The sequence below is a fragment of the Phodopus roborovskii genome, unplaced genomic scaffold (genome assembly GCF_943737965.1).
Source record: "Phodopus roborovskii unplaced genomic scaffold, PHOROB, whole genome shotgun sequence".
NCBI classification, from domain to species: domain Eukaryota; kingdom Metazoa; phylum Chordata; class Mammalia; order Rodentia; family Cricetidae; genus Phodopus; species Phodopus roborovskii.
Genome location: NW_026126480.1, coordinates 49,779,211 through 49,919,722, shown reverse-complemented (window position 1 = coordinate 49,919,722; position 140,512 = coordinate 49,779,211). Strand labels below are relative to the sequence as shown.

Here is a 140,512-nt window from a genome sequence, read left to right as displayed (position 1 = left end):
TTTTGAATTGCATTGAAATGTCCCAATTCAGGTCTACTCTCACCAGAACATTGGATCTGTGCAAGTGTAGCTCTATGACCCTTCATGATCCACACAGGATGAGAGAGCCCTAGCTCTGATGATGGTGTCTGTACTCAGAAGAGGAGAAAGCTTTGACACAAACATAGACACACAGGGGAAGCTTCCATGGAAAATAAGTAGAGATCTGGGGAATGCTGTCACATGTTAAGGACCCCTGGGGTCTCCAGATCATGGAAGGGGCAGGAAGGATCCCCTCTGGAAGCCTTCTGAAAGGACACCTTGATCTTGGATTTGTAGTCTCCAGAGCTACAGGTGGGGTAGATATCTCACTACAATTCCCCTTTTAGTCTAAAGAAAAAGATTTAGGCTTGATACAAAACTATATACAAAGATAGCAAATATTAAGTATGCTCTAAGAAAAGGAAATATAAGAACATGCACACTTAAACCCTATTGCCAGTGAAGCAACAAGAGCAAATGGAGAGAACTACATATCCAGTCCTAGGGTAAAGGCATAACAGAGATCACTATAGAGTTGTCCTAAGCTGGAAAGTTTAAATCTTCTATCTAAAATTTCTATCTAGGAAGAGAGAACAATAATTGTGACAGTCTAATCTTCAACCTCATCAAAGACCTGAGAAGGAAGATAACAATACTAGGGTAGGCAGGAAGTACAGGCGAGCAACTTCCAAAAGGTGCAGAGAAGACAGAAACAGCAGGCTACCTGGACAATCACCCAAAGTCTTATAGCAGTGTAGGGGCAAACAGCTTTGGCTAAGGCCTAGAGTATCTGACCAACCAACACAGAAGCAGGGAGGTAGAAAGGTTGTCTTACCCTGACTTGGCAAGGTTCAGCAGTATTCTATGTTTATTTCCTTGCAAGCACAGTAGGACAGCATGTCCAAAGTCAGTGGTTGAGGTGGGGACAGTTCCAGAAGCCATTAGCTGAGGAGAGGATGGACTCTAGAAGGAGTGACATCAGTGCCCAACATATTCTGGGGAATAGCTTGGTGCTGTCAGGAGCAATTGTATCTCATATCAACAGAGTACTAATATTAAAACATTTAAATGCCATATTATGCAGGTCTGTGAAGTGTTTGAAGATCAAAATCTATATTTGACTAATCTCATAGGTATAAGAAATATGAGCGAAAATATCTCTAATTCTCGAGGATCTAGCTGTACAATGGCTGAATCTTCCCAAAATAATTTAGCAAGGACAGGGACCCAAAAAATTGTAACTATATACCTATATATTTCTCACTAACAGAGAAAGACCTGAAATATCTTGACTAGAGGTAGAACTATGAAGTGAAATATGATAAAATATCCTAAGTTGTATCAATATAATACAAAACATATATACATCAAAATAGTTTTATATTTGTGTGCAAAACATCATAAACAGAAAGAAGATCCTATACAGTCAACATAAAGATTCTAACAATTCAATTTATCAAGGATCTAACAATATAAGTTATCTATAGCTAACAGTTGCTAAAGTTAGATCACTAGATAATATGTAAATCTACCCATATCCCATCCTAACCATATCCTTCCCAAAGATACCATTCACATGCAGCAATGTCTTAAGGGTCACCCAGGTCCAGTGCCTCAGTAAGTCACAAAAGTCATTAGCAGGACAGGACACAAGCTTTTCTAGGCTGGTCCACGTGGTCTTGGACACCCCCAAACCAAGTTCAGCTAACTATCAGTGAAAAATCAGTTGTGCATAAAGACTGGGGTTGTGGTACGGTGGCAGTGAAGTCCCATACATCACAGTCCTGAAGCAGACTGCAACTGAGATTGGGGTTCACCCATTAGATCCTACCAGCCTGGGCTTCATGAGGTCAGGGGTTCACAAGAGCTCTTGACAGAACTTTCTTGTGAGCCATACCAGGCATCTGACTTATAGGGCTCCGAGGCCATCTGTGCTATGGTGTAGAAATTAAGGCATTCCTACTGTGTGTGGTGATCATGAAATACGTTCTAGGGATCACAGTGCCAACCCTATAAATCATAGTCCTCAAATCCTGAACCTTGGTGCTAACATGCAACATCTTATAAGCAACCACTTAATCAGAACACTTCACTCCAGCCCAGATCACCCCAGACTTTTCCAGCAATAACAAAGCCAGTCAGTTGGGGCTTTGAGATGTTAATTGGGGAGTTCAGGTGCTAATGAGCCAGGAGCACAGCTGCCTACAGTTTGGAAACTAAGCATTCCCTATCACCAGAGCTCAACCAGAAGCTTGGGAGCTGTAGAACCCTGTCTCAAGCCTCAGATTCCAGCTGAACCCAAAATCAGCTGCAGGTATGTCTGTGCCCTAAAATTGCTATTTTGTGGCAGCATAATTCTATACACGGTACAGCTTATAGGTGGCAAATATTGGGGGTTCACCTGTGTACTGTCCCTGTAAGCCTCCATACAAGAGTCATCAGAAGGCAGGACCCTTGGGCATTTCCAGAAGAGTCTCCCCTGGCCTCAGATCCCATAAATCAGTGCATAAACCAGCACATGTGACTTGATACCAGATGGCACAGAAGCCATTGTGAGTGGAAAGACCTAAACTGCCTCGCTTGTGACAGTGCGGTCTTAAACATTGTTAAGCCAGGGGCAGCTAAAGATGGGGTTTGCCCATGGTAAGGTTCAACAGCCAAAGCTAGGGTTCACCTGAGGCAATGTCCAAGCCCCTGATGCCTCAGTATTTGATAAAGGACATAACAGGGTGGGATACTTGTGTTTCTAGAGGTTCCCTTTGTTCTCCGGACCTCAAAACCAGCCAGTGTGGCTCACTATCAGAAGGCATAGAAGTCATTATATGTGCAGGGAAACATATACTGCCTTGTGGTGGCAACATACTCCTATATACTGTAGCCCAAATGCAGTCAACTGGGGGGGGGCTTCACTCCCAGCAATGTCCTAGGCCACCCAAACCTGATGCAGTTTGTAGGTATGTTAAGATGTATGCACCTTGGACTAGTCCTCTTTGCACCTTGAAACCAGAGAACTCAGACTCAGACTCTACACAGCACAGGATCTGCTGTGATTGGTAGGACCGAAGTTGCCTTGCAGAGACAATACAATCCCACACATTTTAGCACAAAATTCACAAAAAATTGGGGTTCACCTGTGGTAATGTCCCAGATAATAAAGCCTACACTCAATGATGCATGAGGACTATACACTAATAGGACACACATTTCTTGAATAGTTCTCTTCACTCTCCCGCCCTTCGGTCGACTCACTCCCCCCCACACCGCGCAGAATTGGTTTTGCCTAGAGAGACATACGTTACCGCACAGTGGCAGTACAGGTCTACACATTTCGGCACAAGGCAACAAAAGTTGGGGTTCACCTGTGGCAATGCCCCAGATCATCAAGCTATCATTCAATGAATGCCATGGGATAATAGGACACACATTTCTTGAATAGTACTGATTCCTGATTCGGTCTCCTGCCTTTCGAGGAGGTTACTCCCCACATAGCACAGAATTGGCTATGGCCAGAGAGACAGATGTTGCAATGCACTGATATAGTACAGTCCTACACATTTCAGCACAAGGCAAAGAAATTTAGGGTTCAACGGTGGCAATGTCCCAGATCAGCAAGCTAGCATTCAATGGGAGCCATGGGATGGCAGGACACACATTTCTTGAGTAGTTCTGATTCCTGATTCTGTCTCGTTCTCTTCTTATCGGCTCACTCCCCACATAGAGACAGATGTTGCAGCACACAAAAAAAATGAAAGTTAGGGTTCCCCTGTGGCAATATCCCAGATCATCAAGCAAGCATTCAATGATGCATGAGGGCTATGGGCTAACAGAACACAGTTTTTGAATAGTTCTGATTCAGTCTCGCGCCCTTTGGTGGGTTCACTCTCCACTCAACGCAGAATTGGCTTTGGCTAGAGAGACACATTACTGCGCGGTGGCAGTACAGTCCTACACATTTCGGCACAAGGCAATGAAAGTTGGGGTTCATCTGTGCAATGTCCCAGATTATCAAGCTGGCATTCAAAGAGTGCCATGTGGTGATGGTAAGACACACATTTCTTGAGTAGTTCTGATTCAGTCTCAGGCTCTTCGGGTCGGCTCACTCCCCACATAGCTCAGAATTGGCTATGGCCAGAGAGACAGATGTTGCAGCGTACAAGGCAATGAAAGTTAGGGTTCCCCTGTGACAATGTCCCAGATCATCAAGCTAGCATTCAATGAGAGCCATGAGATGGTAGAACACACATTTCTGGAGTAGTTCTGATTCGGTCTCGTGCCCTTCGGGTCGGCTCACTCCCCACATAGCGCAGAATTGGCTATGACCAGAAAGACAGATGTTGCAGCTCACGAGGAAACGAAAGTTGGGGTTCATCTGTGGCAATGTCCCAGATCAGTGAGCTAGCATTCAATGGGAGCCACGGGATGGCAGGACACACATTTCTTGAGTAGTTCTGATTCCTGATTTGGTCTCGCTCCCTTCGGATCGGCTCACTCCCCACATAGCGCAGAATTGGCTATGGCCTGAGGGACAGATGTTGCAGCACACAAGGAAACGAAATTTGGGGTTCCCCTGTGTCAATATCCCAGGTCATCAAGCTAGCATTCAATGATGCATGAGGGCTATGGGCTAATAGGACACACATTTTTTGAATAGTTCTGATTCGGTCTCGCGCCCTTTGGTCGGTTCACTCTCCACTCAGCGCAGAATTGGCTATGGCTAGAGAGACACGTTACCGCGCGGTGGCAGTACAGTCCTACACATTTCAGCACAAGGCAACGAAAGTTGGGGTTCACCTGTGGCAATGTCCCAGATCATCAAGCTAGCATTAAATGGGAGCCACGGGATGGCAGGACACACATTTCTTGAGTTGTTCTGATTCCTGATTCGGTCTCGCGCCCTTCGGGTCGGCTCACTCCCCACATAGTGCAGGATTGCCTATGGCCAGAGAGACAGATGTTGCAGCGCACAAGGAAACAAAAGTTGGGGTTCACCTATGGCAATACCCAGATCATCAAGCTAGCATTCAATGGGGGCCATGCGATGGTAGGACACATTTTCTTGAGCAGTCTGATTCGGTCTCGCGCCCTTCGGATCGGCTCACTCCCCACAAAATGCAGAATTGGCTATGGCCAGAGAGACAGATGTTGCAGCGTACAAGGAAACGAAATTTGGGGTTCACCTCTGGCAATGCCCCAGATCATCAAGCTAGCATTCAATGATGCATGAGGGCTATGGGCTAATAGGACACACAGTTTTTGAATAGTTCTGATTCAGTCTCGCGCCCCTTGGTCGGTTCACTCTCCACTCAGCGCAGAATTGGCTATGGCTAGAGAGACACGTTACCGCGCGGTGGCAGTACAGTCCTACACATTTCGGCACAAGGCAACGAAAGTTGGGGTTCACCTGTGGCAATGTCCCAGATCAGCAAGCTAGCATTCAATGGGGACCATAAGATGATAGGACACACTTTTCTTGACTAGTTCTGATTCCTGATTCGGTCTCGCGCCCTTCCGGTCGGCTCACTCCCCACATAGCACAGAATTGGCTATGGCCAGAGAGACAGATGTTGCAGCGCACAAGGAAATGGAATTTGGGGTTCACCTGTGGCAATGTCCCAGGTCATCAAGCTAGCATTCAATGATGCATGAGGGCTATGGGCTAATAGGACACACATTTTTTGAATAGTTCTGATTCGGTCTCGCGCCCTTTGGTCGGTTCACTCTCCACTCAGCGCAGAATTGGTTTTGGCTAGAGAGACATGTTACCGCGCGGTGGCAGTACAGTCCTACACATTTCGGCACAAGGCAACGAAAGTTGGGGTTCACCTGTGGCAATGTCCCAGATCATCAAGCTAGCATTCAATGGGAACCATGAGATTGTAGGACGCACATTTCTTGAGTAGTTCTGATTCCTGATTCGGTCTCGCGCGCTTCGGATCGGCTCACTCCCCATAAACCGCAGAATTGGCTATGGCTAGAGAAACAGATGTTGCCGCGCACAAGGCAATGAAATTTAGGGTTCATGTGTGACAATGTCCCAGATCATCAAGCTAGCATTCAATGATGCATGAGGGCTATGGGCTAATAGAATACAAATTTCTTGAGCAGTTCTGATTCTGTCTCGCGCCCTTCGGGTCGGCTCACTCCCCACATAGTGCAGGATTGCCTATGGCCAGAGAGACAGATGTTGCAGCGCACAAGGAAACGAAAGTTGGGGTTCACCTATGACAATACCCAGATCATCAAACTAGCATTCAATGGGGGCCATGCGATGGTAGGACACATTTTCTTGAGCAGTCTGATTCGGTCTCGCGCCCTTCGGGTCGGCTCACTCCCCACATAGCACAGAATTGGCTATGGCCAGAGAGACAGATGTTGCAGCGTACAAGGAAACGAAATTTGGGGTTCACCTCTGGCAATGCCCCAGATCATCAAGCTAGCATTCAATGATGCATGAGGGCTATGGGCTAATAGAACACACAGTTTTTGAATAGTTCTGATTCGGTCACGCGCCGCTTGGTCAGTTCATTCTCCACTCAGCGCAGAATTGGTTTTGGCTAGAGAGACACGTTACCGCGCGGTGGCAGTACAGTCCTACACATTTCGGCACAAGGCAACGAAAGTTGGGGTTCATCTGTGGCAATGTCCCAGATCATCAAGCTAGCATTCAATGGGAACCATGAGATGGTAGGACGTACATTTCTAGAGTAGTTCTGATTCCTGATTCGGTCTTGTGCCCTTCGGATCGGCTCACTCCCCACATAGCACAGACTTGGCTATGGCCAGAGAGAGACAGATGTTGCAGCACACAAGGAAACGAAAGTTAGGGTTCCCCTGTGTCAATATCCCAGGTCATCAAGCTAGCATTCAATGATGCATGAGGGCTATGGGCTAATAGAACACACAGTTTTTGAATAGTTCTGATTCGGTCTCGCGCCCTTTGGTCGGTTCACTCTCCACTCAACGCAGAATTGGTTTTGGCTAGAGAGACACGTTACCGCGCGGTGGCAGTACAGTCCTACACATTTCGGCACAAGGCAACGAAAGTTGGGGTTCATCTGTGGCAATATCGCAGATCATCAAGCTAGCATTCAATGGGAACCATGAGATTGTAGGACGCACATTTCTTGAGTAGTTCTGATTCCTGATTCGGTCTTGCGGGCTTCGGATCGGCTCACTCCCCACAAAGCGCAGAATTGGCTATGGCTAGAGAGACAGATGTTGCAGCGCACAAGGCAACAAAAGTTGGGGTTCATCTGTGGCAATGTCCCAGATCATCAAGCTAGCATTCAATGATGCATGATAGCTATGGGCTAATAGGACACATCTTTCTTGAATAGTTCTCTTTGCTCTAGCACCCTTAGGTCGGCTCACTCTCCACACAGAATTTGGCTATGGCTAGAGAGACAGATGTGCCGTGCATTGACAGTACAGTCCTACACATTTCGGTACAAGGCAATGAAAGCTGGGGTTCACCTATGGCAATGTCCCAGATTATCAAACCTAGCATTCAATGAGGGCCATGAGATGGTAGGATACACATTTCTTGAATAATTTTGATTCAGTCTCGCGCCCTTCGGATCGGCTCACTCCCCACATAGTGCAGGATTGGCTATGGCCAGATAGACAGATGTTGCCGCGTGGTGGCAGTACAGCCCTACACATTTCGGCACAAGGCAATGAAAGTTGGGGTTCACCTATGGCAATGTCCCAGATCATCAAGGTAGCATTCCATGAGTGCCATGTGATGGTAAGACACACATTTCTTGAGTAGTTCTGATTCGGTCTCGCGCCCTTCAGGTCAGCTCACTCCCTACACAGTGCAGAATTTGCTGTGGATAGAGAGGATGTTACCGCGTGGTGGCAGGACAGTACTGCATAATTCCAGGCAGGCGTGGCAAAAGTTGGGGTTCTCCCATGACAATTTCCAGGCTGTGCGCCTCAATGATTACCAAGAGTCATAGGGGTCAGACATTTGTGCATTTATAATATGGTCCCCTTCTGTCTTAGGATCCCACAAGCTAGCCAGATCGGCTCAATCTTTGCTTGGTACAGAATCTATTTTGGGTGAGAGATGCACACACTGTGAGTTGCCGGCAGTCTCACACATGGAACCCAATAGTGGTGAAAGCAGAGACTGGGTTTCTACTATGGCAATGTCCCAGGTCACCTATGGACCATAGCAAAAAGTCACAGTGCTGAGGGGCGCTAGGAGAAGTTAGAGTCCAGATTGGTTTGAAGCAATGTTGGGGTATACCAACTGCTGCCTGGCCAGTAAACAGCTCACCTGTGGGTGGCCAACCCTCAGCCTTTCTTCTGCTGGTGCGGCAAGGATTCTTAAGGTTCATCAGGGGATCAGATAATTAAGGGAGTAGATTGGGCTTTTAAGTCTCCCATAGAAGGATTTCTGGGGCCATTCTCTTCCTTCTACCAAACCAATCTCTGAAAAGGATCATTTGTTTAAGGGTGTAGAGACAGTCACATCTGTGAGGCAGCAACACAGATTCACATTATAGCTCCAAAATAACAGAGACTGGGGTCTACTCATGACCAAATTGGGGGTGTCTATTAATATCATAAGCTGGGGTCCACCCATGGAGATGCCTGGAGCTTTCACAGTAGTACTCAGCTGGCATGAAGCAACTGGGCTAAGGATCTGTCAAGGTGCTAGCTATTACACCCCACATACCTGAGGACCTGCCAAGCTGTTATGACTGGTCAGTCCTGGGGTCCACCTTACTTAGAGTTCCAATCACTTCCATCTCGTGCTTCCCTATCCTCTGAGGCCTCTAATATTTTTTATTGTTTTAGTGCTGACCCTATGGGTTAGAGCCCTAGAACTCTCAATAGAAGCCAAGAGCAATGGTATACTCCCAAGTGGTCAGAAGAACTGGATATCACTCCTGTCCTCATTCTGTAGGGAGACCATGTTGTACCCCTGGTTGACTGGGGAGACGGAAGACAGGCTGTGAGGTTGTTATAGGATTCATCAGCCAAGAGTACTGGTGAACCTGAGGGCTAGAAAAGGGATGGTGAGGAGTGCTCAAATTAGATGCCTTGTTGAAACCACTGTGTCCAGACAAGGTCAGTCAAGCAGACAGGGACAAAGGCTGAGTGCTGGCCACCAATAGGCTGTTCACCAGCTCTGCGGCAGTATGAGACCTCTGCCCTCATACTCCTGTCATGGTCACCATACAAGCTGAGTCGTGAGCAGCTCCAGCATGGCAAGGTGCCTGGGGCACCACCGTTCTATGAAGGGCGCCAGTGGGCTAGGAGGCTCTAAATTCTCGACCCAAAGAGAGACATTTGGGTACAATGCCAGGCCCTGTCTAAGGAATTCAAAGTGGGAATTATGGTGAGGCTGTCTTTGGAGAATTTTCAGGACGGGTGCGGGTGCGGGGTGAGGCGAACGTGCGCTGGAACGATCCAGGGTGGAGGTGGGCCCTGCGGGGGCCCCGGCGGGGCTTTGCACTGATTGGCTGACGGAGTAGGGGAGGGAATTCTGGGCGGGGCCACTCCAGTTAGAAAAAGCCCGGGCTTGGGGGCCCGAAGTACCGGGTGCGGGAGGGGGGTGGGGGGTGGGGGTGGGGGGTTATGGGGGAAACTGGGGAAGATTTGGTGCTGGAGGAGAGTTGTGTGGGGCCGAGGAGCACCTCGGCATCTGGAGTCTGGCAGGAATGGTGAAGGGCAGAGGGGCTAGTTCAGGCAGAGCAGAGGCAAGGAGACCTGGAAGCCTGGGAGGAGTGTGGTGAAGTACCCAGGCATTGCAGAGGCTGAAGACATCGGTGTGGGGCTGAGGGGCCTGAACTAGGGTCGGTGAGGAACGGGGAGCCAGGCATTCATCCCGGTCACTTTTGGTTACAGGACGTGGCGGCTGGTCGGATAAAGGGGAGCTGATGGGAAGGGTTCGACCCCAGACCTGGCAGTGGAGGTGTAGCTGGCAGCGGTGGGCAGGTGAGGAACGCCTTCTGCCGGGCAGGTGAGTCTCCTTCTTCTCTCTGGGCCTCGCTGCACTGACCTTCTAGAGAAGGTTTAGAGAGTGAGGCTGGTGAGAAGAAGTGGCTGACCTCCCAGCAGAGTGGCACATGAGAGGCAGGACAGTTAGCAAAGGAGACATCATCTCGGGGGGAGCCGAGACAGAACAAGGCTGGGGGACCATTGGCCACCCCGGAGTGGACAGAGATTTTAGAGGGAAGAAAGAAGAGGGTGCAGGGCTGCCAGTAAAGGACTGAGGCTGCTGACTCCAGGGAGGTGATAGGTGACCTTGGAGACAGTGGCAGAGGCCGTGGATCCAGCAAGAATAGAAGCATTCCAGGCTGGGGTCAAACAGGGCAAGATGGGGTTACAAGATACAGATGGGTCCCCAGCCGCCACGACACCCCACCACCCACCGTAATTCATTTAGAAGAGGGTTCAAGAGTGGCTCTGACAGGGCCTTCCAAGGCCGTGCCAGAGCTTCGAGGGCCGGAGAGCGGGAAAGAAAGGCAGTGCGGGCAATATAGCAGGGTATCACCAGGAGGGGAGTGGGGGCTGCAAGTGTTGGACTCCAGGGGGATTTCACAGCAAGGAGGCTGCAGTGGGTCCAGCCTGCAGACACACCATTCCCACGTGGCACTGCGGCCCAGGGACTGGCGCGGAAAGGGCCCACAGTGGACTTGGTGCACTGTATGCCCTAACCGCTCAGTCCCTGGGTCTGGCATGACAGACAGAACATTTCCAGGGGAGTCAAGGGCACAGGATGAAGCCAGACAAGGCGAGGCAGGTGGGGCAGAATGGGTGAGCTTTCTAGGGAGGGAGGTTGGGGCGCAGGTAGAGCGAGGCAAAGCAGCTGGGGTGCTGAGCCAGCGAGGCACTGGCCTCCAGAGTCCGTGGCCAAGGAGGGCCTTGCGGGCGGCGACGGAGCAGTGATCGGTGCCTCTGAGAGCTTGAACTGGAGACTAGGGTAAGTGTCCACCTCGCCCATGGTCACCAGTCTACTCCCACCCAGGTGAACTTTACTCATGTCTTCTTTTCTTCCCACAGCCAGGTCTCCAGCAGAGGTGGATGTGCCTGCCAGCCACTGAAGGCCAGGATGGCAGGTGTGGTCAATGACAGAAAGATATTACATGGTCCGGTGTGACGGAGAGGACAGAAGGACGGCCATCCAGCCTTCCAGGTGAGCGTACTCCCTACCACAGGGCCAGAGCACTCAACCACCTAGCTGTGCACCTACTCACACCAAATTCTGACTTTGCAGAACACCATGGGCTGGCGCCGTGGGACACTGCCACAGAAGCCGTCTGTTCTTTTACTTTTCCCAAAGAGCTAACACATCTCTGCTGCTCTCTGGATCCTTCTCCCCTACCTTGAACCCTCAAGATGAAAGGTAAGGACTCTTTTGCTCCTTTGGGTGGGGCATGGCATGCAGCCAAGCCCAAGGGCCTCATTGTCTCCCACCCACAGAAATGGTGCTACCCAGCTCATGTCTGGGCCTTTGAATCCGGGGACTTCTTTAAGTCCGTCTAGTTCTGAATCAAGAATATGTTGTACTCGGAACCACTACACTACCTGCCTCAGGAATCGGCTCGAAGGTGAGCCAGGGCACCCATCTGGAAGCTTGCCAAGTCCTCCCCACTCCCGGCCCCCACCCATTTGTCTTTTTTGTCTCTGCAGGTGAAGCTGAAGGAACAGACGTGTCAACACCTTGAAAGAGCAGACCCACAGCACCCACCCCCACCCCTGCGATTCCATCTTCATGGCCAACTCTGCCTCGCCTGGGAGACCACCGCCCACATCATCCCGGAGCCAAGCCTCTACCCCGGGATGGATCCATCACTGTCCTCTCCCTCCTGTCTTTTTCTTCCTTCTGTCCTTTCCTGCAACCCTATGTTTCTTTCCTTTTTGTTTTTTCTTTGCTTGAGAGACCCAAAGCATCCGTGACTCTGTTTCCCTACCCGCCCCTTTTGAATATAATTTGCACTAAGTCGTTTGCACTGGTTTGGAGTTACGGAGACAGCCTTGTGTCTCTCCGTGTGAATGTATACAGTGAATGTTCGGGCCCCTTTGGCCATGCCACCCCAGTGCTTGCCTGTCATCCACCTCTTTCTGAGGGCAACTGGGTGTGGCCGCGTGCTTGAGGCCTCGCCTTCCCCTCGCCTAGTCTGGAAGCAGTTCCATCAAAGTGTTCAACATGCCCTACTTCATCCTTTGTCCCTCCCCACCAGGGCCTCACCAGAGGTCCTGGATCCATCAATAAATACAGTTACAGTCATTTGTCTCAGGGAATTGAATCATGTCTGCGTCTCACTTGTGGGGACTTGGGGGGCAGAGGAAAGAAATGAGGGCATGTAAAATAATAAATTAAATAAAAAATTTTTAAAAAAGGGAGGGAAGGAGGGAGAGGGAACTGAGACCCACATGTAAAATAATAAATTAAATTAAAAAAATGAGGGGAGGGGTGTAAAAAAGGGATGGGGTATATCATCCAGAATGAAGAAGATTGTGGAATGGGGAGGGCCTCTAGTGAAATGGAAAATAATGGATGGGGGGTGCTTATGAAAAGGAGTTGGGCATTGGGATGGGGGAGGGGCATGAGACACACAGGGAAGGGGGCTAATGAGATGCCAAGAAGTTATGGAATGGAGGAGGCCTATGAATATGAAAGGGTCCCTGAGGAATGGGCAGAGGAGTAGATATCACAAGTGAAGAATGGCAGAGTGCCATGTGATGACAGAGGCAGGACTGTGAGGAGGTTCCCTAAAGAGAAGGGGGCCGGGAGGTGAAGAGCATCCTCAGCAATAAGAGAGATGCTGGGCCCCAACCAGAAACCTCTGGATTCCACAACTGTTGCTCGGTCCTTCCTGAGTCCTCCTCACACTATGCCCAAACCCTGCAGCATAATGTCGGCTCTAAAGTGAATCTGACATGCAGTTGGGCTCATAAGGAGTAGGCAGCCATACTTGAGGCTGGGGAGGTCACAGCCATATAAAGAGGCCCATGGTTGCCTCTGGCCCTCCCTCCCCTGCTCTGAGCCTGCTGAGCTCTGGACTGGAGCTCAGGTAGATGCATACAGTGGTACCTTCCCTTGCTGTCTGCTGTGGGTAGGAACTAAAGAACCACAGCAGGGAGATAGGGATATGCACAGGTCTGAGTATATAACTGCAGTGTAGAATATGGGGTACAGTGAATACCCAAGGATGTTGGGAGGTCAGAGTTAAAGACGGGTAGATGGAGGGCTGTCCTTGGGGTCCTGATTTGTAGGGTACAAGCACAGCCCTCATGGGGTTGTGATTAGTGTCCTCATAGAGCCAGCAATTGGCTGAGCTGACCCCTCTGTCTCTGAGCCTCCTACCAGCCTCCTAGCTCCTAGACTTTTAGCTGTACAAATACTTGGAAGGGGCTTGAAGAGCAGCAGCTCTTAAAAATGAGGCTGGGGTCCTTGGCACTCATCCACCTCCCCCAGTCTCAGTGCTTCCAACAGTCAAAAAAATCTCCTCCGGCTGACAAAGACCAGACAGAACTGACTGTCAGGAACACCCACCCTCTCCACCCATACCCTCTCTGGGCAGTGGGCCAACTTCTTCCCGCCCTTACCACACGTCTGGTCTCTCCACAATCCTTTTTCTCATCATCATTTGGCCCTCAAATTTGCTAGGAAGGGGTCCTCTGTGGTCTCCCTGTGCTAGGACGGGGTGGTTAGGTACCCACTGGGTACAATTACACACGGATGTTTCTCTGATCATCTCCACAAAGGATTTGAAAATCTTCTAGTCAATCCATGTCCATCTTCCTAACCAAACCCCCTCCCCGAGATGTGACTTGTCCCAGTGACAAAGTAGCCACCTATTACATGTCATGGGTTGTGAGTATCTACAGTCTTTATGATAAATATCTGACCATCCAACACTGCAAAAGCCAGGCTCAGAAGATGAAAGCTGCCTTATAGTAGATGTTGACTGGAAGAGCTAGTAAGCGTTGTGGGTAGCCCAGGATGCGGGTGGGGTGTTGAGGATTGGGGTAAGGGCACCCACGATGGCCAGAGTCTGTCTAGAGATACAAAAAAAAAGAATCACAGAGTGGAAAGGGTGTTCAGGAATGACTTGACCAGGCCCTACTTTCCTGGTCACCTGAAGAACCTGGTATGCGAAACCTGAGTTGTACTCAGACTTTGCGGTGTGGAGTGCTGAGATCACACATTACCTTTGGACTTCTCAGAAGATGCTGAGACAAATTTGGGGAAATGAGGGTAACAGTGTGGCAAGGGGTGGGGGGATTGTCCCTTCCTGTTCTCTCTCAACAGTCCATGGTGGACACCTCCATGTATCATTCCTGTCGCTCTCACAGATGGTGAGGGTGTCATGAGTCAGGATCTACCCTGGTGGGTTTACCCACACATCCTTTATTTAATTTAATGCAAAGGGTTCTGAAGCTGGAGTCTGGAGGCAGGAGCACCCCCCCACACACACACAGCATACCACAAGAGAACTGGATGGCCTGGGGGTGTTTGGGGGGGCAGGACCTCAAGGTGCAGGCCCCCAAATCACTGTAGCTCTGCAAACAGGTGTGCCTGTGAATCTTGGGCCTCAAGAGCCTCACCCAGGGGTGGGGGCTGGGAAAACAGAGGTGGCCCAGCCCCCCACACCCCCAGCCAGCACAGCCCCTCCATCAGCCCACAGTTTGGAATGTGTTTACCTTTAGCCCAACCCGATTTCCTGCTTTTTAGAAAAGGGGCTTAGAGAGGGCTGCTAGACAGGCTCCAAGCCTGCCACCCAAAGGCACTTTCAACCCCCCACCCTCCCACCCCACCCCCGTGCTGAGAAGCTAACAGGGGCTTGAATTTCATCCCCAAACCCCAGCCAGGGTGGGTAGTGGGGAGGGTGGGGAGGGGCTGGCTGCTCCATGCTGCACAGCCTGGGAGGGAGGAGATGTTTCAAATCTTCATGGGGCCCAGGGTCCCCAGCACAACCCCCACTCTGCAGGCACAGAACTACAGGGGTCTTCACACACCCAACCCCCTCCTCAGCTAAGTTTCAGTGACAAGTTTAGGTTGGACAAAGACTGGAGTAGCTCATTAGAGAGTCCTTATCTGGTGGTATAGCCGCAGTGATAATTCAGGGTTTGTCCCTGGAGACCCATTGCCGTGGGTTAGTATGTCTGTGTGTCTGAGGGCCACATGGCCTGACCTATACCCTGATCTGTGTAGTAGGATCTGTGTGCTGACCAGTTGGCCAGGGGCTGGTGCTGGAGGCTGAGGCTCTGTCCTTTTTCAGGATTCTCTGTGGGGGTGTATGTGGGCAAAGCCCCGTGTGGGAACAGTGTCTCCAGGAAAGTACACCCTTGAGTCTGACTGTGTTGGGCGTCTGTGGTTTCATGTCTCAGGTTGAACTGAGTAACCCAAGAGCACGTTTCAGGCAGGAATCATGGACATGGGGGAGGGACAGCAGTCAGAATATTTGCTATCCCACTGAGTAGAGAACATTCCAGTACTGTGCAGGGAAGGAGGCCTCTTATGCCCCAGGAGGGGGGTGGGGGAAGCTGCAGGTCTGACTGCAGTACACCCTTCAGAATCTCAAACATGACATGGGACTGCATGGGGGCTGACCTCCCCCCACCCCCAGCCAAACTTCACAAGGAGGGTCTCCTTTCCACAGAACTCAGAAGGTTGGGAGTTCAGTCTAGAAATTTATGCTGTCCTTTTCAGCCATGCAGACCAGCACCTAACCGGAACCAGAAACTGGGCTTGAAGGCTATCCCCTTCCAGCCTTATCCCAGCCCCTTCACAGAATTATCGTGTGTGTGTGTGTGTGTGTGTGTGTGTGTGTGTGTGTGTGTGTGTATGTGTGTGTATGTGTGTGTGTGTGTGTGTGTCCCACAACAAACTAGGGCCTTCTCTTAGATTGTGTGAATCTCCAGAAAGGAGAACAGAAGGTTCTGGAAGGAGCTGTGGTCAGCTCTGGCCTCCCCTCAGGCTGTTGTAGCCGGGCTGGCTTAGAGGGGCTACCCACCCTCTTTCTTTTCCTCTCCTTCCTCCCCTCTCCTCTCCTTTCTCCTCCTCCCCCCTCTCCTGGTGACATTGTTGGCCCCTTTCCAGGGCTGAGGGGAGCCGGCGGGGGCCCTTCCTGGAAGCCCACCTGCAAAGGCTTGCTGGGAAGGGGCCTGCTCTCCCTCAGGCTCCCACCCGCCCGCAGCCGTTTCCTGGAAGCAGTCACTGTGGGTATTCTGTTCCTTGTCAGCGAGAGCCTGCAAATAAAGCAGACACTGTGCTCCTTGTCCTTAGGGAGCCCAGCTCCATCACCCCACACCTGGCAAGACAGCGGGCGGGCAGTCAGGCCACAGGGAGCAATGTGAGGTGGGGGCTGGACCCATAAACAGGCACAGGCGCCAAGGACAGGAGGCTCCTACCCCCACTTTCTGTGCAACACCTCTGAGATGAGCACATGCCAAAACCCCAAACCAGCTATAGGTGAGAGAGGGGGGGTCCCCAAAGACAGGACAACATGCAGACACCAGACAGAGGCTGGAAGCCGGGCCCCTGGCTTTGCAGATATCTGCCTAAATGGGAGATTCCCAAGGATCTAGGCTCACATGAGAGAGGCAGCTCAGTAAGAAAGGGGGTAAGGCTTGGTTAAAAACCTTCACCTTGAGCCAGAGGAAAAGAGTTATAAAGAGTCAGAGTCAGGGTCTTGTGGGCAACCCATATGGGAGAAGGGATTAGATGAGGGAACCTGGACTCCAGTCTTTCCAGGGGGAGAACTAAAAAGAAGGATGGTGAGAGGCCTGAGCACAGGGGAGCCTTTGTGAGCATCTACCGAGTTCTTGACAAGAGTGTACAGCCAGTACTGAGGGCGCACATCAGGCAAGCCAGGCCTTTAGGCTATAGGCTGAGACTAGGGGATAAACGGAAGATGACTCCCAGGAGTGATCATGGGGCACAGTACTGACTAGATAGGGCCATAAAAGACAAGAAAGTGACTGGTGCTTAGTGTCAGACTCTGGAGTCCACACATCTGAGGAAGAATGGCTTAGAACACGAGTCTGGGCCCACTCTACACTGTGCCCCAACCTCGCATGGGTGGAGGGAGGGCTTGAGGGAGGGCTGCCAGGGATGGGGCCTAGGGGAACAGTGGGGCCCCATGAAAGGCTGGGAAAGACTGGTTTATTCAGGTGGCATTCAGGTTGTGCACATGCCTGGTGGAGCCCATGGGACTAAGGGACGTGTACACAGAGCCCTCAACAGGCTCTCCATTGGCTGCTGGTGACTTCACTCCTGTGTCAACACCACCATGTCTGCGGCTTCCTGGCTGGCCAGGGTTTATGGAGCGGGACTGGACCCCGCCTGGGCCCCCACCTCACTCAGCCCACACACTGGCCCACTGTTAGGGTCTTGGGGGTGGCAGCTGCACAGTAACATCCTGGTTCCTCCTACTCTTTCACCCACCTCTGAGCTCCTGCAACAGTTTTTCCCCTCTGGGCATCCCTGGCCAGAGGGTGTGCAACCCCTACCTCCCTCTCCTGGAAAGGAGCTTGAGGCCCTTGGGTCATAGAAGCCTGTGCCTACGGTTATGGAGTCAAAAGTACAGCACAGAGCAAAGATCTCAGGCTGGGAGAGAACCCTAAAGAGACTAAAGGGTCTCTCTTACTGGCCAGCCTCACAGACTTGCCTTCTCTGATCCTAAGTTTTTGCAGGGTGGTCGCTGGTCAGAGAACAGTCAGAAAAGCCACTGTGATGACCACCCCTGCCCACAGGGCCTTGAGATTTCCCTTGGAGCAGGACATACTTTCTGGACCCTTCTGATGGTCAGAGCCCTCCTAGAGTCCACCCCTACCCCAGCAACCAGGGCAGGGAGGAGTTGAAGTTGTTGATTCCCAGTGTCCACTTGAGTAATGGTGACCCAGAAGGAAGCCTTTCCTCCCCAAAGAGACTACAATCCCCAAAGTGGTGGCCAACACTAGGAGTAGGTACATTTCTCAAAGAGCCAGTAGCTCAGGGCAGCTGAGTAGAATCCCTTTGCCTTTGTAAACTACGCTAATCCCTGCTCCCACCATCACAGGAGATGCCTGTTGGAGTTCTGAGTTGCTGCATTTTCTCAGAAGTCTTTTAGGACCTGGACAGGATGAGTCAGCCTAGGAAAAGAACCCTGGCCTACCTGAAGCTAGGATACTTTCATAGGGAGATATAGACACACTGAGGTCCCCTGTAAAGCAACAGGGTTCTTAGACCAGAGCAGCCCTGCAGGCTGATGAGCAAGAGAAATGAGAGGAAGAAGACTCAGATGCCCTCTGTCCTGCCTCCTCCATAGTTCTATGTCCAGTGGCCTCTATCACCAGTGAGTCATACCCAGGAATACTGGAAGGGTCATAACACATTTGAGTACAGTCAGAATGGAAAAGCAAAATGGTGTGGAGCAAAGAGGGTGAAAAGCATGGAGTTGGCACTGGCAAACTGGATGGAAGAGCCCTCTGAGGACACTAGAAAGGAACCTACCGACTGTCACTAAATCCCAACTCCCACAGGCTGCATTTTTGTCCCAACAGCGCTTCCCTATGAGCAGACCTTGGAAGCAATTCCTGTCCCTTCCCATCCCTCCCTGGCCCCGCCCCATGGAGTGGTCTGTATTTGCAAGAGCTGTAACCTGTCTCTGCCCTGCCACAAACCCCTCCCCTCACCAGGCATCATTGTACCCTAGTAGAGGGTGAATGGCCTCCCTCTCTCTCAGGTCGTGGGGCAGAGTACATGTGTGCCAAGAGGGGCCCCCGTGGGCCACGTGGCTGTTTGCAGTTCATGAGAAGCAGCTGAGATAAAAAGCTGTTTTCCCAGTGGGCATGGGGCCAGAGGGGGCTGAGGGGGCCACGGGAGTCAAGGCCAGGCTGCAGGGCTTTATGCAATCTTAGCCTCCCCCTCCTATGTGTTTGTACCTGCAGGAGGGGGGAGCAGCTGCAGAGGAGGCCCTGTACAGCTCCACTAACTCCCTAGACTTTCTCTGGGTGCCTGTGAATCCCAGGCATTATCCTTCCCCATTGTGAGGTTCCACCATCCAACTGCCTAACTATGGCTGCCTGGTGATTTGGGTGGGCACAGCCCTGCCCAAGGGTCTGCCAACCTATGATCAAGGCAGGGGAGACAGGTGTCAGAGATATGTGGATCAAATTTGGCAAACATAGAAAAAGCCAAGATATGCTCAAACCAAGGGTAGAAGCTAATAGAGGGTTCCTGGGAACTAGAAAAGTCTCCAGGAAAAGGGACTTCAATCCTTCCACTCTACCTGCCTAGGTAGGCCTTCCAGTAACCTCTTTGGGTAGCCAAAACGCATTGGGCCTGGAAGAAGACCCCCGTCTCTATCCACCTGGCCTCACCAGGCATGGAAGGGTAGTCCTGCAAGAATCCTCCAGGATTTCTTACCCAGCTGGGAGTACACCCTTGGCGCAACCCAACTCATGCCAGCGAGGCTTCTGGTGGGAGCCTGGGTGGGCCCTAGGAATAGACTGGCAAGAGGACCCTGGCCACCAATCTCTTGAGTATGATCCATGGGTCTGTTCCTTGGGGGAGTCGGCTTTAAGTCAAGTCCCCCTGTAAAGTTGGGAATCTGTGTGACCTCCTCATACAGGCCTGTGAGTCCATAAACACATGCCTTATCCATATTTGAGTTCTGCCCCTCCATGGCCAGTGTCTTCCTGGTGTCTTAAAAAAAGAGTGCATGTTCACATCTGCCTGAGTCCTGCTTGAGACCTATGACAGCTTCCAACCCCTAATCTGGCTATGTCAGTGAATATCTCAGAAATGGGGTTCCCTAAACATTCAGCATGCTGGTGGCTAGTGTTGCTAACAAGTAAATTCTTCCTACAACTCAGCTTGATGTCCCTACCTCCAGAGAGCACAACTCATCTTTCTTCTACCTGGGCAGTGCTTTCAAAATGGCAGTAGAGTCTTCAGGGCCAGACATCCATGGTCCTCAGCAGGTACAGTCAAGACTAGTGTTCATAGTGATGGGGACGAGTGTAAGGACTCTTAGCCTCCCTTGAAGCCAGGGAAGGAGGTAGACAGGGGTAGGAGATCACATAGTTCTTTAAGGGCAGTGTCTTCAGTGTCTCCCTTCCATTTAGAAACTTTCGTAAACAGGGTATCTGTAAACTCTGGGGAAAGTTCCAGAAAAAAGAGACTGTACCAGACAGACCACATGCTTCACACCAGCCCTTACTTCCAGCTGATGAACCCTGACAATTACCATTTCATGGAAATATGAACCATGTTTCCTAGTTTTATTTTTCTTTAGCTCTCCAAGCCCTCACCTTCCTCACTCCACTAACACAGATGTGTTCTTATTTATTCTAAGACAGTATCATGTAGCCCAGGATAGCCTTAGAGCTCACTAGGCAGCTGAAGATGTCCTTGAACTCCTGTTCCTCCTGCCTCTATCTCCCAAGTGCTGACATTACAGGCATGCACCTCCACATCTTGTTTACACAGTGTTGAGGATTGAATCCAGAACTTGGTGCAATGCTAAGCAAGTATTCTATCAACTGAATTTCATCCTGGTCCTATTTTTAAATTTTAAAACTGAGTATCCAAGCAAGATCAGGCAGCTCCCACAGTACAGCATGACCTATTTAACAACTGTTGTCCATGTAGGTAGCCCATGCAGAGAAGGCCACTTAGTGTAGGCTGGCTGCTCTGTGCCTCTTGGCTTCTATTCCATTCTGGGCATCTCCACCCATGAAAGACTTATAGAAGGTTATCTGGGGTGCCATGGGTGACAGTACTAGCCAGGGACATCCAGAAAGCTCTATAAATGAGATCTTAGAGTGTGGCTGTCTTCTGAGCCAGGAAGAGAGGGCTCTGGTTGTTGGATTCCCACCACCAGAACATGGAAATGAGGCAGACTGGCATACTGGACACTGTTGGGTAGGCCTCTGATAAAAGGGACTTAAGTGACAAGTCTGACATACCAGCTTTGCTGTGTATCCTGGGCTCTTTTCCATTACCATCTATAGGCCCAACCACCCTCTGATATCACACACATGCAGGTAACCAAAGGTCCCTAAACTTCACAGGGCAGTCAAAAGATAGTTCCTAAGGACCAGTTATGGAACACAGAAACAGAGGAGGAACTTTCTAGAACGTAAAATGGTCCCACTGCTAGGGCCAGCAGAAACCCAGCCCACACAGTCCCTCCCTAGTCAGGCAGTGCAAGCAGGACTGAAAGGGCAAAGTCCTAGGACACTGACCGCACAACTCAAACAGGACAAAGGCCCGACCCCCTGGACAGGCGGTGGGGTCATGGTGCAAACTTAGGCAGGACAAGAGAGCCCCTCAGCGTTGTGAGTGTGGCCCTACACTGCTATCTTTGCCACACTCCACAGCCTCTCTGGGGAGGTAATCAGGAACTTCTAAGACCAGGGAGCATGTGCCAGGCCTGCTACCCTCACAGTGAGGCTGCAGTCTAGCAACCAGTCTCTGTGAAGAGGAGACCCCGGTTCCCCAGCTCATGAATCCCTCCCTGAGGGACCAGGGTCTTAAGGTGCCCTCTTTCAGTCAGCTCCTCAAGTTCTAACCCCAGGGGCCCAATTCTAGACCTCCCTTGTCAGCCTCAGGAAGCAGTGTGCCATTTCTACTTTGGGAATCAGGGGACAACAGAAATGAATTTCCTCCTTTCCTGTCCTGTTGAACCCAGTGCTGGAATAGGCAGAGGAAGTGTCCCTTTGTCACACAGTGCTGGCAGTCAAGAACGTCCCCAGAAAGGGGACACTGAAGCTGGGGAAGAGAAGGGACATACAGAAAGATGAAGGGAATCCTAGCCTAGCTTCCAAATATTTCCTACAGCTATCATCAAAGTTCTCAACCCTCAAGCTTCAGAGCTACCCTCCCCCAAGTAGACCCCAAGTGCTTGCTAATAAGATACCACAAGTACCTCTGGCACATTCTGGGGGCTAAGCCCTGGGGTGGGGTGGGGGAGCAGCTGTGCTATGAGATCGCTGTGATCGTTGTGAATCAGACCCACAATAGAATGGAAAGGATGGGCTGGCTTTTGCTCAAGAGGAGACAAAATCACAGTGCTCTGGAAGAGGACTTAGAGGGCTGGGAGGACCCATAGTCAAGGTCTGGATGTATCTAGAAAGCCTCAGAGTTCAGGCTGCGTGTGGGGTTAAGATGGAGGCTGTAAATGTAAAGCCCTGCACACTCAAAAGGAGGGACGGTATCTACAGGTCTCAGAGCCCCAGGTATACAAAGAGGGATTGCTGTATCCAGGACTGAGCAGGGAGTGGGTGTGAACTACTTCATCACCCAGAAACTCTACACAGCCTTTCTTTTGGAAGTAAGACCCTCTGGACTTGAGCTGTTGCTATGAATGACTTATGAGCAAAAGTCCACCTTGTGGACCCCCTGCCCAGGCAAAGCAAGCCTTTCTTCTGGTGACAAATGGGGCAGGTGGGGGATGCCCAGCTGCCAGAGCCATCTGGCTGAGGAAGACACTAGCCCAGAGGGTGTGGTGTGGCCTGCTCAGGAAGGTCAGAGGCCATGCTGGCCCGGAAGAGCCTCCAGCCACCTGGGCAATTGCAGTTCGGCGGGTCTCCACCCGCCCCTCTCCACAGGATCAGAGGAAATCACAGCAGTGCAGGCAAAGTGTTTATTTTGAAATGACATTTCTAAGAAAAATGGCCTCCCCCAAATGCTTGACCCTATGCCTGGAATGTGGGGAGACAAACAGCTGTCTGACTCCCAGGCCCTGTGAAGACCCTGGTTGGGGGAAGGGGCTATGAGATACCTCCTGGGGATACACCAGCCACAGTGGTCAGGGCACAGGATCCTGGCTCTGGGCTCCATTCCCAGCCTTGCTGTGTCCCCAGCAGGACACCCACACCCCTATGGCCCTGGGGTCACATGCATGCAGGGACAGCTTGTCTTGACCAGCAGGGCCCAGCACCCCTAGTGTGGAGTTCATAGCATTGCCCTGCCAGCACACGCGCCATACCACAGGCTGCCTTAGCGCCGCTGCTCCTGCTGGGCTCCTGGCCACCCAGACTTGCCCCAGCACTCCTTTGAGCTCCCCACTCTGGGAAGCACACAGGGTACCCAATGCTTAGTCCACAGAAGGATCCCAAGTCCTCTGGCCCATAGTTCCCATAGGCAGAGACCAGGCTCTAGGGGGTGAAGACCCTATTTCGTGATTCCCTCCTTAGATGAGTCTCTATGGCCTAACCATCAGTGACCCAGTGTCTAATCCCCACCCACTGTCTAGAGTTGGGGAGAGATTTTGGTGGGTGGGTGAGGAGTCAGAATGGCACCCCAGAGCTGTCGCTGTTTACTAAGCTCTGACCCAATCCCCATAGTTTTTTAAGCTTTCCTGATTCTACTTTGCCCTCCTCTGGTCTTAGGGTACCCTAGGGATTCCTGGAAGCTGCTCGTTGTGAAGATACTGAACCTCAGCAGTGCTGAGCACTGTGAGGTACAGAGGGACCTCACTAGTGCCTCTCTCAGGGGTTCCCTCCTCAACTATCCCGTGAGCAGAGCTCAGAGAGCCATGGGCCTGTCCTGTTCCGGGAGTAGGGGGTGTGTCCCAGAACTCTGATAGCCTGTACTTAGACAGGAGTGGGCTGCTGAAGAGTGGAGGGGCTACTTCTCTGCCCCCTGAGCCCCCAGCTTCCTGCCTCACAGCCCACAAAGCACTAAAGGCCACAGGTCCTGGCAACTTCAAAGGCCCAGGAAGCTCCTTGTACTGAATTAAGTGTAAATGGGTTCAAGGCATGTGGCTTGAATCTCCCACAATTACCCCTGCTTGTTTCAGGATGAGATGGGGACGTGGGACGGCCATGTTGGGGCCAAAGAAGCACGCAATGACACTCCTCTGCACCCCACAAAAAATTAGCTGGAGGAATTACACTGAGCAGCAGAGCTGACACAGCTCTCCTTTGTCTACTTCTGTGGGGCCTGGGTCTCAGTCTGCCCCTGCTGAAGTCCTTTACAGGAGCAACTAGCACAATCCATTGACAAAATAGTACCCTTGTGGGTCCTCACTCACATCTCAGAGTCCTTACCCTATGCCTAGGCACAAAAGAGATAGACAGGTGTGGGTCCCTGTAGAGCCCACCAGTGGGGAAGTCTCATGGAGCTGCAAGACCCAAACTTTGCAGGTAGTAGGGGGAGGAGGTTGTGTGGGAGTACCAGGGCACCCCAAAGTCCAAGGGGGAAATGCTGTTTCTCCTCTAGCCTCAGGAAAAAAGGTGCTAAGCACACCTACGTGATAGGAAGCCACAAACATGTTCCAGAGACCTGAGAATGTTCCAGAAGAGAGAGTCAACAGTTGGAGGGGGCAGGGGGCTGTGGGGTGGGCAGGGACCTGAGTCCAATGAGGGTCATAGAACAGACGTCAATGACCTGGAATCCTTATCACCTGGGCCTCTCTTTACATACAGTGTCCCCTCTGCAAATTTAACTGAGCAGAGGCCAGGCCAAGGGTCAGGGGCCAGCCATGCCCCCTCTGCCGGTCTCTGTCAAGCTCTGTTGCCCTCCTGGCCAAAAGCCAGCTCAGCATCTGTCCATTTGGTCCCAACTGAGACAGGCCCCTCTCCCCAGGGACAATTGCAGAGTCCTTCATCCTGGGGCATTTGGAGCCTCTGTGCATGATCAGCCTGTCTGACCCTGGCAGCATGATTTGTGATTTTCCGCCTCCACACTGTTGCTAATTGCCCTGGACCAGAGAAGAATGAATGGGGGAGGGGGCTCTGTAATCCCATCATGCCCAAGCAGGAGATCAGGCTGCCAGGAGATGACTCCATTTACCCAACTAACATCAGCAAAGCCCTAGGCCTGGCCTATCCTTGAGGAGGGGTAGGTGTGGGAGGAAGCACTGAGAGGCAGCGGTGGATACTGCACGCAGTGGGGGGAATGGGAGAGGTGCCCCTTGTCCTTGTGGCCCCTCAGTTCCTTACAGCAGCTGTTAGGCTTCTTGGAGCCATGTTCCTTGGTGTGGATAACCACTGTAATCTACCGTGGAGGGCTTAGCCCAGAGGGGTCAGACTGGACCTGTCAGTCCTCTCCAAAAGGCAAGGACAGCTGCTGTCCCCCAGAGTTCCCAGGGACCAAACCCACAAGGCATCAGAGGGAAGCTCCCAATGTCACCTACTCTTGTGTCCAAACCATTCCCTTGCAAGAGTCAAACTCAGAAAGACTCAGGCCCCACAAAGGTAGGTGGTAGAGAAGATGGAGCTGGCTCCAATGGTAACAGAGAGGACCTCTGAGCAAGTATTGGTTTCTGAGGACTTGCCCTGGAGCCCCGTTTCGCAAATGAGGATGAAAAGCCTAGCAAGAAGCTTTGTCTCAGTTCACCTGCAAGGTGTGGCAAACTATGGGACCTGAATCTGGCTCAACAGGGGAGTTGAAGGTCTTTGATGAGTTGCTGGAGACAGTCTGAAGGATGACGACAGCTGCTGGCCTTCATGGAGAGGCCCCCTTCTCCTGCTGGGCACTCAGTCTCCCACCAGTCATAGCCCACCCAAGGACAACGCTGTCCCTCACTCCTAATCCTCCTGTCTGATTCTTCCCAAGAGCCCAGGCAATTGAACACATTTTCAAAATTCTCAGGCAGCTGCTATTTCCTTCTCAAATTCCTCCTTGCCCCAGCCACCCCAAATCCCAGCTATGGGAAAGAGACATCACTACCACAGACAGCATCTCCAGGCAGGGCTTCATCTAGCACAGGGTGGATGGAGCAGCAGCTGGCTGTGCCTGGGCAGCTGTGAGGTGTAGGGGTGCCAGGCCTGTCGTGGGAAAGCTGTAAAAGAAAGCTACCCAGAGGCCTTTTTTTGCCGGCGGGCCCCATTCCACTCTGCCTGGATTTCTGGCCTCCAAGTGCCCTAGGGAGAGGCAGATGGAAGTCCCAGCTGGGGACACTTGTGTCCTGCTGGCTACAGGCTCTGCTAAAAATGTCCAGCTGCCTGTGCTGGAGTTACCTGATTCTAAGCATGGGTACCAGTTCATCAGACCAGGCTTTGCTCAATACATTATTATGACAGGACCAGTCCATACCTGGGAGTCTCTGAGCAGCCCAGTCGCCATACAAGTACCCTACATGTCCTCCAGGAAATGCTTATTACAATAATAATGCCTCCCTGGGCCTGGGTATCAGCTGGCTGCCAGGCCATAATCCTGAGGCAAGAAAGGCCTGGTGGACAACCCTAGCTAGGGCAACCCTAGGCATGAGGATGTGTGGAATTGATTGATTCCCAACCCCCCTTGCCCACGTGTCCAGGAGGACCTTGGGGAAGACACATTCTGAGTTCTGTGAGAAGTGGTCAAGGGGCCACGTGGTGACCTGGAGAGACAAGAAAGGTTTACTGAAGATAGCGGGAAGAGGGAGTGGTAGGCACAACTAGACCCTGGACCTCAAACTCTCCTGGCGTCTCTGGGGTCGCTCCCAGTCAGCCTGTAACTGTGTAACCAGTGCCTTATCACTTGGTGTAGAAATGCTCACAGCCTGGTGGGCTGTGTGGGCCGGGCTGTCCTCCTGCCTCCCCGCCCCACATGTCATTATCGGCTAGTATTCTAGCGGTCTCAGCCTTTGTTCTTCCCACCACCGGCCCGGCCTTGATCCCTAGCTGCCCCCCACGCCTGCTGCCTGCCCTTTGCCCCCAGCTCACTGCAGCCAGATCGAACCCCCACCCGGCCTTTCCTGCCTGAGGCCCTGACATCCCGCCCCGCCAAAGGTGTCCATCTTTGCTTTTCTCTTTCTCCACTCCATTTCATGACAGAAAAGAGAAAGTTTCCTCTGCATGCCACAATGGGACCCCCCCCCCAAGCAATGTAGCCAAAAGGTCTTCTTGAGCTGGGACTACTAGGCCATCAGATTACTTACTGAACCACCCTCTCTCCCCATGGACCCTTTTCCTATAGTTTTGAGATCTAAATGAAGTTCCCCCAGGAAGAACTGGTGTCCTTCCTCCCAAGAAAAGATCTTTAACAGGGCCAGCCAAACATACTGGAGATGGTGGATCAATGTGCTCAAGAGGCAGGAAGCCTTTATACATCATATGCTTCCTTATCTTGCCAACATGTCCACTGCTGGCCTATCTAGGGCAGGATAGCTCCCTTCACCCAGGAAACTGGAGGCTAGGGCACAGAGGGACTACAGGTGAGAGGAGAGAGATCATGTCTACTGGAAGGAGGTGAGGGATCACCAGGACACCTGGAGGTTCTGATTCTCCCTAGAGAGGACACAGACAAACACCACACTACATGCAGGGGCAGAGAGCCAGACTCTTGGTCTCTGTGAACTCACTCCTTCATATGCACTGTAGGCCCTTTGTTTTATTGTGGCATGATATATAACAGACTAGGGGCATGCAAGCACATAGCTTAGTGGCAGAAGGCATGTGCCCAATGCTGGGCAGTGTCTGGGTGTTTTATCTTCTGTCCCCGGCTGCAGCATCAAGGCCTCTCAGCTTGCTTGCTCTCTTACAGTAGATGCAGAGGTGGTCCTGTGTAGTGAAAGAACTGGGTGTCATCTCACCTCTAGGCAGAGAGCACTAGATGGACTAGGGCCAGAAGAGGCATGGCAGAAGAGGCCCAGGCCCAGGAGAACCTACAGCTATGTCCTGGAGATTGAACACAGAGTAGGCCCTGCAACCTGACCCACGCCTGCCCTGGGTCCCACCTGCCGGCCAGGGTTCCTGCACAACCCTGACAGCTGAGGAGTCACACCTTCCCAACTCTGGTTGTCATTAGCTGCTCCTGGCGGGAGGTGGAGGGGTGGAGGCTTGGCCCAGCAGCCAGCAAGGATCGAGGCTCACGTGGGGCCACCTGGACCTCATTATTCTTAAGTGGTCCAGTCTGAGTCTGGGGAGAGAAGAGAGAAGGCTGCCCCACCCCCACACTTCAGCCAGCACATTGGGGCCTTCTACCATGATAGAGCACTGAACCCAGAAAGAAATCCATAGAGGGCTCGGCCCCAGAAGTAATAGACTGAAGAACTTTGCTACAAGACAAAAGGAGTTTGGGGCTGAGGTGCAGGAAGTAAGGCTCTATTACTTCCCTGCCACTTAAGGTTCCCCTGTCCTTCCCAAAGGTGACCTGGGATGTTTAAGAACAAGGCCACCACTATCACCCTGTTACTGACAGATAGGAAGGGTTTAAAGCATTTCCCCCACAGGACTACCTAAGAAAGACTCTCTGCCCCCTGCTGAACCCCTGTCCAGAAGCAGAAGGATGCCTCCCAGGGGGCCTATAACCAATGATGAAGCTGAAATGATATTAAGGGGGCCAACAAAGGGGTGGCAGAACATGGTACCCAAACCCTAGTTCTCCCATTCGTTCTCTGGCTCAGGGTATATCCCCAAGATACCCCACCAGCATTCAAGGACAACCTTAGCCTACAAAAGAGCAACTTTCTTTCCATGTAGGAAGGATAAGCTTGGCTCTCAGACCAGTTCCCAGATTGAAGCTTCCACTTTGATCAAGCAGTGGGTAGGAAAGAGGACATCTATCAGTGTTGAGAATCTGGAGTAGATGGTTAAACAGAACCCTTGGATCTTGACTCAAGCCTCTTATTCTTTGAGACTATCTTGGACATCCATATTGAAAGTTCCTGTATACCTCCATGTACACAGGAGCTAGGACCAGGCTCTCTGTTCCCTCCTGTGAAGCCACAGGAATCTGCAAGAGGTTGCTAGAGGGAAGGCAAGCAAGAGTGTAATGGGTAGGGCAGGGTGGGGCAGGGCGGAGCAGGGCGGAGCTGGGCATCTGTGGGAGGCTGACCTGAGCAAGGAGACATTGGTGGACCGATGGCATCATCACCTTCATGTTTCGACCCACTGGGTGGATATACACTAAATGAAGCACAAATTAGCACAGCCAAGGGAGAGTCAATTGTGTCCCTTCTTCTTAATCCCTTTGGCTTAGGGTTTCCCCAGCCTGGACAGACTGTCCGAGGGGAAGGCTGCCCAAGGGCACTCGGGCATCCGTCCGGGGACATTCAGGCAGTGACCAATCCCAGGCCGCCCCGTTGTGTGCCCTGAACTGTGGGCCTTTTCCCAGCCAGCCACTGTGGGGGAGCAGCCACTGTGGGTCCCCAGGTCTTAGAGAGATGATCAAGGATGGAGCAAGGATGGAGATCAGCATGAACCATGCCACCGCTAGAAGAACATGAAGGGCAAGCAGAAGGACATCTCTCTGAACTAGCCCTCCTCTCTCAACTCCCAACACCAAAGCTGAAGACCACTACAATCCACAGCCCACAGCACGGCCACCATCACATCTTGGCTGATCAGCTCAGGACAGGTTAGTATCAAGATATTCAGGATGGATCTCTGGCAGCTGAAGACAGTAAGCCCTCAATGAATCTTGGGGTCTGGCCCCATCACTGAAGGGCTAGGTAAGTGCCCAATGGGGGTCCCTGAGGACATGAGGGCTCACCTAGGGGGTCAATGTAGGCTGAACATCTTGTAGAAGACAATTGCCTCCCTGTGATGACCACACAAGAGGCAGTTACCAGTATCCATCTCTGTTAGTTGCAGGTACTAACAGCCTCTCCTGCAGAGGGGGTACCCTCCCCACCAGACCCCAGCATATCTGGGCCTGGAGGGTCTTGTGCTGGCTCTAAGGGTTTCCCCCCATATCAGGATGCATCCCCAGCCTCATCTAATTCCATTACTTCCCTTCCTCCTGGCTTGCCTTAGAGATATAGAACAGAGGGGCCGCTCCCAGTCCCCAGTCTCAGAAGGGTGTCCATCTGAGTAGATAAGCCTGCCTGTACCAGGGACAAGTTAGCTGCCCCCACTGTTCTGCTCTGAAGGCCAATTGGCCTTGGGATAAGCAGATCTCATCCGGAAAGAGCCTTGTGCCCCTCACCCTAATCCCCTGGCCCCTGGAGCCCAGCAGGCTGGGAGCTTTGACCTAAGCAAATAATTAGTCCAGAGACTGGAAGGCTCAAGGGGATCGAAGTCAGGAATCTGATCTTTGTTCCCTTCCTTTGTCCTTCCTCCCCTTCCCCCTTTAGGTCTTGAGATAACCAATCTTTCTCTCTTCTTCCTTTTTTTTTTTTTTTTTTTTTTTTTTGTGCTTGCTTCAGACACTTTCCAGTCCAATCCAGCAGAGATGGGTGGGCTGGCACCTCAGTCCGCACCAGAAACAATGTCCAGAGAACAGAGAGCTATGGGATATGGGATCGGCCAGTGGGGACAAGATGGGAGATCTCATCACCTGAGAGAGTGATAGGACTCCCTTATGTGCAAAAGACATTCGGGAACATGGCAGGGAAGAGGGACTGGCCTAGGTTCCTAAACACTCTTCATGCCTCATCTTGACCAGGTCTCTTGAGAGGCCTCCTTCATCCAAACAGGACTCTTCCAGGTCTAAACCAGCCATGGGCAGACCCAATCTCTAGAGTTCAGCCAGGTCTGAGGACAACCCTCCCGGTGTCTACCACCTTGAGACCCCTTTCCATCTCATCTCCCCAAGCCTCTTGGGTAGAATTTCCAAAAGGAAAGTGGGTTCCAGGAGCTCCCAGCTCAAGTCCATCTATCCATCCCACCTTACCCCATACCAGCACCCCCTTACCTTCTACCCCCCCCCCAAGACACAGGAATAACTTTTCTTCCTGAACTTGCTAGCCTTGTGTGTTGATGTCTGATACAAAGCACTCAAGCTACTGACTGCTCAGCATTCCAGTCCCAGGCCAGCTGAGGGTCCCCGCTACCTCTATCAAAACAAACAAAAAAATGGTGCCCATTCTAATGGTGGCTCTGGCAGGGACAGAACACTTTCCACTTTCTCCCCTAAACAAATTTGGGAATTCTTTCCATCTTGCTGATCTTTTCTTCTTTCCTTCCTTCTATCAGAACATCACCCTCCCCTAAAGCTATCCCTTGGGTCCAGGGATGGCACCATATTCCTCAGCCTACTTCTTTCCCTTGGTGTATTTCTATGTTTACTTTTTCCAAAATCCTACTCTTAAGTGTTCACTTGGCTCCTATTAAGCCCATTTACCTTCCTCAAGTACTCTCACCTGCTGGGCCAGCCCTGGCCCCATCAATCCAACAGTGTCTCTTTCCCTTCTTCCTGGAATTTTTCAGTTCCTTTTGGTTCCTCCTCACATGATAGCAGGAGGGTCAGAAGGAAGATGCTGGCACAGGAGACTCTGGGCCAGGATATAACTAATGGCTTGGGGACTTCCTTGAGGGGATAGACTCAGGGGAAGGGCAACAGGATGCTTTGCCATGTGAAAACCTTAAGAGAGGGCTTTATCCAGGACCACAGGAGCTAAAGAGAGCTGGGAAAGGTCTTGCCTTGGAGCTGGGCAGGGCTAGTATGTGAGTTCCCTGATGCTGGGCTCACCATGAGCAAAGGGAGAACCATCTACCACCCTTATGCTGATCACTGGGAATGGATGGGCATTGCTTCACCTTGGAGGTCACCGTGTTGCAGTGTCAGACAACTGACACCGCTGCTCTTGTTACAGTATGGCCACAGAGTCCCACTATGCCCCAAAGACATGCATTAATACTGGACTTTGGGCTTGTGGCTGGTCGTGGACATTCTTTGATACAGCAAGGGAGATGGATTCAGGGGTGTAGAATCAACCCAACCACCACACCAGGGCTACCAAGGTCTTACTTGAACAAGAGACTCCCATCCCAAGAGGTGCATCAGCCAGGTTCCAGATCCCACCTCCAGGGCTAGGGCCACCACAGGGTGTTGAACATACCTAGGGTGCCCTTCTCCCTGGGCTTGCCTGCCCGTGCTGGAAGAGAGAGGAAACAAGCTGCTCCTGGGTAGATGGTACTCCAGCCATTTTGTCCTCCGCTGGCCTTCAGGAAGGTTGTGTGGGTAAGACTGTCAGGGAGAGGCAGAGGAGAAGATGAAGGAATCTCAAAGTGCAGAGGGAAGCCGGATGCTGCAAAGGTGAGGAGGAAGCAAGCACAAACATGGCTGGGTCTGGCACATAGTGTCCTGAGTAGTTGTTGGCCTTGGCCAACTCTGCCTCTGAAGGAGCGCTGTGCCTCCCTGGCCAACCTCTGACTGCTACATGTGAGCTTTGTGAACAGTGCTGACCAGCTAAGCCCCATGGGCCAAGCCAGGCTCCAAGGGACAGGAAGAAGCTCAATCTCAGTGCCTGGTCTCAGGCACTGCTGAGCCGTCTCCCATTTCCAGGGCACCTGGGGACGGGCAAGGTCTGGATGCTCAGCCGGACTACTGATTGCCACCCGGGGAAGAGGTTAAACATCTCCCCTCCTCTCCGATGCCTCCACCCTGATCACTTAGCTTCTTTCCCACATCAGCTTCCAAGGGCTTAAGGAGCACATCTCTTAGGAACTGACAGGATGAACCCCCCCCCTCCACACATTACACTCCAGCCCCTGCAACACTCTAGAATATCCTTCAGTTCTCACTCATGGAGGCAAGCTGGATTTCAGAGCCAACTATCTCCTTCCAGGAGTACAAGGGTGGGGGTACAATCCTACTCACCCCAGCCTAGCAGGGAAGGGACTGGGGGTAGCTGAAGCACTGAGATCCGGCAGGTAACAAGCAGATGGGAAAGCCATATCTGTGCTCTTAGCTGCCTTCTCTGACCATAGATATTATCCTCTAGGGCCCAGAAGTATGGATGGACATTGACTGGGAGTTATGGGTTAGGGGACAGCCAGGTTGGACACTTGTGTCTTTCTGAGACTCAGAAAGGGAATCACTGTGAGAGGAGAGAGGCCAGAGGTAATTATGGTTCTGCTAATGTACAGATATCTTTTCCCCAAAGCTTCACCTCTCTCTTGGGGCGGGGTGGTGGTGGTGGGGACTTGGACCTGACTTCAGTAATCCCTCAGGGAAATTATAATATGCAGCAGAAAGGAACCTTCCAGCTGCTCATCAAAATGTTGAAAGCAACAGACAAACTGAGCAAGCCACTGGGTGGCTTGAAGTGTTCACTTGGCTGGGGAGGCAAATCACTGCAGTCCCAGATAGGGGCTGCCAAAGGGGTTCCCAGGGACCTTAAGGAGCTGAGAAGGTGTTAAGGTGCTTGCAGGAGGACTAGGGGCCTGTGGACAGGAAGAAAGGCAGCTAGCTAGTTACTCATCCAATAGCAATGGGGAGGGAGGACAGATGTGAAAGACTGGACAAGAGGCACGGTCCATTCAAGGACCTAAAAAATCAGGATAAGTGGGTAAGTGGCAGGTGCCTGATGTCCCAGGCAAAGTTGGCAGGACCCACACAGCCCGGATGTGAGGTGCCAAGGCTGAGGTTTCTGACAACACGGAGAATGAAAGGCAGCTTTGCTTAGAACTAGGGTGAGCTGGACCTGGTGCACAGCCCAAAGAGTGCCCTGCCCCCATGTCTCAGCCTCCTGCCTGCCTGCCCTCCCACCACCCGCTTGGGCCTTCTGGATTCCATCAGGTACCACAGCAATCTGGCTGTGACATAATGAGGCAGGCTGGGGTCAGCAGGGTGACCTTTCATGGCCCCAATGTTTGGAAATCCCCAAATCAAAATGACCCAACAGACAAGCTTGAGAGTAGATTTCCCAAGTGGCCCCTTCAATTACCAAGAGAGGAAAACAGCAGGCCCCAGCCATTACCAATCTTTGCAGACAGTTAACTCAGGCCCAGAGACGTCTGAAGCAGGCATGCCCAGCTTTAAGCAAAGGTGAACCAGGTTGCCTGGAGACTGCACACACCTAGCAAAACGCCAGCGGAGGGGTGCATGATCGAGGGGTCCAGAGCCCATGATTCTGTAGGCTGTGGCACCCACCTATAGGCCACAGGCAAAATGGAGGCCATGAGAGGGTTAACTTATTCTAGCTCAGGGCAGGGGACACTAAGGGCTGAGTGAGGCAGGGTTGCAGGACAGCCACCCTCAGCCCAGAGTTTTGTGAGACAACATTCTTCTTTTGTGTCCTTCCTCTCCAGGTGTTATTTGAAAAAAAAAAAAAAAACACTTCAAACTTCATACAAAAAAGCTTCACGCTGAAAATTTAATGTAGAAACCCTGTAATCGCTTTTCCAGAGATAAGACAGGGCCAGGAGGGGAACCCGATCCCTGTAACACAGAAAGCAGTCAGGGAGGCAGGGCCTGAAGCTGTGAGGCACGGGCTGCAGGGCTGGGAGTGTGGGGGGGGGGGTAGGCAACAACAAGAAGGCCACCTTGGGGGCACATCCACAATGGGGACACTTGAGCCTTCTAGAAGGCTATTGGCCTTCTGTGTCCACAGTCGCTCCTTCTTTGGGCAGGACCCTTCTGCCCCAGAAAGCTCAAGTTTCGCAATGACGCCATGGCCTCTTGACCAGCAGCCTCAGAGACTAATTTGGGGTCCTGGAAGGCTCAGGTTGGGAACAGCTAAGCTGTGAAGGGCAGCTAGGCAAGCAGGGTGTATGACCTCTCATACCAATGTCCTGTTGCCTCCTGGTCAGCAGCGCCACCATTGGTAAAGACTTGGGGACACCATACTCCCACTGCCCCTACACACCATATGGCCCTAAGTGCACACAACCCTTGGACCCAACCAACACTTGAATGTAGACGTTGGAGATCAAGAACTGCCTCACTCCTAGGCATGAGCCTCCAAAGACAAAGAACCTAAAACTCACTCCCTGGCTCTTGCCTCAGCCCCCCTATCTCCTGTGAGCAGATCCAGCTCATCTAGGTCATTCCCCACCCAGAAAAAATATCAGAAAACAGGGTAGGAGAGTACAGAGCCTGAGACCTCCCTGCCGGGAAGGTATGGGGTGGGGGTGGGCTGCCCTGGCGGGGCCTGGGTGTGTTTTTGCCAGACCTGCAGTTCTGCAGCAGCATTCCATGGGTGGGGGTGGAGGAAGGCGCCATGTGGAACCAACTGGCCTGGCTTGGGGGCAGGAGGCCCCCCAAGCAGTGAGCGTGGCTGGGCTTGCCTGCACCTCTACTGCCCCCTTCAGGTGGCCTAAGGCTCAGGACCAGCTCCCCTAGAGTCCCTGCTGAGCACTCTTGATGGAGACTCAGCCACGCCAACAACTGGGATCCTATGTCTAACAGAAGGAACCAAGACACAGAGACCTCTGGGGAGTACAGGGCATGGAGTGCTGTCCTTTGAATTAATGATTCTAGGCCTTGCAGAATTCATTGGGTAGGGGCTGGGGGTATAGTTCTGTAAGTACAGTGATTTTCCCTAATGCATATGAAACCTTAGGTTTGATTTCCTGCACTGCATAAACTGGACATGGTGGCACATGCCTGTAATCTCAGAACTAAAGAGGTGGAGGCAAGCGAATGTGATGTTCAGGGCCATCTTCAGCTATGTAACAAGTTCAAAGCCTGTTTCAAAAATGAAACAAACAACAAAACCCAAAAAACTTGGGGTGGGGAGAGATACCACATAGCTCTCTATATGACCCCCAAATCTTGGGAGCCCTGATCTCTATCTTGAAGACAAGGCCACACTCACCCAAGCCCTGCACTGACTATCCCATAGCCCTACATAACACACTAACTTGGGTGGGTTGAGCAGGAAAAGGCACGCCACACATGGCCAAGCAGGACTTGTACAAAACCATTATACTCTTCTCTCAAACTTGGCCATGTCTCTCTTGTTGTCCACCCCACCAAGAAGACATCAGAGGCCTGAAGTTACTGTTTGTCTGTCCCTCCCAGTGTTGCCAGGACAATGACACAGAGGCCCAAGAAGGAATCATATCTCAGAGGTGACCAAATGGTGCTGGGGGCCCAGAGCCAACATCAGGTGCCCCGTACGCTCTTAGAACTCTCATACCCTGGCCCCAGCCCTTTCAGACCCACCAAGAATATTCCATGAGCTCCACAGGCAAGCACGTGGCTCAGTATGCCAGACTAAGTCCGCCAGACTGGCGCCAGCTCTTAAGCCCCATGTCCCCACCTGGTCACCCTGTCCATCTGCGGAGCCTCTGGCCACTTAACTTTCAGATCGTTTCCCAAATGGGAACACCCTGACCTTTCCCGTTATATCTCCACAACTCCACAAAGAAGGGTGTTTTATCTGGCACCCCTATCTACAATGCTTCTCTTCACCCTGGGGTCTTCCCAGTTTTCAGTCCCCACAGTTGTTCATTGCAGTCAGAGACTAGGGAAAGGAAGGGAAGGGGAGGGGAGGATGGGAAGAACAGCTTGTGAGGAAGCAGGAACATGTAAGGAGTATCGTCCTGTTTCCTATCCAGTCATGAATCAAACAACAGACCTGGAGAGCTAGGTGACCTCTCTCAGTTCCTTTTGGGGCCCCTGCAAGTTTCACAGCATGGGGTCCCAAGAAATCATCCCTGAAACCTACCAAGGTCTGGCAATAAGAAGCACCACTCTGCCTGGGGCACATTGATGGACAGGAGCAACTGTGGATGCTCTAAAAGGCACTTCTATTTCAGCAGAGGACGGCTGGGGCGGGCTTCCCGCCATCTCAAGGGCCATCTGATATTTTCGGATAAAGGACATTCCTGGCATCCTTCATCACCCTCCTTAGGCAGCTGTTGGCTCCTTTTATCCCAGCACAAGTGGTCATGTCCTCCTTAAACCCCAAAGGGGGCTTGGAACACATACTTTTCCCGTTATGTACCAGCTGAGGGGCCAAGGAGGATTTAGCTCGGGTGAGGCCCAGGGCCCAGCAGGCAGGGGATGTTCTGGGAGGTGAAGACAGGCCAAAATGGGGAGAACAGCTGCTCCTAACCCCAGAGGGCCTGCTGAACCTCGAGCCTGGGATTTATTTTTAGGAGGCCCCTTCCAGACTTTAGGCTGCCTCAACCCAAGGACACAGAGACAAATTCAGAATACTCACACACCAGGGTACCCCAGTATCTGAATGGCCCTCAAATCTAAGAGTGTCCAGTGGGTTGTCTGGTTCCGGTCTCCGGGACAAGTGGGCCCATTCTTTGGTCATAGTTTCCAGTGGTACATTCATTCACAAACTGCACCTTAGCATGAGCCCCAGTGTCCCCAGACCTCCAGACCCAGGCCAGTTGCTCCTTCCCCTGAAATGTGGCATAAGCCACTCAGTTAAGGCCACTCAGCTGAGTTGGGGCATAGGGAAAGTCAGAGTCCTGCTGTCAGGGTACCCATGTCCCAACAATAGTACCTCTGGAAACTGAGGAAGGGGACATCTTCTAGGAGAGAGTAGAGTGACAGCAGGTCTGGGGGACATCAGGGTGAAGCCCCAAAGCCAGACAAGAGACCCAGCAGGACCTAAGACCTCCACAGGGTCCCTGCCAGCTTCAGAACAATTATATTGTGTCAACACGGGGCCCTTCCAGTTACCTCCAGCCTAGTGAGAGATTGCTTTTGGGGCTGGGCATAGTGTTGCAAGGTGCCTTAGGACTTGGGACCCTCTTTCAGGGAGCAGGATGTCCTGGATGCCTGAATAAGCCCTAAGGATTGGAGTTTACAGCTCTTCCAAAGTCATGGCCATCCTGGAAATAGAATTATTCCAACTGGCATGTCAGTTGGTCTTGGTGACTGGGCAGGCTGGCCACGCCACCTCGTGGTTGGGGTCTGGGCCGGCACAAAAGGAGGCTCCCATTCTATGCCAGCAGGAGCAGTGCCAGCTCCGAGGAGCAGTTTGTCCATGAGGTGCCCATGCCTGGCCACATTCTGCCACACCGTGGCCACTGGGAGGAAGGGACAAGGACCAGGCTAGGCAGGGAGGCATTGAGGCTTTGTCTAACTCCTGGATCCACTGGGACAGAGGACAGGGGCTAGGCATCAGGGGGATGGGAACCCTGGGAATAGATCACCCTGTTACCAGTCTTCTGTCAGCCACATGACATGTTTTGTTTTATTTTGGTTTCAACAATACTGGGGATTGAACCCAAGGCCTGTTATATGCCAGGCAAGTAATCTATACACCCAGCATAACATGCTCTTTTGTAATTACTGTGGTATATTGTTTTGCTTTAAGACAGGGTCTCGTGTCTTCTAAGCTGGCTTTGAAATCACTATTAAGGTGAGGCTGGCCTTGAACTCTTGATCTTGCATCCATCTCCCAGGTTGCTGGGATTACTGGCCTACCTCACCACAAAGAGGGACCTTATAGTCTGGAGGCCAGCAGCTTAGAGTGGGAACTGGATTCTTGAAGGCCATGTTTGCCTTCCAGAAGTCCACTTGTCTACTCTTGGCCCCCAACAGCTCAAATGTTCCCTGAGCAATGAGGGCTCCCTGCCTAGATTTTGTCTGTTGTCTGTTTTGATTTTAGTTTTTTGAGGTGGCAATCTCACTATGTAGCCTAGGCTGGCCTTGAACTTACTAAGTGTGGGGCTCATAGTTGTATTAAATGCTCAGTTTGTGAATAGACAGCTTCTGTGCTAGACACTAGAAGCTAGGTAAGGAATGGGGAAGTAGAGAAGGGATGTCATTCCCACCCTGGTGGATACCTAGGGTGTTCTACAAACTTACCTAAGGGCCTTTAGGCCAGGTTCCCCATGCATCATCAGAAACTGAGAGATGACAGCTGAGGGGTGGCAAGATGGGAGCCAAAGGGGCCATCCTGAACTGCTCAACGCCCCTAGAGAATGGTCCAGTGGGGAGATGGGGGAGGGGTTGGGCTTTCTCGTCCAGCAAAGGCAAAGCACAGGAACAGCAGACCCTGTCTGTGCCTGCCGCCTGGCCGGCTTTCCTAATGAGCTGTTTCCAGGCCCTTTGATCTGGGGCTTTAACGACACCCCCTACCCAGGAGCCTCTCATCCTGCCTGCAGCCTGCACAAGGCTTATTATCCAGACCCGATGACCTGACCGGCCTGGGACCAGCCTGGCTGCCACCTGGGGTGGACACTAAGGGCTCTTGTTCCCTTGTGGGGGGAGGATGTTCCCTTTGGGTCCAGGGAGATGGTCTGTGAGGAAAGATTGTCCCCAGAGCTACCTGGACATCTCTATGCCTGAGGTTGGATTCTCTGACCAATGTCCTTAGAGAGCCTGCTGGTAACTTTCACAGACACATATGGGGTAGCCCAGACTGAGGGTTCTTCACTCACTTGAACAGGACCCTCACTCACTCCCTTGGAGCTTGGGGACTAGAGGCCCAATCCCTAGTATTGTGCAGGCCAGCTCCTTATTCTCTCTTGGAGCTTATTCGAAGTAACTGCTGGGTCAGCAACACCTTGCCCACTTCCCGAGTCTGTCCGTCACTGAGCCTCTTCCTAGGCAGACTGTCACTCTGGTTGGCTCCTTTGATCTTTGTAGCCATCTTGATATCCTCCAGCCATGTTGTGCTTCATGAAGCAGTGAGCCACCCCAGGCTGGGCAAAGTAAGCCTTTAGGACTCATGGGGACTGAGTAGGACCAGCTGTCCCTGATGGAGGTAGTGAGCTGAAGGGTCTCACTGTTTGAGGTGACCCTCCCCCCAGGGCATCCCTCAGTCACTTGTGAGCACACTTATACACACACTGGCGGGAAATGAGGCCTCTATGCACTGGTTTCAGCCCTCCCCCTCTCTGGCAGCAGGCTTGGGGTTTTATGAGTGCTACAAATCAGGTGTCACACAGTTTGGGGCTGACATGGTTTTTATAAGAATTATTTAAGGTCCTAGCTGCCACTGAGGTCCCAGAAAGAACTGGGGTAGGGAGCGTCCAGCTGTTTGGCCCATGGAATTCCAAACACTTCATAAAGTGAAGGTAGAGAGGGAAAGAGGGGGGTTCCCCAAAACTACAAGGGCCAAGCTCAGACGCTCACTCCTAGGAGCCAGCTTGGGAGGCCCTGGCTCTGGTCTATAGCAGGAAAGTGAGAGTCAATGGAGTCTGAGAATTTGCCCCACTATTCCCCAATAAAACCCTAAAATGTCCCACCCCCAGGACATTTTTTTGAGTTGTGGGACCAGAAGTCAGACCCCTCCTAGTGATCTTTTAAATTGCCACTGTCCAGTGCCTCCTAGATTCAATGGGCAAACTCCTACAGGTCTGGTCTATGCTGGGTACCCAATGGTGCGTCCCAATCTTTGCAGGATTGACCTACCAACTCAGCAGTTCTTAACCTGTGGGTAATAACCATCAGAAAACACAACTGTCAGATGATCTTAGGACCTGAGACACTGTTCGGTAGCAAAATTGCAGTTATGATGTAGCAACGAAAATAATTTTAAGGTTGGGGGTCACCACAATATGAGGAACTTTATTAAAGGGTCATAGCATTAGGAAGGTGGAGAACCACTGCAGAGAGAAATAGACACAAGGACTCCACCATCACACAGGAGTTTCTGTTCTAATGTCTAAACTGGCCCCCACCCACACAGAGCAACTTGTCCATTGGTGTTGGGGATATTGCACTGCACCTTTCACAACTGGTGCAAGCAGGGCCCTGGGGACACTCCCCCCCATGGCAGGGAAGGAAAGGGTGGGTTCTCCCAGGGGCTCTCCCATGAGCAGGAAGCCTGTCTGCTGCCTTAAATATAGCCAGAGAAAGGGTTCTGGGACAGAGGTTGTCAGAGGCCCTGAACCAGGCCTGACCTCAAGAGAGCTGGTAAGTTCCTGGTACCTGTATGGCTCTGTGTGACACAGGGACCCACCCAGCTGGGAAACTGTGGCTCAGAGTGGATGTTACAGCTAGATTCAGCAGGCTCACCACCTTCCCAGCCTCAAGCTTCACAGAGACAACCTCTGTCCCAGAACCCTGGTCTTTATAGAAGAGCATGCTGTGGTGATGAGCACACACACAACTCCAGTACAGGCAGGCAGAGGCCCCCCACCTTGCCTCACACCAAGACTTGTGTGTAGAAGCTATGAACATTTCAACATCGTATTCCTCTCTGAAAGGGAAGGTGGTGTGGTGGCTTAGTTCTAAGGGTGGGGACACTTCTGAAGACAAAGCAGGGTGAGGAGAGGGTACAATTTAGCCCAGGTTGGACCTTCAGGACCGCAACCCTACGAAGGCTGACTCCTACTTCAGCAGGTAGTCCCACCACACAGAGCCGCCCGATAAAGTAGGAGGCTGCAGATGCATGGTGAAGAGCACAGGGCAGGGACTGGTCTGGAGTGGGAGCAGTGCAGGACCAGGGCAGCTTCCTTCATCAGCCTTAACAGCCCAACTCCAGCACCCTCAGAGGCTGGAGCCAATCAAAGCCAGATGTGGCAGCAAACAGAAAAACCTTATTTACAAAGGAATAATGAAGCCATTTGGGGGACTGGTGCTGGGGGGGGGGGTGAGCGCAGACAGGGGGTGACCAATGCAGACGCTAAGCAGGTTTCTCATGGACAGGACTAGAGGCGGTGCTCCTCCAAGGTCTGGGTGAAATGGGGTCTGTAGGTCCCTTAATGGCTCTACTGCTACAAGGCTGAGCTGGGGGGCGTTGAGTAAGGTCCCTGAGGAGGCCTCCTCCTTTTGTCTGGAAACTCTATGCCTGAGGGAGAAGCAGGGGCAGAAAGTACTAGAGGAGAAACTGTACCCCCCACCAAAGAAAGGCAGTACAGGCTATGTCAAGGGTCCAAGGAACACAGTATATGTGTATGGAGAGAGGTGGCCAACTTTTCTGGGGGGGGGGGGGGAGGGAGAGATCTTTCCCTGGGACCTGGGCCTCTCCTATTAATTTAGTTGGCTGGGCCAGCGGAGCTCCAGGTATCCCACTCAGTACTAGGCATACAAGCATATTCTACCACGCCTAAATTTTTACAGGGGTTCCAGGGAGCTAACTCAGGTCCTCATGCTTGCACAGCAAGTACTTTAGTCCTACTGAGCCACCTCCTGAGGCCCAGGAGAATAATATGTTACAGCTGGCTGGAGAGTAGGGAAAGGACCCATGTGTCTATCAGCTGCCTCTGTAACCTTGTACAGAAATCTGGCTATCCCCTGAGGCTTGAGCTAAGAGGGAAGCCCTGAGGAAGTCCACAACTGGCACAGCACCTGGGACAGTGAGCACAAGCCTGGAGATGAGGGTGGGTGTTGGAGAAGGGACCGTGTTCACAGGACAGCCAGCATCCTTTGCCATGGTACATCAGCTCACTGGGGTCAAGAATCACAGCTCCCTAAGAAGGAACAACAACAACAAAAACAAAAACCCCAAAAAAAACACATGTCCACACACAAATCTGAGTAGCAGTATTGGTCACAAAGGGCCAGATGGTTGAAACAATTTGTGAGTCCACTGAGTCATGAACAAAATGTAGTCCACCCATACTACAGAATGTTACCCAGTCCTGAAGATGAAGAAAATCCTGCCCTCTGCCACAGTATGGATGAAATCTGAAGGTACTGCTTGAAGATAGGAAGCAGCCATAGGGAAAACAGATCATGTGTGTTACCACTCATGTGATGTTTCTAGAATTACCACATCCACAGGGACAGGGGAAGGTAAAATGGGGGTGCTAGTGATGAGGGTAGGGGGGCATGAGTAAGGGTGACAGCTTGTGAAAATGTATACAACTCTGGCAACACACTCAAAGCCACTGAACCACACCCTGATGTGCAATCTGCACAGTGCAAAGCACGCCTCTGTAAAGCTGTTTGTTTAAAGTCAGAAACGATGGGGAGAATGTTCAGCAGGTAAAGCCGCCCACACCAAGCCTAATAAGCTCAGCTGAATCCCCTGGACGTAGAGAATGGACTCTTGAAACTTATCCTTTGAGCTCCACACCCCTTCGTACATAACAAATAAACAAGTAAATGCAATCTGACTTTCTTTTAAAGTGTTTTCATTTTGTGTCTATGTGTGCATCTGTGTGGTGGTGCACATGAGTGAACCCCTGCATTGTTCAGAGGCACTGGATCCCCCTGGGGCTGGAGCTGACTGCTGTTGTGAGCACCCTGATGTGGGGGTGCTGGGAACCAAACCCAGGGCCTCTACAAGAGCAGTGTGTGTTCTTAACTGCTGAGCCATTTTGTCAATCCAATCGATGTAATTCAAAATAAAAGGCAGATGTTAATGTCACAAGGCCAGTTCTCTCCTGCCCAGGATAACAAAATGAGGGGACAGCCCTCTCATCAGATCTAATAGCTCTGACCTTGCACACACATCCTCTGCACTTACCTAGTGGCAGGCAGCCCACTTTCTGAGGGTCTTAGTTGTCTCTGCAACCCTTCTCTCCTGCCCTCACAATCAGCTGATATAGTCTGAAAACACAAGGGTAGGGTATGTGCACTTTCTTTGAGGGTTAAGAGAAAGTGACACCAAGTCACAGGGAAGCTAGTTCCTGGAGCCCTTACCCAGGCACAGAGATGAACTTGCTAAGGCACTGGTTGACCCTCCCCTGATGCTTCAGATGAGGAGAGGAGCCTGGGGCCTGGAGAAGTGACACCCAGCCTGCTCCTCTCAGAGAACAGTACATGCCAGGGGTTGTAGGAAGCCTCAGACAGGGCCCTTTCCCTGAGTTCAATAGCACCCCATCCCAGGCCACAACCTGTGGACTTCTTTCTCCTTGGGCCACTTCCATGGTGTGGTAAGCAAGGCTGGGCTTTTCTGCCAGTTCTGATTAGCCAGACAAGAAACACTCCTGGAATATGAGCTTCATAGGCCCAGAGGGGCTAACAAAGCACCCGGAAAGTAGACGGGAATACAGAAGCTTCAGGACTCCTTGAGTGACTCAGGCAAGCCATCTCCTCAAGCTCTACCAGACAGCCTGGAATTAAAGTTTCATATTCTCTGTGGCTCATGAGGTGTGCATGTGCACTTGCACACAGGCCTGCTGTAGTAGCTCATCCCAGCCTTCTATAACCCCACCATGAGCATACCCTTTGGGGCTGAGTCTGTGAGGTTGCAGGAATATAGAAGGGCCCCCTGAGGCTCTGCCCTTATGTAACTCCTCTAGAATTAGTGGGCTTATGTGCACTAAGTAGAGATGGCAAAGGGGTCTGGCAACAAGGAGGCAGATGACTCTGTCTCCCTGTCCCTGGTTACTTGCCCACCTAAGCTGCCTTACCCTAGGTGACTTGACTGTATACTGGAGTGACTACTGCACCTCAGGACACCCCAGTTGCCCTACCCAGGGAGCCTCCTGGGCGTGGGGGAAGCAGGCACCCAGCAACTCGAGCCCATGCCTCCTCCCCTGGTGTGTGTGTGTGTGTGTGTGTGTGTGTTAGAGAGACTGGGGCAAAGCTGGTGGAGGACTTTGGCAGCCAGCAGGACATGATGAAGGGTGACCTTGGCCCCCAGGGCTGCCTGTGCCCCTGTGGAGATTGTGAACAGTTCCTTGTGCATGTGGCGTGAAAGATGGGATTTCTCCTCCCCCAACAGTGAGGGTCCTCCGTGCCCGAGGCCCCATGAATTATTTCTCTAAGGAAAATACAGTTCTCCTGCCCACTTCCTGACCTTCCCCATCCTCTAAATCAACATTTGAAGGGTGCTTTTGCTGGCCTTCAGCCTCCGCCAGCATGCTCTCCACCCCTCCCTCAGCTTTGCACTCCAGTGGGGGTGGGGCTGAGCACTGACTCCATCTCAGGAGGCCCCAAGCCCTGCTCAAAACCCACAGCCCACAGCCCAGCCATGTTGCAGAGCACGGATTCCAAGTCCAGGCAGACAGGCGCCCAGAAACGGAGGCGAGATGCCACATGGGCACATGAGTGATGAGACTAGGATATCCATGGCATCTGGTGATACCATGACTGCTCCCCAAATCTCTAAGCAAACTTCTTCCTTAGAACTGAATTTCACATCAAGACAAACACACAATTAGAAACACTAAGATAGTCATAATCACAATCACGCACACTTTAAGACACACACACACACCACATAGTGGGTCTCACACACATAATGACACAGACACAGACACACACACTGAACCAGTTTCAGACACATACACACACACACACACACACAACCACAGAATCGGACACATATGCTCTGAGTCAACTCTCAGATATATTAACACACATAATACTGGACACAGGCAGAGATACCTCATTTACAGACCCATGACAGACACCCTGACATTTAGACACAGTCATAAACACAAACTAGGGCCTGGATTAGTGGCACACGCTTTAATCTCAGTACTCAGGAAGCAGAGGTAGGCAGACCTCTGAGTTGAGGCTAGCCTGGTCTATATAGCAAGTTCCAGGACAGCCAGGACTACACAGAAAAACCCTACCTTAAAAAACCAAAGACAAAACCCAAACACCCCCACACCCCACCCCCACAACTCTGGCATCAATGCTGAAAAATAATCAATAGACACATACTCTCAAAATTCTAGTCAATGTAGCTAAAGGCATATGACTTTGTTACTTTAAAATCTTAAAAAATTATTGCCTGTGTATGTGTGATGGGTATTTGTGGGCAGGTGTGCTCCACAGATGTGTGGAAATCAGAGGACAATTTTGGTGGAACCTACTCTCTTCCATTCACCTTCTGTGGGTTCTGGGGATCAAACTCAGGTCCCCAGGCTTAAAGGGAAGTATCTTTATCTAGCAATCAACCCTGCTGGCCCTTTGCGCCTTGTAATCTCTGTCTCTGTACTCATACTGGCTCCATGGTGCTCTTTCATGTCTGGTCACCCATAGCCTCTGGTCATGGTGGCCTGGCCTGGCTGTCTCCTTGCAATGACACAGCCCCTGGAGCCTGCAGATCTGTCTCTGATCTCCCTCATGCCCTTCCACATCCTTCCTGCTCCCCATCCCTCTCTGGTCCTTCCTGCCATTGTATCACACTAAAACCTGTCTGGACAGGCGATCCCCTCCCTCCTCCATGAGGGCTGCAATCTGGGGCTGTTTCCTGGGGCTCACACACTTGCCTGGCAGTGGGCTTCTGCTTGCACAGAGCCACCCTGAGCTGCCCTATCGGGTAATGAACGTTCACACTGCTGTCTGTGTCCCAGGCCTCCTGCACCACATATGTTAGAGACCCAGAGACGCCATCCATAACAGAAAGCAAAGTGTCCAGGTCTTTCTCCATGAAGGATTTTTATTTGAGTTTGTCAGAACTATAGTGCTCACTAGGTCTGTGGCCCAGTCCCTGTTAGCACAGGTCATAGGCCAAACCAAGAAGGGATACCAGGGCACCGGGGGTCGCTGCTCTGCCTCTGCTGCTGAGGCTCCTCTTCCAGAGGGTCTGCAGGACTGGGCTCTTTCTCTGGAAAAAGATCTGGGAAGGTGAAGGTCTGCCCATGGGCCTGGAGAGAAAAACAAGGGGCTTAGTTGAGAGCCTGAGGCTAGCCTTCCAATCTCAGAGGGATTCAATGCCTATAAGCTAACAATCCTGGACTCTGGATGACAAACAACAGGATGATGAGCCACCAGTGTCTCTAGGCAGGGTTCCTGCTGGGAAAACAAACACCTTGCAGGCCAGCCCTTCAACCTTTATCTATCAGCAGCAGGCTATTACTGGGACAATGGCCCTTTTCATAGACATTATCTCTTTACAGGGGTCTGCACCAGTCCAGGGCTCATTAAAATCAGTTCAGCAAAGGCCCATTCACTAGGCGGCAGCCGGTGGAACTGGGGGCAGGAACTAGGAGCAGAAAAACAGGACACAAATGACGTCTGGTGCCATGCTAAAACTTTTTCCATCCAAAATATCTAAAGGCCTTCAGCCACATTAAAGGCCGCCCTCCTCCAGGCTCCGAACTTGGCAAATAAAATGCACACAACGTACAGAGAAACCTACATACGCAGCAGTCTATAAATCAAGCCTGGCTTTGCAAATTAACTGCTTTTACGTCTTTCACTAGAAGTTCAGAGTGTGTCAGCATGGCCACGTCCCAGCCTGGGGCCCCAAGCATGTGGGCCAGCACCAGTGAAGGCCCTGAGAGGGGGAACGAGCCAGTACTGCAAGGCTCTAAGCAGATCCAGGGCTGGGAGGCTCATTTGCAGCCTGCTAACATCTCTAAGATAAGAGGTGTAAGAGCGAAGGGGCACAAAAGGACCAACCTGGAGGCAGAGAGACCCCCCTCTTGCCATTCTCTCTTATCTCACATGTGGATAAATAGGGAACTCTGAGTCCGGGATACCTTAGTAAGTTCAGCCAGAGGTGTGCATGTGGCTCCCCCAGACTCTTGCTTTGGGACTGGGCATGTAGCTTAGTTGGTAGACTTCCTGCCTAGCATGAATGGGAGGGACCCTAGGTTTGCTCTCTGGTACCACAAAAGCTTGGGGTTGTTCAAATCTGGTGCTGTAATCAGCACTGGGGAGGTGAAAGCAAGGGGATCAGAAGCTCAGGGTTATCCAGGGCTACACAAGGAGTTCCAGGCTAGTCGGGGCTACATGAGACCCTGTCTCAAAAATTAAAAAAGGAGGCAGTAGCTCACAAGCAGAGCTGACTGTTCACCTAGAACTGACTGCTGGGTTTGGCGGCAGCTGAAGCCCAAAATGATAGCCTGAGGTCCAGAGACAAAGATAAGACAGCCCATGCGGGCAGGTGTTGTGAAAGAGCAGAAGCAACCAGAAAGGGACCCATTTCACCATCTAGGGGTGCCCGTATGTCTTCTCTGAGGAATACCTCTAGAGATAATTACTTCATACTTTTTAAAAAATGTAGTCACCCACCCTCCAAGGAGGGAAAGCCGGTTTTGAGGGGCCCAAGGCAGGAAAGGAAAAAAGGCCAAGGGGAAAGTGGAGAAGCCAGTCCTGACTCCAGTAATCCCAGGGCCCCTGAGGGCCATTGTTGGGCTGGGCTGTGCCTGCCCGCAGCATTTATTCAGGAGCCTAGGGCTCAGGGCCTGTGTGCAGCACTCAGTCAAACACCATTCTGTGTAAACACGGTCAATGCTCTTTTTGTTATGTGGGGTCTGAGAGCTTGCTAAGGCTCCCTCCCCACCCGACCAAAAAGATGTTTATCAGGTTGTCAGGAGAAAAATGTGGACGCCCACCACGTGGGACCCGCCTTTCCCCTTCCACACTTACAATGAACCGTCTCTCTCCCTCTGCTTGCCCCTTCCTGAGCCTCACAATGCAGTTACCAGAAGCCCCCCACCCCCCCAAAGGACATGCTAGAAGACAAAGACAGTCTTTGCAGATACAGCAGGGAAGTCCCAAACACTAAGCCATTTCTAGACTGGAGCTGGGAAGGGGGTGCGTTACAAATTTTAATTCTGGTCAAGAAGCCTTGCCCAGTGGGGACACGAGAGGCCCCCATTTATCACGATTTCACAGAGGAAGGTGGACATGCCTGGTGGCAGCTGCAGACGCCAGATCTAAGAACTACTGAGTCCAGCTTTCATGAGTGTGGTGGGGCTGGAGAGGGGGATGTAGGGGCTCATATGTCTCAAAAGCCACTTGTAACCATAGCTGTCTCTGAAGTGACTTGTGGCAAATGCCAGCATATGGATGTGGCCCCACAGGCTGTGACAGAGACAGATGGGTGGATTCAACACCCAGTGCTCACAAACACACAGGCCTTCAGACAGCCTGGGCCTCTTTTCCCACCTGCATGGCTGATTTTATGTACAGCAAATATTAGGCCGTTTTTAGAACAACTGTGGCTCTTTCTTCAGCAAAGCTGCCTCCCTCACAGGGTCTCTGAACAAACAGTCATCCAGCCCAGGCGGGGTGGGAGGAGCCCATTCTCAATAGCATGACTGCCATCTAGTGGCCAGCTGTGGCGGCTGGGCTCCCTGGAGGGCTATTTACATTGAAACTGGAGAAATTGGAGGAAGCCCCCCTGTGGGGTTCATGCAGTCAGGGGGCTAGTTAATGGACCTTGCCCTGGGGGGGTCTTCCCGACAAGATTCCCAGAGGTCAAAGGGATTCTGCCTGGACACTGAGACCCAAGGGTGGTGCTTTAAAATCTGGCCTCAAAGACCAGGGGTCCAGGAGAGAACGGAGAGCAGGCTTGAAAATGCACTTTCTGGCAAGTCTGCAACTCAGTGAATAAAGGCCCAGGCAAGGTAGGAGTCCTCTCCCTGGATCTCAGGCAAGGATGAGATGAAGTAGTTTGGTGCCTGCCCTCCAAGAATCACTGTCATGACTAGACTGACAAACAGAGGAACGTGAAGACCCTTGTGCCCCAGAGATCTCAACCTCTTCACTGCATCGGGCTCCTAGGGGAACATCAGTTTTGCACCAGGCCCAGGATCTGTCCAAGGGCAGGTCTTCACAGACCCGTGGCTTTCCACACACATTCCCTCTGATTTCTGTTTTCACCAAACAGAAAGCCAAGGCATTGGCCTTTAACAAAAAAACAAGGAAATGGACTTACTGAGCTCTGCAGAGGTGCACTAGGACCTGGGCTTCTCTTTCTCCAGGTCTCCAGGTCTAGGGGCCAGAAAGGTGGAGTGCATTGCACAAACAGCCCCAGGGCACAGTTGAGACAATGAGCAGAAACAGGTCTGCTCTAACTCACCAGCTGCACGTAGGCTACTTTGTAGTCTGGCTTCTTGATCCTTACACTCTTGTGATCCCTTCTCCTGTTGGAGCCTGTGAGGGGACAGCAGACCCTGCCTGAGATCCTGGCCCCTGATCAGCCCTACAGTTTAGAAGCCATTTTCCAGCAAGGCACAGGATAATGTCTGGAGGTGGGGGTTTCAACGGGGGGGGGGGGGGGGGGGGGGAGGTCTCAGACAGATCTCCCAGCAAAACCCGTTTCTATGTTTAAGTAAAAAGAGTCTTTGAAAATAGAAATGGCAAAAGATTTTAAAAGATTAGAAGAAATCTCTTTTCTCTCTGGTGAAATGTAGTTTGGGGGGGCACTGCCAGCCCGCCCTGGGCACTGGCTATGCCCCTGCTGGGCCACATCAGGGTCTGTGGAGGAGACTGTGGAGACCTACTAGAGACCAGCCCAGGCTAAGGAAATGGTTTGAAGGAGCAGAGGACATTTCAGGGTCACAGCTAAAAAAAATGCTGGGGACCTTCAATGGACTACAAGGAAAGGGGCTAGGAGCAGACTTCCACCAAGGAGCCCATGTGACTCTGGCAAGTCACCCAAATCTCTCATGTCTCAGTTTCCCCTCATGGAGAGTCTGGAGATATGGAGGAGGCACAGGGCTATTCCCTGGAGGTAAGCCACCAACACGGATACCCACCATGTTGCACCCGCGTGCGCACAGCAGCCACAGGGACATTGTAAATTTGCTCAAGGTAATTCCGGAGGTCCACCCTGGTCATCCTGGATGAGACAGAAAGAAAACAGGTCTGAGCTAAGCCTAGATAAAGGATAACAGAGAAAGATATCTTACCCAAGGGTAAGGGTGAGAGAGCAGGAACAGCTGTGGCCAGATGAGGTTGGGCCCCAGTACTGTCCTCTCTCCTGACTCAAGGGTAAGTTAGGGCAATGAGAACTTGGTTTCATCAGCTTGATTTACTTGGTCCTCTCTTGATCATCACCAGGAGCCAGCTGGGCTCACCCTGATAAAATGTAGAGCATCAGGACTGTTCCCAAGCTGGGCTCCTATCTGTGACTAGACTTGCTACTGTGGTCTTTGAGACACTTGCTGCTAGAAAGGGGCCTCTAGGACAGGGTGGATGAAGCCCACATAGGTTTTCAGTACAACCCTGGCTACCACAAGTGCCTGTGCATGTCTGTAAGGCTGAAGAGACCCTACCCCAGCGTATGTGGGTATTTCCCCCTGCCCCCTGGTCCCTCTCCCCCAGCTGAGCTGGTGCCTTAGGTTTTAGGACTCAGAGCAGCACCCGCAGATGGAATTGCACTGCTCCTTCAGAAAGGACAGAAGAGAGAGAGAAAGGAAAAAAAAAAAAAAAAAAAAAAAAAGGAAGGAAGGAAGGGAGGAAGAAAGAAAGAAAGAAAGATGTGGCTGAACTGAGCAGAGGGAGGTGAGGAACTCAGGGCTAACAATCTAGAAGCTCTGCAAATCTCAGCATGCTCCAACCCAGCCTCCGGGGACTCCTTTCCTGGGAAAAGGATGGAGGCAAGAATTCAACAAATCTCAGGCTTTCTGTTAAGCTTTCCCCAGGTGGAGGGCGAGCCAGGAAGCCAGCCAAGAGCATGCTTGCTCTCTGGCTGCCTGAAGTTCTGCAAACATCGGGCCCCTCCACCATCCGCTGAGCAAGCAAAGTGGCCCCAGGTCTTTCCACCACAGGAAAAGCCTGGCCCTGGGGAGTTGAGCTAGAAAACAGGACAGGACCCACATCCTGGAGGCCGCTCCCCAGCCCCCAAATTCCTTTGGGACTTACTTACTCCATGGGGATCCGGAATTGCACAGTGTCTTCAGGCTGGGCAGTACCAGGCCGCACCAGCTGGATGAAGAAGTTGGTTCGGAACACACGGAGCTGGGGGCCACCAAGCTGGTAGAGGGGGTACCTGCTCAGGAAAGATTAGGGGATTAGGATTGCACACACACACACACACACACACACAGTGCTACAGGCTCATGTGTCCACTCACACCAGTAGGGTCAAGGCAGGCTGGGGGCAGTTATACATAGGAACTGCACCAGGACATGGAGGTCACAGAGCCTGTCCCTACTGCATGGTGTGATTAATACAGGTGGGGTGGGGGGAGAAGTTTCCCAGTCCTTAGCCTCCCTTCTGCCATACCAGGGTTATGGACACTACAGCTTGCCTCTGGAAAGGGCAAAAGGGAAGCTTAAAAACAAAAACAAGAGCTGAGGATTATAGTGTGGCAAGGTAGTCATAGTCCCAGCTTAAAAAATGTAAGAGAGCAAGGGAGGAGGACCTCATAAGCAGAGTGGTAGTGGTACTCCACTTGAAGTTATGAAACTACCACCTTCTCGGAAGACCTACCAACTCCTTTTCCTATGGCCAGAGAGAAGGACCCCTTTACTCTCCCCCTCAGCACAGAAGAGCCCTTGTTCCTTGAGAGGGAGGCTGGGGACTGGTGAAAATGGTGTTTCCAATATGGAGCTTTAAGCTGGCAACACATCACTGGACTCCTAAAATTACCCAAACAGGCAGAAACTGCTAAGGATTTGGGGTAGCCACTGTTTCTCACCATTATCAGATCTGTAGACAAAGCAGAATCTCTGCCTGGTGGTCTTACATGCCTCCCAGCCCACTGAACAGACACAGGAGTGGAGAGATTCAAGGTCTGTGGACTTACTAGAGGCGCACTGTCCACAGGTCCCAGGTGGAAGATGGAGACACAGACTACCTAGGGTCACACTGATAACCAGAGGTGTGGCATGTGGGTCAAACCTAGGAGCACCTAAACCTGTGAAACACTGAGCTCCATGCTGATCTAGCTTTGGAGAAGTACATGCTGGCTCTCCAAGTTGAGAGAACACCACATTGTAAGGACAGGGCTGAGAGTATATATTCATGTGGGGGGCGGGGTGAAGGTGGGGGCTGAGAAGCAGGTACCTGGGTTTCAGATGACCCTGAAGGTAGTAGCCTGGTGGGAGCCCCGGAGGCAGGCTCTGTAGCTAAATGTTTGCCAAACTCAGCCAACCCAGTGATCAAATCCATACATTGTTGCCAGATCTCTAGTGCCCTGGTAGAGCCTCTCTGAGAGGACCTTGAGCTCTGTGCCTACAGGAGCAGGCAGCAAGGGGGGCAGGGAGAAGACCCCAAAAGAAGGGCGGGTTCTCAAGACCAATATGGAGCCTTGAAGCCCAGGTCAACTGTGATATCAAAGGTAGCCTCACACTATCAGCAGGGCCCTAACTATGGCCCAGCATGAGGACAAAACTGGGAAGGCTTTCCTTAACACTGGAAAGTGGGGTACAGTACTCACTAAGCTCCCTAGTCCCTGCATCTTCAGGATTAGGACCTGAGAGCAGAGGCCCTAAGACCACACTGGAGTCATGAGGACTACTTGCAGATTTCTGATCCCCCTAGATCTGCCCTTGCCCACAAACTCTCCCCAGACTGCCAGGCACATCCCAAGCCTGGTGACTGACTGCCCTCGGAAAACTTGCAGCAGCCTCTGGTCCCAGGACCCTCCCTGCTCTCCTAGCTTTGCTGCTCTTCTGAGGCCTGGCTTTTCGGGGTTCCTCTAACTTAACTTCCTTCCTACTATTTTTTCCAAACACCCCAAACAGTCTATGTCCTCCCCTCACAACCTGGGCACCTGACTCCCCACTGGTAACTAGGCTGTGACTTCTTGGTAGCTCAGGACTCATTCCTGATCTCACCGTTGTCCTTACCCACCCAACATCCACTCTCACACATGGGTCCCGCTAGCTCCCTGCAAAGCCAGGGGGTGAGCAAGTGGCTGACTCACACCGCCCTGATTCTGAGGGCCCTGGTTCCTCCTAGCCAGTCTGCGAAAGAAATTACACGGGTGCCCACCAGACAATTCCTCCAACCCACTTCCCAACTGTGGGCAGGGTTCCCCAAATCCCGTCTCCATGAGAACCCCCCAAACCCACATTAGTGCTCAACACAGGGCCACCCAGCCAGTGGGTCATGTGTTCACTGAACACGTGTTTCCTGCTTAGACTGTGGGAGGCCAACCCTGCTGGCCACGTGGAGATCTGTGAACTCAGCAACTTTCGGGGGCTTGGGGCAGGGATGCTGCGAGCACGGGCCGATTTCGGCCCAGCTCTGGCTATTTGCCAGAGCAGGCCCGAGCCGTTGGCTGTGATTGACAGCCAGTACACTACGCCGCGGTAGGTCTGCCGCGTGGACTCCTGCGGGAAACCGGCCGAGTGCGGGCGCCTCCTGCTTCCGGTCCTCGGGACCGCCCGGGCCCCGCGCCCACCCGACCTGGGCTGCGCTACCCGTTCAGCCCGGCAACGATATTACTCACAACACATTCCGCGCCATGGCAGCCGCACCTCCCGGTCCGGAAGGAGCAACACCCCGCACAGTGCCCGCGCTGGCACAGCGCCCCCTCGCTTCCGGAGGCCGCGCTATCCCTCTCCCTGTACCGCAGGGCCACGCACATTCGGTGTCCCGCAAATCCCCACCCCCACCCGTGCACCACAAGCTTCCCGGACACCGCCTCCAGCACGGAGCACTCCGCCTCTCTGCCTGGCACACAATGCACAACCCCGCCCCTCACCCGGACCCGCAAAGAGCCCGCGTGCACACTGTACCCGGTTGTTCCACCCAGAACCACACACTGCAGAGTCCCGCACACGACTCCTTGTACAGTATACCTCCCTGCTCTTCATCTTGTAAGCGCCCTACACGCACATACTTTCCCACCCACAAGGGCACCGCGCTTTGCCATGAGCCACCTCGTGCTTTTGCACCGCTGGCTGGTGGATTCTACAAAGGGCACCTACTGTCCTGCTTTCCCATCCTAACATTGCATTGCCCCTTCAAGCACTGTCATACACCCTGCACCCCCAAATCTACTCTGAACCTACGCTGTCCCCTTGCTGTAGGTAGTCCAGCACAACCTTTGTTCCCACTCTCCTTTTTCTAGGCTGGACTAAAACCACATTATAAGGCTCACCTAGGCCTGGTTGTTCAGCCCCCACCCTGTGTCCCATGGCCTAGCTGTACAAACATCCACAATGCCTTCCGCTATGCCTAGCTCTTTGTCCCTTTCCCTCCCACAGGCACGTCAAGAGGCTACCCCCCCCCCCCGTTCCACACAGGACCCTAACCCTCAACAATTCATAACAGCTTAGCCAACAATCCCTGGGACAGCAGAGATGGGGAAGGGTGGGGTGGGCTGGACCTCCTGTCTGAGGTCTAAGGCCCCTCTCCCAGCCCTGGCTGGGTTGTTTTCCCTTCCAGGCTAGACTCCCAGGACCCCCTCCTTTCTCTTTCCCTCCCTTTCTTGGCTGCCCAGCCACATTTGCAGCCCAGCAGCCCTGCATACTCCCTATCCCAGGAGCCCTTGGCCACACCTCCTCTAAGAGGCCACTTGCCTTCTTAGGCCTTTCTGTCCACTGACCCTGCACCCACAGGCCAGGGACCCTTCAGCCTGGCCCTTACTAAGAGGTCCCTGTCCATAGCTCCTGTCCCTGACTTGGTGGTATTATAGCTCTTTCCTGCTCGCGGGCCCCACTTTCCCTACAAATTCTCCTCTTTGCTGGTTTCCAGCTCCCTCAGTCCTTTTTTACTTTGTGTCTGCACTCCTTGGCAGCATAGATGCCTGTTGTGCCTGGGGGTAGGCAAGGGTATACTGTAAGGGGCTCCTAGGAGGTTCTAGTTCCCAAGACATGTAGTGTTGTGTTTCTAGGTCTAGCTGGGTAGAAGAATGGTGACTCTAAGACAATGGTTCTCAACCTTCCTAAGGCTGTGGCCTTTTAATATAGTTCCTCATGTTATGGTGACTCCCAACCATATAATTATTTTCATTGCTACTGTATAACTGTACTCTTGCTACTGTTATGAATCATACTGTAAATATCTGTGTTTTCCATAGTCTTAGGAGACCCCTGTGAAAGAGGTTGAGACCATTTTTCTAGAAGCATCTGGAGAGCCCCCCCCCCACCATCTCACCTATTTAGTGATGAAAATGACCATTGGGGTTATCCAGGATGAAGGAATTAAAGGGGAGCAATGAGGTAATGAGCACAGGTACCTGCCCATATGCCCATATGTAGGCCTCCTGTGTTATGATACATACTGAGAGTGGTTATGGCCCACGAGACTGTTGGATGGACAGGTCATGGCCCAGCAGCAGATGGTCTTAGCCTGGTTTGGGTTCTGAGGCCTCCCTCCCTGCATCTCCAGGTGAGACTTTTCTCCCTGTTCCGCTTGCTTCTCTTGTTGTTCTGTCTGACTGAGCTACCATAGCCCTTGTACACTTACCACTCCACACTCTTCTAAGAGACCACTGGCTAGAAGAGGGACATGAGGGCCAGAAAAGTTCAGCGTTGATATTTCCTTATTAAGCATTATTGGTAGCCATATTTAAAGCTGCTAGTTGATTGACTCCAGGTTGTAGCCCAAAGTTGAGCTCAAAGTTGGCCGTCCGTGCTGGGAAAGAGACTTGATAAAGCATGTGGGTCTCAGAGATTGAATTTAGATTCATCTGGCTTGGAAACGAGCACCTTTACCCAAACTGAACTATCTTGCTGGCCTGATCTAAAATGAGGTGTTTCTGAGACATCCCTTGGAAAGAAATCATCCAAGGATGAGGCAACCATATATGTAATATATGGTGTATAACTCAGGGGGAAAAGACTCCCTAAAGGGCAGAAGTAGAAAGGACTGGGAATGAAGAAGGTGCTGAGCAGGGAGATGCCACAGGGCCTGGGAGCTGGGGTCCTCATGGCTTGGAAAAGAAAAAAGGAAAGGCTTTAGGAGAGCAATAAGCAACTTACGTTGGAAACACATTGTAAAAAGGAACAATATGCCACTTCAAGTGCCTACCCCAAGCCTGTCCAAGGTTCCACAATGTCCTTCTGGTTGGAATTTTGAGGTTCAGTGTCAGGTGGTTCTGGGACTGAAAGACAATGTAGCAGAGGACTTCCGGAGACACATCAGATTCTCCCAACACCAACCTCAGTTCCATTCTGGCTTGCTCAGATGTAGTGGTTGTGACCTCTGAACAAGCCACATCTCCAGCACTGGATAAACTAGACATTGTGGGGCACTTCCTAGTAGAGTGTTTTAAATTAAAATCATGCCAGGTACCACCATATCTGGCTCTTTTGGCTTTTTGGGACAGGATCTGGCTAGGTATTTCAGGCTAGTCTCAAACTCTCCAAAGTCATTCTGCCCTGCTTCTGTAGGGCTGAGATTACAGGCGTGAGCCATCATGCACAGTTTGCTCAACAACTTCTTCCATGTGCCTCTTCCTGTCTTGCTGTTCAGATCTTGGCCCAACATTTTGCATTTGTGGTGTTTGTTTCAAATTGTTGACTTTGAGAGTTCCTTAGGGAGCCTGGATCAGACCTAAGGAATCTCATGCTATGCAGAGATTCTCTCTCTTGGCTTCTAGCTTGTCTCCTCAGTCTCCTTGTAGTTACCATTTGAAGAAACAAATTAATAATAATAATAATAATAATGAACTCCAATTTGTCAATTTGTTTTAGAGAATATGCTTTAATGTTGTGCCAAATACACCTTTAAATGACCCCCAAGCACAAAGATTTTCTCTTGTATTCTGTGTTCCTACTATTCTTTTTTTAAAATAGACATTATATCCAGTATGGAATATGAACTCTGTTGTTTTTCTTTTCTTTATTTCTTTTTTTTTTCTTTTTGTATTTGGATATTCAGTTGTTTTAACCAATTTTCTCTAAGAAGCAGTTTTGTATCTAGATGTCTTTGCACCTTGTGTTGAAAATCAGTAACAGCTTCAGTGGGTAAAGGTGCTTGCTATGCAAGCTGACTACCTCAGTTGGATTCCCAGGACCCACATGGAGAAAGCCAACTCTCAAGAGTTGGCCTCTGACCTCCACATAAGCACTGTGTCGTGCATGCCCTCCACATAAAATAAATAAGTACATGTAATAAAAAATGTTTTTTTTCCAGTCCTGCGTGCTCATCTCTGGACCATCTTGTTCCTTTGATCTATTTCAGTGTTTTATACCCATGCCACCCCGTTTGGAGTTTTTGTTCTCAGAATATAGGCTCTTTGATTTTATTGTTCTTGTTCAAGGATGTTTGGGCTGTTTGGGGCCATTTACTAGATTCTGTCCACAAAAACATCACCAGTGATGATGTTTACAGGGGATCTGATCTGCAGAGCATTGTAAGGAAACCCTGGTGCCACTGTAAAGTAAGCGTGCATTCAAAAGTTGGGTCAACGGGAAGTTTTTTAAGAGCAGAAAAAGGGCGACATTTACGTAAGTTCCCTGGGAACAAAGTCCACCGGTCAATCTTGAAGAGTCAGGGGCAGCTTTGGCGCCAGCTCCTTGGTGGAGGTACCTCCGGGGTTATGTGTTCTGTCCAGAGCGTCTTGTAGGCATTGCTGCAGGCTTAAAGAATGTTAAAGATAAACTTTGTTGCAGAAATCTGTGCATACGTGCAGAGCTGACCCGGGTGTGGAATGAGAAGAAATCTCTGGTGGGCCTTCAGAATGTGCCTGAGAAAGTAGTTATCTCAGCCAGTCAGGCAGGAGGTCTTTATTGCTTCCCGGCTTTCAAGTTGTTTGGGTCTGACAAGAACAATTTTATCTCAGCCTCAGCAGGTTTCACCATCGGTTTAAATTTTACAATCGCCAGTTAATTTTTACAAATTCAGGGAGAACTGGGCTGCTTATCAACATTAGCCCCTCAGCAGCCCCATTTATCCAAGAATGTCCTTCAGTTCTGTTTTTTGCTTTTCAGTGTATTGGTATCTCACACTGTCAGATCTGTCACTAAGCATGGTGTATTTTTTATATCACTGGAAAGTGGCATCTTGAAGATTTCAATGCCAGACCATTCTGTGGAAATAAACTTGACCTTGTGTATCCATCTTGTCTCCTGCAACCTTACCAAACCCATATTTGCAATTTTTTAAAATAGATTTTATCAGATAAGATGCCTGTGCTATCTGTAAACAAAACTTCTTTCAACTTTCCCTTCATATCTGCAGTTGCTTCTCCTGCAGTTGCCCAAGTGAGCAACCACACTGGAGAAATGCAAGAGGGCACAGCAGGGGCCTGGGGACAGCAGCTATCCCAGGCCCCTTCTTGTTCTCAGCGGGGGAGGGGAGCTGCCTTGGACCTGTTGGAACTGAGGGAGTTCTCCACAACACTGCTGAGAGCTGCTGTTTTTCCCCTTAAGTCCGGAATGAATGTTTGTTAATGCCATTCCTGTACTTAATGAGATGATCGTGTCAGCTGGGCCGGTAGGTGGTTTGTAGTCCCAGCACTCAAGGAGGGTCAGACATTTGAGGCTCGGTTAGTGCTGATCTGCCTGAGCTACAAGAGATTCTGTCTCAAACAACCAAAGGACAAAAAAGATCAGCTTGTGCTTTTCCTTGTTAGTTCCTCATACAATGGGTCATTTTGCTTTTCCAGTGTTACAGTAACTGTTCAATAGTTCCTGAGAGGAACCACAGTTGATTATCATGCATTATCCTTTTTATGGAGAGATGGATTCTGCTGGCTAAAATTTTAGTTTTATTTAAGTGTGTGTGTGTGTGTGTGTGTGTGTGTGTGTGTGTGTGTGTGTGTGTTGGGGACGGTCCACACTGTTGGTTTCTTATAATGACATTGATTTTGTATAGGATAATCTGACCTTGTGCAGGTACTCTCTCCTCTATTCTTTTTAAGAATGTATATAGTGGCTATTAGCACTTCTTTAAATATTTGGTTAGATCTTCTGGAGGAGCCATGTGCCTGGGGGGTCTGGGTGGAAAGGCTTGAGTTGCTTTCTGTACTGTGAGCACTCAGGGCCCTGCTTCTCAACAGCTCTGGCATTTTGAGTTTTTCAAGAAATGTGTCCATTTGGTTAACTTGTCAGTTTTACTAACATAAAGTTGTTCAAAAATATTTCCTTAAGGGCCGTAATGGGGTCACTTCCCTCTCTCCTGATGGTGGCAATTTCTAGGTCCCCCACCCTCACCCCTTCACACTGGGGGGGGGGGCTGATCAATTGTACTGATTCTCTAAGAACCAGGTTTGGGGTTTTCTTGATTTTTCTCATTGCTTTTTTGTTTTTGCCCCCCCCCCCCAGCTTCCACTTCCCGGCTTCCCTCCTCCTGCTTCCTTTGGTCTGGCTGTTTTTCTTTTTCTGTGTTCTGAGATGTGAGAGCTGAGATCCCCGGGTCAAGCCCTTTCTCAGTTTCTCACACAGGCCTTCGGCGACAAGCGTTTCCCCTGAGTGCCTCCTGAGTGGCGTTTCTTAGCCCTCAGCACTGGGTGTTCATTTTCATCCTGTTGAGAACACTCCCCAATTTCCTTGTTGAGTTTTTTCTTGTTTAAAAGTATGTTATTGAGTTTCCAAATACTTGGGGATTTTCCAAGGATCTTTCTGTTATTGATTTATAATTTAATTCCATTATGGTCAAAGCACATACTTTATAGGGCTTGAATCCTTCTCAACCTATTAAGGCTGATGTAAAGGCCCAGAATGCGAGCCAGTGTGGGTGAGTATTTGCTACACACTGGGAAGAGCATGCCTCAGAGGGGATGCCCTGCCACTGTCAATCAAGCCACCTTAGGTGATTGTACAGTCAGGTCCACCCCAGGCTTGCTGATTTTTCTGCTCACTTGTGCTGTTAATTATTGGGAGACAGTCACTAAAGTGTTAGACCACCAGCTGATGTTTTTCACCCTTGTCTTTCTCTTAAACAATGTCTCACTATATAACCCAAGTTGGCCTCACACTCCCAATCCTCCTGCCTCAGCCTCTCCAGTGCTGGGATGGTCATGGCACACTGGGCACATTGCAGCCTGGCTCAGCTGGGGATTCCTTTATTCTTCCATTCAGTTCTCAGAGTTTCTGCTGGCATCATTTGAAACTTTGTTATTTCTTTTAAACCATTTGTGTCTACATTTAAAGCATTGGGGAGAACGCGGATAGTGAGGGGTGGAGTGGGGTGGAGGGGTGGGAGGGGGTGTATTTTTTTTTAAATCCAGTCTGACAAGCTTGACTTTCTCCCCCCCCCCCCTTTCTTTCTTTGCCAGTATGAAATAGATTTGGTTCTATTTTAAAAAAAACACTTTTATTTTCTTTCAAATGTATTTTTATTTTGTATGTGTGAGTGTGTTCCTGAATGTATGTATGTTCACCAAGGGAAAGCAGTGTCTTCAGAAGGCAGAAGAAGGCATTGGATCCTCTGGGACTGGAGTTACAGATGGTTGTGAGCTGCCATGTGGCTGCTGGGAATCAAACAAAACTCTTCTGAAAAAGCAGCAAGTGCTTTTAACCACTGCACCATCTCTCTAGTTTCTAAAATGGCATTTTTAATAATGATTTTAAGCACAAGGGTTAAGGTAAAGAAAAAAAAAGAAAGGTAAATGTGCCCTGGAGTATGAGTATGGGCTGTTTTAAGGCAAAGTAACTGTTTTGTTAATTTGTCACATGTAGTCTAGGAATTGCAGCTGTACACTATAATAGTGGTACTTATGTGGTGCTGGGGATTGACCCCAGGGCTTCATGCTCACCAGGCAAGTCCTCTATGGTTGGAGCCACAACCCAGCCTCAGTTTGCAGTCTGCTCCTTAACCATGATGTTTAGACCAATCACTTGGTTTTGTTTGGCTTTGCATTTTGGATGCTGGAGATGGAAGTCAGGGCCTTGTGCATGCTAAACACACATTCTATCTGAGCAACTGTTGCCTGCTGTGTGCTCAGGGCCATTTCCAGCCCATAGCCTTCATAGCTGCTTGTTTTATTCCACAACCCCCCTACCCACCGCCTCCTAACTCCACTTTGCGTTGATTTGAACTTAATTTGTCTCTTCATTCCAATTTTTTTTTTTTCATCAGAGCCTTCCAGCTGAGCCCCCTACAGTCTGTCTTAGTGGATACCTTGGGGTCTCATTCAGCTTCACCCCATTTGCTTTGGCTTGGTGACCCTTGCCCCTTTCCTGCTTTGTTTCTGCTTGATGGGTTTTATGGGACCCCGGACATCCTGAGTTTTGTCTCAGCAAGTGCTTAATATCTTTACATTTCTATAAATATTTTTGAGCTTTGTAGTTGATAGACTGCATGCCCAGCACACAAGAAGCCCTGGGTTTGATCTCTAACACTGTAGAAACTAAGTAAGCAGGCTGTAACCCTATCTCAAAACATACACACAGAGGCGGGGGATGTGGGGGGCAGGGGTGGGAGTTGAATCCTTCAGGTCTTGTTTTTATGATTTCTCACAGGCAGGTCTGGAAGAATGTTCAGCTCCAGGCCAAAGGTCCCCAAGACTTGGGCAAGGTTTCCCAGACCCAAGACCTGTGAGCCTGCAGCCCTCTGCCCTGGCTGGTGGGAACAGTCACCATTCCTGGGCCTGGGAAGCTGCAGTGCTCAGAGGGCTGTTTCCCAGGCTCGTGTTGGCCTCAGCCTTGCTTGCTGTGCAACTGACGGGTGTTTGCAGGACCCCAGGTTCTCCCACTGTGCAGCACTGCCCTGCCCCCTCCCCCCACTCTCTCTTGAACTCCAGTTACCTCAGCCCCTCAGCCCCTCTGCTCAGCTCTTTCACTCAAGTATCCTGAGACTCCACCTTGCTCCCTTCCTGCCTGAGGCCTGGGAATTCTTTCAGGGAAGAGAGCTGGGCAGTGAGAGGCCCCTAGACGTTTCCGTTGCACAGGGGTCATTGTCTTTGCCAGCTGATGTGCGGCGCCCTAGACATCATTGTTCCATGGCTTTGTGTCTGTTTTGTTTTGTTCTGTTGTTTTGTTGGCTGCTACAGGCAGGCGGGTAAATCCGGTCTCTTATTACTTCATTTTAGCCAGGAGTGGAAATATGCCTTTTCATTTTGATGGACAATGTTTTGACATATAGAAATTTAAAGTTTCCCAGCACTTGGGCAGTGGAGGCAGAAGGATCAGAGAGAGGTTCAAGGTCATGTTAAGCACCACAGTGAGTTGAAGGCCAGCCTGGACTACATAGTGAGTTCAGGGCCAGCCTGGGCTCCATAAGACTCTGTTTCAAAAGCATTAACTTTTAAGAGGTAGAATTTACTAACCTCCGTTTCCTCCACAATTCTGCTTGTTTTAAGGTGGGAAAAATGTTTCTCAGCCTGAAAATAAAACAAAACAAACACACAAAAAACAGATTTTACCTTTCTGAATTTTTATTTTGTTTTAAAATACTATTTTATTTATTCTTTGAACATTTCATACACATATTCAATGTGTGTTGATCACATCCACCCTGATTTTATTTTTAACAGTCTTTCTTCTAGGGAAGTTCCTAATTCCCTTTAGTTATTGGCATAAAACAAAAATCTCATTCTCTCTCTCTCTTTTTTTTCCTCCTAAATTTATATTTTATTCCCATCCTTCCCTGTTAAATATATCCCCTTCTCTACTGGGCTACCCCCACACTCCCTCCCCAAACTCTCATGTGTTCCCAGTTTTACACTGATAGAGACTGTGGGAAAAGGGTGAATGCTACAGTCTAGGAAAGCAGAGGGCATGGAAGGCATGGTCAGGGTGTCCCTGCTGAGCTTGTCACTTGGTAGCTGGGTGGTCTGGGGGCTTTGTGGGGACTGGCCTGAGCTTCTATGTGCTGCTCTGGGAATCCAAATGATGGTAGGGTCCACTTCCTTTGCTGTGAGGGTCAGGGGAGACAAAGGCGAGCAGGCTTTGTGCGGTCACAGCAGGCAGGGAGCACACCTTCTGAGGCTGGACCCTGTGCTTTCTTAGCTGCGCCTGCATGTTTCTTCTGTATTGAATCTTAGATTTGTCACTCCAAAGGCTGCCTTCACTCTCAGGAAAACCCTATTTGAATTTTGGTTGATCCTGAACACTGGTGACCTAACCTGTCATCCCAGCACTTGGAAGGTGAAGGCAGGCTTGGCTACATAATGCCAGGCTTGGCTACATAATGCCAGAGTTCAAAGTCTGCTTAGACTACATGAGACCCTGTCCCAAAAAACAGACAATCAAATGGAAAACAATTTTGGTTAAAAAAAAATTCTGGTAAACCACACAGTATGCACTAATTTTGGGGGAAAAAAAAGAGATTATTTTAAGAGTCAAGCTTTCTGTGCAAAATTTCTGTGCAAAAGCATGAGGGTTTTTTTTTTCCTGTTTTTTAATCTTTTCCTCAAGTTTTATTTTAACACGTTTCACGTTTTAGTAGTTTGAAATTTTTTTTCTGTAGACCAGGACAGTTCTCAGGAGGATCGTGTCTAAATACGTTAATGCCTTTGGTTTCAGCTGTTGTTTTTATGATTTTTTTTTAAATGGAAACTTCCCCCCCACCCCTTCTGTATCTTCTGGCTGGTTGCTGGTGGAAAATAATAAAATATATTGATTTACAATACACACTTCGCATCTGACTGCTGCCTGAACCCCTCATTCATCCTGAGAACTCTTCCGCCAGCTCTCTGGGGGCCGCAAGAATGTGGTATTTTGGTCTCCTCCTTTCCAGAAGTTATACATCTTATTTCCGTTGAACATCTTTTTGCATTGTCTTGGGTTTTCAGACCCGGGTAAGGCAGTAATGGCAAAAGCAGGCATCCGTGCGTGGTTCCTGCCTGAGCTGGGGGCTCGGGGCTTCCCTGGCTGGACAGACAAAGATAGGGTTTATTTATGGCTTTCCCTAGTTACTGCCGTTTTTGTTCTGTTTGCTTGTGAACATAAAGATAGACTTTTTGCGATGTCCTTCCCTCCATAGAAAGTAGTTATTGAACTGTTTAACTGTTGAGATGTACAGAAGAAGGCATAATTAAAACAGGAAAAGCCTCCACCCGCCTGTCCAGTGCTGGCGCAAGACAAGGAACGTGAGGAATGCACCCCTAGGCTCTTTGTGGCCCCTTGGCCCGCATGTCCCCTCCCCTGCAGGGCTCCAGGGACCCTTCAACTGAATTCCGCTGTGCTCTGCAAGTCCAAGCACATATGATACATTTTTTTTTAGTTTAGGTTAGGTTTTGTTTTTTGAGTTTCTGGGGCTCAAACCCAAGGCCTTGTGTGTAATGAAGTAAGTGTGCTACCACTGACCCACACCCAGCTCAGTCTACTTCTGAAATATAAAATGATTTAAACTTGTATGGGGGTAGTGCCTTGCTACATTCCCCTTTTGCATACTGCTCCCCTTCATCCAGCATGTGCCTTCTGGGCTTTTCCTTAGTGGCCGGACTGTGGGTCAGATGCTTCAGTGGTATGGAATTCTTTATGACTAAAGCCTGATCTCTGGCCTGTGATGGGTGGATGTTTAAAATTCTTTCTTTCTTGTTTTCTCCGAGTCTACCCTGCCCAACCTTTGGTTATCTGAGGCAGGGTCTTGCTGTGTAGCCCAGGCTGGTCTTGAACTTACAGTGTTACTCAAGCTGGTCTCAAATTTGGGATTCTCTGGACTCACCCTCCCACGTGCTAGGTCTATATACATGTTCTACCCGCTGCCAAATTTAGCCTAAACTTCTGATTTAGTACAATTGCCCCTTCTTTCTAGCACTGCCTTGGGTTTTCTGTGGATGATAAATACTACTTATTTTAGCCACACTGCAGCCAGGCCCTTACTCTTCCTCCTGAGCCCATCCCTAGGCATCAACAAAGAAGCCTGTTATTCAAGGTTGCAAGCTCTCCATCCTGGCACCTGAGCACCCCCTGGTGTTTGGTTAGGGTGCTCCTCATCGCATGCACCTCCCCTTGTGCCTTCCTTCAGTCACAGTTCACCTTCCTTCAGGGCGCTGAGTCCCCTGCCCACACCCCAAGGGGCTGGGCCTGTCTCTACCCACTGTATGGACCCAATGGGTCCCTGTGGTTCCCACTATGGTCTTGCATGGAGTTCTTGTCCCTGAGCTGCTGCCAGTGTCCCAGATGTTCTCTTTAACTGGAACACGGGGCCAGTAAGTATCCCTAGCTCCCTGAATGTGTTACAATGTGAGGCTTTATTTTTATGCTTTCTCCAGAACTGTCCTGTGTGTCCTTTGTTGGATTTATTCTTATCAGATATTTGAATTGTGTGTGTGTGTGTGTGTGTGTGTGTGTGTGTGTGTGTAGGCTGACAAGATGGCTCAGTAGGAGAAAGGGAGGATCAACTCCCAAAAGTTGTTCCCTGACCTTTACATGAGTAGCACGACAGGCTCACATGCACACACTACATGCACTAATAATAATAAATTAAATTTTAAAAATAAAAATTTCCATTTTTGAATAGTATACTTTTCTTTGAGGAGGGAAGGAGGAAACTGTCCCACTATGCAGTCTAATCTGGCCACATGATCCTCCTGCCTCAGCCTCCTCAGTTGCTGGGATTCTCAGATCACAGCCCCACAGCTAGCTCTGGACAGCATCTTCAAGCCATCAGGTCTCAGCTCTGCTCTGATCCTAAGGGAGTCTCCACTATTCCATCTTGCTCACTTCTGACAGTCCAGAAACCTTGGTTCAGCTGTTCATAATGATAACAGAGTCTTTCTTTGCCTGCAAATCCCTCTTCAAAACATTCCTTTATCTTGTCTCAAGCTCCGACTGGGACATCTGGTCTGTTTGAAGTACAAGCTGACGTTCTTGCTCTTTTGACTTAATTTTTTTATTGTTGTTTGTTTTTGAGACAGAGTCTCATGTAGTCCTGCTGATTAGATGAAGATAGCCTTGAAATTTTGATCCTCCTGCCTCACCCCTGAAGTGCTAGGGATGGAACCCAGGGCCTTGTAAATGCTAGGCAAGCATTCTGCCAACTTAGTCACAGCCAGGTCTTGCTTTACAATTTTTTTCTTTTTTCTTTTAGTTTTTAAAACAGCCTTACTTTATAGCCCAGGCCGGACTGGAACTCACTGTGTATGTAGTCTAGGCTTGTCTGAAATTCAAAGAATCATCTTGTTTCAGCCTCCTAAGTGCTGGGATGGCAAAAATGAGTCACCAGAGTAATCATGACCAGGTTTTACCTTTTTTTTTTTTGCACATGGTCTCACTCCGTAGCCCAGGTTCTTTGGCCTCAGACTCTCATCCATCCTCCTACCCCACTCTCCCAAGAGCTGGGATCACAGATGTGTGTCAATGCTAGGCTCTTGCTTGTCTTGCCTGGTTCTTTATCATAAAGAGAATGTTTCTGCCATCTACTTCCCAGAGTAAAGCTTCTCTGTATGTTTCCTGCTGGAACTATCATTATTTTTGGCTTTGTTGTTGTGAGCCAGGGTTTCATGGTGTAGCCCTGACTAACCTGGAACTGTATATGTAGACCATGTTGGCTTCAAATTCCCAGAGATTTGCCTGCCTCTGCCTCCCACATGCTGGTACTCAAGGCAAGTGGTGTTACCATGCCCAACTTCTAGCACCATGATGTGTTCTGTGCTATCTGTGCTACTGTAAAAAAGTTTTTGACCTTTGCAGTACTAGAGGTCTCCTGCATGCTAAGCAAACGCCCTACCACTAAGCTGTGTGCCAGTCCTTAACATGTTGGTGGTGCTTTTACACACTTTTTATGTGTTGGTAAACTCAAATCCCACTGTTCTGGTTTCTGATGTGAAGCCATGGACATGATACTGTTTTTAAAAGTTCAGAGCAGTGTTGGAGAGAATAGTTTAACCATGGTGTCAGCGCCTTTCCAAAGAGTTGGCTTACTTTTCACCTTAGCCCTGTTTACATGTCATATTTCCCCTGGGGACTGGTCTGTTTTTTCCAGTCTTCAGACAGATTGCTGCAATGTGTTTGTGACATTCTTGCAGGGCAATTAAGTCTGGACCATCTCTGCAGGTATAGCCCTCTTTCCGGCTTCCCATTATCTGTATCTGTCCCCTCTGGCCACCGAACTTTCTATCAGATGGCAGCTGACGCCACTCACCTGTCTCACAGACCAGGTTTTTGCCTCTGTGACCCTCCTCATACAAGTCCCTACTTATTAACTTCTGTTTATCATGGTCTGTTTGATTATCTATTTCTTGTTTAGTTCTTGGCTGCTCTGTCAATTTCTCAAGTTCTACATGTAACTCATACACCTAACCAACATGGAGGCCGTGTTCCCTTTTGTAATGGAAGCAAAAGGCCCATGGTTTACCTCAGTTTCCCTCTTGATCCCTGGCATCATGATCCATTATGCTTCAACCCTAAGTCCTTTCTGCTGTCCTCTATCTAACATGTCCTCTTGGGTTCAGAGCTATTTAGTTCTTTTGCAAGACATGCTGAAGAAGTCCCCTCCTGGCTGGACTGGGCCATCTCTGTTCTGCCTCTGTTAGAGTGTGCTTTGGGTCCTAGGCTGAGGTCAGCCTTTGCAGTTTCATGTGTATTCCTGGCCGGTGAGAGCAGCTCAACAGCCTCTTGCTTCCCATCTCACACACCTTCTCCCAACCTGCTTTTTTTGATCCTTAATCCACTGTTACTGTGAGTGGCATGCTCAGAACCAGGGCTTACTGGGATTTCCAGTTTGCCATTAAGTTCTGAACCACAGCCAGTTTCTGGTACATGGGGCCCTTCTGCCCAGGGTAGTGGCCCATTCTGTCCCTAGCTTAGCCTTTCTCTTCAGGCAGCTCTGGGCTATTCAGCTGCCTTTCAGAACAAGGCAAGGAGATGAGGCTGGTTTCTGAACCCATGGGGCCCAACACTCTTTGTATTAATTTTTCCAACTGTGCATTTCTGAAAAAGTAAAAAAAAAAAAAAAGTACCTGGTCACACCTACACATATAGAAGAGTGGTTGTAGGGGATGTGGGGGTGTATAGAAAGAGATGAGAACTTGTGGGCCAGGGTGTCTGCTGAGGTGTACCCCACACATGAAAGGCTGTATCTGTGAGGGCCATTGGTGCGTGCATGTGTGGAGTTTTGGACTATGTTGATGTATGTGTTAGAGTACATGTGTGGACAGAGGTTCTCTGGCCACATTTCCCCCATGGCTCCTGTGCTCCCTGTCCCCCATCCTGTTTCTGAACTTCCTCCCTGCAAAAGAAGGAGCCTTGCTAAGTCAGGTCAGTGAGCCCCTACCCAGACACCTGAGCATCCCCCATGTGTTTTTAGGGCGCTCCCTATCTCTTGAGAACAAGTTGTGTCAAAAGTGACTCTGTATTGTGGCTCACACCTTTAATCCTAGTACTTGAGAGGCAGAGGTAGGTAGAACTACCAGCCTGGTCTACAGAGCAAGTTTCAAGACAGACAGGGCGGTTACAGGGAAACCCTTTCTCAAAAAAAATTTTTTTTTCTTTTTTGGTTTGGGGTTTTGTTTGTTTGTTTGAGACAGTTTCTCTGTGTAATAGAGCCCTGGCTGTCCTGGTCTTGAATTCACAGAGATCTGTCTGCCTCTGCCTTTAGAGTGCTGGGATTAAAAGTGTGAGCCACCAGACCCAGATTTTTTTTCTTTAAGGCTGAGAGATTCCATTTTATATGCAGTGTTTGACTCCATTTTGAAGTTGGAGGGTGACTGGATGCCTAGGTGGACACAGGAATGATACCATCTGTCCAGCACCACACAGGATGCACAGATTAAAAACCCCTTACTTCTGGAAGCAGAAAGGGTGCTACCCTAAAATTTTATCAGAGTAAATTGAGACTGTAGGGGCACATGGGCATATTAAATTTATACTGGAGAAACCAAAACCAAGGACTCACCAGACATACCAGACTAAGAAAAATGTAGAAATCTCTCACTCAGACCCAGTATAGGGATGGATGATAATGCCCACTCCCGATTCCAAACAGTGTGTGTGTGTGTGTGTTATAAAGAAACGACAGTTAGAGACCATCCAACTGTCCCAGGGGTCTCTGCTCACTTTGATGCCCACTGTTGATGTGGCTTATTCAACTGCCATCCTCCTGTTTTCTTGTTGGGCCTGCCATTCATCTGTCTACCCATTGGTTCATCTGGACCCAGTCCTGTCCTTCACTTCACCTCACTCCTGCAACTCAGCTCTGACCATACAGCAGTCCTGACTCCACAAAAACCACCACAGCCTCTCCAGCCTCAGCTCTAGCTCTCCTCTGCTCTTTATCTTATCAATACAGAGACTCTTATGGCCCTATCAGTTTCCCAGCTTTGGCTTTTCGGACTCTTTGAAACTTCCTGCCTCTTTAAACCTTTGTAGCCATTATGTAACATGCACATATAGATAGAGATGGAGATAGATGTGTTTACTGTGTGGTGTGTGATCTGAGAGTCAATATTAGTAATTAAGATTGGAATGAAAGAACCTGTGTTTGCCTCGGCCAGGCTATCAAAGAAAGCAGGGTTATCTGGCAAATGCTGCCATTGAAACAGCCTTGCCTTGCGAATATACTGCTGTTAATCAATACATTCTGACATTGTGGAAAGACACAAACATGTTTGTCTGTTTCTCACTTAGTGTACTGAAGATACCATCGGAGCAATGTCTAATCCCCCAGCCTGCTTTCAGCAGCATCATGTGAGGTTTACTTAGTCAAAGTCCTCTGCCCTGACCTGATGTCTCAATCACTGTCCACTCCTGCCCTTTGGTTTCCCTGCCCATTCCAAACTGGCTGATCCCAGTTTTTCCACTGCAAGGTGTGCTGCTGTCCCTAAAGCTTGGTGCTCATAGAACATTCTCCACTGGACCACAGCCAGGGTCACTGAACAACTTTTTGTTCTTTAATACTGTGTATATGCTAGACACAGAGCATCCAGATACTGAATCATCATACAATGTATTTACAGTCCTTTTGGTGCAAGTGTGTGTGTGTGTGTGTGTGTGTGTGTGTGTGTGTGTGTGTGTGTTTCACACAGGAACCATGTACTTTGGAGTACACACCCAAGCGGTCTACACCACTCTCTGTTGGGCACATAGAGATGGAGTCTGTGCCACTGTGTGTGTTGAGGTGCATGTACAGATAGGGCCACACTGCTCTCTCTTGGGGTGCTGTACAACTGGACTACATGTGCTCTCTGTCTGTTCCCCTCAGGGGCCTGGTGAGGGCTGACTGCATTCCCTGTCTTTCATTCACTGGCTGCGGCTGCCCTGCCTCCCCAGTCTTCCTGGAGGTGTTTGTGCATAAGCCCCTTCCTCTATGAATACCTCGCTGTGCAGGGCTCTGCGTCTTGATCCAATTTCTGTGATTTATATTTTCCATAATTCTATTTGGTCAGGACTTTCAAATTTATTGCACAGTTGTGTTCTGTGTTCCCTGTAATATAGGAGAACGCTGTTTGCCGAGCTTGCTCCCTCGTGGGAAACGTGCTTTCCTGCATTCCTCTCCCCCCTTGATGTGCTAGCTGGAGCTCCCCCTCGCCTCCCCCCTTTCGGGGTGTCTGCAATGTCTCCAGGCAGCCAGCCTTCCTCCCTAACCCTCCCAAGGCTGGGCTGTTTCTTCTTTAAACAGTGCTTTGGACTGCTCAGGCAGCCATGTAACATGGAGGGCTCTGATGCAGGGGACACAAGGGGACACAAGGCGCCCTGGGAGTAAAAAGCCTCTGAGAATAGCTACAGGCAAGTTCTGGAGATACATTAGGGCACAGCACCATGTGTAGTTGAGCCTCACTTGCTAAAAGCAGCTAAGATACCCTGAGTCTTCCAGGGCTGCTCTGACACGTGCTTCCGTAGTGTTCCTGTCCTGTAGCACCATCTCCCAACCTCCCTAGACCCCTTATGCATGACAGCACATACACAGTAGAGGGGAGTCTGACAACTTTATTCCCAGACCCCAGAAGATGAGGGCATTGAGGCAGAATGGGCCCTGAGCTCCAGAAAAAGCCTGGGCATGAGGGTTGGAGGGTGCAGAGCTGGAATAATGGGCCTGGCAGGAGTCAGGGTGCAGGGTCTCTGCTGCAATGCACCTCTTGGCTCCTTTACTTCCAGCGCCCACCGACTTTGCCCTTGGCTGTGGCGCCAGCCTTCTTGCTGCTGCAAATGGAAAGCAAGTTGTGCTTAAGGGACAGAGTATCCAAAGAGCTAGTGAAGACTTGTGGCTCCTGTCTCCCCAAGCTGTTGTCCCCACTTCCAATGCACACACTTCGCTCCAGCCTGAGCAGTAGGAGCTGACTCACCTGCAGCGGGCCTGAGAAGGCCCGGACACTAGTGTGGTTAGGACAGGGTTAGCCGGTTACCTGGGCTCACCTTTTGTTGTCCTGCCTTGGCCAGGGGGAATACTGCAGACTGACCCATGCCACCCAAGCTTTAAACACTATTGGTTTTGAAAAGCCTGTGCTTTTCAGAAGGCAGCTAAAAGTGCTGGCCCCCAGGACTTGGCATCTTATTATCTGAGGCCCTCTGTACCCCAGAAAGCTGAAAGCAGGATGAGTGCTGTGTAAAAGTCTGGACTGACTGGAGGATAAAAGTACACGAGCTTTGAAGCCAGCCTAGCAGGACCTTGGGCTGATGATGTTGTGTCCTCACAAACCTTGAGCATTGTAACACGTGCACACACTCACATGCACATGCATGTAGCACCTCATCAAATTATCCTGTCATGACCCTCCAATCCACCCATTAAAGATTCAAGCCTATAGCCCTTCCCCTGGAGGAGCAATCTCATGGAAGTGTGGAAGGAGGGAGAAAAGTCCCAAGAAACAGGAAATCTAAGCAGTTCCACTTGATCCTGTCCTTGGAGTGTAACAATCCCATGTCCAGGCTCACAGACTCTCAGCATTATACCAAACTCGGAACCTGGTGAGGGTCACTGTAGGAACAGGTCCTGGAGTCCTATGGGACATGATTCTTTGTGTGGAAGGGTTACACTCCTGTGGAGTCAGTTCTCTCTCTCTCTCTCTCTCTCTCTCTCTCTCTCTCTCTCTCTCTCTCTCTCTCTCTGTCTCTCTCTTCCCATCTCATATATCCTAAGTTGGCCTTGGAGCTTACTTTGCAACTGATCTTGAATTTCTTATCTTTCTGTCTCTGCCTCCCTCCCAAAGTGCTAGGATTATGGATGTACTCCAACTAAGGTACTGGGATCTAACTAAGGGCCTTGTGCATGCTGGGCAAGCATCTATCAACTGAACTATACCCTTACTCCCCACTCCTTTTTTTCTTTTCTTGTTAACGAAGATAGGGTTTCATGGAACCCAGGCTGGCCTTGAACTCTTGATTCTGCTCCCAACGCTGGAGAAGTATTGGGATTGTAGGTGTTCACTATCACACCCTATTAGTCTTCCTGCTGGCCAGCACATCATAGAGGAGAAAGGAATGACTAATGGCGCCTCCTGAATGCAGGAGAGGAAGGAGCCAGTGGATCCCGGGGCCCAGTTAGTCTTGTTATTGCTGTGCTAAGGGCCAGCCACCAAGAACCCTTATTCAGAGACCAGCTAAAAATGTCTAGGTCCTGGGTAGGGTTGCAGGTAACTGACCCAGGGGACTCTGGGCCCAGCACAGAGCGATTAAATGGACTGGTTACTTACTGCTTCTGGGCTTGGTCAATGCGGCTCCTGAGGGTAGTAATCTGTAACAACACAGGTGACTTACTGTGACAGAGACCTGGGAAGCCCAGCTGGGCACTGGCCAGGGGACACATATCTTTACCACAGGGCTGGCCAACTGTGGCATCTCCTCATTGCAGGGACGCAGTCTCCTGAGCCAGTTTCCTTACTGTGTCCTGGCTCCTTTGTGAGAGAGTACTGTTTGTCCTCGGGCTGTGACTTGACTTGCTCTCTCTAGCTACCACACAGAGCAGCTCCCAACTAACCACTTACCTTGGGGCTGTGGCAGGATGCAGGCAAGGCAAGGGGCAGGGTGGAGGTGATGCCTCCAGACCTCCCAAGGTTCCACCTCTGACTCCTGATCCTGACCTTCCTGCTCCTTGGCCCATGGTACCCGCTCCAGACTTGGTAGCCTAGAGGCCCTGGCCCCAAGTGGAACTCTGGGAAGGCAAGATCCTTCCTTTTTTGTCTGCCAACAAGGGCATCAGGCCGGCCTCAGAGCCACCAGCTGAGGTCAGGAGGGAGGAGCTGTGGCAAAAGGAAAAAGCCCTTTGCCACCAATGTCCTCAACAACCCAGATCTTTGCCATGCGAGAGGCTAGCTGAGAGCATTGCACACCCACAAGCCTGGCTCTGCCTACTCACAACTTGGCCAGCATCTCCACTCTGGCCCGGACAGTCATGATCTAGAAAAATGGAAATGGTTACCAGGTTGGGTGGGCAGCTGAGGCTACAAGGACCAGATAAGTATGGGGCCAGGCTTCTGATGGATAATCAGGCTCTGTGAACCCAGGAGACCAGACATGGGCAGAGTGTATCTGGAGGCTCTGGGTTCCTGACTCAGCTATTGTTACTGAGAAGAGTGGCCTGGCCTCTGCTTGGTGGCGTCTTCTCTGAGCTATCTCCTGGGGTAGCCTTGAGTCTCTTTTTAGAGATGGCCAACAACGGAGGTATGGAGACCAAGGCTCTTCAAAGTTGAGCATCTAAGACCCATCTCATCTACCCAGAAGACCAAGGAGCCAGGACTTGTAGGTTTTCTATCTTGATGGTTGTGGGAGGTGCTCCTGCCTGAGTTCTCAACTCTCCCTCCACTCAGCACTGGAGGGCCATGAGGGAAGGACAGTGGACTTAAGATGTTTGCATTTGCAGTAAGCATACTGGACACCAGGATGAATGCCATTCCCTGCATCACACATGACCCTGCCCATCTCTGCAGCTCCTTACCCTACCCTCATACCTATGAAGGTTGCAACCCCATTCCAGATTCTTTGAGCCCCAGAGGAGACACAGTACTAAACTCCCTTTCCCAGGTTCAGGTAAAGGTGTCAGTCACCCTGTCTGAATGCTTGCCTGCCCCGAGGAGGCAGATGTCATGGAGACCTCAGCAGTGTGATCACCCATAATAGTTCTGGCTACAGCATTGACCAATTCAGATGTAGGTCAAGCTGATATAAGGGGCCTCCCATGAAGGATGGCTTCCAGAAGTGGCCCCCAGCTGGGCTCAGTGGAGCCAGGTTTCAAGTGGCCTGTGGGGAAACAGTTGACCTCCCTGGAGACTAAGACCCTGCAGGCCCAAGAACAAGAGATGGCTTGGACTCACATCGTATTTTTGGCGTTTCAGCTTTTCCCCAAACTCAAACTTGTCGGTCTCCAGTTGGTACAGGGTATCCCAGAGCTCCTTGGCCTTGTCCCTGGAAGATGGAGGAGAGGAGGTTTGATAGGATGAAACCAGAAAGGCAGGGCCAGCTGCCACAGAGAGCTGTGACTCAGTTCTTTTGGGGAAGGGCCTACCACCACTTGGGAGGGCCACCCCACCTCAGCTTGTCATCACTAAGATGGTCGATGTTCAGAGGCTTGCGTCTTTCTGCAAGAATCTTCTTCTTCATCTCCCTGGCTGTCTGCTTCTTGCCCCTCTTCTGGTCAGCCTGGGGAAGGGAGAGGTGATAAGGCATCCAGTCTCAGGAGGCACATGGCACAAACACCAGCCCCACTTGAAGGCCACCTTCGGGGCTCTGAGAGTGTTCCTTACCTTGGCCAGGTAGCTGCTGTAGTTGGCACCCATGGAGGACAGTGCCTTTTTCTTCTTCATGTCATCCTCAGCTCTTCTCTTGGCATCTTCCTCCTCTCTTCTGGCCTTCTCCTCCTGTGGATGGAGCCCCCACCCCCAAGATTTTCAGGGGCTTCAAAGACAAGCTCTAGACTTAGAAACTTCCAGAAAGAGGCTGATTTGGTGTGTGTGTGTGTGTGTGTGTGTGTGTGTGTGTGTGTGTGCGTGCGTGCGTGCGTGCGTGCGTGTGTGTGTGTGTGTCTGTACAGCAAGAGGCATTAACCCATGGCTCTGGCGCAACAGAGGGCCACAGTGAAAGAAAGGCCCAAGATCCTGTGCTTCCCTGGCTATACAGACTGGAGGCCACAGGGTGACACAGTCCTTACCGCCAGTCTGTTCTGGCGCTCCCGCTCCTTCTCAGCGCGGATCCTCTGCTGCTCAGCCCTCTCTGCCCGGCGCTTCTCCTGTGGCCCAGAGGGCAAAAGGGTCAGCCCTTCCCTGCCATGCCCAGTCCTTGCAGGAGCACCCAACCCCCTCCCAGGGCAGGCAGTTCTCACAATTCTCTCCTTGAGCGCAATCAGCTCTTCCTCTTCTTTCTTTCTAGCCTCAAAGTGGCTGTCAATGAGGGCCTGGAGCTCCATGAGGTCCTTGTTCTGTCGCTTTTTCTGGATATCCTGGGGGCACGAGAAAATTTTCTACCCCTCCTGGCCAGCCTGGGACCCACCTGCAGCTAGGGACACTTTCCTGAGGCCCAGAGTGGCCTAGTCTGGAACCCCAGGGTGGAGATAATGCCTTTTCTGTGGAGGAATCCAGGCCCTGAATCATGAAGCCAGTACCATCATCAAAGTGACCTGTCTCAAGACTTAGCTCTATCATCCTCAGAGATGTCCCTTTGGGCCAAACAGAGAAGAGAACGCAAGATTGACATGCTGCATACATGGCTGAGTGTTTGAAGAGATAAATGGATAGATGGATGGGTGGATAAAATGATAGACAGTAGAGTCAAAGGATAGGTGGATGAGTGGATGGATGGGCCGGTACAAGAATGGGTGGAGGAGAAGGGAAGGGACCTATATGTCCTTGGGTATATGAACAAATTATGGGAATGTGGTGTAAAGATGGGCTACCTTGCTTCTGGCTGTTTGGGAAGACTTGACCTGAAGCCCAGCCTAAAGTTCAAAGGCTGGAGGTTGGAATGGAGTGATTTGGACCCCATAAACTTACATCGAAGTCTACTTTCTCGCCTTCTGGGATCTTAGGAGCAGTAAGTCTGGGGAAGAGATACAGAGGTTGTTTCATAAGCAGGGACAACTGGAACCTTCCCACAGTGGAGGCCAGCCGGCCTCGAATCTAGGCTGGCCTCTTCCTCTTTCTTGCACCCTGGCACCCAACAGAGCATGCCTCTACTAAAGCAGCTTTGCCTGGCTCTTTGTTCTTGGGTTTCTAGCCCATGTCCCAGGAATAGTTTGTTCCTTTTTAGAAAGTGTCATGCTGTTTGTGTCCACCTCTGCTTTGCTCACAGCTTCACACCACCTTTCTCAGACACATAAACAAATGTAATCAAGTACTAGTAGAAGGCAGGGTGGCCACCACAAGCCCTCCAGGGGCAGTGACTGGCATCAGTTTCTGGGGTGAGACCTGTGCTGTGGCTCTGAACACGTTTTAAATCTTTCTTTCTGGGCGTTCAAATGAAGGCGAGCCTGTAAGGGGAAAAGGAGCCCCCAGCCCGCTGGCGGTGCGACCCCCTCTTCTTGCCAACACATTCCAGATGGAGCAGCGAGCCCAGACAACTGCGGCTTTTAGAAGCAGGCCACAGAAGAAAGGGGAGCTGAAGAGCGATCAAAACCTGGAGAGGGAAGGGATTTTTCTAAGCTCTGAAGCCCTGAAGTTCCCTCCAAGGGAAAGCTGTACAGATGATGCTGTGCAAATGAAAAACTTATGTATGTGGGGGGAAAAAAAGAGCAAAAATCGAAACGCAGAGGGGAAAAACCAGACTGAAAAAAAAACAACTTTTCAGCAAATACAGAGAAGATTTATATCCCCGAGTAAACGGACGATTAAGCAAACACGGAGACGTGTCTGCCATGAGATAAACGAGCAAGGGGCACAAGCCACTGACTTGCAAAGAAAGACGACCAGTTACCAAACACGGACAGTTAGTGGTGGTGCCATCGGAGGAATGCTAAGGCAACCATGAGATGTGGTTGGCTGTTCATCAACGGGTGAGGGGCAGACACCCGTTCCCGCCTTTGGGCAAGGAGAGTGTGGGACACAAGACTGCTCACAGCCCACGTAGGAGACTGCCTTGGCTGGGCCCTGGTGGAAAGCAACTTGGCAGTGAATGTCAAAGTCTTCAGAGCACTGGTCCTCTTTGACCCAGTAATTCCAGTTCTGGGAATGTGGCCTAGGCAAATAGCCCTCAAGATGGAAAATGCTTTCTGACCAGCGTTATTTATGATTGTAAAATATTGGGGAGAAGCCTGTGATCGGGGAATGGTTAGGAAAATTATGGTTTGTCCAATTGATGGAATATTATGTGGCCATTCAAAATATTTAGGAAGACTATGTAAAAACATGGAAAATTACTTATGAATAGTGCTAAATTTTTTTAAAAGTGGAATTCAAGGCTATATAGACAGTCCCGTGCTTGAAAAAACATAGTCAAGATCTTTATTTTCCAAGAACTCTGTGTAGAAAAAGAGCAGGAAGAAATAAAGACCGTTTTTCCTCTCCCTGATCCTTTCCACAGGCTGGCTGGTGGGTGGGTGGGTGAATTATGGATGGATTTTTCCCTCTCTTCGTTTGACTTTTATGTATTTTCCAAATTTTCTTAATGAGGTGTTTTATTTTCATATTGAGAACATAAATAATTTCTCTAAGATGAGAAACTATCTCACAATCCTGCATTACTTTATGTGAGCTTGATTTAAAACAGCATTCAAGGGAGAAGTCTGGGCAGCCACACTCTTCACCTAGCTCTACTCTTCTCTCAAGAATGGGGAGGGAGAGGCAAGTACCAAAAGTTCAACCAGAGTGTGCAATGGGCACAAAGGCTTAAAGGGACAAAAAGGGGTTATATATGGAGGGTTGTGGGCTTGCAATTCTAAGATTCTGGATTCAACTGCCCCCCGGTGTACTCACAAGTGAGTGAGAGAGGCTAGGGTATAACCTCCATGGAGTGGCTCACAGGGGGCTCAGCTCCATTTTGGATCAGGTCAATCCAGGGTGGAATCTCATCTCAAGTAGAAGATACTTGCCCTTCAAGCCTGTCCCCCATATATATCTAGAGACCTGGGCAGTCTCTCAGCATGGCCAGGCATGGCAGATATGGGATGCCTTCCATCCCACTTCTGAGCCTGATTCAATGGCCATTGCCCTCCTTCTTGACTGCACTGGCTGATGGGGAAAAACCACATCTACTATCTTTTTATTCATTGGTCCCTATCATCTTCTGCCATTTGGGATTTTCTTTTAAAACAGTCCCAGGCCTCCCAGCCTGCCCTGTTCTGGCATCCCCCATAGCACTGCTTAGATCTCACACTTACTTGGGTCTTGGTTTCTCCTCTAGTCATGACAGCCAACATGGGGAAAGGAAGAAAGAGATCAGGTCAGATAGGATGGTCCTTCCTGCCACAGGAAGCACCAGGATGGGGGTTTCTATTCAACCCACCCAGACCCACCCAATTATTCGGAAGCCTGTGAATTCCCATGGGCTCTAAGAAGGGTGTGGGGTTGAAGGGAGAAACCACAGCAAGACATATATGTCCCCAGAGGGCTTGGAGGGAGGGAAAGGTAGGAAGACAAGAGGCCTGGAGGACAGATTTCTGGAAAGTCAGCATCTAAGATGCTGGTTATCTCTACTGAGCAACAACATGTCTTGGCCCTGGCCCCCTAACTCCATGGCGGATGCACGTAAAGCCTCAGCATCTTGAGGTCCCATGCCAGGGAGAAAAGGAAGACAGACACAGGGACAGATAGAGTGAAAGGGCTAGGAAGTCAGCGGCATAGACACTGGGCCATTGGATCCTCTCGCCTCACACAGGCAGAGCCAGAGTCCTGTGCAGGTGGAGCAAGGGGCTGCAACAGCGGCTGGCAGGCCTTACCTTCCTCATCCTCCTCCTGCTCCTCCTCGGCGACAGCATCTTCATGGTGTGGGCGCAAGCGCACATGCAAGAAAAAAGCCGCGCAGCTGCAGAAGTGCAGAGGCCACACAACAGCGGTGGCCACATGAACAGCAGAGGCAGGCACGCACAGGGCCCCGTGCCTGAGGGTGGCAGGGCAGCTCCTATACTTTCCCACAGGCTTGGCCACCTTCATGGACCCTTGCTGTCCAGGTTGGCCCCTAACTCTCAGTATAGCTAAGGATGACTTTGGACTCTTTATCCTCCTGCCTCTACCTCCCAAAGGCTGTGATAACAGATATGTTCTGCCACATCTGGTTTAGGAAGTACTGGGTATTGAACCTAGGGCTTTATGCATGTTGGGCAAGAAGGTTTGGCTGAGTAGAGAACTTAGGGACCTGCCTTGCTCAACGTGGTGACTGGATCTAGGTGTGGTACTGGGACAGTTCTGAGGCTATTCTCCCTTCCGGCTGTCACGGAACCTTCCATTACTTTCCACTTCATAGTTTTATACTTGGGCACATGCTATGGTTTTTACAATCACTTTATTTAAAACTCCTTGTAAAAGCCTTTGTTCATAGAGCCTGCCTGAGATCCAAAAAATATTTTTGGCTCATTCATATCTGTGAGTTTAGACAGGTTCAGCCCTTAGGATGGGGCCTCCTGATCCTGGGAACCTGCCCTCTGACCCCTGAGAGTCCTTTTCCCATGAGTCTTGGTGGGGCCTCTCTTAGAACCCTGCCCGAGCTGGTTGCCCTGAGTAAGGGCTGCTTTCTCTGAGTGTGACCCATTCCCACAGAGGTTGTGGCTGGTACTGACCAGACAGGGCCTGCAGCTTCTCAGTATCACCCTTCCTTGCACTGTCCTTCAGCCCTGCTCTAGCTTTGGGCGGAAGCAAAGCCACTGGCGTATGTACACTATCTGCCTGGAACACAGTAAGACCTGGCAGGGCAAGCATCTGTGACTCCCAGCACCTTTGCACCTGACCAGGAGCCAGCAGGCCCCATCCGAGCTTTGGGTGGGGGTCTTGTCGGCAGGTTCTGCCCAGTGCCCTTCTGGAATAACTATTTCTCAGCCCTCCAAAAGACACATGGTTACTTAACAACCAAAGCATGTGGCAGCACTACCTGAATAGGCTGCTTGGATCTGCTGGTAAGCCTCATGCCACTCCTGCCTAATGTCTTAGGAGTGGCCGATCAGGCAGCAGTGGGGTACTGTGGAGCTACTCCTGAATGAGGCCAAGGGGAGTGGCCTGAAGGAGGAAGTTAAGGGCCTGGTGGACTCACCCTCCCCTTATGAGATTCTGGGGACAGGGAAGGATGGGGTGCTCCCTAGAGTTGCATGAGAGGCAGCTGCATAGTGGCAAGGTAAGATTTCCCCTGTGCTCTGTCTCTCCATCTTCCTGTCTGTCCATTTGCCTGCCAGTCTCACTTCTGGTCCCAGGGTGGCCTGGTGACCCAAGATGTGTGGCTTGAGAACATCCTGGGTCTCTCTCCTAGCATTATCCAGATGCTTCCGCTCAGGCTCAGCCACCAGGAGCCTGAAAGCATGTGTAAGTAGAGGGACTGAAATGCCCCCCCCCCACCCCTGAGTTCAGCTCCTCCTCCATTCCCCAGGGTAAGCAGCCTTGCTGCTAGGCTAACAATTGCCCCCCCCCAAACCCCTGTCAACTCTGCTTGATGGGTGTGTCTGGCTCAGGCCCAGGCACTGGGTGGGATGCTGGGATCTGACTGATTGCCTGCCTGTTCGCATGCATGGCCCCTGGCTGTTCCAGGTCTGTGACATCCCTACCTTGGGCCTCAGCCTGACTTTCTGTTTCACCCCACTTGCCCCTCCACCCTCCCTTCAGCCTCGCCCCTCCTTACTTTCCTCCCTCTGGCTTGATATCTGGGGTAAGTTGGAGGCTACCTATCCAGCCTCTATGCTTTGCTTCCCGGAGGGTCCCAGGGGGTCTCCAGTACCACCTTCCTAAGGCTTGCTCTATAGACCCAGAATAGCCTATATGTTGCCTTTTTTCTCCTTGCCCTTAAACAATGTGACTGGAGACTGCCACTGTCAGCCATGTAGACCAGCAGGCCGGGCTAGCTTCCCTATTCTGTACTGTCCTCATCCCAGAGGCCAGCAGGACTTAGTTGGCACTGGGTACATTGGAAAGTGGGTGGAAGGCAGGCAGTCACAGAGGGGAGAGGAAAGAGGGGAAAGCTCTTTGTGGCGCTGAGAGGTGGACCTGGACCTACCTTCTTGGACTTCTTCTGTGGAGCAGCACCAGGAGAGGAGAGAGGGAGGGAGGAGAGAGAATGAATGAATGGAGGGTAGTGTGGAGAGGGGCAGGGAGGGATAGGTGTACAGGAGAGATGGGGTGAGTTACACGGCACCCTCTTGTTCCTTATTGGCTGGCTCCTGCACACATACCCACAGGGCCACATATGTCATGTGGCATTGAAGTCATGTCACATACCTGGTTCAGGGGCTAAGGAGGGCCATGGAACAAGAGGCAAAACCGCGAGTCAGAGGTCAGAGGTCAGAGGTCAGAGAAGGGATCCAGGTTAAAAGGAAACAGCCGGTCACCGAGGGGTGGGATACGTGCAGGAAGCGAGCAAGATACTGTCAGAGTTAGCTGTGGTCCTGCCACCCTTGTTCCCATAACCCAGATTCTGGGGCCCACTCAGAACTTGGGAATTGGAGGGGCTGAGGAGAACCAAACTCACCCACCCCCAACCTGTCCTTTCTCACAAGTGGAGGAACTGAGATGAGGGTTGGGATTTTGGGTCTTGCTTTAGTTGCAGTGTCTACCCACCTCCTGTCTGCCCTCAGCCAGGCCTGGCCTAGAGTTGCAGCCTACTTGGAGGCTCTGGTGCCCAAGGAGAGCAGAACCAAGGCCTGTCCCAAACACCTCTTTTCCCAGAGCTAGGTGCAAAATATCCCTTTCCTTGGGCCTTTGTCTGGTAGCTCCTAAACAGGGTTGGGGTGGGCCTGTGATTGGGTTGATGGGGTCACAGGCTAGAGAAATTTACTAGGGGGGAGACCTTGGACTGTCCTCACATCAGGCCCTGAATCAGGACCTCTGGCTATTCCTGCATCTCTCCCTAATGACCTAAGCTCTTCTGACACTTGGCCTAGTGAGTCTGGCCTAGCAAAGGTCTTAGTCACCACCATGGGCTTTCACTGGCTTCTCTGCGGAAGGGGTGCTCAATCTACACCCGGCTCTATAGCCTCCCACTTCTCTTGCACTAGGCTGCCTCCCCTAGTGTTGGAAGCATCTGGCAGAAGTTGGGGCAGCTGTGTTGTTTATGGAGATTCTTGGAGCCCTCATTCTCTTGGTCAAGCACTGGCCTTGGTTAGTGGGTTATGTGGGGCCACATGGGGGGCTCCTTGGTTGGCTGGCGCCTCCTTGCTTCCCTGCCCTCTTCCCCACACCACATGGCTCCAGCCAGACCCTGGGCTCCACATGGGGACCAGAAGTCCTGTATCCTCATACCTTCCTCCTGGACTTCTGTGGCCGAGGAATGCCAGGGAGTGCAGGGTGACAGGGAGGAGAGAGGATAGGATTAGAAAGGAGCACACAGCAGGCCCTTAGAGACATGGGCTGAGGTCACAGCCCTGTAAGAGGGAAGGTTACACCAAGTTCATCATTAGGGTAGACCACAAGGGCAAATGGGGGAGGGTGTCCTAAGCCAACTCACCTTCTTCCTGGGCCTCCTCTGAGGGTGAGCAAAGGTGACAGAGAGATGGCATGTAGGAGAGAGAATGAACAAGGACAGACATTAGGAATAGGGGATTTCCTGGGCTTTCTTGGGCTATGTATAGTGAGCAGGACAGATTCCCATTCTTGGCCTATAGCAGCTAGCCACAGTGAGTAGGGGCCCTCGAACATCAGCCACTGCTGTCTCTCCCAGGACGCTAAGTTTGTGTCTTCCTTAGGCCTGGCCCTCTACACCCTTTATCCCATGTCTGGGTGGTTGTGATTTTGCTCTACAGGATATGTGAGGACCATGGACAAAACCCATGTGTTTTGGGGAAACTCCTTGTGCTCAGACCATTTCTGACCCAGGAGATCCCATCTAGCTGTCAGGAATAAAGGTTGGTGTCAAGGGGTGTTGAGGAAATAGGACCCTTCTAGACTTTCCTGGGGAAAGGGCAGCCCCCCAGCACCACATCTCACTCAGAAACCAGCTTTTTCATCTTCTGGCAGCAAGATGTTTGCTCAGGTTGTTAAGGTAGCAGGTATTTTCAAAATATTTTGAAAACACAGCACCCGGCAGCCCTTGCAGGATGGCTTGTCTGGTGAGATGTGTGAAGCTTCCCTAAGCTGAGCAGGTGCCAGGAGCAGACAGCTTGTCAGGCCTGGGAACCACTGTGCTGGGCTGCTCCCAGGTGCACCGGTACTCAGTGCTTTGCCCGCCCACACCTGCCCAGGCACGACAGAGCCAGGGAGGGGTCTCCGGCAGCCCAAGGGTACAGTGAAGAAGAGATGCTAGGAGAGACAAAGGGATAAGGGCAGAAACAGAGAAATGGAGAATGATGAAGAGAGACAAAGAAATGTAGAGATAGATAGACAAAGAGAGACTGATAGAGAAAGGCTGAGATGGAGACAGAAACAGAGATAGAGAGACAGATAGGGAGACTAGAAGAGATGCTACAGAGACTCTGAGGGGTTACAATGCATGGGTCAAGACCCTTGTTATTAATGAATAAGAGTTTTAATGGTCAGAACACATCCCACTTCACATACCATGGACACAGTGACCAAAGAGCATGTGTGAGTGGTTAATGAGTGTCTATTAATCAGTTGAAGAGATAGAAGGTTAATAGTTTAATTAATGATCAAGCCATTGACCATTAATTAAATAATGCCATTATTAATCAATAACAGAGTTAATGATGAATGATGGTGGTTAATGGTGCATTAATGATGAGGGAAGTAGAGAGTTAATTGTCAAGGCTTTCTCAAGGATGGGCATTGAGAGGCCTGTAGCTTCCTGAGTTACCTTCCTCTTCGTATTGTTCTGTATTAGAATAGAACAAAAGAAAGGAACCCAGTTAGCAGAGATGGGACTGGAGAGGGTGAGGCAGTTGAAGGACCAGCCTGTTCTGTCTCCAGATAGTTGGATACTTCTACTGGCTAGGGATCAGGTCTGGGATCCTTAGATCAAAGAGATCCTGTGATAGCTTGGGGAGATGGTTGGTCAACAAAGTGCTTGCCATATAAGCCCGAGGACCCAAGTAGGATCTTAGGGTCCAAATAAAAAGCCAAGTGTGGCTACACACTGGTTACACACTCTTGTAATCCCAATGCTGAGGAGGCAGAGACAGGAGGATCACCAGGGCTTGCTGACCAGCCATTCTGGGCTAATCATCAAGCTCCAGGTTCAGTGAAAGAAGCCCCCATCTCTATCCCTGTTGCAGCCATCTCAAAAAATGAGGTGGGCAGCTTCTGAGAAATGACATTCAAGGTTGACCTCTGGCCCCCATATACAAACACACATGTAGCACACCTATATGTACCTCTCTTCCCTCTCTCTCTCTCTCTCTCTCTCTCTCTCTCTCTCTCTCTCTCTCTCAGAGGCTTTGTGGCCTTAGAAGGAAAAAATGTCTCAGCCACAAGGGTGACATAAGATGTCTTTAGATGTCATGTCCTGCTATGGTCATATGAGTAACCAAAGGTGACAAGGACAGAGACTGACTCTTGAGTCCCCAAGGCATCACAGACATACAGGTATATAGGTTGGGGTAGGTCAAAGTGTGAAGAAAAATATGCATACCAGAGGTTTAAGACAATTTGGGAGAGAGGTATCTTTGGAGCCCAGTGACAGATCTAGCTGGTCTGGGACTCTTGGGCTAGAGGTCCCCAAGAGATGAGTGCTGTCAATAGTCAAGGCTTACCCCCCCTCCCCACCAAGGGTGACTCTTCTGTCTAGAGATGAAAGTAAAAAGAGAGAATATAGAGAAGATACTTACCCTCGACTTGTTCACTGTCATGGTGGTGGGGATGGAGGGAGGGAGAAAAAGAGAAGAAAAGCTAGGTGAGCTTGAGTTTCTGACCCGGGACAGACATCTGTAGGTACCAGGGGTTCCATTCCACCAGTAAGGGAGGTGACCATACAGCAGGGTACTCACGTTTCTTCGTCAGACATGGTGGCGGTGAGTTGTGTCTGAAGAGGGAATGACAATAGATGGGATAGTTAGGAATTGCCTTGATTTAGAAGCCTCATAAGGGGCCAGGCTCTTAGAGATTGGAGCCTAGAGGGGATGTCCATAGACAAATTGAGGGCCACCTCTTGGTCGCCTTCATTAGCCCTTCTCCCTATGATTCCCCTTCTTCCTTCCCTGGCTCCAGCCTGTAAACTTAGATTCCACAACTGACTTGCTGTTGGAAGGTTGTTGTATACACCCCACTCTTAACAGACAGTATTTTCATGGAAAGCCATCCAAAATGCAGAGACTTTCTCAGGTCAGGGGTAAGAGCTACAAGACCCTCTGGATCTGGGGACACCTTACTGGTCTCAATTGATGGCTTCTGGCTAGGGAATCACCCCAAGATGGGTGAGCCCAGCTCCAAGGTTACAGACATTCTTAGTCTGCCGTCTTCTCTTCCCTGCATGAGTCCAAACCTCATGTTTTTCTTGAGAATCCAAGTTCTTTTCAGGGTACCACAGGTCCTTTTTTGTGCTCTCTGAAACTCTCTGAGGTACCTTTCAAATCATAGAGCCCATAAGTGTTCAGTCTCTTTGTCTCCTTTCTCCTGAAATAAATGGAGACTGAACTCACCAGGGTAGGTTTGAGAAACTTCTCTATAGGAAGCCTGAGTTTGACATGCATGTACTAAATAGATTGAGCAACTCAGCTCTCTGAGCATGGCGTCTGGGACTGGATGCACATGCTCAGGTATGGTGGCTGCCAGGACAGAGAGCTTGGTGGTTCCTGTGAACTGGTCACTGTGCATGCCTGCAGTGCCTGGGGCCTGGGAACCTTCACAGAACTGTATCAGAATGTTGACTTGAGGTCTGATAAACAATGTTCATAACAACACAACACAGCTGACTTGAAGACAATAGCCTGGGTACCCCCAGGGAGCACATATAAGAAAACGGTTGTTCAGGGGCTAAAAATGCCCCAGCAGCTTGATGCTAAGGTGGGAGCTGTTTCTAAGCCCTGTTGATAACATTAGCTTTCCCAGACTACTGAGACTTCCTGCAAAGTTAACCCACTGATACCTGGGAGGCTGTTGACCAAGCACCAGGTTCAGCCCTGCCTCACCCCTGAGCCTCTATGGGAGACTCCACCAACCATAAAAAGCTACCCAGTCAGAGCTGCCCAGTCTTCTCATTCTGCTCTGATCCTTACCAGTCCTGTCCTTCTAACTCCTCCTTTATTGCCCTCTGCATACCTACCCAGGGACACCCTTTGGAGTGGGAAGGTCAGTGAGGTGGAGCAGAGGTGTTGAGACCTCACCCTGCTTTGGCCCACCTCTGTTTTCCACTGGACCCACACACCTGTCAGCAGCAGAGGGTGGGGTAGTGTGGGGTTGTGCATTTATAAGGAGCCAGTGGCAGCTGAAGTGTCCAAAAATAGGCACCAAAATTAGCAAGACTCCTCTGTCCTGAAACCCAAGATGGCAGGGGGGCAGGGTACTGAGAGCAACCCAATCATCTTGGCTCCTTTCCTGGCTCCTGAGGCATCCAGCAAGAACTAACTGCCTTGCACCCTTCCAAAGTGAGGTAGCAATGGCTCTCATTCCAGGTTGGGAAACTGAGGCTCCTGGTCTTCTATAGAGCTCCTGAAGGCCCACTTGAGCATATCTGGGTCTCTCCACCCCCATTTTGACATCCCTGTAAGTCAGGGAGAGGCCGAAATGGGGTAGCAGGAATGGCCAATCAACAACTGAGAGGGAAAGCAGTTGTCCCGTGTTGAGTTCTGGCCTTAGAAGGGGGTTTATGAAAATAGCCTGTGAGGTCAGGTTCCTTAGGGTACATGCCAACCTCCACTCCTTCAAATGTGACAAAGCTTAAAGGGGCCTGGGGGCCCTGCCACTCACTTCCTATGGGACCCTGATCACTTCCTGCCTTGGGCCCAGTACCCTCTGACCAAATTTGTCTGGTCCCTTGTCCTCCAAAGATTTCCAAAGATTGCTAAAACGCTGACACTCAGAAAGTTAGGGTTCCCAGCCTGGAGAATTCAGAAAGGCTAGGGCCTAGAGGATGGGGGTCTCTTGGGACTACCTGTTCTCCCAGGCATAAGCAAAATCAGACATGACCTTCCTGCTTAGGTCCAGGCCCTCCCACCCCACCCCTCCGTCCTGCTTCAGCTTGGCTCCTGTCTATCCTTGACCTGAACCTTAAGGATCTGACCCAGATATCTCTCCCTTTGAGCTCCTTCCTAGAATGATAAGTCCATATCTACAAAATGGCAAGAGTAGCTTAGGGACCAGAGCCCTGGGCCCCAGGGATGAGTTGAAATTCCACTCCTTCCTTAAGGTCACTCTTAGACAGTCCCACAGGGGCTCCCACCCAGCTGCATCCCAGCAGGCAGTCCTAGAGAGTCCTAGAGCTCTAGGTAATATCCCCTGAGTGGATCATTGTCTCCCCCTCTGCACTTCTCCCTAGATCTTACCTTAGGAGGTAAGATCTACTCCTGAGCCTCCCAGAATACCCACTCTTCCCTCCCTCCTCCCATGCCCTTTTATTCTGGTTGGGTGCCAGTTCTTCTGTGTCAACCCAAGGCTCAGCCACCATGCTCCTAGTCATCAATATATAACACAACATGAGGCCCAGGACCCATCTGGGTGTCTCTTAGATGTTAGGTACCCAACACCCACTCCTAGACACGCTGTTCACATCCATACCAACCTGCAGTTGAGTCTGAGAAAGGCTGGGGGCTTCTTGTGGACAGGATCAGCAGCAGGCACTGGCCGACAGCCTCAACCCCTTCATGTTATAGTGACATCTGATCTTCCCTGGCAGCCCATTGGTCAGCAGATGGGTGGCTGGGGCATGGGGCATGGGGAGGGGGAGGGTGTGCCCAAGCAGGCCCCTGACCAAGTATAGGAATTATCCAGAGGAGGAGGCCTAAGGAGGAGAGGATGGAGGAGACATGCCTGGAGGAGGAGGCAAGGTCCCCAACTGTCCTAGAAAGGTGTCAGTTGCTATTTTTACCTACCCTCCCCCTCAGCAACGGGCACATGCTTAATGGGCTGAGGGAGGAGGATTGGATTAGGTGGAGCCAAAGGGTGTTTGTTCTTGAGCCAGGCTGGTACTGGGGAGGGGTCATCAGAGCCTGGGTTTCAAGTTCCTTGGTCTCCTGTTCCTCTGGCCAAGGTGGCTTTGTATGAGTAAGTACTTTGGTCAAGATAGGGGTATAACTCTATGTGGCACCTCTGTAGCTCTGCCCTATGTCTCCATCATAGAGACAGCACAAGACACCCACAGAATGAAGGAACTTGGATTCTTGGCCTGCATCTCACCAAACCCCTTAGAGGCCAGGCCTATTTTTTTCAAGTGGACATTATTGGAACACATAACATGAAAAAACAAGAGAAATGATGACCTAAATAAACCTTGTAGTGGTTGTCCATCTTCCCCAGTGATTGGGCAAGGCTGGGTCATGTTTGGGCCTGTTATTGGTCTGGGGGTTCCCTACTAAGTCGTGGAGACCAAAGCCTTGCTGGGCTCTAAGCAGGCCTGGCCATGTGCCTAGACTTTCTTTCCTTAAGACTCCAGGGGGCACCATCCAACCATGGACACCTCTCCTGGGCCTTGTGTGCCTGGATAGCCCTGCCTCCAGGGAAACCAAAGCACCAAGCAGTGAGAGACCAACCTGGCACTTCCCACTTACTCCCTCAACCCTCTGAGACCTCCATGGGTTGGATATAATTGGTGGGACCCATCTTTCCAGTTCAGGGAAAAAGACAATGTGAAGTATAAAGTAATGGTAGGTGAACTCCAGGGGGACCTGACACAGACAGGTCTCCTGTCCTTTATCATCCTAGGGATAGAGACATCAGGATGACCAGCAAGAAACTCACAATATCCCAGTCTCAGCTGGATCTTAGAGTTTCTGCAAGGTTGGGATTGACCCACCAACCACTTCCTATATGTTGGAGATGGGGCCATAGAGTGCCAGAGACCCTTGAGGCCCACCTTGTAGTCAAAAGCAGGGTAGGACCAGTCTTCTAACCGCTGGCTCATAGAACAGGTCTTTTCTCTTGCTTTCCTCTATTCCAAGTACCTGCCCATCAGAGAGCTCCCAAGCTGGAACTGCTGGGCTAGCCCAACCTTCCTGGCCAGAACCTATGCTTCCCTACACACCCATCCACGTTCTTGGATAGATAGGGTTCAGTGAGCTTCAAATAGCATGGATGTCCAGCTCAATCTGGCCTTGGGAGTCATGGAGAGTTTATGAAGCCCCACACTGGTGCAAGGGGACTCAGTCTCTTCTGTGGTGGGGCCAGCCTCCCTTTCTTTCATCTGGTTTTACTGGGACAAAGCACATCCCTCAGCTGAGGAACACAGAGAGCAGGCATGAGGGATTTGGTGCAGTCTGTGGATGTTGAACCCTTGCTTCTAGAAGCTCTTGGTTGAGAGGAATGGGGGTCCTTAGAGGTCTATAGATGGGTATGCTACTCTCTGTAATGGCTCCTTATGGCCAGCAGGGGAGAGTGGCTGCCCATTTCAGAAGCCTTTGGCAGGCACTCTCAGTGAGGTCAGAAAGACAGGGCAGGTCTTATTTTGGGCAACAGTCATCTCCTTCTCAGGTGACCAGGCCCAAGGTACAGCAGGACAGCATAGAGTGGGCACTGCTGGACCAGCTGCTGCCGGCCACTAAAGACTTGAGCAGGTAACACATGCCAGGTAATATACAACAGGTTCTACTTGGCTTGGCTGGGGTTTGGTGGGGAAAGGAGACAGAGCAAAAGGCTCTCTGGGGAACTGGCAGCTGACTGGAGACCCTGGTGGGGTGGGAGACAAAGTCTGTTGGATGGGAGTGGGACTTTCTTCCCAGAGACTGAGAAGCAATAGAGTTTGAGACTTTGCAGAGTGGTTGTGGAAGGTCCATCAAAGTTGGTGAAAGAAGAACTGAGCCTAGAGGACAGAAGAGGTTGAGGAGGGCCTGCCCTTCCAGTATCTTGGCTCCAGTAGCCAATATGGGTGACTCCCAGGATAGTGGGGTGCTCAGAGACCACACAATCTGGGTGCTAAGCAGACTGGGAGTGGAAGAAATCTTGGACCCTGAGCTTCACCCAGCACCCCTAGTTGACCCACTGTGGCTAGATCTGCCAAGCCCAGGATAGGATTGGCTGACGTGGCACTTGGGACACAGCTGCTGTGATCTGAACAGCAACTGCCTCCCTGCATGACAGCTTCTCCTGGTTCTAAAAACATAGATTGGCTCTACAGTATTAGGGCACTTCTCATGTACATGGGACTTTACATTGAGCAGGGCCTGGAAGAAGCAGCGACAGCTACTGGGCCCCTCAGGACACAAGCAGGGAGATGGCATTGTCCTGGTGTCTTTGGCAAGGTGGGCAGTGTTATAGCAGGAGGTAGACACCACACCTGAGACCCAAGCAAGATTTGAGAGAATTGTACATAGAGGGCACACAATGCACTCTCCTCCCAAGGCCCAAGAGCAAGGCTGGGAAAATCAGGGTAGCATGATGTAATAAACACTTTCCCCTCTGCCACTTGACATCCCATTCTGGTCCTATGCTAGGGTCTCACTCCCTGTCCCCGTAAGGACCTTGAAACAGCTTCTGCCTGCTGCCCTTGATCATCACCTCATCTGAGCAGGGAGGACAGGGAATGTCCTGTGTCCTGGGAGAAGCTCCTGGTTGTGCAGAGCACGGTTCTATCATGGTGGGGCTGTGAGCAGGAATGGGTCCATCTACCTGTGTGCTTCACCAGCAGGATTTGCTGAGATTTAATATTACAGAGCTATGTGTTTCTACCAGTGGAGTTGGAAGCTTTCAGAAAGTCAAGATTCTGAATGTCTAGGTGGATGTCACTGTCAAACTTAGACCATCATCAGTCAAGGATCTCCAGATTCTACAGGCAACAGGGTTCAGAGGCCAATGGGCAAGCCTGTGAGGGGAAGGAGCCCCTGAGGACAACATCCTGCAGCCCAACTGTCATTCACACACTTGTTCAGCCACTATACATACATTCATCCTCACAATCAGCTCTCACATTTACTACTTCCCTTCTTCCTTTTTCACCATTTTCTACTCACCTTCCTATCTATCTATTTGTCTGTCTGTCTATCTATCTATCTATCTATCCATCCATGCATACATCCATCTACCCACTCATCTACTTACCCATCAGCATATCCATTCACTCATCATCTATTCACCCATCTACCACCCATTATCCATTCACTTCTCCATCTACCCAGCCATCTATCTATCCAGCCAGCCAGCCAGCTACTCATGTATCTATATATCCCTTTATCTACCATCAGTTATCTATCCTTCCACCTATACACTCACCCCTCCATCCATTTATCTATCTACTTACACTCTGTCCATCAGTTCACCCACTTACCCATGAGCCCACACATTCTTCCATCTGTCACCGATCACCCACCTGTCCATCATCTATCACCCATCTATCATTCACCTATCTACCCACCCATTCAGCTATCTAATAATCCATCAGTTATTCACCCTTCTGTCCCTTAATCTGTCTTCTCATCCATTCGTCATATATCTACCTACCTGTCTGTCCGCCCACCCATCCATCCATCCATCTATCTATCCATCAGCTACCCATCTGCCTAACTGCCTGTCCAATAATCCTTCCATCTATCTGTTCATCCATCACACCTTCAGAGAACTGAAGATGTGGGAAGGCCTGGTGGCAGTACTTGTCCTTAGTGGACACTATCAGGAATAATCTGAAATACTCCTGTTCAGGTGCTAGCAGATTTACTTTTATTCAGGCAAGGACGTGTCACCAATGTTCTAGAAGAAGAGTAAGCTACATCCATTGTTGATACCCCAACTTGGGTCACCTATACCTAAGATCCTGGAGCATAACATACTGCAAGGCCATAGGACAAGACAGAGTGGTTGCCCACAGAGCTGATATATGCTATGCAGCATGGGGTGGTCAACTGATATGGCACTTTCTGTTCTGACCACCTTGTTCCCTGTTAGTGAGCACAAGAGAGCCAGTGCATGGGGCCACTCAAGGTGCTTTATTACACAAAATGAGGAGTCTGCAAACAGGGAAGGGCAGGACTCAGAGTCCTAAGCATTCAGCATGGGGACAGGTACCCCTTGGATCTGGTTGGGATGCTGGCCTTCTCTCCTCCATCCTTCTTTGGAAGCTCTTGGCTCCTCTAGGGACTGGTCCTTTTAGCTGATGGTGAAAGGCAGAATTGGGGGTTTGGTGAAAGAATGAGAGGTCATAGAAGATAGAGGGTCCAGGAGCAAAAGGAGGTGAGGTGGCAGTTGGGTTGTTAGAGACTCCAGAGCAGGCCAGACTGGCAACAGGAAGCAACTTCTTAGTCAAGGCTGGGAGTGGCATCTGGCTGGAGTCTCTCCTGGGAACATAGGCAAGGAAGGGCATAGGGTGCATTAGGCTGGGGTTGAAGGAAAGGCATGGCCTGCCCCTCTCTATGACCCTACTTTCCTAGTAGCCATCAGACCTCTCCATATCCCTTCTTATCTGGGAAAGTTCCTGCTTACAGTGGTCAGCTACCTGGGAGACCTGCTCTAAGGATGAACTCTATTCTGGGCCCAGGATGGCTCAGAAGGGAATATTGACTACCTATTGAGGCAGGCCTCTTTAACCTAACCCAAAGTTGCCCCAATTCTCAAATCCCAGTTTCTTAAAGGTAACAAAGAAGCTGGGAGCAAGTGTGGGAAGACCCCTCCAGCCACTTGCCAGTGTTTGTTCTTGCCTCAGCAGAGCCAACTCCTACTGCAGCAGTCATAGGCCTCCTTCTACCCCAAACCATATGGCCTCCAGTTCGATCCAGATGCCATTTGTCAATGTCCTTGCAAACACGTGGCGCCCAGAAACCAAGACAGGCAGCTTGGCCAGGACCACCCTTGGCCAGAGGGCTGTGGGGATATCCCATTCAGCATAGCTCAGCAAAAACTAGTCCCATCTTCCGGCCAATCTACCTCTAAGGATACAGCCTCAGCTGCCTGAGCCTTTTGGCTGCCACCCCTCACCACCATCTCAAAGCACATGGACACGCCTGTGGTCAGGCCGGCGACGGCATGGCGCCCCTCACGTGTCTGCAGGCAGCCTGCCCTCTACCACTGTCCGGCAGCTGGCCAGGCACAGGCAGTTTGCTTGCAGTTCATCAGTGGGTCTCTGTTCCCATCCTGCACTACTCTAGGTCTGGGTACATGCAGATAGGGCCAGCTTTGTGCTGGGCTATCATAGAGAACAGAGCCCTGAAGGCAGGTTCTAGACCTTGTCACCCACCAGGTGGCCTGGAGCCACTGTAAGTTCACCTCCACACCAGGGTTTGATGAGGCCACCCACAGTGATTAGTGCATAAGGTTAGAAGGTACTTTGCAGTTTGGGGGGAGCCTGGGAAGTGGGTTTCTCGGCGCTGAGTCTGCACATTCTTCCTCTCCCTCATACAACTAAGAAAACACCCAGCCCATCCTGTAGGCAGGAGAGGGGCCAGCCTGATGACTGTTTCTTCCCTCTACTCCAGGCCAGGGATGCTCATTTCAGTTGTGTCGATGCCCCCAGCAGCAGGTGACCTGAGACCTGAGCCCCACTCTGGGCCCCCACCACCCTTGCTGCCCAAACCGGGAAAAGACAACCAGAGACTTCAGAAGCTACTGAGAAAGGCTGCTCGGAAGAAAATGGTGGGAATGGCCCCCACCCCACCTGGGGCCTTCCGTACGTCCCTGTCCCCTGTGAGTGAGGCCAGTCATGACCTGGAAACCACAGTCCAGCGTCCTGCTGAAGTCCCTCACATGGTGGTCCCTCTTCCCCGCTCCCCACATACCCCCATTATTCACCACGTGGCCTCACCCCTGCAAAAGTCCACTTTCTCTTTCAGCCTTCCTCAGCAAAGATCTCTGGCAACTCATTTCAAGGCACCTCCTAGGCTTGAAGCCCCAGCCCCAGAAACTTCCAGGCCCCACAGTAGCTTTGCCCATGTATCTGCACCTACTGCAGGTGGTTCCCACATCACCCAAGTACATATCCAGCTATCCCCATCCTCACATACTGGGAGTTCTGAGTCCCTGAGGATAGCCCTGGATGGGGATAAAAGCCTTTGCACTGCTAGCACCCAGTCTCTCATCCCAGTGGCACATATTCGCCCACTGCCCACAGTGGGCGAATATGGGACACAGGCAGGCAATTCTGGACCAGAGGAAGCCCCTGTAGCAAGACCACCACCTAGCTTTCAGGCCTCAGCGTCCAGAGAGGCTAGCGCTAGGGTGGTGGTGCCCATAGCTCCTACCTACCGCTCATCTGGACCCTCACCTTATAGCCCAGCTCCTGCAGCTCCTGAAGCAGAACCCCTAGAGGAGCTGCCCACAGCCAGCCGTGCTATGGAGCCCAAGTATGTCTCCAGCCTCCCAGAAGCCTTGGGCCCCTCAGACCTCCACCCATGCCCTGTTCCCAAAGTTGCACCCAAGCCCTGCCTTAGTGGCTGGACACGCCTAAAGAAGCAGCTGATGGAGGAGGCAGAGGATCCTGCATTTCCAGAGCCAGGACTGAACCTGGAACCCGTGCAACCAGAGGTGTCAGCTCCTGTGGGCCCACAGCCTCCTGCCTCCAGGGCCTGTAGGATGTGGGATGCAGTGTTGTACCGCATGTCATTGGCCGAATCCCGTAGAGGCCACCCTGTGGGGCTTGGAGATGGGGGGCATCCCCCCGCCTGCCTCAGCCGCCTGCCTTTTCTGTGCCGACCTCGCTTCAATGCCAGGAAGCTACAGGAGGCTGTCCGGTCCACTCCTACCCTGAACCCCATCCTGGAGCTGCATTCTCAGCCCAAGAACTTCAACCGGACAGCAGCCGGTTGGAGGCTCCAGTGACATAGCCAGAATAGCTTCTGGGACTCTGGACTGGGGTGGACAGAGACTGACTGAGACTGAGGATACAGAGAGAGGGCCTTGTCCTCACAAGTGAGCACAATGGGTCAGGATGGCGCATGGCCGTGGCAGCTAGCTGCTGGCTGCTAAAAGGAGCCTATTGGATGGACACAGATGAGTTGGTGGGAGCAAAAATGGCAAGTGAGAGCGAAGGAAGAAGCCAGGAGCATGTGGCTGGAGGCAGTCTGGGGTTGTGGAGGAGAATGTCCATGGATAGTGGGAGCCTGACCTTAGGACCAGGGTTCATGGAGGGCTCTAGGCCCAGTGCAAGCTGGTTAGGACTGGGCAGTGGAGAAAGGATGTCCTGTGGTCTCATGTGTGTTTCTTCTGATTTCCCACCAGTAAGGCTTACTGGGTAGGTCTGAACTAAGGGCAGAGCTTAGTGCAAATCACAATCAAGTTTCAACAGTTGGGTAAGGGCAGGTCAAGCCAGAGGGCTATAAAGAGGCAGGGGCCAGGCACTAGAGGGACACCTTCCCTAACATCTGTCCAACTCTGATAGAACATTAGCTGTGAGAGGAGGAACCCAAAGGAACAGGAGAGGCCTCATGTCATAGCCACCATAACAGGATTCAGCACGGGTTGGGCTGGCAATCCCACCTGGGATAGGATGAATTCTATGGCTGTGGATAGAGCCACTAATAAATGTATATATACCTATATAGGCATCACCTCTGTGTTCTTCATGGGTTGGGGAGAGCAGCAGAGTCCCTAGGGTCCCCTAGATATAGTAGGAGCTCCTAAATGGGAACAATACTGGGACAACCTGATCATGTTTGAGGGGACAAAGTTCCAGGCTTCAGAGAACCAGGAAGACAGACAGAAGATATGGAAAATCTAAGGCCAGGTCTCCAGCCCTCAAGACCTGAGATATGGCTCATCTATGTCAGTATGTTCCCCAGAGGACCCATTTTGTCATGCTCACCAAGATACATCCATGATCTACGGTGCTGAGCCCTCATCCATGAGCACTTTCTCGTACTTGCCATGTCCAGTGGCCACAAACTTGTACCTCTTTCCAGATGGGGTGCTCTGTTAGGTAAGACTACGTGTTAAGGAGATAGCTATAGCAGGGGGATGCTGCTGCCTCCAGGAAGTCTTTTAGGATGGGATGAAGTAGCAGCCATTTTTGTTCACTACTAGCCTGTGCCTAGCACATACAGACCTACCTACCTTGATGGTAGATGAGATCTTGGAGCCTCCTTTCTGCTCCCACAGGCTTTTCTTGCTCATGTCTCCAGCTACAATATCCTGGGGGCAGACACAGGGCAGGGTGTGTCACAGAACAGATAATGGCCAAGAGGCCTTTTCTTCTGCCTGGTATTCTCTGGCAGGAAGGTGGAGGACCTACCTACCTCATTTTTGGCAGGGAGAAAAGCAGAGTCATACTGCCTGTTTATCAGGACAACATGGATTTTTCCTTGAAGCCTATCCCATCTACACTTTACCTTGGTTATTCAAGGTTTGCTTTTCCAAAGGACTTCCCCACCCCACCCCACCCCACAATAGCTAATTTCCGATGCTCACCCTTCCCAGTTTGGCCTGCCTGGGGAAGAATCCTACCTGGCAGGAGGGTGTCTTGGAGGCAGACTGAGTGTGTACCTCTCCTGTCTCCCAACGAGTCTTGGTACTGGCCACAGCCATGCTGGGCAGCTCTATGGAGGGCTGTCGGGACAACTTGGGAGTTCGGCCAGCAGACTGCAGAGGAGATGAAGCCATAAAACAGTTACCATGGTGGACATCAGCAGCCCTTGTTTGTCTTTGTGCTTGCTGGAGGTAGGGTGCCTCATGAGCTACCTCCAGTTCCGAAGGTTTGATGAAGGAGGAATAGTATAGAGAGGAATGTTGCCTGAACAGAGGGGTGGTAGTTGGATGGAGAAGTGCTAGTTGAGTAGACAGACACTGGGTGGAGTGGCACAAGTTAGAAAGAGGGGTTGTGGTTGGATGGAGGGGTGTTGGTTAGGTGGAGGGGTATAAAATGAAAAACAGTGCTGGTGGAGGGGTATAGGTATAGTAAATGGGCTCTGTTAGACTAAGGGAGTATTGGCTGCATGAGGGTGTGTTGTGTGGTGGGAGGGACACTGGTTGAATGGGGTGTGTGACAGGACAGAGGTATGTGACAGACCTAGGGTTGATGGAAGTAGCAATGTGAGTTGATAGAAAGAAACTGGTTGAGTAGAGAGGGGTATGATGGGATGGAGAGAATAGTTTAGGTGATAGGCATTAGGGTGATGGATGATGGCTTATTAAAGTGGAGGCTTGGTCTCAGAGAACTGAATATACTTCACCTCAGTGGCCTGGGTATACTGCTGCAGGCGCTCATCAATTGTGGAAATAGGCAAGGTTGGTTGGGACTTCTTCACACTGTTGCTGGGGGATGAAGAAAGGATAAGCCTTATGTTCCTTTCCAAAGTCCTCCTAGCCCACCCAGGACATTTCCCCAGGCACCACATCCCCTGATCTCAACACATAGCTGCTATCCCAGTGTCTTTGAGAATGCCAGAAAGCAGGTAGACACACCTCTTCTTTATGGAACGATTCAGGGACTCAGTCCTATCTGCCAGCTGTGGAGGGTACAGAGGTGTGGGTCATGAATAGCCACACAAGGCCCATGTTCCTTCCCCCAGTGAGCGTACCCACTGACCCAACCCCATTTTCACATCACAGAGGTTTACCAATGCAGCAGGGGATGAAGCAAGCATGAACAATGGACACAAGCTTAGGCTTTCACCTACTTTGGTGGTGGGGCTTAGGGGAGGTGAACTCAGTTCAACAGTGTCTTCCAAAGCCAAAGGGCTAGGGGTCCTGGCCTGATGACTTGTCAGGTTCTAGGGATAAGAAACACAGGCAGCTTAGATGACCCCTCCCTGCACCCTCCTGCTCCACCCAGGGCCTGTTGGAGCATCGGTCTTCCCCTCCGGGGCCTCAGGCCTGCTCTGGCCCTGACATGCTACAGTTCTGGAATCCCCGACTGCAGGGAAGAGTCTCTTGGTCATGGAGGAGGAACTTGCCCAGAGGGTCACCAGCTTCACCATCCTGCAGGAATGTGTCCTGGAAGGACTCAAGTACAGTGTTGTGAGTGATGTCTCTTCTAGGTCAGTCTATGAGAGCCCAGCACCCATGGAGTGACACAGACGCAGCCCCTGGGGGAGAGCCCTCACCTCTTACCTCTTCTGCCTCCCCACAACTCTCAACAGCATCCTCTGGATTGGGCTCCCCCTGGTTCAGGGTTAACTCCTCCAGTTGGACTTCGGCTTGTTGAGAACTGTGGGGAAAAAGGAAGACAGAGTCAATTGTGGAGGACCACTTGTTGCTTGGTTCTAGGCTACTTCCAGTTCCAAGCCTCAGGTGTGTCATCTGTAAAATGGGGGCAGTCCAATGAGTTGGTCCACAGGGCTCTTAAGATTCCAGCAATTTAAAAAACAAAACAGTTTTTACTGGAATCCAGATGTAGAGAGGGAGGATGAGACCAGGCTACAGAAACCCACAGAGATAGCTGACTTGAACAAGGAGGAGGTAATGGAGTCCCAGACTGATAGCTGGGAATCCAGCACTGGACCGACTCAGACCCCCTGAACACGGGTCTCAGTTAGAAGGCCTGGGCAGTCTAAGGGACCTCTGACAGTGGAACCAGGATGTATCCCTGGTGCACAAAAGGACTTTAGGAGCACATTCCCCATGAAGGGATATTCCCTTAGCCTAGAGGCAGGAGGGAGGGCCTAGTCCCTACTCCAAATGACTTGACAGATTTGTTGATACCTCCTGGAGTGGGGGAGGGAATGGGATGGGAGAGCGGTTGGGGGGCATAGGAAGGTAGGAGAGAGGGAGGGAGAGGGAACTGGTGTGATATGTAAAATAAGAAAAATAAATTAAAAAAAGAATAAACATTAATTTTTTTTAAACATTTGTTCATTTAAAGGGGTGTTTCAGAGGGCATCTTGAGGGAGTCAGAGCTCTTCTTCCTCCATGTTGGCCCTGGGCCTCTAACTCAAGAACCTTTAACCCCTGAGCATCTCACAGCACACAGCACACATCTCACAGGTTCAACCACAGCACTTTTATAGAAGGATATGTAGGGCTTTATTTAACGCCAGCACTGTCCTAAGGCCTCTGTGCTGAGAGGGCCTAGAAGGCTCTTGTAAAGACAGTAGCTACTGTCCACTCCTCACTGTACAGGGCCACCCAAGTGCTGAATGAAGCTGCCTCTTGCAGCCCTCTATCCTGGCAAGTCCAGCTTCTGGGGGCTTTTGTCCTGCCCATATAGAGGCAAATGGGTCAGCAGAACACAACATTGAGAAAAGGCCACTGGGGGCCCAGTCCCATAGTGTTTGGGGGTGCTGGGCCAGTGGGTGGAAGAAGCCAGGGAAGGGACTGCATTTCTGAGGCGAGGGGCCTCAGGGAGGGGCAACTTGCCAATGGGTGGCCAGGCGTGACTCTGCATTTGAGTGGCTGTGAACCTGGAGGAGAAGATAGTAAATTCTTGTGTTTTCCATGATGTCAGGCCCCTTGGTGTACATGCCAGCCAAAACCCAAACCCACCACCTAAGGTGGGCTGGGGTCGGAGCCAGCAGCAGCCACACAGAGGGGCCTTTCAGGAGCTGGCGTGGGCCAGGCAGCCAGGCAGGTTTGAGTGGAGGCTACAGCTCCAGAGCTCTGCTAGAAGATCAAAAGTGCCCCCTGCTGTTGAGCAGGAGAAGGGAATGAGCTGAAGGCAGGGCTGTAGTTGCCTGCCTAGAAACCCAGAATATGCACAAAGCACAGGGCACATAAGGGGAGACTGAGGCAGACCCAGGATATCTGGCAATAGGCAGGCTCAGAACCAGGACCCCAGAAAAACAGGGGGTGTTTGGAATGCAGAGGATGATTAAAACTGAAGTTCATTAAATGAGAAAGAGCTGAACTGAGCGGTTACTCTTGCTGGTCCAGGGGCCTCCCAGGAGCCAGCTGGGGCTGGATCACTGAGGAAGACAGCTCAGCCTTTGGCTCCAGCCTACTCAAGGGATTGAGGCCCTGTTTTCCAATTTTGGAGCTCTTTTGCAGGGCTGGAGACCCTCACTGCTGAGGCCTGATGGGATAGACAGATTTATCCTCACACCTGGCCTTGAACCGGGGGGAAGGCAAGGTGAGACTTCATCAGCAATCCCTCATCTCCAGACCCAAGGGGCCTCTGGGCCCCCATTTGTCCTGATTTAGACAGGCACACACGTCCGCACATCTGGAAAGCGTGTCCCCTGGGCCGCCTCACAGGCGCACATCTGGAAGTACCTGCTCCCCTTCGTGGGAATGGAGCTCAGCCAGCCTGGGGAGGGAGGGCGGGCGGGCGTGGGCTGCAGTGCCTACATTACGTAAGTGGGCTGCAGCTGTGTGCTGATGTGGCAGCCCCCCACCCCAGTTGGCCACAGCTGGTCAGGATGGGCCCCCAACCCTGGGGAACCCAGGAATGCAATGCCCTCATTGCTCTAACCCTGTAACCCCCTCACTGGCCATCCTGCCATCTATCTTACTTTCTTCTTACCTCACCAGCTTCACACCCTCTGATCACTTTGGGAGGCTTTTGGGGGAAAACAGTCAGAAAGAAATTGTCCAGGCCCAGGCTGGGGTCAGAGAAGCCAGTGCTTTGCCCAGCCTGGGCCACACTTGCCTGTCCTCTGCTTGCTTCTCCTCGGGACCCTGGCTTTGAGAGAGCACACTGGCCTCTGCAGTCCCCTCATCCTCCCAGCATTGCTGCCGTTGCTCTGTCTTTTGGGACCAGTCACCAAAACCCTCATCTTCATCCGGTTCAGAGGACTTTAGGCTGAGGCTAAAAGAGCAGTGGCAAAGGGGTTAGGAAAAGACATGCTACAGCCTGTGTTCCTTTTCTAGTCTCCTTCCTTAGACCCTGACTCCCAGAGTAGACCACTCTCTGCTTCAGAGGTGGCTCTCCATGGCTAGGATCTGTCTCCTTGTGGTTAGAGAATCAACCAGGTTAGAGCTGTGCCTTCCCTAGCAGCCTACAGCTTCTTGAGAGCAGAGCTGTGTTTTCCCTGTCAGTCTAGGGCTCCCAGAGAGCAGAGATGTGCCTCCTTCTTCAGTCTATGCCTCCCAGAGAGTAGAACTATGCATCTGCCATCAGTCTAGGGCTCCCTGAAGGTAGAGCTATGGCTCCACCATCAGTCTAGTGCTTCTTGCGAGCCAGGCTATGCCTCCCTCATTAGTCTATGACTCCTCAAGAGCAGAGGTATGCCTCCTCTTTCAGTAGAAGGTTTTCTGAGAGTAAGGCTATGCCTCCTCCACCAGTCTAGGGCTCCTTGAAGGCCAGGCTATCCTGCTTCCATTAGTTTAGGGCTCCCTGAGAGCAAAGATATTCCTCCCCTATTAATCTGGGTCTCTCCAAGAACATAGCTGTACTTCCTTCATCTATCTAAGGCTCCCCCAAAACATGGTTCTGCTTCCTTCTCCAGTCTAAGGTTGTACAAGAGCGGGTTATGCCTTCCCCCATCCTTCTAGGGTTCCTTGAGGAATGCTGTGGTCTTCAGGCTAGTCCTCACAGCCTTTCTCAAGCATCAGGGTGAGTTACTGGGCAAGAAGGGGTTGGGGGCTAGCAAGGACCCAGTAACTGAAGACCTGACTGAGAGGCCATGACCCCTGCAGCACCCCACCCCGCCCAAAGCTGCTGACTCCGAGAAAATGGAACAAAACAGGGCCAGGAGGAAGGGGAGAGTTATTGGAAAAACAGCCCAGCCCAGCCGCGGAGGCCTCCTGGGCCCGAGGAGGAAACGAGCCGGCCCGTGGCCGCCAACTTGGACGTGGCCTCCGTGAGTCACCGGCAGCCAGGAGTTTGGGCGGGGGGCTCGGGGGCCAGGGCCTCATGGCTGGGGTCAGCACCAGTCCAAGCCAGGGCTGGAGCCGTTAAGGGTGTCCAGATCCTGAGTCAGGGCCTCTGGAGGCTGGTTGGGAAGGGAGTGCCTCACATAACTTTGTGGACCCTCTTGGCCAGTCAGCATCCCACAGATGGTGTTTACTGGAGACTGCACTGACCTTTGTCCCATGAGTTGGTCCCTTCCTCTAATTCCTACACTGTGGCTCCAAGTCTAAGGCCCGATCCCCAGTATGTGCTTCTGCCCTGTTCCTGTGTGGCAGTAAATAGGGGTCTAAGAGCCAGCAGCCTACAGTGCCTGCTGTCCTGGCTGTTCCAGAGAATGATCGCCTTCATCTTCGTCTTTGTCCTGGTCCTGCAGCTGCCTCTCTCGCTCCCGCTGGCGCTGCTCACGGGCAGCCTCTTCTTGGTCTTCTTCTCTCCACTGAGTTGTGAGCCTGGAGGGGCAGACACAGAGAGACAGTCCTGCTACATGACAGATAGTCGTGCCATGAGAGAGACGGCTAGGGTAATGGACCAGTCCTGCTGCTGCTGGCAGGCAAACGTAAGGCCCTGGACCAGTCTGCAGGCCTCATTTACTCTAAGATGAAGGCTGTGCAAGGCAGTTGTGAAAATGCCTCTGACCAAGGGGGTAATCCTAGGGCTCTGTACATGCAGGTGACACTCTGGGAGGGGAGGAGATATTGGTGTCCACATAGGCTTCAGGCAACCCAGTGTTAGGGCTGGTGACCAACTGTCCTTTCTTGCTAGCTGCCTCCTATGCTAGATCAGTTACCTTGCTCCATGTGGGGATCAAGAAGGACTTTGGGAAAGGTGACAGGGAGTCCAGAGAGAGTCTTGGACATGGTCACCAGCCAGATAGTTATCCTACAGTCTCCATCTGAAACCTTCCTTCCTGCTTCCTAATAATAGCATGTTGGCAGACAGTAGCCACCACACAGGGTCCAAGTGTGAGACTGCATCTAGTAGTTACCAGGGCAGGCTCTCTTTGTCATCTACCAGCCCCTTCCTCTCTCTACCTTGCACTTAAGACCTAAGAGCACCCCGCCCTCACACTAGGGTCCTCTTCACAGAGATCTCTCTGGGATGTTTTAAAGGTAAGCAACATCTACAGCCCTCAGAGTGTGCTGACACTGAGGCTTCTCAGAATCCCTTTCTTTCCCTAAGCCAGGGCACAGAGGAATCAGGGTGGCCTAAGTCCAGGGGGTCTGGAGTCCCCTACATAGCAAACCCATGTTGTTGGTGTCTCAGGCCTTGGCCACTGTACCCCCCTCCCTCAACAGCTCCTCCATCTTGCCTGGAGCTGAGAGGGGTTGAGGCCTTTGTTTCAGTTTCCCCAGGCCCAAGGTGCCTGAGCTGCTCAGAGTCGTGTCTCCCTTCTGGGGTCTCTGTGCTTCCCGGGCAGTGTCCGCCGAATGACCCCACAGCCCGCTCCCCTCTGGGCCTCAGTCCCCTGGCCAGGAAGCCCAGCCAGCATATGATCTAATCTCTCCAGGTCTCCCCTAAGCCTCTCAGACGAAAGCCAGGCCTCTCCACAGGCTCCAGGATGAGGTTCACTCCTCCCTCATTCCCCCACCTCCCTCCCACCCGCCAGCCACATGGGACTCCAGCCACGCAAGCTGCCTGCCCGCTCCTACCTCGCACCCCCAACCCGAGCTGCCTGCCTCAGCCTCAGAAGGGCCTTCAACTTCCAGCCTGAGAAAGCCCCTTAATTCCCTACACCTGGCTTCCATCACGGGCAGATGCCGTGGGCCCCCTGGTTCTCTCCATGGCCTCAGCCAATGTGGGGGCTGCTTCTGGCCCCTCTCCACCTGGTGAAGTACAGCTTTGTGCTCTGAGGGTTGCTCTTTGCACACACGTTTACCAGAGACCCCCCCCCAAAATGTCAGGGCAGAATTATGGGGAGAAGTATTCTGCCTGCTTCTGAGGCAGACCATAAAGAGATAATCCCCTGGGGTGGGTTTGTTCGTGCTTTCTGAATCTATGGATGTGCAGGATAGGTATACATATGGTTGAGCCTATGTGCAAAGTTCTTGTGTGTGTATGTGCAAGCATTCAAACACTTGGGTGGCTGTGTAAGCCTGAGACCTGGGGGTACAGGACTGACTTAGCTCAGCTCTGTGAATATAGATACCATGAATAAGGGTTTCACTCTGAATGGATCCAGAGCCTTGCCTGTTCTACCAAGTGCAATCTCCCTGCAAGCACATTTGTGTGCAGGACCCCTTGGGGTACTTTACTCTTGGAGCAGAGAATCCCAGCTACCACAACTTATTACCAACACACAAAGCCCAAGGAAAAGGGCTGTGGGGTTTGGTTTGCAACAAGTATAGGCACTAGCACAGGGTCCCAAACACAGCTCTCCTGAGCAGGGTACAGGACACAGACACACTCGTGTAGCCACGTAGGCACTCACATGCAGGCTCTCCCACGCACGTGCTCACACATGAGTACACAGGGTCACCCTCAAACATGTGCAGGCAAGGGTAGGGAACAGGGGATCACAAGCAGCAGGTCCTATCCCCTCCCAAGCTCTCTCAGGGGGCCGCCCCTGCCTCACTATTTACTGTTTTTCTAACCATCACCCCGACAACGTGGTGCCGGCCTGAGCCTGGGACTGGCAGGAGGCCAATGTGTATTTTCTGGGAACATCTTTTGTGGGGCCCACCCCCCTCCAAAGTTACCCTAACTTAGCTCTCCCTGGACAAAGTCTTGGAGACAGTGGGGTGCAGGGTAGGGGTCTACTAGCATTACCCCTGGAGCCCCTAGCTGGAAAAATGCTTGTCCCAGCTCCTGACCCTGTTCTGAGGCTTAGCAGGCCTGGGGCCCCTTTCCCCTGCCTCTTCCCTCCCGCCTGCCTCAAGCAATGAGTAATGCGCCCCCTCCCCATGACCTCACCCCGTCACTATTCCACAGCTGGGCTCCGTTCTGGGAACTGGAAGGGGGTGGCTCTCTTGGGGTGGGGTGGGGTGGGGGCCTCTGGCCTGGGAAAGGCGCCCCCCGGCCAGCGGCCCAGACCCCTTGGCACGTTCTTCGGAGCTGTCAAGACTCTGGCGATGGCCGCCCCGCCCGTGGCCCTGGCCCCGCGCAGCTGCAAGGGATTTGGCGTTCCCGTACAAACGCAATCAGGCCATTTCCTGAGTCTGCTCTGGCTCGGGGGGCCCAGGGCTCAGCCTAGGGGCTGTGGAGTGGGGCCCTGTCCCCCCACATCCTGCCCACACTGTTACAGGGCTTACCACAGGCTGGGGCTGGGGTTGGAGCTTAGCCTGCGACTGGGGCCCCACCCAGTGTACCAGGGTATACAGACCCCCACCAGCTTCCACTCTGAATAAGGCTCTTTAACTCAAGGCAGTTGTTCCTGTTTCCTGTACCCCTACTCCGTGTCTTGTTCCTCATCATCCTCTGCACCCCTGCCCCCTTTCTTGCTGCATAGACCCTGCTGATAGACCCTACCCAGAGCCCAGCAGTGCCTATCCTGGGTTCAACCCTCCCAGCCGCCCACCTTCTTTGTCCTCCCAAGGATAGTTTCAAGAGGTTGACAGCCTTCAGTCCCTGTTGCAATTCTGCCCCCTGCAGGCTGCCCATGTGACTGCCCCTTCCAGCCAGCTTGAGCCCAAAGGTCAGTACCTGCACTGTTCTTAGACTCTTCAGAGGGACACTAGAGAGGACTGGGGAATGGGATTACGGAAGAAGATCCCAGGCGACCTTCTCCTTCAGGTTACAGGGGCCCTTCTCACTACTGTTTCCTGGGTACCAGAGGACTGGAAGTAGTGAGGAGTCTCGGGCCAGCCACCAGGAAATGTTGATTTGACTTTGTGAGACCACCAGGGTCTCTTACTTCCAGGGGAGTAGCTTCCCCAGGGTCACAACACTGTCCATCATGGGTTCGCTTGATCTGAAAGTGACTGTGTAGCCCTTGAGAGAAGGGACAGAGCAAGGAAAGCCGTAGTGCAGGCTCCCAAAGATAGGTGCAGAACTCAGGGTCAGTCTTAAGTGACTGCTGTAGGCCATTGCCCATGTCCCGTATTTATGAGCACCAGATCCTGTAGCTGCTATCAGCAGGACTCATTGGCTGTTGGATGCAGGGGTCCCATCCTCTGTGGACAATCTACAGAGGGATGTGAGGGTACAACTTTTCAGTTGCTTCCTCCCCTGAAAAGAGCTGTGTAGGTGGGTGTGTGGAGCAAGCTCAGAGTGCAGAGCCCTTGGTCAGTAGGTGAATGAGAGATGGGCAGGCAGGAAAGTACAAGGTCCCTTTCTGAGGCTAAGGTGAGGATAAAGAAACCTGGTCCCTGTCCTTGGACACCTGGCTCTAGTCCAGTTCTCCCTCCATCTTTCTAGTAGAGCATGGACATGGTATGGTTACTCTTTTCTTATTGTCAGGTCTAGTGTACGAAGGGGATATTTCACTGGGCAAGACCATGTCTCCACTACCCAGAAAAGCACTGCAGTTAGTTGGTTGAAGGGAGGGCCATGGTCTTGCCCACAGTTGTGAAGGATGAATGGGACCTTTATGCCAGAGAGGAGAGTGACACAAAGTCAAATGGCAAAGAAGTCTGTAAACCCCAGAGGAACTCCATGGCCCACAGGATGGTGGCTCTTTGAGGTGTGAGCTGATCCCACACCCAGGAAGCTCTGGTTCTGTTCAGGGAGCTAGCAGGGAAGGATGGGGGAATGGGATGCAGGACAGAAAGAAGTGGGAGGGAGAAGCCAAGTCTGGGCCAAGATGGAATGGGGGACAGGAAGTGGCTTTCAGAGCAGCTCAGTGTCCATGACATGTACAGAAAGACCTGGGTCTCAGTTGGGAGAGAGATTGAATGGGGACTGGATATGCAACATGGGCTGAGAGGATCCCTGGAGACAGTCAGTACTGGGTCATGGATGTAGGAAACTCCACCCTAGGGTGGAGATCCTTAAAGGGTCCCACAGAAACAGCCTGGGTAGGTCAGAGGTAATGGGGTGGGGGTTGGAGCTAGAGTAGATGACACAGGGAAGGCTCAATTGTCATACCCCTGGCTGCCTGGTCCCCAGGTCTCCCCAATCTGGGCCACTGCCCAAGTCAATGTTCTTGTCCACTGTGGGCAGTATATGCATTCAGAAGATGAGAGAAAAACATCAAGTTAATACCAGAGGCTCAGCCTCAGTGGCTCAGATTCCCAGGCCCTTGGTCACGAGTAACCTGGACAGCCAAGCATGCTTCTGGGATCTGTGCTTCCCACTTTTAAGAGTCAAACTCTATTCTGTGCTGAGTGGTCTGCCCTTTTCTCAGGACACACAAGCAGCTCATATTCCTGGGACTTGGTTACTTCTGAAGGGTTATGGTAGCCAAGCCTAGGGGTGGGACTTGGGAAGATTGGTTGGCTGGGGCTATGGGAATCACAGAAAGAGAAGGTTCTGGGCAGGGAGTGGAGATGCTCAGAGCCAGGAATCTCTGGCTGCCTTAAGAGTAAAAGGCAGATGAGGGGAAGACTTAATAAGTGGGGAGTTATTTGCTGTCATTGAGGCAGTCCATCATAAGGGCCCTGGGATGGGGATGTCACATGGAGGAAGCTCCAGAATCAGGATGAGCATACCTGTCTCCTGCCTTGGAGAAAGAAGGGAGCCAGCTAGCAGGTGGAAGGGCTTCGGGGAGGCAAATTGGGGAAAGCCTATGGGTGCATGTCCCAGGGGAGCAAGGATGGAGTTAGGTGGGACCCCAGCTCTGGAAGAGAGGGAGGAATGAAGGAATTGCACCCCCCAACACACACGTGGCCTCTACATAAGACTCCAGGACCAACCCGGAGTCCTAGAATTTAGACATCCTGCAGAGGGCCTCAGAGGAGGCTGTGGACTCCAGCCCTCTCCTTCCCACCAGATGGAGGCACTGTCCGTCCAAGGTGGGTTAAGTGGTGGCCACTCTTGGTATCCTTTGAATGCAAAAGGATCTGGGATGGGCGGGACTCATGGAGGACTGTCTTCATGAACTGACCTAGAACTGCCCACTTCCCCCTGTGACAGCTAAGGCCATGTGTCTGTCATAACATGTGCTGTCCCCATAGGCCATATTCCATGCCCGATTCTGCCTTTTCTCATGGGGTAGCACATTGCATTGGAAGACATCTAGTTGCCTCCACCCAGAACCCCCAAACCTGCAGTCTTCTCAGATGTCTTCTGCCTGGAGTTCAGTGCTAAGGTCTCTTAGAGAAGGCCATCCCTGCGTGCCAGGCTTGTCAGACCACAGCATCAGGCCTCCCAGGACTCACTGGGAGTCTTCCCGGCTTCCTCCTCTGCCTTTGTCCCACAGGCTCTCTCTTGACTGCTAGATCCAAACCCCACCCAGCCAGCATCTCTTCAGTTCTGTGGAACACAACAGTACTGCCTCTCTCTCTTTTTTGCACATGAGGAGTGGGAAACCTGAGGTTGCACCTGGGGCTTATCATCAGCAAGGGGAGTCAGAGATCAAGGCTTCCTCTGCCACCATCTCTGGCTCTGAAGGCCTGGTAATCTGCTCTAACTCAATAACACCCCAATATCTACTATCTGCTCTACTCCGCCCCATACTCGCTGCATTTACGTTCCTCAGACTGTGACATCTTTCTTTCTCCATACAGACAGCTCCCCCTCCCTCTTTCTTAAGCATTCACCTTGCCACCAGTGCCAACTATGGTACGCTCTCCACTGCCCCAGTGCATACTAGTGGGGCTGTGGGGCCAGCCCTGACCCTTTGATGTAGTTGAAGGGCCACAGAAGCAACCACAGTTTGCTCAGGTGCACAGGGACATGTGTTTGACATGGTGTACTTAAAGCAAGGTATCATCATTGCCCATGCTGCCCTGGTGACATGGTAGTGGGAGGGGCTTCTGCCTAGTAGTCAGAGCATCAAAACAAACACATAGACATTTGGGAGACATCTTTAGAATGGGCCATGGTTTGGGGGATCTGGTGGTGGGAGTGGGGCAAGGTGTCCAGTGGCAAAGCCTGTTCCCCTCCATGGTACTCCCATCTTCCTGTCCTTAGTAGAAAGGAATATACTCCTGTCCCCATGTTTCTGGGTCTAGGCACATCCTAAATCATATTGTTGGGGCTCCCTGACCTCTAAGGGCTCTACATGGGGAGGGGGTTCTTGTAGTTTTCTTCCATCCATCCACCCTTACCCCACAAGCTGGGGATACCCACTTAGTATCTTTCTACTTGCACACTCCTTCCTGGGAGCAATGCACACTCAAGGGAGGCAGGCACTGTCTCTCCTCTGGGTCGAAGAAGGGATGGATCTTACTCAGGGAAGTGGTATGACCATTTATTGAGGGACCACAGAAGCCCACATAAGAATCTGGTGAGTCCGATGTGGTCCATATCTGTCCATAGCACCATCCAAGTTACCTAAGCAGACTCCCAAGTCTGTACTTGGAAAAGGTGTCAGACCCTCAGTGCCTCAATCTGAAGTTGTGGCTTTCTCAGAGAGTCTACAGCTGGATTCTTTGTGGCTTTTCCTTAAGACCTTGAGGCTAGAAAATGGGAATGCTGCAGGTCCCTCTATCCCACACCTCCTTCAGAGGCTGGGTTAGGGTTCTGCCATCCAAGTGGGGTCTAGAACTAAGCTGGTTGTCCCACTGATAAGCCCCTCCTCTCCCGTGGGTCTGGGAACCCTACCTCTTATGAGTGCTTCCTGGTCAGCCCATTGCTGGCAGCTTCCTCATTTGGGACTTCCAACTCAAACATCTCTGGCCCACCTGACCCTCAAGGCCTAGGGGTGGACACCAGGGCCTAGACCTCCCATCTGTTGCATCTTGTCATGACAGCAGCTTGTGCTGGCTTGAGCTTGCTTTCTCCCTTCACTGGCTCTGCACACAGTATCATCCATGTCACTGACCAGAATTGCCACAGGGGCTAGGGCCAACTGCACAGCAGCCATGAGACCTCCCTGGTGCCTGGTGCCTGTACTCTGCTGATTAGAGATGTCTTCTTGCCGGCCCATTCATCAGGAAGCCCTCAGTAGGGACTACACTCAGAGAGACTGTGGCTTGCAGCAGCAGACAGCCCTGGCAGAATGCTACAGGGCTCAGGAGACAAGGCTCTGGCACCCTCCATGACATGCCATGGTGGCTGGCACTGGCTTGAGACTCTGCCATCCCCCCCCCCTTTCCTCCCTGGCTGGCTGTACCCAGATTCACCTCCACTGAAGGCCTGTCTATGGCTCTGTTAATGGATGCTGCTCAAATGCCTCATCATTCATCTGGTCACAGGTTTACACATTTTCTAACTTGTCTGCCACCTGGACAGATGCATGGCAGGTGACAGTATGTAGCCAAGTCACTCCCCAAATCCATCATTCTGTGCCTGGTCCTGAGTCCCCAATGTGCCTCAATTTTCCTGCTCCCCAAGAAGCCAGACAAAGAGATGGTTACCTATTGATTACTTGCAATGTTTTATCTGCTCCTTGATCCAGGAACACCCTGCCTAGCCCTGTAGACACATCTGAGCTCTCAGGTGCTACCTAGCACTCAGGAACTGATCGGGGGAAGGAAGGGGTCTATCCCAGGTTGGTCTGCTTCAATCCCTCACAGGTCAATGAAGCTGAACCCAGCATCAGCATTCTCAGCTGCACGAAGCAGGAAAGGGCAAGTTTCCATGGGTTGTGAGAGACTCACACTTCACTATAGGTGTCACATCAGCTGAGGCCAGTGGGACCTTCACTGGTCCCTGAGCCAACTTCCTGGACAATGCCTAGAGCTAAACTGAACAGCCATATTTGGTTCTCACAGTATTCCCATCACACATGCTGAGAGAAGAGCATCCTCCTCTATGGTCAGTTCATGACAGGGTGACTGCCCTCTTCACCCTCTGTGAACTAAATGTAAGGAGACAAGGCAGCAATAGGAGTTGAGGGAAAGGACCCAGGTCAGGGGATCCTAGATCAGGGGGGCACTGGCCCCTCATTACCACAGCTCTTCCCATCTGTTCTTTACCCTTCTCTTGCTGGCTTGCAAGCCTCTTCCCACAACCACCTTTATCCTTCCCTTTCAATACCAACCACTCCCTGCCCAGGTCAGCTAAGTGAGGAAAGCAGAGAAGGTACCCTCCCTCCAGTGCTCACTAGGTCCCCCACCCCCCAATGCTCATGCATCTTATTCTCCTCCTACCTCTTTGTTCTTTCTTCATTTTCTCCTTTCTAACCTCGTAGAATATATTCTGTCACGGGCTTTCAAAGCCTCCAGGAGCATTCAGTGTATTACTTCCCTGGCACCAGTGTCTCCAGGTCAGGCCCTCCATCACCCTGAGTGCCATTACCAGCTGGCCTTAGCATGTCTCCTGCCCTGGGTAGATAGGAGCAGACCCTCATAGCCACATTCCTGCTCCTTGGGACAGTAACCTGCACAGCCAGATCTATGGGCTGAGGGCCAGCCAGGTCTGGTCTCACTTGGTACCAGAGCCTGAGAACCATTCTCTGCCCATGGAACCAACTAATGGGTTCTGACCCCAGCTACCACCTGCAGCCCCTATACCTACTTGCAGCCACTTGCCCACTTCAGCCCATTTGCCCACCTGCAGCCCTTTGCCCTCCTGCAGCCCTTTGCCCACCTGTGCTCTGGAGAACTTAGTGGTCCATCCTGGCATTGTTCTCTGGAGAGATGCTCTGAGCCTGTAGCAGTGTCCCTGGGGGCTGTACCCCTGCAGCTATCCCGAGGGTCCAAAGAGCCCTAGGGTGTCCCCTCCTGACTCCAGCAGAAGCATGAGGTGGGTGAATCTCTGGGTGCCTTGGCGCCCTGGTTGCTGCTTGCCGCCTGATCTACCCAGCTCTGACGCACCGGCTGGGACTGGAACCGGAACCTCAGTCCTCTGGGCTCTGGCCCTGACACCCTGCCCAGGGGGCTGGGCCACTTGGTCCCTGTACCCCCTGCTGCTGGCTCGGCCAGGCTCCAGGCAGGACAGGCTCTGGCAGACAGACCACCCGGCCCGCGGGGGTGCCGCCCACCGGCCACCCGGCCTGCCAGGGTGGGGCCACCCCACCCTCGGGATCTCGGCCTCCAATGGGCCCATGGAGCCACGCCTCCCTGGACACTGTGGTTGGAGGCCTGGCTCCCCCCCCCCCGGGCCATCCAGCAGACTGCCAGTCCCATCTGCTACCCTCTGCCACACTGGGATCCCCAGAGGTCCAGTGGGCCACATGTGGGGTGGGAACCTACCTGAAAAGTCTTATACCTCAGTGGAACCATAGACTGATGCCATGCTATCTGCTGGCCGATGGGTACTGGGATTGATGAGACAGGCTCACACCACCCAAGGGAGGCTTGGTTGGTGATGCCTGCCAAGGTGACTCCTGGCTCAGTTCTCTTAGGCCAGCATCAACCCAAGGTACTCCTGCCCAGTCCAACTGCTCTTAAATCTAGGCCACTGAGGGCTGAAGAATCAGGTAGACAGCTGAGAGCCCAGGTGACCATCCTTAACCCTGGCCTGAGCTATGGTGGACCTGGGAGCACCTTGAGGCAGGAAGTGGGAAGCTAAACCCCTAGCACAAGGGAGTAGGAATAGGCCTGGGGTCTGGCCAGCAATATGTTAAGCCCTCAATTCACACCCAGGCTCAGACTAGGAGAGTTTCGGGGACATGCCATCTATTTTCCCACTAGTCCATAAAATTGTTTTTTATGAATTTACACTGGATTCAGTTTGCGTCTTGGCCTCTGCTGGCACACAGCAACTTAAGAGAGCTTGTCACAGAGGGGGACTGGCACGGATCTGCTACCAGATGTGGTAAGAAAGCCTTGGGTTCCTTGGGAAAGATCTAGGCAAAGGCAGTGAATGATAGGAGGTAGGTTCCCTGCTGAGTGACCTAGAGCAAGTCACTTGACCTCTCTGAGCCTTCTGTCCTCATCTGTCCAACAGAGACAAGGTGGAGACTGTCCTCCAGGGCTGGGCAAAGCAGTCAGTGTTGGATACTATAGACATGTGGTCCAAGGGCATGATGGGGTCAGGGGTAGAGGGTGTCATAGTACTTACTATATGGTAGCATGCACATGTCTGCATATATGTGTGTACTTAGTGCACATGAGAGGTGTGTTCCATTGCAGGGTCAGACTCCCAAACATGCAGTTTAGGGCATATCCACCCCGGGCATCACCCCATGTCATACATGTGGACCTGTTCACACATGGGCAAGCAGCTCTTCATCATCACCCACAAAGGACCTACTCTCCCTCTTCATTAGACTTCCTAAGACCTCCCAGGGACCTCCTGTCCTGCCCATTGGCTAACCATTGTACATCTTGGTCTCTGGGTCTCCTCTCACCTTTCTTCAGCTCAAGACTTTGAATGGTGCCAAACCTAACCCCTGCCCGAGGTCTTGCCTTGTCTATAACTTTCATGGCCCCATTGTCCTGCCTGTGGATTAGCAGGATATCAGCCTGGTGCTGGGTCTTGTAGCTCTTCCTGTCACCCCACAGCCACTGGGGTGTTAGGATCAGTTTGCTCTTTGTCACTTGGTACTGGTGAGTTGATAAGATTGATCAAAGGTGCTCCTAAATTCCCAGGACACAGGACACCATGAGGGATAGTGACCATGGAGGATAGGATAGGAAGGATGTCTAGCTTGAGTGAGGTGGCCATGAGAGAGGACCCTGAACAGGCTAGGCTGAGCCCAAAAGGAAGGCATGGGGCACAGATATGGAGTTGGCTGAGAGCTAGGGTAGAGAGTGCCCGAGAGGCCAGCTTAGACCCTGGTGCTAGGCTGACCTTGGTTGCCAGCTGGGACCATGATATGGCCAGGACTTGGAGGGAGCCATCTCCTGGCACCAACCACCATCCCACGTGTGCCCTATCTTACCAGTAAGAGCCAGGACCAAACACATTGACATATGAAACAATACTAGACCCACCCTATAGGAGGAACATGGGGTTTAAGCAGCCATGGACGTGGGCCAGGGAACAGGCCACCAGATGAGCAAAGGAGCTGAGCCTTCCTGGTTAGGGAGACCATGACAGGCTTCCTGGAGGAGGTGGCACAGCAGCAAAGCTTGAAAGCTGGAAGAGGGAGGAAGAGGAAGGGCACAGCAGGTAGCTAAGAGGGCAGCAATGAGCAGTTAATGGAAGTGACTGGAAGGTTTGTAGGGCCTGGGCCTGCTCTTGTCTGTTCTCTTGCACACACTTTACATAGGAGAAAACAGACTGGGTGAGAACTCTCGAAGGCCCGAGGTTCAGTGACCAGAGTCAGGATTCCCAATGGTTTCAGTGCCTCCCAATCCCAAGACTGTCAGGCCAGTGGTTTCTGGGGCCTATGGCTGTGAGTCCAATCTCATTTGTAAAGTGAAGGGGGGGAAGGTTGTCACTCATTAGTTCCCAGGGGCAGCAAGAAGACATGGAGGGGGATCCTGGGCAAATACTCTGAGGATACATTCTCTGTGGGTCCTGGGGACACCCAGGGAGCTATGAGAGGAAGATGCGACTAAGATGATGGCTTCGTGCTGGACTTCAGTATCCTCCTGTAACACGTGCAAATAGGCAGTCCAGCACAGCCTGTGGGCCACGTATCTGCCAGGATGGGTGTGGGGGGGTACCACTGTCGGCAAGGGTGCCGCGGGCACTGTGCCTGGGCCGGAAGGGACCTACCTCAGCAGCTTCTCCAGGCCCCGTTTGCTAGCATTTCTCCTCAGGAGTGCGGGGCCATTCATGCTGCGGGCCTGCCCGCGTCGATGCTGGTGACCTGGCCTGACCCCTGGCCCTGGGGACACCGTCTGCAGCTTCCAAGGCTCCTGGTGCTGTGGCCCAAAAGCTCTGTTCTCCTCTCCTTTCTTTTCCTTTCCTTCTCTTCCCTTTCCCTTCTTTCTTTTCCTCTCCTCTCCTCTGCCCTGCCCTCTCTCTTCTCGTCCCTCTCTTTGTGTCCTTGTCCCTCTCTTGTCCCTGCCCCCCTTCCCTGTCAGTCTGTCTGGTCTCTCCAGCCCTGACACCCCTTCCTTGTCTCCTCTGTTTGTCTGAAGGATGTCTGTCTGTCTGTCTCAGCCCCTCCAGCCTCTGGGGACAGGGGTCTGGAGCTGGCTCCCAGATGGCAGCCCCAGGCCCTTCCACTGTCCCTGGACCCTGTCTCTGTGGGTCTCTCTCCCCTCTCCTTTCTTAGGACGCTTAGCAGCTGCTTTCCTTTTGTCCCCCAGCCCCCTTCTCCGCCCCCTCGGTCTCCTCCACCTCCACCACCTCCTCCTTCCGAGACTAGTAAAAATGTCAGAGAGAAACCCTCCCAGCCCCGCAGTGTGGGGGCCTGGCTGGACCTCCACGCCCGCCTGTGGGCAGCATGGTGGTATGCCCCCCTCAGACCATCTTGGCAGCTCCTGCCACTTCCCATCTCTCTGACCACCACTCCACTCTGCGTGCCTGGCCCACAGGTCACCTCCCCATCCTCAGAGCCTCTTGCCCATCTCTGCCCCTGCTCTGAGTCCTACTCTCCCTAACCTCTGGCTCTCTCCTCACAGGTCTGGGCCTTAGCTGCCCCTGACCTGGCTGACTGCCCCTCCTTGCCCTTTTCTTCTCTTCTGGCGGTTTCATCCCTATCTCAGTCTCCCTCCTACCTTCCCTCCCCCATTCCTTTCCCTCCCTTCTTTTTCTCCCTCCTCCCCTCTCTCTTCTCCCTCCCTCTGGGTCTTCTTTTTTCCCTCTGTTTATTCCCAGCTCTCTGCTCTTGTATAACCTCCAGGGGAGGCTGGGCACCCCAGGAATCTTCCCAGGTTGCCTAGTTGGGAGCCTACTGCCCTCCCCAGAACCTCAGGCTGTATTCAGATCAGGGATGTATAGACACCACAGTGAGCATCTTCCTTGGTGTAGGCAGCCAAAGTTCCCAGAGTGGTGGAGGGTACCGGGGTGGTGGGTGCCCTCACCAGCCAGCCCCCTACCCTATCCTCTGGCTCAGACCCAGGGACAAACAGCCCAGCCCATTGTTTTTCTGGTTGGGCTTAGTCACTGTGACTCACTGGAGAACGCTGGAGGCTAGTGGCTGGGCTGGGAGGAAGTTGCCATGGGCCAGTTCTGGGCCAGTAGGCTTACATCTGGTGGCTTCTCAGATCACTCACACTCATAGTTGCGGACAAGCAGTACTGCTAGACCCATGAGCCAGATGAGAAAACCAAGGCTGGCCAACAGTACTGTGCCAGGTCACAGAGCCAGAGTCTGGCAGACTCTAGACCATAGTTGGGTCTATTGACCGCCAACAACTGCCTACTGTGTTCCCCTGTACACAGCTGGCCCCCAGTTGTCCTCCATCTCCCCGTACTGGGGGAATGGACTCACACGAGTTATGGTGGCCTCCAGGTAGACCAGGAAGTCAGGTTGCAGGAAACCTCAGGACTACTGAGGACAGAGGAGGGAGTTGGAGTCTCATGAATGGATCACAGGTGGGAAGGAGGTATGCCTTAAGATGACCACACAGATACAGTGTCACATGGATCCACAGCTCTAATCTGCAGCAACCAAAAAGCTGACTATCCACCTTTTCTGCTACACTCACTACAGGATGAGATCCAGCTGTTCCAAACATAGCAGTTACAGCATCTCCCTCCCCCAGCATCTACCAGGAGAAGATGGAGCCAGGGTGCATAGCAGAGAAAGCAGAGTTCACTGCTCTCTCCAACAGCGCAGAGACAGCAAACAGCACATTCTGAAGTAATAAGGATGGGGCTGGGGTGAGCCTCCCTCCAGTGAGCCCATGCTGAGGAGATCACCCAGCGGAACCAGCTTGTGCTGCGCCTGCACCGCAACTCATCACACTACCTCCTTGCCCCTGTTCCTATTCTAGCTAGACAGCCAGGAAAGACACATGACCAGGGCAATTTGGGTTCAAAAGAAGGAAGAATGTTTCCAGGCGGGGTGGGGGGGAGGTTGCCTTAATTGGGTGTGTGTGGGGGAGTTCCTATGAAGAAATGTAGAATGATTTAAGGCTTTGAAGCCATGACATGTTTGAACAAGTGGACAGAACATTTGATAATGACATTACTATCTGTTATTTGTCCACCTACCCACCCATTTATCCATATATACATACACGGATGTGTATACTTACTCATACACCTACTCACCCATATACTCATTCTCACTCACCTACCTACCCATCCATCTGTCCATCCATTCATCCACCCATGTTGTCTTTATGGTGCTTGTATTTTTATTGTATCACTTATCAACCCATCAAGTCTTCATCATGCTTATCCATTTCCCTATACAAATACAACATATCCTACAATTCAGTCATTTCAAATAATTGTTCATACATGTATGCCCATGCCTATTCATCTTTCATTACATAATTTCTCTACTGAAAAAAGAATTTATCAATTGACCATCCATCCATGCATTCATCCATTTGTTCATCTATTCACTTATCTACTTACTTAAACATCTTTATAAAATTCTAAAGTTTATTGTTATTAAGGGAGGCTACATGTACCACACTGATCATGTAGAGGTCAGAAGAAAGCTTTGGAGAGTTGGTTCCCTCCTTCCTTCTTTACATGGGTTCTGGGAATCAAACTCAGATTGCCAAGCTTGCATGGCAATCATCATTACTTTATCAGCACACCTAGAAGTGTTCAGCAAGCCATCCATCCACAATAACCTTCCATTACACACTAATTAATACTATCTACATGTTCACTCTTCAATTTGTATGTTCATTTTCCCTACCAGGACAATTTCTTCGATCTGTGCTTTGATCTCCAAATATTCTTCTGCTCTTATTTTCACTCATTTGGACAGATTTTTACATTTTCTTTATACCTTTTCCATATTTGTTCATAAATCTGTCTTTCCAGACATCTTCTCACCTAGAAAGCTTCCCATCCAGCTACACACATCTGTTTGTATGATGCTGTATGCATGGTCATTCAAGCAAGTCAATACATTATGTATGGGAAATCAGCCTCCAGCCCAATCATCATCCTTCCATTCACATATACACTTAATTAGCCACACATTTGTTCATCAATCTGTATGTTTATTCAAGAAACATGACTTGAATTCCAATAATTTTTAATGTGCTGGGAATTCAGCACCACTCTCCAATGTTCATGATGTTGACATTTTAGTCAAATAAGTAAATATGTATCAACATGTTACAAATGATGGCTAATGCTGCTGAAAGTATGGGCCAGAGTAAGGAAATACGGAGCATGAGGGGCTGAGATGTTTTGTATGATAGTTAACAAAGAAGAAGCTTAGTGGAAGGGATAAACATTTCCTGCTTTAAGAAGGAGGAATGGAGAGAGAGAGGGGAGGAGAGGGAGAAAGAGAGGGAGAGAGAGAGAGAGAGAGAGGAAAAAAGGAGAGAGACTGACTGATTTTCTCACAGTGGGAGAAAGTATTCCAGAAAGATAGTACAAAATTTATGATGAAGAGGTGTCTTTTCACACGTCTGTGTCTACAATAGTTCATCCCATACCAACTTTTTCATTTCATTGATTTGTCATCTGTTTATCTTGCCACCATACAGCTATTATTTTATCTATATATCCATTATTTATTAGCAGTCATATATCTGTCTCCTTTGATATTTTATCTATCCTGTCATTTATCTATATCACAACCATCTTCTCACTCATCCGTCTATTCTTTCATCCCATGTGCCATCCTCCAATACGTCCATTTATTTATCCCATGCATGCATTCATCCATCTGTACATCTACCCATCCATCCACCAATCCATTCCCTCATGCACCTATTTATCCAATCACCATCCATCCATGTATCAAACCATCCATCTACCCACCCACTCACTCATCTATTTATACCCATCCATCCATTCATCCAATCACCCACTCATGCATTCACTTACTCATAACTCTACCCATCCACCAACCACTCATCACACCCACCCACCCCACATCTATCCAATCACCTACCCACTCATCCATATATCCACCCATCCACCCATATATCCATCTACCCACTAACCTACCCACCCACCCACCCTACCCATCCATCCATCTATCCACCCACCCATCTATCCATCCAGTTATCTCTCTGACTACTCATCAGTATATTCACCTACCCATTCACCCACCTACTCCCTATTCATCTACCTACTCATATATCCACCCATCAAGACATCTACCTCTCATCCATCCATCCGTCCATCCATCCATCCATCCGTCCATCTATCCATCCACCCATTACTTTCTAAGTATTCATATCATACTTATTCATTCATCCACTCACTCATGTACCCATCCAACCACCCATCTTTCCACCGATATATTCACCAACATTCAGTCATCCACTCATCCATTCCTCCATCCATCCATCCATTTATTCATCCATCTATCCACCCACCTATCCATCCATCTGTCCAGTCAGGCACCCATGAACCTATCTATCCACCTATATATCTACCTATTCACCAACCACCCACCTACCTATATATTCATCCATTCATCCACTTCCTATCCATCCATCTACCCATTCATCCACCAATCCACCCACCTACCTATATAGCCACCCACCCACCCATTCATCAATCAGCCCATCTATCCCATCCATCCATCCATTTATGTATTCATTCACCTGTGCATTTACTGATCTGTCCATGATCTATCCACACACCCATCTATCCACCCAACATTCATATGTTCATCCATCTATCCACCTAGCTCTTCTCATACTTCCTTCTTCACCCACCTTTCCTTTGTATATTTTTCCACCATTGACTTCTCCTCTTATTTTCTTATTTCCTCTCTTTTGTGACTAAGGCATGACCCAAAAGCTCATGGATCAAGAATAAAGTCCCAGGAGTTCAGGTCCCTCCCATAATAGACCATAAACAGAACTTGGGAAGCACAGATTTTCTCTCTGTCTTGGATTTTTCCAGATAAGATTTTTTTTTTTTTTTTCTGTATAGGTTTGGCTGTCTTGGAACTCATTCTGTAGACGAGGTTGGCCTTGAACTCACAGAGATCCACCTGCCTCTGTTTCCTAAGTGCTAGGATTAAAGGTGTGCACCACCCACCTTGGCTCAGATATGTTCTTTTGTCCATACATCTTTATAACTCCTAGCAAACATGCTCACAGACCAGTGTACTACATGGGGAAAGATACATTAAGCAGTGGGGATCTACTGGTAGAGGAGCCCAGAATGGTGGCATTTAATAGTGGCGTGGCTCTGATTTACATAGTGGGAAGCCTCCAAATGCTTCCTGCACTTATCAGCTCCATGTGTTCCCCTTTCCAAGCAAGGTCTGGTGGGCCAGAGCTAAAGGCAGAGCCAGGGAGCTGGGTGTGGTAATGAAGCCAAGTGTGGTTAGAGTTGGGACTAGGAGAAAGGGCAACAGAGTCTTTCCAGATTTCTCTGGCATAAACTAGCTAGATCCATCAGTCTTGAGTTCTACTGCTCTTTAGAGGAGAGGTTCCTAGGAGAGAAGGGAAGGTAGAGGAGAAGATGAGAAGGGGGAAAGGAAGAGGGAAATAAAAGGAGGAGAATGGAGATGAGGGGAAGGAGAGGAAGAAGAGAGGAAAAGAGGAAAGAAGTGGAAGAGAAGAAGAGAGAGGAGGAGGGGAAAGAGGAGAAGAAGTGGGGGAAAGGGAGAGGAGCAGAGGGGAAAGAGGAGAGGAGAGGAGAGGAGGGGAGAGGAGAGGAGGGGAGAGGAGGGGAGAGAAGAGGAGGGGAGGAGAGGAGAGGAGGGGAAAGAGGAGAGGAGAGGAGGGGAGAGGAGAGGAGGGGAGAGGAGAGGAGGGGAAAGAGGAGAGGAGAGGAGGGGAGGGGAGAGGAGGGGAGAGGGGTGAGGAGGGGAGAGGAGGGGAGAGGGGAGAGGAGGGGAGAGGAGGGGAGAGGAGAGGAGGGGAGAGGAGAGGAGGGGAGAGGAGAGGAGGGGAGGGGAGAGGAGAGGAGAGGAGAGGAGAGAAGGGGAGAGGAGAGAAGGGGAGAGGAGAGGAGGGGAGAGGAGAGAAGGGGAGAGGAGGGGAGGGGAGAGGAGAGGAGGGGAGAGGAGAAGAGGGGAGAGGAGAGGAGGGGAGAGGAGGGGAGGGGAGGGGAGAGGAGGGAAGGGGAGAGGAGGGGGGGAGGGGAGAGGGGAGAGGAGGGGACAGGGGAGAGGAGGGGAGAGGAGGGGAGAGGAGAGAGGAGGGGAGGGGAGAGGAGGGGAGGGGAGAGGAGGGGAGAGAAGGGGAGAGGAGAGGAGGGGAGAGGAGAGGAGGGAGAGGAGAGGAGGGGAGAGGAGAAGAGGGGAGAGGAGAGGAGGGGAGGGGAGGGGAGAGGAGAGGAGGGGAGGGGAGGAGAGAGGAGAGGAGGGGAGAGGGGAGAGGAGGGGACAGGGGAGAGGAGGGGAGAGGGGAGAGGAGGGGAGAGGAGGGGAGAGGGGAGAGGAGGGGAGAGGAGAGGAGGGGAGAGGAGAGGAGGGGAGAGGAGAGGAGGGGAGGGGAGGGGAGAGGAGGGGAGAGGAGAGGAGGGGAGGGGAGGGGAGAGGAGGGGAGAGGAGGGGAGGGGAGAGGAGAAGAGGGGAGAGGAGGGGAGGGTAGAGGAGGGGAGGGGAGAGGAGGGGAGGGGAGAGGAGGGGAGGGGAGAGGAGAGAGGCCATATTGACTTTCCTTAGAAGCTAACCACATACAGTAGGCTGCCTTTAGGAAAGGGTGTACCTTGGGGTAGGAAGTGGATCTCCTCCCTGCATATAGAAGGGTGTGAACCTGGGGTCCCATCTGCTAAGGATGGGACCCCATCCTCATATACTCATTCAGGTGGAAGCTGGTAAAATCAAGGCTCTGGAAGGAGAGTTGGATGTAGGGCCCATCTCACCCATGGAAGACAAGATCTCCTGAACATTCTAGACAGCCTTCCCACAGCACCTGGTCACATTGGGCTGGGGTTTGTGCTGACCCCATCTACACTGCCTATCTTGTTCTGCCTTTGAGGACCCCTGATGTGAGGAGGGGGCTCAGAGGGGACAGAGGCATCTTGATTTTGCAGATAACTTCACCCATCGATTGCCTGCTAATCGATGGAGGCAGACAGTCTTTTTTTCCTGCCAACTTGCAACTTCCCGACTTGGAGGTGGTCAGCAAATGGGGCCTGGTAAGACTAACCAGGGGCTTTCCTGAACCACCGGCTGCCCACTCTCGAACTCCTATACTCTAAACCCACAGTCCCTCCCCTCTCTGCTAACTCCTTGGTGCTAGGTAAAAGTAGCTGGCTAGTGAAAACCTAACTCTGCGAAGTGGGCTAGGCTGTCACCAGGCAGCCCCTTTATCCAAATCTGTCCTCTGCAGATATCAAAGGACTGCCATCCAAACAGAGGCCCTGATGCCTCCAGGTCAATAGGAACCTACCTTGTGACCTGATACAACAAGACTGGAACTTCCTGGAGCCAGAAGAACTCCAAACAGCTCTGCAGTCTAGTGCTACTTGAGCATATGCAGAGACCTATGGCTACACTGCCTAGACTGTGTACCTACCACCCAACCTGGACTATTTCCATAGAGTACCTCTCACCCTGATCTGGTCTATGTCCCACAAAGACCACTAGTTCCTTGTCAACCTCCTTTACAGACAGTGGGTGCACTCTGGGAATTCTCACCAGAGTACCCTAAGAAGCAGCTTGGCACAGCCTAACCCAGGTCCCAGCTCCTCACCCTAAGCCCACAGGGGATGTGTCTACTCACAGTAGATCATCTCTAAAAGGACCACTCTTGGGAGGATGGTGTACAAGATCTTTGCATGGAGCCTTAAAGAACTTGACAAAGACACTTGGGCCATGAATACTAGGCCTGAGCAGCTGCATTCTGATTGTGCAGACAAGGAAACTGAGGCTCAAGATGGTGACCCTTAACCCTCATCCCCTTACCTCCAAGTGGCATCTTAATCCCTATCCCAATAGGCCAAGTTCCCAGGGTTCTGGAAAGGCCTGGTCCACCTCCCATGGGTCTCATTCTGTAGCAGCCCCTACTTCCTCATGTCTTACCAATCCCTGTCATAACCTTCTTAGAGAAACTGAGGCTGAGGCAACCAACCATTAGAACAGTAGTAATGTCACTTTGCCAGAGATGGATGGAAGGTGGGAGAAAGCTGGGGCTCCATCAGGAGGAAAACCATTGTCTGGGTAAAGCTTAGCCTCCTCTTTGACTTGAGGAATCCCTGACTTGGCCTGGCCTAGCTCAGCTCTGCCATCTTTGGAGAGAGTTCCAGGACTCAGCTCCTAAGCGTCCCACTCTCAGTGAGCACCCTGGAAGGGCAAGGTTGGAGGGGGTCCCTTCATTGGACTCCTGCCTCTCAGGTGAAGGCTCTCAATATTGCTCAAGGCCCTCTGACTATAGCTGGGAGGGTCAGAGGGTCAGGTGTTCCAGGAAGCAAGCCTGCCTGGGTGAACCTCAGATTGTCCTATTGGTCTGCAGGTGTGGGATTAGGTCAGATAAGTTTCCAGGGTAGATGGGGACCCAGAGCAGGACCCTTAGCAAAGCAGCATCATTTGGTGAGGAAATCAAGGTGCAGATATCCCAGGGGCCAAATGAGCCCTGCAACTGAGTAAACAGGTGGCCAGGCAGAGAAGGCCAGGCCTGTGCAGAGTGTGCCCTCAGTGAAGGAGGCATGGCTCCATGCAGAGTTGGGGTCCCAGGACATGGATAGTGATTGACTCTGGGACTCTTCAAGGCATTCTGGGCCTCTATCCGTGAGCTGCACAACTTCTCTGTAGCTCCCGAGGCATTGCACATGGAGGTATGGGGGGGGGTTGAGGTTTGATCTTGGGTCAAAACATTCCCTTAATGTCATCTTGCAGTCCCAGCAGAGCCATTTGCAGCCCTGTGGAGATGGCACACCCTGCTCCCAAAGGATAGGAACAGGTTAATGACCCTATGTTGGGTAGGCAGGTAGGCAGAGAGCATCCTGGCAGAGGAAGAGCAACAGTCCTGTATCAACGGTGTGGAGACACTGCAGTGAGTGGTACACAGGAGCATCCAGCCATCTGAGGGCTCTGTGAGAGGGGCTTGGCCTTGGCCTGCCTTGGGCCTGGCATGCATGTGTCCTGCTATGCTCACCCTTGTCTACCAGGGAAGGTGTACAGGAAGCGCCTGGCCTCTGCCTGGTGTGCCTGGTCCGTTGTGGGCAGCATTGGGTGGGGATGCCCCTGATCCGCTCCAGCTAAAACTGACCCTGCTCTTCTGGCCTTCTGGGGCTTCCTGGGTGGGGACTTCTTAGGTCAAATATCCCCCTCTGAGCATCAGGGACTTCTTAACCACTTTGAACAAGAGAATCCTCTGGTCCCTGAGTCACCCAGTGAAAGGACAGCTCACCTCACCCTGGGTCTCGGTTTCATTCTGAAAGGTCAGCAGTGTACTCTGTTCTCTTTCTTCCACCATTTTGGGGAGGACATATTTAGGGGACTCCCAGGCCTGTTGAGGTCTTAGGACCATGGGACAGGAGTTCCTGACAGATGGGCACAGGTGCAGTACAGCCCAGCTACATTCCTACAGCAAGATGCCCAGGGATCGGCTATGCCTGCCAGAGCTGTGGGCACCCTTGACTGTGTTGCTTAGACCTTGGCATTTGAGACAGCTGAGAGAGGGGGCCGAGGAAGGGCCTAGGAGGAGGGTGGGGCTGGCTTGGCTGCTTGCACCTGCCCTTCTATGGGCACAAGGTGGCAGGGGCACTGACGTGAGGACATTTCTGAACAGGGTCACAGCTGTTGCCTGGTCACCCTGTTCCACACACCCCACAGCTTGTGTCCTCACCCAGCCTGTGCAGAGTGTCCTTAGGGCTCTTCTTGGGCCTTGATAATACATGTTCCTCCTCCCAGGAGACAGCTCTCATAGAGCCTTTCGGGTAACAATTTGGCCCTGGAACCCCCAGGTTGGCACATGGATGCTGACCCAGGCCAGGCCAGTCTCTGCTTAGCCTCAGACTCCTTTCCTGGCCAGAGGGTTCCCTGAACAGTTCGCAAACCAGGGTCCAAATGGAAAGCAGTAGTGGGGAGCCTGAGGTTGGCCCTCTGCCCCCAACAGTTAGGTCTCTTTCCCATTATCTGATAGGACTTTACCTGCCCAAGACCTGGAGCCTGGTTCCATTTTACAAGGCAGCCTGGGGACTGCAAGACTCTGCAACAGCTGCTGAGGTGCACCCTTCCTCCTTGAGCCTGTGGCTGAACCTGAAGGGCCACACCTTCTCTGACAGCCTGACAGCTCTGGCAGCCATTCTAGGGCTCCAGAGGTCTTACCTCCTTCTTCCCCTTTCTCTTACATACCTGGACCACAACCCCCACATTCTGATCCCAGGCGGCCTCTAGTCCCTGACTAGAATGTCCCCTTCTGCCCCTTGAAGGCCCAGCCTGTCCCCAAGACCTGACACTCTCTTCTGAGACCTGTTCCTGGGATTGGGCAGAACCTGGCTTAGTCTCCAAGCCTGCCCACTGACAGCATACCTTCTCATGAACCCCAGTTTATGGCCCAACCCAGGGAAGAAACTCAGCAGTTCTTTAAATCATGGATTCCCTTGAGCAGCTGGGAGCCTACAGGCCTCTGCTTAGCTCTGTCTGTGGCAGAGTAGTGGCCCCCTTACCTCCTCTGACATTTCCTTCCCATACCCACTGTATCCATCAGCGGTGCCTGGTCCACAAGATGCCATTGGCCTTCCCTATCCCCATATAGCTTTGGGAACCCCTGAGACCTGGCCACCTCTGGCCATCTTAAGGCAGGCCAGACACTTTACACAAGCCTACAGGTAAAGGGTCAGCAACTTGGCCAGGATTTACAGTCCCAGTTTCTCCCAGCGCAGCTGTTGCTGTCTCCCACTGGTCAGACCACATTCAGGCATGCCCAGTCCCTTCCACATCAAGCATCCACCCACTTTGTCCTGGCTATGGACCCTAGCCAGGAAGATCTATTCCTTGCCCAGTTAGGCCAAGCTGTAGAGGTAGGTGAGGAGACACACATCTCTATGTTAGGAGGAGGTTTCTGAAGGACCTCTAAGTCCCCAATGGGTAGCCATTATCCAGGCCTCTGTCCCCGCAGGGCTTGGCACAAAGCAAGATGCCTGCTGTGGTGCTCACCCTTTGCTGTCTTCTTCATGCAGCTCTTCCTGCTCCTCGCAGCTGGGATCGCTGGCAGCCTCCGCCATGGGCCTGATGTCTCTGGTGTGGGTGCACTCTTTGTGGCTCCTGTTCCTTCTCTGTAGATGGGCCTTGGCCTAGAGCCCCCACCCCAGCAGGTTTCACTTCCTCCTTCCGGCAGCAGGTTGAGGTTTGGAACCTATTGGGACTTGGGCTGGGGTGTTGTTTTTGACTATGTTGCTGCAAGAGAAGAAGAAAAACCTAAACCCAAACCACTCATCAGGAAGTGTTGAGCAAGCTGCAGCCGCCTGGGGTGACAGGAAGGGGCTGAGGGCAGAGGTGAGTGAGGATGCTCCTCACAGTTCTAGCTAGGATACCATGTGTTTCTGGGGATCCTACCAGCAGTCTTGGCAGAAGGCAGTTCTCCCAGTGTCCAGAATCTAGGGGCCCATCAGTGTCTGTTAACTGCTTTCAACGGCTTTGCCTGGAAATCCTCTATGCTTCCATGTGTGCTCACAGAACATGGTAGAACCATTCTTGATACTTCAAGGCCTTGGGCTCTCTTAACTAGTCTTTGCTCTCCAGCCATGTCCAGGATCCTGTACATGGTGCTCCCATAGTCTGTAGGTCTAGAGCTTGTCTCAATCTGTCCCCATTCCTAGCTGCAGGACACCTATGTCTCCTCGCCTCCTCTGTTGACTCAGTTCTCTTTAATCCTGTCTCTGTGCTCTGAGCATTTGGAACCAATCTCAGAGTTTGTTGATGTTCTCAGCTAAGATGGAGTGGGTCATGGATTCTCCTGAGAGGCAAGACAGTAGCAGGACCAGGGGATGGACTAAGACTTTTGGGAGAAACCCAAAAGGACTCTGGGTCATCAAGGAATGTTGGAGAGAATAAGAACCAGATTCCAAAGCTCCAGGACTTGGTCTGAGATGTCACTGAGCCAAATTGGGGCAGCCACAGTGGACTCCCTCCCTAAGGTCTGCTGGCCCAAAAGATAGCAAGAAAGAAGCCAGTGCCATTTTGGCCAGTGCTGGTCAGTGAGTAGCCTCAAGAATCCAACTATGAGGTCTTTCAGGGGAAGTGGGGTAGAAGGGCAGGAGAGAGCATGGGGGTGTTGGGAAACTCAGTGGAACCCCTAGAGTGACATCCAGAAGCAGAACAGTGCTTGCAAGCCTGCCTGAAGGCAATGAGCCCTTTCTCACCCATGTGGCTCAAGGATGGGCAAAGACTCACTCTAGCTCAATCTTGAGGAGGAGACACAAAGAAGTCCCAAGTGAGCAATGTCCAGTAGGCTAAGCCAGACCCCTGCCTGCTTCCTCTTTAGCCTCCTGTCCCTTTTTGCACTTTGCTTCCTAGGGACCTTCCCAAGTGCTCTATTGGTGAGTGGCTGGGAGCTCATGTGACAGGTGACAGAGCTACAGCAGTTTTGTCCTGTCACCTCTTAAGAGGTTCCCACAGGTCCATATGTCTGCCACAGGGCTCCTCCATCCAGGCATCTTTTCGGTGGATTCTAACCACTACTCTGTATGACCTTCTTCTAGCCTGCTGGTCCTTAGGGCCAGGGGATGGGTAGGTGGAGGTCATTAGTTGTAGGCTGGGCTGACTTCCTAATTTTCAGGGCCTCTGATCTAGCAGCTAACATCTTCCAGAGGAAATTCAGACCCTACCAGCATAGATCCTTCAGGCCTGCAAAGCCAGCTTCTATTTGAGGGGAAGTCCCAGACTGGCTCTTCTAAAGCTGAAGTTTGTAAAGTCTGTCCCAAGAGTAGCAGTGTGGAGGGCAGGAACTCCTGAAAGAGGATGGGTCTTATACCCAAGTCATATCACCAGAGTGATTTTGATGTAAAAGTGAATTCTGGGCTGGCAAGATGGCTTAATGGGCAAAGGTACTCTTGAGACCAAACCTGATGATAACCTGAGTTCAGTCCCTGGGAACCACATTGTAAAAGGAGAGAACCAGTTCCTACAGGTTGGTCTCTAATCTCCACATACATGCCCTGGTACACACACACACACACACACACACACACACACACACACACACACACACACACACACACCTTTTCTATGGATTCCAGCCACTACTCTATATGACCTTCCTCTGGCCTGATGGTTCTCAGGGCTGGGAGATGGGCAGATAGAGGCCATTGTTTGCCTATAGGCTGAGCTGGCATCTTAATTTTCAGATCCCTGATCCAGCAGCTAACATCTTCTAAGGGGAAATTCAGGCCCTACCAGCACAAGCCCACATATAAACACACACACACACACACACACACACACACACACACACTTTTACATGAGTCCTCTTTAACAGGGGAGTTGTTTTGTCATTTGATGGGCATCAAGAAGGACTCACCAGGAGTCAGCTCCATGCTCCTTTATGTCCAGCCTTCAGAGCTGTGAGCTAAGTAAATCTTTATTTATTCTTTATAAATAATCCTGCTTCAGGGGTACTGTGTAACAGAAGAAAGTACACCAAGAGACCCGGGACACGTGGGTGCTATGTGAGCTGCCTTATCCACTGTTTAGGTCCATCTGAATTGGGAGATTTTACCTTCTCTGACTTTCATCCAGACCCCAGCCATCAAAGAGGGTGCCCCTGCCTGTTTGGCCTGTTTCCATCTTCCCAGGCGGATGCAGATGCTGAGCCCTCCCATTAAGGATTGAATTGCATTCTCCAAGATGCATATGTTGAAGTCTTAAACCCCAGGACTTCAGAATGTGACCTTATTTGGAAATCGGTTTGTTGCAGATGTAACCAGTTAGGATGAGGTCATTGAGGGGAAGGGCCCACTCCAATATGATTGGTGTCCTTACAAAAAGAGGAAATTTGGGCACACACACACACACACACACACACACACACACACACACACACAGAGAGAGAGAGAGAGAGAGAGAGAGAGAGAGAGAGAGAGAGAGAGGGGAGGGAGGGAGGGAGGAGAGAGAGAGAGAGAGAGAGAGGGAGGGAGGGAGGGAGGGAGGGAGGGAGGGAGGGAGGGAGGGAGGGAGGGAGGGAGGGAGAGAGAGAGAGAGAGAGAGAGAGAGAGAGAGAGAGAGAGAGAGAGAGAATCAGTAAAAAAAGGCAGAAGGTGGTGATTTTTCTGTGAGACGGGGTAACCAGCCCCACAGAAGCTGGAACAGTCTGGGAAGATCCCCACTTAGCCCAGCAGTATCTGCTCTACCTGCCTAGCCTTCTACTTCCAGAATGAGAGAAATGTGTCTGCCATTCTTAAGGTTTAGATCAGAAGTGTCTCTCACAGGCTCAAGTTTTGAATGCTAGGTCCCTAACCTGTGATACTCTTGTGTGTGTGTGTGTGTGTGTGTTGTTGTTGTTGTTGTTGTTGCTGCTGCTGCTGCTGCTGTTGTGACAAAACCCAGGGCCTTATACAAGCAAGGCAAATGATCTGCCTTTGAACTATATCCCCAGCCTTTGTGGTGCTGACTTTAAAGGGTGTTTTTGCAGACCATGTACTATGAAGCCTTTGGGAGGTGGGGCCAGTCTCTGGTAGAAGTAGGTCAGTAAGGGCAGAACAGCCCCCTCCCCTCCCCCTCCCCTGCCCCCCTCCCCCTCCCCTGTCCCCCTCCCCAGGCGCTTTTGTCTCTGGGCTGTTTTCTCTACTCTCTAGTTGTGCCCTACTCTAAGTGACTCCATATTGCATAAAAGAGTGGCGGCTGTGCGTTGCTCTGGGAGACAGGGAGACACCATTTCACAAACAACGTTCATTCTGAAGGAGAAGAAAGACTGCAGTGCCTGGATGGGCTCAGAAACTGCACCATCTGCCAGGCATCATCCACCCAGTACAGACTGACAAGAGTCTTATTCCTGGGGGAAAAAAATGGAATCACACTGTAAGAATACTGGGGATGAATTGAAGCTGTGGTGGCATATGAATGAATTAAAACCTTATCAGGAAAACCAGGCCCAAGAACTTACCAGACATTCCACACCAAAGAAAGGGTATAATTTCCTCACCTGACCTCACCGCCTGATGGACACTTAGCACTGTGATGGTGTGACCCCCACCAACCTATCATCTGATAGCTGGCGAGTATGTCAAGAACTGAGATGCAGAGGAATCTTACTTAGGAGCTTCAGCTCAGTTTGGTCCCCTGCTCTTGACATGACCTTGACTGTCTGCCATCTGGACCTGAACCCTCAGTTCCCAGACCCAGACCCCTTTGGATCTTTCACTTCATACCTGGTCTCTAGAGCTTCACTCTCATACCCCAGCTACAGCAGCTTCTCTTTCCAGCACTGGTTTGGTTTGCTATCTTATCAATACAGACCCTTCTCAGCCTACTTCTGAAACCTCGTGAAGTCTGTTGGAGCCTGGGTCTTGTATTCATTCTGTAAACTGCACATGCAACCATAGATAGAAATGCATTTCTTGTGTGTGCTCTGTGGGGTGTGATCTGAGAGTTAATATTAGCAATTAAGATTGGAAAACAAGAACCTCTACTTGTTTCAGCCAGGCTACAGGGTAGGTGGGACTATCTGGCAAGCTGATGTCGCTGAAACCACTGAACCTTATTAAAAAGGCCTTGGTATTTTGTTTTAGTTTTTGTTTGTTTGTTTTTTGTTTTTCAAGACAGGGTTTCTCTGTGTAGCTTTGGAGCCTGTCCTGGAACTTGCTCTGTAGACCAGGCTGGTCTTGAATTCACAGAGATCCGCTTGCCTCTGCCTCCCGAGTGTTGGGATTAAAGTCATGTGCCACCAATGCCTGGCAGGCCTTGCTATTTAATACAATTCTAACACTATTTAAGACACGAACTTTGTTTCTCATCTAGTGTGCTCATGACAACCTTCATGGGAGAGCTCTCTAGCACATGTTTTCACTGTCTAGAAAGGAAGCCCTCCACCCTGCCCCCCCCCCCCCCCCGCTGTGATGAATCGAAATGTTCCTAAAACCAAGCACCAAAGTAAATTGCTTATTCGTTACATTCTTTCTGTTAGGTATTTGGTCACATATCTATCTAAGAATCATGTTTTAGTTCCCATCTACAGACCTCTGTGTGTCAGTCAAACAGGCCCAGCCCTTCTCAGGCCCATAGGACAGGAAGGGATTATAGCCACAGGCTACATGATGATGCTCTGGGGCCTGGAGAATCCTATATGGTGGCTTAGAGTCATGCACATCCACTCCTTCCTCTTGCCCCCACTCCCTTCCCCATTCTCAATAGACTATTTGTTTCTTCTTTTGCTTCTCAGAACCAGGACTCCAGGTGCCCTCATGTGTGTCTCTTCCAAACACTAGAACAGAAAGGCTCTCTGCACTGGATTCTAACCCTCCCATGTTCCATGGCCATCCTACTTACTATACAGTCTTCCACAGTCCTCCCCATCCCTTCCAGCGCTCCATTCTGTACCACTACCTGTATTCCATCTGGGCCAGCAAGAGTGCTGAGAGAGTCCCCTAGTAGGAAGTGCTGGCCATTTGACTATCTATGGTGTGCGTGCGTGCATGCGTGTGTGTGTGTGTGTGTGTGTGTGTGTGTGTGTGTGTGTGTGTGTGCGCGTGCGCGTGCGTGCATGCGAGAGAGAGAGAGAGAAAGAGAGAGAGAGAGAGAGAGAGAGAGAGAGACTGCTGACAAAAGCCTACAGACACAGCTCTTCCCCCTGAACATCACCCTAGATCACACACATCATTTGTTCACTTGGATCCATTGACTTCTCAAATTCCAGGGGAAGCATAGGATCAGGGCAAGCTCCTGTGTCTGTACCTGATACAGTGTCCAGGGTCAAAAGACTGACAAAGCAAGGGAGGCTTGAGCTAGTGCTGGGAATCATCTGCTATGCCTGGGAAGACAGGGTGAGCAGGCATAGCTCAGGAGAATGCCTGTGGAGCAGGACAGGCAGATCATCTAGAGCCCTTAGAGCAGGAAATAGCTCCTAAATGCCATTGCAGGAAGACCTGGGCAAAGTCCACTTCAGGTTTGTTCCCAGCAGAAGATAGAACTGCAGGCAGGCAATGGAGGCAGCCCCAGGAAGGAGGACAGGGGTGTGGGCAGAGTGGGAGGATAAGGACAGCAGTACTTTGGAGATTGAATGGTCTTATTTGAATGAGGAACTGCAGGGATAGTATGACACCCAGGTCCTGGATGGTGAGACCATGTGCAACATTCACCAGTGGATGAACAGAAAGGCAGGCTTGCAGGGCTGAGCATAAGAATGCTAAAGGGCCCCAGGTTATCTGGGACTTCTTTCTGTCATGTTTAAAGGAAAGGAGGGCTGGTACTGTTACAAATACGTTCAGGGTCACAAAGAAAGAGACCATCATTCCTACTACAATGCCAGGGCCAGGGTAAACTTCACTACTGATCAAGAGGGTGTGCTCAAAGTTGGAGACCAAGAACAGGAAGTACACTTAGCTTTTGTTCTGACTCAGGTGGTGACTGGTCTTTTCCCCATTGGCTGGGGCCTTTGGTCTTAATTAAGTTGGCTAGTCTGAAAAGAATCAGCACAGGGAGTGAAGGAGGATGGGAGAAAGGGTCACTGCTCCAGGCCATCAAATTCTTGGAATGTAGCAGGGAGTCTTTGTGTAAACAAAAGTTTTACTGAGTCAGGGAATTAAACAATTTGCATACTTCTTACAAGGTGGGGGGAGATAAAAAGTTTTGAATTCCTTGTCCTAAACACAAGTTTTGTGGTATTTGATAGAAAAGACTCATTTGATATTGCTTAGAAAACCCTCCTTATTTTTAACCATTTTGTTCTCCAAACTCATTCCAATGTTGCCTTTTTCTGTCCTATCTTTTAGCAAGACCCTGAAATGGGGAGGGTGTACCTGTCTAGTAATAGCTGACTCAATAAGCCATAGTTAGGCCCTCACAAAGCATTAACTATTACATCTATTTCACTAGCACAGTTTAAGGCAAACCCAGCTTCCTAGGAGTGGTTCCTTGACCAGGAGACTGACCTGATCCCCATTGGGGTAAATCTGTATCTAGGTCAGAGAGCCCATTCTTTTGACCAGGAAGGGTTTTCTCTTAACAGCCCTCCATTGCTACTTTATTATTCTACCCCTCTAATAACCCTCAGAAGCACTTAGGACAAGATCAGAGATCCCAAAACACTTTTGGTTTCTTTGGCCTCTGGCAAAGAGGAAGCTGCCAAGAGTCCTAAGGACATGTCTAGCTTTTAGCCAAGAAAGAAATTGGTTACTTTTTCTTTGGTGTCTTTTTACCCTAAACTGCCTAGTCAATTTCTTCCTCCTGTTCTTATCCCTCCTCCTTCTGAAGTGGTAACCCTAACTGCCATTATGGAATTGGGTTAATGACTAGTCTGGCATCTTTCAGCTTGTCAGGTCCAAAAGAAACTAGGGTCCAGGGTTTCGGCACCAGATGTATAAAATGAGGACATGACCGCTCCAAGGTATGGCTAAGGAGAAGGTTTTTATTGTAGATGTGAAGGAGAGTACAGCCAGAGGCATCTGGAGGAGTTCAGAGCAGGGAGAAAGGTAGTAGACTAAACATGACCAGCAGACAGAACTGGGCCATGAGGGGAAAGAGAAAGGGGGAGAGGAAGAGAAGAGAGAAAGAACAAAGGAAAGAAGGCCAAGAGGGAAGGGGCTGAAGAGAGGGAGCAAAAAAGCATATGACTGAAATGACAGGGTTTTATATATGAAGGAGAAGCTGAGGGAAGTGGGAAGCCCATTAGCTGGAGAAATTTTAGGTAGGGGGCAGGATGTGTATGTGAAAAGAGCTGAGAGGAGCCAAGATGCCAGCATGGCACTTGCTAAGCTTAATAGGCACCATTTGTTCCATGCTAATAGGCACAGTTAGTCATTTGTTCCCGGTTTCTTTTGGACCTGACACAGGTGAATTTGGGGTGTCAGGCATGGTTGTTTGGGGGTATCCCTTGAGCGGATCTATCTAAAAGATACCAGCTGTTGGAGGTAGGGATAAAGGGGAGTGCTTGACTAGTGTCTGGAAAGGCATTTAAATGTCCAGATCAAAGTCCACTAGAATCTCTTGGTGAACTCATGAGAACCTCCATCCTATTGGACTCCTTGTTGTTCGCTGGCCTCTAAGGTTGGTTTCCAGAATGATGAACCCACAATATGTTTTCATGCCCACAGCTTTTGGATCATCTAAGCTAGTGCTTAGATGCAGCTTCTAGGTGAGGAAAGAAGAAATACTGAGCCATCATTTAAATTTTAGGTTAAAACGATAGCAGACCTGTCTTCCTTGGCTATAGGCAGGTACTACAGTGAGTCAAAGTCTGAAGTCTTATACCTGGGCAGCATCTTTTTTATCAAGAAGGAAATATTAGTGAGATATAGTCTATAACATCTCATATAGACTTGTGTCTAACATCTGGAGAGTATGGTTCATTGTATCAATCCTTTTACTGTTTGGTTATGTTTTCCTACTGAGTGTTGGAAATTTTGCTAAATATGCAGGTGACCAAACTTAATTTCTGCCTCTGTAAGGTCAAGACCAGATGAGGATATGATCTTTGGAGGTCACTTGGGCTGAAGAGGAATCTCTGACTCCTCAAGCCTTTACCAGTTGTCTGTGAGTGTGACACAAGGCCTTGCTTGAGCTGACTGTGGCTTCCCTTGGAAGCACCTAGGAAATCTTTCCTCAGTGTTGACCTTTGTAGGCTGGATGCTGGTTAGAATTTACTGAGTGGGGTCTCTGTGGCCTCTCTGGACACAGACTGTCCACATTTACAGAACATTCTTAGATGGCCCACAGTCCACTGGGACCTTATTGATATTGGAAGATGAAGGAGAAAATATTCTCCTCGTTAATCCCTCTAACTATATTAGCATAGTCTCCAGCATGTTATTCAACATCCCAGAAGACCAGTTACATCAGACTGGTATTTTTAACTACTGTATATTATTTTAAAAATCAGACATTTCTAAATAAACTTTGACAAGAAGTATATTATAGCCAGACCTTATAATTGATGATCATTGACCTTAGAAACTTTAATACTATATATATCATCTCAATGTCTTATCCTTAATGTATCTGAAGTAATTTGCTAAAACCTTCATAATTTGTATAATCTTTCTAGTTTTTCCATTCTGGAAACATCTAGTCATTCATGTATATAAAACCCTCTCTACTAAAATGACTTCTATGTTTACATTCTTCTAACATTTTCTTTTGTTTACTAGTTTTCTTTCTTAATACCATGAGACACAATAGCATTAACAAGTGAGTTTACTATCTGTTGTGACAAATTTTTCTTTTGGGAGGGGGCAGGTATTAAGCAATGTATATACCCTCTTCATAACATTCCAATGACAAACTAAGATTCAATTTCATTAAAGTTCACTCTGGGGAATAAGTGAGTTTATTGGGCTCACTTGCTGACCATGGGAAAGGGGTTATTGACAGAAATGTGAGTTCCCCAAAGCTGCCATACTGGGAAGTCTTAACCCAGTATGTATAATGGCTTAATGGCTTTCCCTAGCTGCACAAGGGAGCTGTCTTTTCCAGCACACATATTCTAACTCCTATCCCAAATTATGAGGGCACATGTGATTAGGGCAGAATTGCATACAGCTGTCCAGGGGAGAGGCTAGATACTCAGAATGATGGTTCAATAACTCTCATTACCCACCTCTCTTCTATGAAAGAACATCAACAGTCAACAAACCCAGCATTAGACATCTTTTGTGAGCATGCACAGACGATCTTATGAAGACAGCAATGGTTTGGCTTAGGGTAGAGCTGTGCAACACCACCTGAATAAAAGAAAGCAGAACAGAAATGAGATATACATGATAAACATTTACCTAGGTACATACTACTAAGTGTGAGGCTTTGAGAGTTCCCAGGTAAACCTTATAGAAAACACAAGACAGTCTTTATACACTTTATAGAGTTACTGCCATAACAACACTTGTGGTTTTGAACAAGTGTGTGTAGCAGGTTCAGAGAAGCAGCAGATAAAGCAGAACATCATCACATCATGTTTACAGCATCCAGCAAAACTCAACCAAGAACTCCCTGTTAAAACTGTGATGCTGGAGTTAGTATTGAGAGATCTTTAGACAGAGGCCCCGTGGTAGTTTGAATGTGATTGGCCCCCATTATCTCATAGGGAGTAGCACTATTAGGAAGTGTGGCTTTGTTGGCGTAGGTATGGCCTTGTTGGAGGAAGTGTGTCACTGTGGGGGTGGGCTTTGAGTTTTCCTATGCTCAGGATACTGCCTAGTGTGTTAGTTGACTTCCTTCTGCCTGTAAGTTGTAGAACTTTCAGCTGTTTCTCCAGTACCATGTCTGCCTGCCTCTGACCATGCTCCTTGCCATGATGACAATGGATTGAACCTCTGAAACTGTAAGGTGCCACCTCAATTAAATGACAGAAGAAAAAAAGTTTCCCTTCCAAGAGTTGCCATGGCTATGTTGTCTCTCCCAAGCAATAAAAACCCTAAGACAAGATCCCTCTATCCTCTCCATGGGTGAGCACCCCATTACCCGTGTGTGTGTGTGTGTGTGTGTGTGTGTGTGTGTGTGTAAATCACAATCTTGTGAGATAAATAGCAGTGTGCACAAAAGATATTGTTCCTTTATAAACTGAACCCATTGGTTTACACTGGAAAAGAGGCTTGTTGAAGCCAGTTGCAACTAGCTGAACCAAAAGCACCTGTGTTTATTATTTCTTTATAACCTAAGAGATTTGTCCAGATGAGTGCCATCATCTGTTGGGGTGTACGTTGGGAAGAGGGATTAGCACCATACAGAATCTATATGAGTTAGAATACTATAGTAGACAGAAAGCTTGAATTTGAAGGATTACCTTCTTTCTCATGATTGAGTGGTAGTCAGCATTGAGGAGGACAAGCAGACAGAAGTATCTGGGACTATCCCTGTGTGGACTTGGAGTGACAAAGTTTAGACACATCTGTAATGGATGGAGGCAGACAATGTGAAAAAGTTAGTAAGTGCCCTCCTCCCTATAAAGAGATCAAGTTGTAGGACAATATCATACTCTGTTATTTTTCTATAAAGGCCACTTTTTTCTCCTCTAGTTTATACTCAGTACAGGCCTTTGTATAGAAAAATATTAGACATTTCTTTCAAGGCCCATGAATGGAAGGGATCCTGATGGGTAGGGATACAATAAGGGGAGTCTTTACCGACAACTACCCATCTGTGAGATAAACAAAGATACAATGGAATGTCTTCCAGATCTTCTTTGTCTCTTACTGGAGAGTTCCTAGCTCTTATTCCTCTCCTCATGAGTGACCATGAAAAAAGAAGACCACACTAGTTGCTTTATTGATATGGGCCTGGATATCTATCACCTCCCCTTTCCTCATTAGCCATCATGAAGAAGACAGTCAGTCTCTCCAGATTATCCATGCCTGAGGTGTGATTCTAATAACCTATGACCTTACTGAATTCTCTCTTTATTTTGTCTGGCTGATTTTAACATGTGTGTGCTGGATTCCTATCCAGCAGAACTCCTGAAATATAAATAAATATATATAGAGAACCTCATATGCCAAAGAAATCAGTCAGCTGCTAATGACTGTTTGAGTTAGAGAGGATTTTGGCTCCCTTGTGGATTAAGTTTCCAATGTTTCCTTTAAACACTCCCTCTGACCCTTTGTATTTATAATCTATCAATCCCTATGACATTTCTCAATCTAGATAGGCAGCAAGAATACAGCATTTAGGGAGATTCCCTCCTTTAAAAGATGGCTTTCTATTAGTCAGATTGCCTGGGTTAGGAAAGGCCTGGTATAACTTACCACACACAATCTAAGAATAAGGATCGACATTTAGAGAATACAGTTCACAGAAACCATCTACAATAATTTAGAAAGAGACAGCATCAGAATATTCTTTTTACTTAGCCTGCTTATGTCAAAACAACTAGAAAGTGAAAATAAATGCATACGTTGCCAGGGGGGGAAAATGGAACAAAAATGAATGGACAGCAGGCATGGAGCAAAGGGGTCCTGAATAGCTTAGAGACGAATAGTTTTGGAGAGTCTAGGCCCCCAAAGCAGCATAGCCTGCATCCCCAGTCTTCTGCCTGAGCAAATGGGTTCTTTTTTGCCTTCAGCTCTTGTAGCTGCCAACCGGCAGCAGCTTGCCTAGCATCTGGCAATTTTTTCTTTTGGTTCCCCTTGTGGGGTTTGGAGAGATGGCTCAGAGGTTAAGAGCACTGGCTGCTCTTACAGAGATCCTGAGTTCAATTCCCAGAACTCCCCTATGTCTTAGTCAAGGTTACTACTTCTATGATGAAACACCATGACCAAAGCAAGTTTGTGAGGAAAGGGTTTATCTGGCTTACGCTTCCACATCATAGTCCATCATCAAAGAAAGTCAGGACAGGAACTCAAAAGGCAGAAACCTGCAGACAGGAGCTGATGCTGAGGCCACGAAGTGGTGCTAGTTTGCTCCCCATGGCTTGTTCAGCCTGCTTTCTTACAGAACCCAGGACCACTAGATCTAGTGGGATGATATGAATTCACATGATCCTTGCAAATCTAACCATTCCAAAGTAGGCAGCTTCTTTTGATACCTGGCTAGTGTTGGAGGCACACAGCTGAGAAAATTCTTTTCAAGATAGGGTTTCTCTGAGTAGCCTTTGTTGTCCTGCAACTTGCTCTGTAGACCTTGAACTCACAGACATAAGTTTTCCTCTGCCTCCCAAGAGCTGGGATTAAGTATGCACCACTACCATGATAAAGTGAGCCATTCTTCATCAGGGCACGAGTCCCCATGGGATCTACACATAACACAGATTAAATTAGATAGTTTCATCTATTTCTTTAGGAAGATACCTTAGTTAGAAATGGTTGTAGGAGATTTTTTAGTTTGTTTTTCAAGACAGGGTTACTCTGTAGCTTTGGACCCTGTCCTGGAATTCACTCTATATCCAGACTGGCCTTGAACTCACAGAGAACCACCTACCTCTGCCACCTAAGTGCTGGGATTTAAGGCATGAGCCAACACTTCCTGGCTAGGAGATGGTTCTTATGGCCTAGGCTGGAAGGCTCCAAATAGCAAAGAAACAGAGAAAGGAATTCTGTGGTCTTAACCAAGAAAGTTGAGTCTATATACCACGTAAATTGTAACTGCAGACGCCAAGTGCTGTCATCTGGATCTCGTTTGAGCATCTTCTCAGCCCCCAGGCACAAGGTTTTGCTTGGCGCCATTTTATACCACTCAAGCATGGTGTGGGCTGAGATCAGATGGATCTATGACTTTCCATGTTGGCTGGAATTTAAAACCTTTGGAAACCAACTAGTTAAAATAGTTAATCCTGATTTAAAACCTTAGTAGCCTTATTATGTGGCACTTTTAGAAAACCAGTTAGAAAAGCAGCTGCAGGATGGCATCATCTAAGGTGGTCAGATTCAAGCACATCAAGCAATTGCTTTCACTCCTTGCACCAGACCTGATGTAAGATTTCCCAGGTCCTCTGGGGAAACTGAGTGGAAACAGAAAGATGAAAAAAATCCAGTGCCCAGAGAGAAATATTTTCTTATAAGGCTAAGATGGGGAGTTAGACTGGACCTGAGAATTCTTGGGAGGTTTGAGGCAGGAGAATCAAAAATTCAAGGCCATACTGGGCTACAGTATAAGGTCAAGGCCAGCCTAAGCAATTTAGTGAAACTCTGTCTCAAATAATCACAAAGATCTTAATGGTAGAAGCTCTTGTCTAATGTGTGTAAGAGCCTAATTCATTCCCAAGTACTGAAAACATAAGAAAGATGGGGACCCAGGCCTCCTCTGGAGGCTTCAGCTCACAAAGCTTGGGGGACATGGACAACTTGGTTCATAAAAAGGGCTTCTGGGAGAAGACTAGGCCAGGAGCATAGGCTTGGTGACAGATGGGTGATAGAAGGCAGATAGGGCATAAGGTGAGCTAGGAGGAATCTGAAGTGTGATGTCAAGGATATGGATGGGACAAGACAGGAAAGCAAAAAGCAAGTCAACTTTGGTGATGGCTTCCTTGGTAGCTTGGGTAGAAAGCACAGGCAGACCAGGGGACATGGACATTGCCTTCTGGGTCTATGAAGAGCCCAGCCAGCAGCAAGGAGGCAAGGTCCCCTGTTTTAAGTCATGAAGTATCAATGGTACATCTTGCCTTTCCAGGAGCATGACTAGCTATGACAGGAGTCAGGAGGGCCTCACCTGGAGGTAGAGAAACCACACCATGGGTCATGCACATGGCAGAGCAGAGCTCTGGACATGGTCTGGGGGTGAATTGGTTGCTGCATGGATGTCTTTGAAGATGGGAGTTAGGCAGAGAAGCAGAAAGACAAAGGGAAGGAGCTGGAGGCCAGGCAGGCAGGAAGCTGAGGTTCTGAGGTGGCACCTAAGGTTCAGTGGTTTGGGGAGGTGGTGGCACTGGAGACTGTACTAGATGGTTGTATTCCCTGAAAACTTACAAACTAAAGCCCTGACTCCTCATATGCTTCTCAGATCATGACTATTTTTGAAGCCCAGACCTTGAAAAAATTGATAATGGTAGAATGAGGTCACCAGGATGGTCCTGATCCAGTTTGAATGTTTTTTTTTGTTTGTTTGTTTGTTTTTTTGTTTTTTCAAGACAGGGTTTCTCTGTAGCTTTAGAGGCTTTCCTGGAACTAGCTTTATAGACAAGGCTATTCTCAAACTCACAGAGATCCACCTGCCTCTGCCTCCCGAGTGCTGGGATTAAAGGCATACACCACCACCTCCTGGCTCTGACTGGGGTTCTTGTAGGAAGAATAATCAGGACACTGAAAGATGTGAACATATGAGGACATCATCTGTAAGCCCAAGGGAGAGGCCTCTGGAGGAGTCAGAACTGTGATGCCTCCATCTCTGACCTCCAGTCTTAGAACACAAGACAATGAACAGCTGCTATTGAAGTCCAAAGCTTTTCTGTGGTGGCCTTAGCAAAGCTCTATCAGAGTGGCCTCAGTCAGGTGGGGAAGACCAGTTTCTGTGATGAGCATGCCTCCATCTTAGAAGCTGGGCTTCTCCCTGCATCCCATTCTCAAGCCAGATCTGC

The 140,512-nt window shown here is 50.7% G+C and overlaps 4 protein-coding genes across 13 annotated transcripts; 1 reads left to right on the top strand and 3 right to left on the bottom strand.

Annotated features, from left to right (window-relative positions):
* Positions 1–45,759: 45,759 nt before the first annotated feature.
* Mrpl23 (mitochondrial ribosomal protein L23) lies at positions 45,760–53,645 on the bottom strand. Of its 4 annotated transcripts, none has more exons than XM_051193437.1 (5): positions 53,478–53,645; positions 50,942–51,068; positions 49,834–49,916; positions 49,155–49,228; positions 45,760–45,987 (listed from the first exon to the last, which is right to left on the bottom strand). In XM_051193437.1, exons 1-5 carry the CDS (start codon positions 53,482–53,484, stop codon positions 45,844–45,846), a joined length of 435 nt encoding a protein of 144 aa, XP_051049394.1. In that variant the 5' UTR covers positions 53,485–53,645; the 3' UTR covers positions 45,760–45,843. The 4 variants fall into 4 exon arrangements, with proteins under 4 accessions (XP_051049394.1, XP_051049393.1, XP_051049395.1 ...); XM_051193436.1 differs by having other exon boundaries at positions 50,946–51,068; positions 53,478–53,644; XM_051193438.1 differs by lacking the exon at positions 53,478–53,645 and adding an exon at positions 53,098–53,122 and having other exon boundaries at positions 50,946–51,068.
* A 17,069-nt stretch (positions 53,646–70,714) lies between these two features.
* Tnnt3 (troponin T3, fast skeletal type) lies at positions 70,715–87,622 on the bottom strand. Of its 4 annotated transcripts, none has more exons than XM_051193424.1 (14): positions 87,469–87,622; positions 84,740–84,774; positions 84,581–84,594; positions 83,611–83,628; positions 82,306–82,323; positions 78,047–78,065; positions 75,726–75,771; positions 75,059–75,175; positions 74,888–74,965; positions 74,484–74,597; positions 74,270–74,379; positions 74,055–74,145; positions 73,100–73,140; positions 70,715–70,947 (listed from the first exon to the last, which is right to left on the bottom strand). In XM_051193424.1, exons 2-14 carry the CDS (start codon positions 84,754–84,756, stop codon positions 70,893–70,895), a joined length of 738 nt encoding a protein of 245 aa, XP_051049381.1. In that variant the 5' UTR covers positions 84,757–84,774; positions 87,469–87,622; the 3' UTR covers positions 70,715–70,892. The 4 variants fall into 4 exon arrangements, with proteins under 4 accessions (XP_051049381.1, XP_051049380.1, XP_051049379.1 ...); XM_051193423.1 differs by lacking the exon at positions 73,100–73,140 and adding an exon at positions 72,438–72,478 and having other exon boundaries at positions 87,469–87,621; XM_051193422.1 differs by lacking the exons at positions 82,306–82,323; positions 83,611–83,628; positions 84,581–84,594; positions 84,740–84,774; positions 87,469–87,622 and adding an exon at positions 78,605–78,833.
* On the top strand, positions 79,894–94,726 carry Prr33 (proline rich 33). 2 transcript variants are annotated; one of them, XM_051193414.1, is made up of 3 exons: positions 79,894–79,989; positions 89,373–89,455; positions 93,299–94,726. In XM_051193414.1, the coding sequence occupies exons 1-3, from the start codon at positions 79,918–79,920 to the stop codon at positions 94,635–94,637; spliced, it is 1,494 nt and encodes a 497-aa protein (XP_051049371.1). In that variant the 5' UTR covers positions 79,894–79,917; the 3' UTR covers positions 94,638–94,726. The 2 variants fall into 2 exon arrangements, with proteins under 2 accessions (XP_051049371.1, XP_051049372.1); XM_051193415.1 differs by having other exon boundaries at positions 89,373–89,469.
* On the bottom strand, positions 91,798–125,728 carry Lsp1 (lymphocyte specific protein 1). Of its 3 annotated transcripts, none has more exons than XM_051193418.1 (11): positions 125,521–125,723; positions 101,844–101,987; positions 100,336–100,494; positions 97,863–97,959; positions 97,430–97,522; positions 97,215–97,258; positions 96,983–97,064; positions 96,258–96,392; positions 95,868–95,945; positions 95,620–95,726; positions 91,798–92,164 (listed from the first exon to the last, which is right to left on the bottom strand). In XM_051193418.1, exons 1-10 carry the CDS (start codon positions 125,586–125,588, stop codon positions 95,637–95,639), a joined length of 990 nt encoding a protein of 329 aa, XP_051049375.1. In that variant the 5' UTR covers positions 125,589–125,723; the 3' UTR covers positions 91,798–92,164; positions 95,620–95,636. The 3 variants fall into 3 exon arrangements, with proteins under 3 accessions (XP_051049375.1, XP_051049376.1, XP_051049377.1); XM_051193419.1 differs by lacking the exon at positions 125,521–125,723 and adding an exon at positions 114,130–114,665; XM_051193420.1 differs by lacking the exon at positions 95,620–95,726 and having other exon boundaries at positions 125,521–125,728.
* Between the last annotated feature and the right edge of the window lie 14,784 nt (positions 125,729–140,512).

What these genes read in the sequence shown, in the direction of transcription:
- Mrpl23 (XM_051193435.1), bottom strand. Translation starts at nt 52,047, where the DNA reads ATGAATATATACTCTCAGCCCTGTCCTTACAATGTGGTGTTCTCTCAA. An exon ending in CTGTGGACAGTGCGCCTCTA is followed by an intron (nt 51,069 to 51,827) that starts GTAAGTCCACAG and finishes TTTCCTGAGCAG; the next exon opens with GTACCCCCTCTACCAGCTTG. An exon ending in GCGCACGCGGGTGCAACATG is followed by an intron (nt 49,229 to 49,833) that starts GTGGGTATCCGT and finishes GTCCCCTCACAG; the next exon opens with GCTCCAACAGGAGAAGGGAT.
- Tnnt3 (XM_051193422.1), bottom strand. Translation starts at nt 78,818, where the DNA reads ATGAAGGTGGCCAAGCCTGTGGGAAAGTATAGGAGCTGCCCTGCCACC. An exon ending in CTTAGTGATGACAAGCTGAG is followed by an intron (nt 74,146 to 74,269) that starts GTGGGGTGGCCC and finishes TCCATCTTCCAG; the next exon opens with GGACAAGGCCAAGGAGCTCT. An exon ending in TGAAACGCCAAAAATACGAT is followed by an intron (nt 73,141 to 74,054) that starts GTGAGTCCAAGC and finishes CCATTTTTCTAG; the next exon opens with ATCATGACTGTCCGGGCCAG.
- Prr33 (XM_051193414.1), top strand. Translation starts at nt 79,918, where the DNA reads ATGAGATTCTGGGGACAGGGAAGGATGGGGTGCTCCCTAGAGTTGCAT. An exon ending in GGCAGCTGCATAGTGGCAAG is followed by an intron (nt 79,990 to 89,372) that starts GTAAGATTTCCC and finishes TCTCCTTCTCAG; the next exon opens with GTGACCAGGCCCAAGGTACA. An exon ending in GCCACTAAAGACTTGAGCAG is followed by an intron (nt 89,456 to 93,298) that starts GTAACACATGCC and finishes CCTCTACTCCAG; the next exon opens with GCCAGGGATGCTCATTTCAG.
- Lsp1 (XM_051193418.1), bottom strand. Translation starts at nt 125,588, where the DNA reads ATGGCGGAGGCTGCCAGCGATCCCAGCTGCGAGGAGCAGGAAGAGCTG. An exon ending in CATGAAGAAGACAGCAAAGG is followed by an intron (nt 101,988 to 125,520) that starts GTGAGCACCACA and finishes CTGCCCCTCCAG; the next exon opens with GCTCACAACTCAGTGGAGAG. An exon ending in CCAAGACACCCTCCTGCCAG is followed by an intron (nt 95,946 to 96,257) that starts GTAGGATTCTTC and finishes GTCTGCCCCCAG; the next exon opens with GATATTGTAGCTGGAGACAT.